This window comes from Dendrobates tinctorius, unplaced genomic scaffold, assembly GCF_039654945.1.
Source record: "Dendrobates tinctorius isolate UK_male_01 unplaced genomic scaffold, ASM3965494v1 ptg000038l, whole genome shotgun sequence".
Taxonomy (NCBI): domain Eukaryota; kingdom Metazoa; phylum Chordata; class Amphibia; order Anura; family Dendrobatidae; genus Dendrobates; species Dendrobates tinctorius.
Genome location: NW_027361706.1, coordinates 991670 through 1135848, shown reverse-complemented (window position 1 = coordinate 1135848; position 144179 = coordinate 991670). Strand labels below are relative to the sequence as shown.

Genomic DNA, 144179 nt, shown 5'->3' with positions numbered 1-144179 from the left:
TGATGAAGCTGTGCGTTATGATGAGTCATTGGGCTGATCATTAGCATAAAGACAGAATCTAAAATTTATCCACAACAAGACCATTAATATGAGGCATACAGGTAGGACTAGCTTAACATTTCTATTACCTGTATGCCAATATTAATAGGCCATATACGTCTCGCGGGGGGGGTGACAGATTCTATTTAAAGCATAAACAGACATATATAAATTCTTATCTATCTAATTGGATGACGACAGCTGTCCAGACCTGCATCCCACCACAACAACCGCTCAGGAGTAATCCCTGGCGAATGCTATCCTCCTCAGTGAGACAGTAAATGGCTACGCGCCCCCTTCTGCGTTGAGGGTATGTACTCACCTAAGAGTGATGCTCAAACTGTTGGGGTGCAGCTGTGGGACCCTATTTTCAGAGATGATGTCCTCCACCCAAGTCTCAAAAGCTGAAAGGGTCTTCAGGAGAGGTGGGTAGTCGAGCTAGGCTATCAGACGGTCACTTCTGTAGCTGTAGTGTCATCCTTCCTATGGTTCCATTCAGGAGTGGACAGGGGTGGACATGTTGTTTTTACAACTTGTGCAACTGCACACGGGCGATGAGGTACATATATTAATTCTTATCTATCTATCTAATAGGATGACGACAGCTGTCCAGCCCTGCATCCCACCACAACCACCACTCCGGAGTAATCCCTGGCGAATGCTATGCTCCTCAATGACACAGTGAGGGACTACGCGCCCCCTTCTGCTCTGAGCGTATGTACTCATCTAAAAGTGATGGTCAAACTGTTGGGGTGCAGCTGTGGGACCCTATTTTCAGAGATGATGTCCTCCACCCAAGTCTCAAAAGTTGAAAGGGTCTTCAGGAGAGGTGTGTAGTCGAGCTAGGCTATCAGACGGTCACCTCTGTAGCTGTAGTGTCATCCTTCCTATGGTTCCATTCAGGGGTGGACAGGGGTGGACATGTTGTTTTTACAACTTGTGCAACTGCACACGGGCGATGAGGTACATATATTAATCCTTATCTATCTATCTATCTAATAGGATGACGACAGCTGTCCAGACCTGCATCCCACCACAACAACCACTCCGGAGTAATCCCTGGCGAATGCTATCCTCCTCAGTAACACAGTGACTGGCTACGCGCCCCCTTCTGCTCTGAGGGTATGTACTCTTCTAAGGGTGATGCTCAAACTGTTGAGGTGCAGCTGTGGGACCCTATTTTCAGAGATGATGTCCTCCACCCAAGCCTCAAAAGCTGAAAGGGTCTTCAGGAGAGGTGGGTAGTCGAGCTAGGCTATCAGACGGTCACCTCTGTAGCTGTAGTGTCATCCTTCCTATGGTTCCATTCAGGGGTGGAGAGGGGTGGACATGTTGTTGATGCAACTGCACACGGGACAAGAGGTAAGAGGACCAATTTCCACCTCCAAAGCAGATGATACTGTGCGTTATGATGAGTCATTGGGGTGATCATTAGCATAAAGACAGAATATAAAATGTATCCACAACAAGACCATTAATATGAGGTATACAGGTCGGACTAGCTTAACATTTCTATTACCTGTATGCCCATATTAATAAGTCACATACGTCTCGGGTGGGGAGAGAAAGATTCAGTTTAAAGCATAAAACATACATATATAAATTCTTATCTATCTAATAGGATAACAACAGCTGTCCAGACCTGCATCCCACCACAACCACCACTCCGGAGTAATCCCTGGCGAATGCTATCCTCCTCAGTGACACAGTGAGAGGCTACGTGCCCCCTTCTGCTCTGAGGGTATGTACTCATCTAAGAGTGATGCTCAAACTGTTGGGGTGCAGCTGTGGGACCCTATTTTCAGAGATGATATCCTCCACCCAAGTCTCAAAAGCTGAAAGGGTCTTCAGGAGAGGTGGGTAGTCGAGCTAGGCTATCAGACGGTCACCTCTGTAGCTGTAGTGTCATCCTTCCTATGATTCCATTCAGGGGTGAACAAGGGCAGACATGTTGTTGGTACAACTTGTGCAACTGCACACGGGCGAAGAGGTACATATATTAATCCTTATCTATCTAATAGGATGACGACAGCTGTCCAGACCTGCATCCCTCCACAACAACCACTCCGGAGTAATCCCTGGCGAATGCTATCCTCCTCAGTGAGACAGTAAATGGCTACGCGCCCCCTTCTCCTCTGAGGGTATGTACTCATCTAAGAGTGATGCTCAAACTGTTGGGGTGCAGCTGTGGGACCCTATTTTCAGAGATGATGTCCTCCACCCAAGTCTCAAAAGCTGAAAGGGTCTTCAGGAGAGGTGGGTAGTCGAGCTAGGCTATCAGACGGTCACCTCTGTAGCTGTAGTGTCATCCTTCCTATGGTTCCATTCAGGGGTGGACAGGGGTGGACATGTTGTTTTTACAACTTGTGCAACTGCACACGGGCGATGAGGTACATATATTAATCCTTATCTATCTATCTAATAGGATGACGACAGCTGTCCAGACCTGCATCCCACCACAACAACCACTCCGGAGTAATCCCTGGCGAATGCTATCCTCCTCAGTAACACAGTGACTGGCTACGCGCCCCCTTCTGCTCTGAGGGTATGTACTCATCTAAGAGTGATGCTAATACTGTTGGGGTGCAGCTGTGGGACCCTATTTTCAGAGGTGATGTCCTCCACCCAAGTCTCAAAAGCTGAAAGGGTCTTCAGGAGAGGTGAGTAGCAGGAGGATCAGGAGGCAGTCAGCACCCATACTGCTCAGGAACCAGTACCAGGCTCTCACGCAGGAAAATGATGATGAAATACATCAGGATAAGACTTTGCCAACACACAGCAACCTTGTACGCCTTCAGAGTCCTCCTGGATGGAGAAAGAAAAATGTTGTGAAGAAGAAACGGAGAGTGGTGGTCATGGGGGATTCCCTGTTGAGAGGAACAGAGGCCGCTATCTGCAGACCGGATATAACTTCAAGAGAAATGTGCTGTCTTCCAGGTGCAAAAATTAAAGATGTGTCTGACAGGATATCAGGACTCTTCAGACCTACAGATGACTACCCATTCCTGCTACTACATGTGGGGACAAATGACACCGCAAGAAACGACCTGGAAACCATCTGCAGAGACTTTGAAGACTTAGGCAAGAAAGTGAAAGAACTGGGAGCGCAGGTGGTCTTCTCTTCCATCCTCCCAGTGGATGGCCATGGAACAAGGAGGTGGAATAAGATTCTGCAGGTGAACAACTGGCTACGTCGATGGTGCCGTCAGCAACGATTTGGATTTCTGGATCACGGAGTGAACTACTTATACGATGGACTACTTGCTAGAGATGGGGTGCACCTTACGAAGACTGGAAAGCATGTATTTGGAAGTCGCCTTGCTACACTTGTAAGGAGAGCTTTAAACTAGAACAACATGGGAAGGGAAGCAAAAGACCAGAAAAAGCCATACACCTGACAAATGCTATTGAGAACTCTGCTAATAGAAGTGGAAAGGAAGAACAAAGACGAAAGAATCTAATTAATAAAAATATTGGAGAAAGAGAAACCAATCACAAACTAAAATGTTTCTATACTAATGCACAAAGCATGGGCAACAAACAAGGAGAATTGGAACTACTAACACAGGAAAAGAAATATGATGTCATTGGAATCACTGAAACTTGGTGGGACAATACACATGATTGGAATACAAGACTAGAAGGATACAACTTATTTGCAAGAAACAGACTTGATAAACGAGGAGGGGGTGTTGCATTGTATGTTAGAAACGCATATATCTGCACAGAGATTGAAGCTTCAGAGACTGGGAGTTCTGTGGAAACTGTTTGGGTAAGAATACAAGGACAGAACAATGGAAAGGACACCATTGTAGGCATTTACTACAGGCCGCCTGTGCAAGCTGAAGATATGGATGAACTCTTTATGCATCAAATGGCCAAGTTCTCCAAAAAATATGACATAGTTGTCATGGGAGATTTCAACTATCCAGACATTTGTTGGGAATCTCTCTCAGGCAAAACTAACAGGTCAAGGAAATTCTTATCCTCTCTTGCTGACAACTTTATCTTCCAAAAGGTAGGGGAGAAAACAAGGGGAACTGCTACCTTGGATCTAATCCTTATAAACAGGGAGGAAATGGTTGAGGAGGTAAAAGTGGCTGGAACCCTAGGAGGTAGCGACCATGCTATTTTAGAATTTTGGATAACTAGAGGCGGAAGACCTGTGAAGACTCAGACGTCAAGGTTAGATTTCAGAAAGGCAGATTTTAAGGGATTCAGAAAGATAATTGGAGGAATCCAATGGCTGGATATCCTTAAAGACAAAAATGTCCAGGAAGGATGGGAAATCTTGAAAAATGAAATTCTCAAAGCACAGTTGTTAACAATTCCGAAAAGAGGGAAGAATAGGAAGCATTTAAGGAAACCAGGATGGGTGAACACAGAACTTAAGCACATGCTAAAAAGGAAGAAAAAAATGTTTATAAAATGGAAAGAGGGAGGCATATCTAAAGAAGAATATAATGCTGTCTGCAGAATCTGCAGGGCACAAATCAGATTAGCTAAAGCTGAAAATGAATTGAGGCTTGCAAGAGATGTCAAAAGCAATAATAAAGGATTTTGGGGATATGTCAAAAGTAAAAGAAAAGTCAAAGATGCTATAGGATTTTTACAGGATGAAAATGATGAAATGGTAAGACAGGATGTTGAGAAGGCTGAACTTTTAAATTCCTATTTTGCATCTGTTTTCTCTCAGAAAGGAAATGTAACACCAACTATTATTCACTGTCCTATTAAGGGAATAGAAGAATCCAGGATATCTATAAACAGAAAGATAGTGAGGAAACACTTAGCTAACCTAAATGAATTCAAGTCTCCAGGTCCAGATGAATTACACCCCAGAGTACTGAAGGAGATAGCAGAAGAAATTTCTGAACCACTCTCCATAATCTTTGAAAATTCTTGGAGAACAGGAGAAGTGCCAGAAGACTGGAGAAGAGCAAATGTTGTTCCTATCTTCAAAAAGGGGAAGAAGGTGGACCCAGGCAACTATAGGCCGGTGAGTCTGACTTCTATACCAGGAAAGATCTTTGAACAAATTATTAAACAACATGTAAGTCAATACCTGGATAAGAATGAAGTGATCAAACAGAGTCAGCATGGGTTTGTAACTAATAAGTCATGTCAGACTAACTTAATTTCCTTCTATGACGGTATCACTGATTGGGTGGATCAAGGAAATGCTGTAGATATAGTATATCTTGACTTCAGCAAAGCATTTGACAAAGTCTCTCATACAATCCTTATTGAAAAAATGACTAAGTATGGAATGGACAAGGCAACTGTTAGGTGGATTCATAACTGGCTTAGTGATCGGACCCAAAGAGTGGTCGTAAATGGCTGCACATCCAGTTGGAAGAATGTCTCAAGTGGGGTACCACAGGGCTCTGTCCTGGGCCCTGTATTGTTCAACATCTTTATCAACGATTTAGATGAAGGAATTGAGGGTAAACTGATTAAATTTGCTGATGACACAAAGCTAGGAGGGATAGCTAATACTAGAGAAGAGAGAGAGAGGATTCAAAAAGATTTAAATAAACTGGAGAAGTGGGCAGTAACTAACAGAATGGTTTTTAACAGGGAGAAATGCAAAGTACTACATCTGGGCAATAAAAATGAAAAAAGCATATATAGAATGGGAGGAATAGGGCTAAGTGACAGCACATGTGAAAAAGACTTGGGTATACTAATAGATCACAGACTGAATATGAGTCAACAGTGTGATGCAGCAGCAAAAAAGGCAAATGCAGTTCTAGGATGTATTAACAGAAGCATACAGTCTAGATCACGTGAAGTCATTATTTCCCTCTACTCCTCTTTGGTCAGACCTCATCTGGAATATTGTGTCCAGTTTTGGGCACCACATTTTAAAAAAGACATCAACAAACTGGAGCAAGTTCAGAAAAGAGCGACCAGAATGGTGACCGGTCTGCAAACCCTGTCTTATGAGGAAAGGTTGCAGGATTTGGGAATGTTTAGTTTGCAAAAGAGAAGACTGAGAGGAGACTTAATTGCTGTCTACAAATATCTAAAGGGCTGTCACATTGTAGAAGGCTCAACTTTATTCTCATTTGCACAAGGAAAGACTAGAAGCAATGGGATGAAACTGAATGGGAGGAGACACAGATTAGATATTAGAAAAAACTTTTTGACAGTTAGAGTGATCAATGAGTGGAACAGGCTGCCACGAGAAGTGGTGAGTTCTCCTTCAATGGAAGTCTTCAAACAGAGGCTGGACAGACATCTGACTGGGATGATTTAGCGAATCCTGCTTTGAGCAGGGGGTTGGACCAGATGGCCCAGGAGGTCCCTTCCAACTCTACGATTCTATTCTATTCTATTCTATTCTATTCTAAGAGTAGTCGAGCTAGGCTATCAGACGGTCACCTCTGTAGCTGTAGTGTCATCCTTCCTATGGTTCCATTCAGGGTTGGACAGGGGCGGACATGTTGTTGGTACAACTTGTGCAACTGCACACGGGCGATGAGGTACATATATTAATTCTTATCTATCTATCTAATAGGATGACGACAGCTGTCCAGACCTGCATCCCACCACAACCACCACTCCGGAGTAATCCCTGGCGAATGCTATCCTCCTCAGTGACACAGTGAGGGGCTACGCGCCCCCTTCTGCTCTGAGGGTATGTACTCATCTAAGAGTGATGCTCAAACTGTTGGGGTGCAGCTGTGGGACCCTATTTTCAGAGATGATGTCCTCCACCCAAGTCTCAAAAGCTGAAAGGGTCTTCAGGAGAGGTGGGTAGTCGAGCTAGGCTATCAGACGGTCACCTCTGTAGCTGTAGTGTCATCCTTCCTATGGTTCCATTCAGGGGTGGACAGGGGTGGACATGTTGTTTTTACAACTTGTGCAACTGCACACGGGCGATGAGGTACATATATTAATCCTTATCTATCTATCTAATAGGATGACGTCAGCTGTCCAAACCTGCATCCCACCACAACAACCACTCCGGAGTAATCCCTGGCGAATGCTATCCTCCTCAGTGACACAGTGAGGGGCTACGCGCCCCCTTCTGCTCTGAAGGTATGTACTCATCTAAGAGTGATGCTCAAACTGTTGCGGTGCAGCTGTGGGACCCTATTTTCAGAGATGATGTCCTCCACCCAAGTCTCAAAAGCTGAAAGGGTCTTCAGGAGAGGTGGGTAGTCGAGCTAGGCTATCAGACGGTCACCTCTGTAGCTGTAGTGTCATCCTTCCTATGGTTCCATTCAGGGGTGGACAGGGGTGGACATGTTGTTTTTACAACTTGTGCAACTGCACATGGGCGATGAGGTACATATATTAATCCTTATCTATCTATCTAATAGGATGACGACAGCTGTCCAAACCTGCATCCCACCACAACCACCACTCCGGAGTAATCCCTGGCGAATGCTATCCTCCTCAGTGACACAGTGAGGGGCTACGCGCCCCCTTCTGCTCTGAGGGTATGTACTCATCTAAGAGTGATGCTCAAACTGTTGGGGTGCAGCTGTGGGACCCTATTTTCAGAGATGATGTCCTCCACCCAAGTCTCAAAAGCTGAAAGGGTCTTCAGGAGAGGTGGGTAGTCAAGCTAGGCTATCAGACGGTCACCTCTGTAGCTGTAGTGTCATCCTTCCTATGGTTCCATTCAGGGTTGGACAGGGGTGGACATGTTGTTGGTACAACTTGTGCAACTACACACGGGCCAAGAGTTAAGGGTACCAATTTCCACTTCCAAAGCTGATGAAGCTGTGCGTTATGATGATTCATTGGGCTGATCATTAGCATAAAGACGGAATCTAAAATTTATCCACAACAAGACCATTAATATGAGGAATACAGGTAGGAGTAGCTTAACATTTCTATTACCTGTATGCTCATATTAATAGGCCATATACGTCTCTCGGGGGGGGTGACAGATTCTATTTAAAGCATAAACAGACATATATAAATTCTTATCCATCTAATTGGATGATGACAGCTGTCCAGACCTGCATCCCACCACAACAACCACTCCGGAGTAATCCCTGGTGAATGCTATCCTCCTCAGTTACCCAGTGACTGGCTACGCGCCCCCTTCTGCTCTGAGGGTATGTACTCATCTAAGAGTGATGCTAAAACTGTTGGGGTGCAGCTGTGGGACCCTATTTTCAGAGATGATGTCCTCCACCCAAGTCAAAAAACTGAAAAGGTCTTCAGGAGAGGTGGGTAGTCGAGCTAGGCTATCAGACGGTCACCTCTGTAGCTGTAGTGTCATCCTTCCTATGGTTCCATTCAGGGGTGGACAGGGGCGGACATGTTGTTGGTACAACTTGTGCAACTGCACACGGGCGATGAGGTACATATATTAATCCTTATCTATCTATCTAATAGAATGACGACAGCTGTCCAGACCTGCATCCCACCACAACAACCACTCCGGAGTAATCCCTGGCGAATGCTATCCTCCTCAGTGAGACAGTAAATGGCTACGCGCCCCCTTCTGCTCTGAGGGTATGTACTCATCTAAGATTGATGCTCAAGCTGTTGGGATGCAGCTGTGGGACCCTATTTTCAGAGATGATGTCCTCCACCCAAGTCTCAAAAGCTGAAAGGGTCTTCAGGAGAGGTGGGTAGTCGAGCTAGGCTATCAGACGGTCACCTCTGTAGCTGTAGTGTCATCCTTCCAATGGTTCCATTCAGGGGTGGACAGGGGTGGACATGTTGTTTTTACAACTTGTGCAACTGCACACGGGCGATGAGGTACATATATTAATCCTTATCTATCTATCTAATAGGATGACGACAGCTGTCCAGACCTGCATCCCACCACAACAATCACTCCGGAGTACTCCCTGGCGAATGCTATCCTCCTCAGTAACACAGTGACTGGCTACGCGCCCCCTTCTGCTCTGAGGGTATGTACTCTTCTAAGAGTGATGCTCAAACTGTTGGGGTGCAGCTGTGGGACCCTATTTTCAGAGATGATGTCCTCCACCCAAGTCTCAAAAGCTGAAAGGGTCTTCAGGAGAGGTGGGTAGTCGAGCTAGGCTATCAGACGGTCACCTCTGTAGCTGTAGTGTCATCCTTCCTATGGTTCCATTCAGGGGTGGACAGGGGCGGACATGTTGTTGGTACAACTTGTGCAACTACACACGGGCCAAGAGTTAAGGGTACCAATTTCCCCTTCCAAAGCTGATGAAGCTGTGCGTTATGATGAGTCATTGGGCTGATCATTAGCATAAAGACAGAATCTAAAATTTATCCACAACAAGACCATTAATATGAGGCATACAGGTAGGACTAGCTTAACATTTCTATTACCTGTATGCTCATATTAATAGGCCATATACGTCTCGCGGGGGGGGTGACAGATTCTATTTAAAGCATAAACAGACATATATAAATTCCTATCTATCTAATTGGATGACGACAGCTGTCCAGACCTGCATCCCACCACAACAACCACTCCGGAGTAATCCCTGGCGAATGCTATCCTCCTTAGTAACACAGTGACTGGCTACGTGCCCCCTTCTGCTCTGAGGGTATGTACTCATCTAAGAGTGATGCTAAAACTGTTGGGGTGCAGCTGTGGGACCCTATTTTCAGAAATGATGTCCTCCACCCAAGTCTCAAAAGCTGAAAGGGTCTTCAGGAGAGGTGGGTAGTCGAGCTAGGCTATCAGACGGTCACCTCTGTAGCTGTAGTGTCATACTTCCTATGGTTCCATTCAGGGGTGGACAGGGGCGGACATGTTGTTTTTACAACATGTACAACTGCACACGGGCGATGAGGTACATATATTAATCCTTATCTATCTATCTAATAGGATGATGACAGCTGTCCAGACCTGCATCCCACCACAAAAACCTCTCCGGAGTAATCCCTGGCGAATTCTATCCTCCTCAGTAACACAGTGACTGGCTACGCGCCCCCTTCTGCTCTGACTGTATGTACTCTTCTAAGGGTGATGGTCAAACTGTTGGGGTGCAGCTGTGGGACCCTATTTTCAGAGATGTTGTCCTCCACCCAAGTCTCAAAAGCTGAAAGGGTCTTCAGGAGAGGTGGGTAGTCGAGCTAGGCTATCAGACGGTCACCTCTGTAGCTGTAGTGTCATCCTTCCTATGGTTCCATTCAGGGGTGGACAGGGGCGGACATGTTGTTGGTACAACTTGTGCAACTTCACACGGGCGATGAGGTACATATATTAATTCTTATCTATCTATCTAATAGGATGACGGCAGCTGTCCAGACCTGCATCCCACCACAAAAACCACTCCGGAGTAATCCCTGGCGAATGCTATCCTCCTCAGTGAGACAGTAAATGGCTACGCGCCCCCTTCTGCTCTGAGGGTATGTACTCATCTAGAAGTGACGCTCAAACTGTTGGGGTGCAGCTGTGGGACCCTATTTTCAGAGATGATGTCCTCCACCCAAGTCTCAAAAGCTGAAAGGGTCTTCAGGAGAGGTGAGTAGTCGAGCTAGGCTATCAGACGGTCACCTCTGTAGCTGTAGTGTCATCCTTCCTATGGTTCCATTCAGGGGTGGACAGGGGCGGACATGTTGTTGGTACAACTTGTGCAACTGCACACGGGCGATGAGGTACATATATTAATTCTTATCTATCTATCTAATAGGATGACGACAGCTGTCCAGACCTGCATCCCACCACAAAAACCACTCCGGAGTAATCCCTGGCGAATGCTATCCTCCTCAGTGAGACAGTAAATGGCTACGCGCCCCCTTCTGCTCTGAGGGTATGTACTCATCTAGAAGTGATGCTCAAACTGTTGGGGTGCAGCTGTGGGACCCTATTTTCAGAGATGATGTCCTCCACCCAAGTCTCAAAAGCTGAAAGGGTCTTCAGGAGAGGTGGGTAGTCGAGCTAGGCTATCAGACGGTCACCTCTGTAGCTGTAGTGTCATCCTTCCTATGGTTCCATTCAGGGGTGAACAGGGGCGGACATGTTGTTGGTACAACTTGTGCAATTACATACGGGCCAAGAGTTAAGGGTACCAATTTCCACTTCCAAAGCTGATGAAGCTGTGCGTTATGATGAGTCATTGGGCTGATCATTAGCATAAAGACAGAATCTAAAATTTATCCACAACAAGACCATTAATATGAGGCATACAGGTAGGAATAGCTTAACATTTCTATTACCTGTATGCTCATATTAATAGGCCATATACGTCTCGCGGGGGGTGTGACAGATTCTATTTAAAGCATAAACAGACATATATAAATTCTTATCTATCTAATTGGATGACGACAGCTGTCCAGACCTGCATCCCACCACAACCACCACTCCGGAGTAATTCCTGGCGAATGCTATCCTCCTCAGTGACACAGTGAGGGGCTACGCTCCCCCTTCTGCTCTGAGGGTATGTACTCATCTAAGAGTGATGCTAAAACTGTTGGGGTGCAGCTGTGGGACTCTATTTTCAGAGATGATGTCCTCCACCCAAGTCTCAAAAGCTGAAAGGGTCTTCAGGATAGGTGGGTAGTCGAGCTAGGCTATCAGACGGTCACCTCTGTAGCTGTAGTGTCATCCTTCCTATGGTTCCATTCAGGGGTGGACAGGGGCGGACATGTTGTTGGTACAACTTGTGCAACTGCACACGGGCGATGAGGTACATATATTAATTCTTATCTATCTATCTAATAGGATGACGACAGCTGTCCAGACCTGCATCCCACCACAACCACCACTCCGGAGTAATCCCTGGCGAATGCTATCCTCCTCAGTGACACAGTGAGGGGCTACGCGCCCCCTTCTGCTCTGAAGGTATGTACTCATTTAAGAGTGATGCTCAAACTGTTGGGGTGCAGCTGTGGGACCCTATTTTCAGAGATGATGTCCTCCACCCAAGTCTCAAAAGCTGAAAGGGTCTTCAGGAGAGGTGGGTAGTCGAGCTAGGCTATCAGACGGTCACCTCTATAGCTGTAGTGTCATCCTTCCTATGGTTCCATTCAGGGGTGGACAGGGGCGGACATGTTGTTGGTACAACTCGTGCAACTGCACACGGGCCAAGAGTTAAGGGTACCAATTTCCACTTCCAAAGCTGATGAAGCTGTGCGTTATGATGAGTCATTGGGCTGATCATTAGCATAAAGACAGAATCTAAAATTTATCCACAACAAGACCATTAATATGAGGCATACAGGTAGGACTAACTTAACATTTCTATTACCTGTATGCTCATATTAATAGGCCATATACGTCTCGCGGGGGGGTGACAGATTCTATTTAAAGCATAAACAGACATATATAAATTGTTATCTATCTAATTGGATGACGACAGCTGTCCAGACCTGCATCCCACCACAACAACCACTCCGGAGTAATCCCTGGCGAATGCTATCCTCCTCAGAGAGACAGTAAATGGCTACGCGCCCCCTTCTGCTCTGAGGGTATGTACTCATCTAAGAGTGATGCTCAAACTGTTGGGGTGCAGCTGTGGGACCCTATTTTCAGAGATGATGTCCTCCACCCAAGTCTCAAAAGTTGAAAGGGTCTTCAGGAGAGGTGGGTAGTCGAGCTAGGCTATCAGACGGTCACCTCTGTAGCTGTAGTGTCATCCTTCCTATGGTTCCATTCAGGGGTGGACAGGGGTGGACATGTTGTTTTTACAACTTGTGCAACTGCACACGGGCAATGAGGTACATATATTAATCCTTATCTATCTATCTAATAGGATGACGACAGCTGTCCAAACCTGCATCCCACCACAACAACCACTCCGGAGTAATCCCTGGCGAATGCTATCCTCCTCAGTAACACATTGACTGGCTACGCACCCCCTTCTGCTCTGAGGGTATGTACTCAACTAAGAGTATTGCTAAAACTGTTGGGGTGCAGCTGTGGGACCCTATTTTCAGAGGTGATGTCCTCCACCCAAGTCTCAAAAGCTGAAAGGGTCTTCAGGAGAGGTGGGTAGTCGAGCTAGGCTATCAGACGGTCACCTCTGTAGCTGTAGTGTCATCCTTCCTATGGTTCCATTCAGGGGTGGACAGGGGTGGACATGTTGTTGGTACAACTTGTGCAACTGCACACGGGCCAAGAGTTAAGGGTACCAATTTCCACTTCCAAAGCTGATGAAGCTGTGCGTTATGATGAATCATTGGGCTGATCATTAGCATAAAGACAGAGTCTAAAATTTATCCACAACAAGACCATTAATATGAGGCATACAGGTAGGACTAGCTTAACATTTCTATTACCTGTATGCTTATATTAATAGGCCATATACGTCTCGCGGGGGGGTGACAGATTCTATTTAAAGCATAAACAGACATATATAAATTGTTATCTATCTAATTGGATGATGACAGCTGTCCAGACCTGCATCCCACCACAACAACCACTCCGGAGTAATCCTTGGCGAATGCTATCCTCCTCAGTAACACAGTGACTGGCTACGCGCCCCCTTCTGCTCTGAGGGTATGTACTCATCTAAGAGTGATGCTAAAACTGTTGGGGTGCAGCTGTGGGACCCTATTTTCAGAGATGATGTCCTCCACCCATGTCTCAAAAGCTGAAAGGGTCTTCAGGAGAGGTGGGTAGTCGAGTTAGGCTATCAGACGGTCACCTCTGTAGCTGTAGTGTCATCCTTCCTATGGTTCCATTCAGGGGTGGACAGGGGCGGACATGTTGTTGGTACAACTTGTGCAACTGCACACGGGCGATGAGGTACATATATTAATCCTTATCTATCTATCTAGTAGGATGACGACAGCTGTCCAGACCTGCATCCCACCACAAAAACCACTCCGGAGTAATCCCTGGCGAATGCTATCCTCCTCAGTGAGACAGTAAATGGCTACGCGCCCCCTTCTGCTCTGAGGGTATGTACTCATCTAAGAGTGATGCTCAAACTGTTGGGGTGCAGCTGTGGGACCCTATTTTCAGAGGTGATGTCCTCCACCCAAGTCTCAAAAGCTGAAAGGGTCTTCAGGAGAGGTGGGTAGTCGAGCTAGGCTATCAGACGGTCACCTCTGTAGCTGTAGTGTCATCCTTCCTATGGTTCCATTCAGGGGTGGATGGGGCGGACATGTTGTTGGTACAACTTGTGCAACTGCACACGGGCGATGAGGTACATATATTAATTCTTATCTATCTATCTAATAGGATGACGACAGCTGTCCAGACCTGCATCCCACCACAACCACCACTCTGGAGTAATCCCTGGCGAATGCTATCCTCCTCAATGACACAGTGAGGGGCTACGCGCCCCCTTCTGCTCTGAAGGTATGTACTCATCTAAGAGTGATGCTCAAACTGTTGGGGTGCAGCTGTGGGACCCTATTTTCAGAGATGATGTCCTCCACCCAAGTCTCAAAAGCTGAAAGGGTCTTCAGGAGAGGTGGGTAGTTGAGCTAGGCTATCAGATGGTCACCTCTGTAGCTGTAGTGTCATCCTTCCTATGGTTCCATTCAGGGGTGGACAGGGGTGGACATGTTGTTGGTACAACTTGTGCAACTGCACACGGGCCAAGAGTTAAGGGTACCAATTTCCACTTACAAAGCTGATGAAGCTGTGCGTTATGATGAGTCATTGGGCTGATCATTAGCATAAAGACAGAATCTAAAATTTATCCACAACAAGACCATTAATATGAGGCATACAGGTAGGACTAGCTTAACATTTCTATTACCTGTATGCTCATATTAATAGGCCATATACGTCTCGCGGGGGGGGTGACAGATTCTATTTAAAGCATAAACAGACATATATAAATTCTTATCTATCTAATTGGATGATGACAGCTGTCCAGACCTGCATCCCACCACAACAACCACTTTGGAGTAATCCCTGGCGATTGCTATCCTCCTCAGTAACACAGTGACTGGCTACGCGCCCCCTTCTGCTCTGAAGGTATGTTCTCATCTAAAAGTGATGCTCAAACTGTTGGGGTGCAGCTGTGGGACCCTATTTTCAGAGATGATGTCCTCCACCCAAGTCTCAAAAGCTGAAAGGGTCTTCAGGAGAGGTGGGTAGTCGAGCTAGGCTATCAGACTGTAGCTGTAGTGTCATCCTTCCTATGGTTCCATTCAGGGGCGGACATGTTGTTGGTACAACTTGTCACACGGGCACAACCACCACTCCGGATTAATCCCTAGCGAATGCTATCCTCCTCAGTGACACATTGAGGGGCGATTCACCGCCTTCTGCTCTGAGGGTATGTACTCTTCTAAGAGTGATGCTCAAACTGTTGGGGTGCAGCTGTGGGACCCTATTTTCAGAGATCATGTGCTCCACCCATGTCTGAAAAGCTGAAAGGGTCTTTGTGAGAAATGGATTGTCAAGCTAGGCTATCATACGGTCACCTCTGTAGCTGTAGTGTCATCCTTCCTATCTCTCCATTCAGGGGTGGACAGGGGCGGACATGTTGGTGCAACTTGTACAACTGCAGACAGGACAAGAGGTAAGGGGACCAATTTCCACCTAAAAAGCAGATGAAATTGTGCGTTATTATAAGTCTTTGGGGTGATCATTAGTATAAAGACAGAATGTAAAATTTATCCACAACAAGACCATTAATTTGAGGCATACAGGTAGGACTAGCTTAACATTTCTATTACTTTTATTCATTCAGTGACATCACTAGTAGAAGGTAATGGGGGTGAAACCAACAACCAAAACATTTAGTGACATCACAAGTAGTGTCTTATGGGGGCAAAGCTAACAACCAAAACATTCCGTGAAATGAAAAATAAGAGCTAATGTGAATGAAGCCAACAACCATAATCTTCCGTGACATCATATGACGCAGCTATTTGGGGTGGATCAACTATCCCATCACTCTAAGACAGTGTTCCCCAACTCCAGTCCTCAAGAGCCACCAACGGTTCATGTTTTCAGGATTTCATTCGTATTGCCCAGGTGATGGAATTTTTGCCTGTGCAGGTACTGCAATTATCACGTAGGCCATACTAAGGAAAGCCTGAAAACATGAATCCTTGGTGGCTCTTGAGGACTGGAGCTGGGGAACGCTGCTCTAAGACATAACAAGGAACAGCTAATGTGGGCAGAGCCAACAATTACCACATTCCGTAACATCGCAAGTAGCAGCTAGTGGGTGCGGATCCAACAACCTCACTTCCACTGAAGTGCATTGTCCAATATATTAGAGATCAAACTATATGAATCCTACCAATGTGGGGGAATATTTGAATAGTTTTACTACATATGGAGCTAATATGTATATACATCGGTGTTGTACCAGGATTTCCCAATATTGGTTGGATTTATATTTTTGACCTGGACTGTATTTTACTATGTGTCTCTATAACATCCGACAATTACATAATTATCTTCATGTTACATGTGTTCCCTTTACAGGATGTAACTTTAATTTCCCAGATTTGGATGATTCTATACATGGCCTAAAAATCAAGAAGTCGTCATGTTCCAGTTATGGCTGAGGGGATTCTCTTAATTAACTAATTAACTAATCTATGGACCTGATGAGCAAGAAAGTCAGAAACCAGTAAAATGTGATGGATAATCGGTAAATCATTGTCATTTCTGTACTTGAAGATAAATCCCGTCACATCCTATGTATCTCTTTACTGTTGGAAGAAAGGCCGTAAAATTTGGACATCTCCTAATATGAGGGGTTCACTATTTATTTTGGACCTGCTTGTATTATAGAGAATAAAGACTCCTTAATGAATAAAAAATAAATGAGAAATAGATGATAGAAGAAAATGAAGGACACAACAAGAGATGACATAGCGCCGACTTATCTCTCTCCACCGTCTGCAACTGTCAGATGGAATGTTGGCTCTGCAGCTCTTTACACAATGTTTGTGTGTGATGTCATAATGCAAGGGGGCAGAGCCAGAAACCTCAACATTCTGTGACATCATCAGCAGGAGCAGCAGCTGTTTAAAGAGACCAGAGCAGGCCATACAACCAATTCATTACCATATACATGAAATGGACTCTAATTATCCACCTTGGCTTCTTAAAACTTTTATAAAATGCCACAATGTTACCATACACTGTAATTCCGGAGTAGTTCCTACTGATTTGAACAGTGATAAATCAATAATAATAACTCATATATCCCAGTATTATAGAAGATTAGATTATATGGATGGTTGGATGGGGAGGTGGACATGCTACTGTAGGATAATGTTACTATATACCAGGGTTGGGCTATTACTTATCCCAAGGGGCTACATGATAGACAGTAACATATTAATTACAATTATTATTTTATAGTAATAATAACTTTATAACTTAATATTGAGCAGAATTAAATATGCTGACACCCCATACATACCATATGAGCCCATATACAGCTCTCCTCTATACCTCTTTATACTGTAAGAGCTCACACTTAGCTTCCTACATACAGTATGATTCCTCACATAGCCCCTCTATATACGTTGTCAGAACCCACATAGCCTCTCTATACATAGTATGAGCCCCCACATAGCCTCTATATATAGTATGAGCCTCCACATAGCCACTCTGTATATAGTATGTGCCCCCAAATAGCCTCTCTATATTCAATATGAGCCCTCACATAGCCTCTCTATATTCAATATGAGCCCTCACATAGCCTCTCTATATATAGTATGAGCCCTCACATAGCCCTTTGTATATAGTATGAGACCACACATAGCCACTCTATATATAGTATGAGCCCCCACATAGCCTCTATATATAGTATGAGCCCCCACATAGCCACTCTCTATATAGTATGAGCCCCCACATAGCCTCTATATATAGTATGATCCCCCACATAGCCACTCTATATATAGTATGAGCCCCCACATAGCCTCTATATATAGTATTAGCCCCACATAGCCTCTACATATAGTATGAGCCACCACATAGCCACTCTATATATAGTATGAGCCCCCACATAGCCTCTATATATAGTATGAGTCCCCACATAGCCACTCTTTATATAGTATGAGCCCCCACATAGCCTCTATATATAGTATGAGCCCCCACATAGCCTCTACATATAGTATGAGCCACCACATAGCCTCTCTATATTCAATATGAGCCCTCACATAGCCTCTCTATATTCAATATGAGCCCTCACTAGCCTCTCTATATATAGTATGAGCCCTCACATAGCCCTTTGTATATAGTATGAGACCACACATAGCCACTCTATATATAGTATGAGCCACCACATAGCCTCTCTATATTCAATATGAGCCCTCACATAGCCTCTTTATATATAGTATGAGCCACCACATAGCCACTCTATATATAGTATGAGCCCCCACATAGCCTCTATATAGTATGAGCCCCCACATAGCCACTCTATATATAGTATGAGCCCCCACATAGCCTCTATATATAGTATGAGCCACCACATAGCCTCTCTATATTCAATATGAGCCCTCACATAGCACTTTGTATATAGTATGAGACCACACATAGCCACTCTATATATAGTATGAGCCCCCACATAGCCTCTATATAGTATGATCCCTCACATAGCCTCTCTATATTCAATATGAGCCCTCACATAGCACTTTGTATATAGTATGAGACCACACATAGCCCCCTATATACAGTATGAGCCAGAGGTGTATCTAGAAGTGATGAGCAAGCCTGCTTGCCACTGCTCAATACTTGATCAAGCATCGCGGTCAGTGGCGTAGCGTGGGGGGGGCAGGGGGGTGGTCCGCCCCAGGCGGCACGTGTGTGAGGGCGGCGCGGTAGCAGCCGCAGCAATTCCTCTCCTCTGTGGGAGAACTCATTTCCGCCCAGTCTCCCTGGCTGTGGATGGTGCAGCAGTGCTGGAGGTCTCCTCCTTCCTCCAGTTATGGGGGTGGCTGGGATTGCTGTAGGCCAGCCCAGTCTGATGTGTATACACTGGATCCAGGGCAGGGTTTGCTCCATGCTCTCACTCATGCTGAATGTGCCCGGGACAGGAGCTGTACAGCCTGGGAACCAAGTCCTCTGCCAGGCTGATGCCCACTCCTGCCCTGCAGGTAAGCTGCCCCCCTGCTGTGCTGGGGGCACTGTGTGGGTGAGGGGCTATAGAGTGCCAGGAAGCTCTGCTGCAGGGATCTGTGCCCCAGGCATGGGGAGAGAGCAGGGCAGCCCTGCTAATCCTATTAATATGTGCAACTAGTAGAAAACTCATGAAGTTTTTTTTTTTCTTTTTTTATTATTAATGGAAAAAACTGCTTCACCAGGCTGCATGCCCTCTGTATGTGTGATCCCTGCCAAGAGGTTCTGCAGCAGCAGCTCAGAGCTGATAATAGTGATGTGGTTATGCACAGATATAGCAGAGTTGGGTGTGTCATATAACTGCATGCTGTACAAGCAGTGAAGCAATTGCATTGTAAGCACTTTCCCATTCCACATCTTGTAGCCCAGTTTAGGAGCCTGAATTTTACGTACCCTTACGACTTGACTTTTTTACACCCCTTGTGCATGTCGTACAGCAGGCGGTTGACACAACTGATGAGAACTGAGGGGAAAAAAAGAAAGATTGCCAGGGAATTGCTCACAATGCAATTGCTTGATATATAGTAGGACCCAATGCAAAAACAATTGCCTTATTATGTGACAACTAGCTGGAGAGCTCGGCGCTGCCCGGGCATAGTTACTAACTGTGGTTAGTTATAACAAATTATAATTATCCGCCATCCCATAGTCCCGTGCCCATATACCCATCACACATCCTCCATCCCATAGTTCCGTGCCCATATACCTGTCATACATATTCTCCATCCCATAGTCCCGTGCCCATATACCCATCACACATCCTCCATCCCATAGTCCCGTGCCCATATACCCGTCATACATATCCCCCATCCCATAGTCCAGTGCCCATATACCCATCACACATCCTCCATCCCATAGTTCCGTGCCCATATACTCGTCATACATATCCTCCATCCCATAGTCCAGTGCCCATATACACATCACACATCCTCCATCCCATAGTTCCGTGCCCATATACTCGTCATACATATCCTCCATCCCATAGTCCAGTGCCCATATACCCATCACACATCCTCCATCCCATAGTCCCGTGCCCATATACCCGTCATACATATCCTCCATCCCATAGTCCCGTGCCCATATACCCATCACACATCCTCCAACCCATAGTCCCGTGCCCATATACCCATCACACATCCTCCATCTCATAGTCCCGTGCCCATATACCCGTCATACATATCCTCCATCCCATAGTCCCGTGCCCATATACCCATCACACATCCTCCATCCCATAGTCCCGTGCCCCTATACCCATCACACATCCTCCATCCCATAGTCCCGTGCCCATTTACCCATCACACATCCTCCATCTCATAGTCCCGTGCCCATATACCCGTCATACATATCCTCCATCCCATAGTCCCGTGCCCATATACCCATTACACATCCTCCAACCCATAGTCCCGTGCCCATATACCCATCACACATCCTCCATCCCATAGTCCCGTGCCCATATACCCGTCATACATATCCTCCATCCCATAGTCCCGTGCCCCTATACCCATCACACATCCTCCATCCCATAGTCCCGTGCCCATTTACCCATCACACATCCTCCATCTCATAGTCCCGTGCCCATATACCCGTCATACATATCCTCCATCCCATAGTCCCGTGCCCATTTACCCATCATACATATTCGCCATTTCATAGTCGAGTGCCCATATACCCGTCATACATATCCACCATCCCATAGTCCAGTGCCCATATACCCATCACACATCCTCCATCCCATAGTTCCGTGCCCATATACTCGTCATACATATCCTCCATCCCATAGTCCAGTGCCCATATACCCATCACTCATCCTCCATCCCATAGTCCCGTGCTCATATACCCGTCATACATATCCTCCATCCCATAGTCCCGTGCCCATATACCCGTCATACATATCCACCATACCATAGTCCAGTGCCCATATACCCATCACACATCCTCCATCCCATAGTCCCGTGCCCATATATCCATCATACATATCCACCATCCCATAGTCCAGTGCCCATATACCCATCACACATCCTCCATCCCATAGTCAACCATTATGACATCATAATGAGCGGAGGCAGGGCTTGCAACCTATGATGACATCAGCGTCGCCATGGCAACCATTGTGACATCATAATGAGGGGCGGGGCTTGATACGCACACACTGCTTCCCCAGGATGCAAATAGGGGCATTATGACATCATAATGAGGGGCGGGGCTTGACGCGCACACAATTTTTCCCCAGTATGTAGGCAGGGGCAAAATTGTTTGGTGAATTGGAACGCACAGGGTTAAAATTTCGCCTCACAACATAGCTTAAGACGCTCTCGGGGTCCAGACGTGTGACAGTGCCAAATTTTGTGGCTGTAGCTGCGACGGTGCGGATGCCAATCCCGGACATACACACATACATACATACACACATACATACATACATACATACAGTTGTGGCCAAAAGTATTGACACCCCTGCAATTCTGTCAGATAATACTCAGTTTCTTCCTGAAAATCTTTGCAAACACAAATTCTTTGGTATTATTATCTTCGTTTAATTTATCTTAAATGAAAAAACACAAAAAGAATTGTCCTAAAGCCAAATTGGATATAATTCCACACCAAACATAAAAAAGAGGGTGGACAAAAGTATTGGCACTGTTCGAAAAATCATGTGATGCTTCTCTAATTTGTGTAATTAACAGCACCTGTAACTTACCTGTGGCACCTAACAGGTGTTGGCAATAACTAAATCACACCTGCAGCCAGTTGACTTGGATTAAAGTTGACTCAACCTCTGTCCTGTGTCCTTGTGTGTACCACATTGAGCATAGAGAAAAGAAAGAAGACCAAAGAACTGTCTGAGGACTTGAGAAACCAAATTGTGAGGAAGCATGAGCAATCTCAAGGCTACAAGTCCATCTCCAAAGACCTGACTGTTCCTGTGTCTACCGTGCGCAGTGTCATCAAGAAGTTTAAAGCCCATGGCACTGTGGCTAATCTCCCTAGATGTGGACGGAAAAGAAAAATTGACAAGAGATTTCAACGCAAGATTGTGCGGATGTTGGATAAAGAACCTCGACTAACATCCAAACAAGTTCAAGCTGCCCTGCAGTCCGAGGGTACAACAGTGTCAACCCGTACTATCCGTCGGCGTCTGAATGAAAAGGGATCGTATGGTAGGAGACCCAGGAAGACCCCACTTCTTACCTCGAGACTAAAAGCCAGGCTGGAGTTTGCCAAAACTTACCTGAAAAAGCCTAAAACGTTTTGGAAGAATGTTCTCTGGTCAGATGAGACAAAAGTAGAGCTTTTTGGGCAAAGGCATAAACATAGAGTTTACAGGAGAAAAAGAGAGGCATTCAAAGAAAAGAACACGGTCCCTACAGTCAAGCATGGCGGAGGTTCCCTGATATTTTGGGGTTGCTTTGCTGCCTCTGGCACTGGACTGCTTGACCGTGTGCATGGCTTTATGAAGTCTGAAGACTACCAACAAATTTTGCAGCATAATGTAGAGCCCAGTGTGAGAAAGCTGGGTCTCCCTCAGAGGTCATGGGTCTTCCAGCAGGACAATGACCCAAAACACACACTTCAAAAAGCACTAGAAAATGGTTTGAGAGAAAGCACTGGAGACTTCTAAGATGGCCAGCAATGAGTCCAGACCTGAATCCCATAGAACACCTGTGGAGAGATCTAAAAATGGCAGTTTGGAGAAGGCACCCTTCTAATATCAGGGACCTGGAGCAGTTTGCCAAAGAAGAATGGTCTAAAATTCCAGCAGAGCATTGTAAGAAACTTATTGATGGTTACCGGAAGCGGTTGGTCGCAGTTATTTTGGCTAAAGGTTGTGCAACCAAGTATTAGGCTGAGGGTGCCAATACTTTTGTCTGGCCCATTTTTGGAGTTTTGTGTGAAATGATCAATGTTTTGCTTTTTGCTTCATTCTCTTTCGTGTTTTTTAATTTAAGACAAATTAAATGAAGATAATAATACCAAAGAATTTGTGTTTGCAATCATTTTCAGGAAGAAACTGAGTATTACCTGACAGAATTGCAGGGGTGTCAATACTTTTGGCCACAACTGTACATATATACATACATACATACACACTTTGAGCTTTATATATTAGATGAGGGAGTTATGCCAAATGACAAACATGGCTCTGCTACATCTGTAAGTAAGCTGAATTTAAGCAAAAGCATTATAAATGCAGAATGGTCAAATTGCTGGATGAGCTTTCTGGATGCCCTGGTGCCGGTGTTTGCGCTGTCACGCTACTGCACACCAGGACGTACAGCAACGCGACCAACAGGTTTTGGATTTATTATTTTCTTCTGTGATATTTTATTGGATTGTTTCATTGCAGACAGGGTTTCGCTGTTAATCCACCTTTACTGGGGACGGCCAGATATTTGTGGTATTAATACACAAACATCTTTAGTCCACACAGCTCTTGCTAATACATGGGGGTCCTGGGCAGGTGACCACCTCGCAATGACGGGTATACAGGGTTTATCTTCGTGAGACATTTATTTTGGTTTCCTTTCTTTGGTAGCATCATTGTTGGCACTTGCTATGTGGTGGGGGCCCTCTGTGTGGCGCTGTAGGTGGGGGCCCTCTGTGTGACTGTGTTTGGTGGGGGTCCTCTGTGTGGCGCTGTTTGGTGGGGGCCCTCTGTGTGACGCTGTTTGGTGGGGGCCCTCTGTGTGGCGCTGTTTGGTGGGGGCCCTCTGTGTGGCGCTGTTTGGTGGGGGTCCTCTGTGTGGCGCTGTTTGGTGGGGGCCCTCTGTGTGGCGCTGTTTGGTGGGGGCCCTCTGTGTGACGCTGTTTGGTGGGGGCCCTCTGTGTGGAGCTGTTTGGTGGGGGTCCTCTGTGTGGCGCTGTTTGGTGGGGAGCCTCTGTGTGGCGCTGTTTGGTGGGGGCCCTCTGTCTGACGCTATAGGTGGGGCCCCCAGCCCCTTATGTATTATCAACGACCAAAGGGGCGGCAAATTTTTCGACCGCCCCGGGCGCCACAAACAGTTGCTACGCCACTGATCGTGGTGCTTGGTTACACTCGTTACTCGATTGAGTATCGCGGGTGCTCAAGTGCCATTCTCAAGTAGTTTTGGATTAGAGGCATACAGGCAGGATTTATTGCCTTACAGGCCTTCCATAGGTATACTGCTGCTGTAAGCTAAAAACAAAAGTCCTTTTCAAGGCAACATATTTTCTTTTACCTATTAATACCAGAAAATTTGCATGCATAAATTATATACGTAATTTAAAAAAGCACAAGGCGTGGGGTAAGGGACAGAGAAGTTTACGTGCTGCTGATGGTGCACGCAGAGGCCAAAGCCGTTGGCCAAGTGAAACTATGCATGCTTTGGGAACACAACAAACACGATCATCCATGAGACGTAGGTTCCTGTCCCATTTTGCAGAGGGTTGCAGGACACCACTCTTAAAGCCAGATCAGTGCAAACAGGTGGTTGGTTAAATGGCAGATAATGCTTCCAGTATTTCCCAGCACTACCTGTCTTCCACACGGTCCAGTCTCACTAGCCAGGAGTCTGGACCACAGAATCCTCACCCTGATCCTCTTTCCTCCCACCATGGCGAGTCCCAGGAGCAGTAACGGCGTTAGGGGCAGGCAGACCAGGCAGCTGCCTAGGTTCCCCGCTAACCCAGGGGCCCCCGGGTAGCGGCACATTACACATCCGCTATGGGGCCCGTGAGGCGGGGGGGCTTACCTGCCGCTAGTGGCGACTCCCCCCACCGCCGCCACATTGAACTATACCGGTGTCTGCATTAGTATAGAAGTTGAACCAAAGCAAATGCCGAAATTCTTAAGTGGATTCTATCACTGTGAACAAAAAAATCATACACCAATCAGATAGGAGAATGTATGCATATAAGATATGATTAATCAGAAGCTGTAAAGTGCATTTCTACAAGGACAGCTCCATGGTCTACTTCCATATTTTCACTTGCAGTATGATTAGAATATCACAATACTCCGAGCTCCTGCTCCACTGCTAAGCAGTTCAAATGCTTGATTTTTCATTGATTGAATCATTTGATTTTTTCCAGGGCTAGCTTCTTGCTTACTAAATGTTCCAGATTGTTCCTTTCGTTCATATAATCTGTAACCAGTTTTGGGATATCAGAACCCTTGTAGCCTCCAAATATAGATCCTTTCAAGGTACGCCCTGTGACAAGCAAACCTGGATGCAAACAAAGTGTGTCCTTGGGAGATGCCACACCCAACACAACAGCAACACCATTTCCACAGTAAGTACACTGGAGAGCAGTCAGCATGGTTTCAGTGCGTCCTGCACATTCAATGGCAAAATCCACTCCTCCGTTAGTTAGCTCCGTAATGACCTCATGGATGGGTTTATCATAATCCTTTGGGTTTAGGCACTCAGTGGCTCCCAGTTGTAGGGCTTTTGGATACTTATCCTTATGTGAACCTACGCCAATGATTCGTGTAGCGCTTGCATCCTTGCATCCTACAATTGCTGAACAACCAACTCCTCCCAAGCCAAAAACAGCACAACTAGAGCGCTTGGTCACCTTAGCAGTGTTGACAGCTGCACCATATCCAGTAGCAAATCCACAGCCTATAAGACAAACTTCAACAAGGGCACGGGCATCTGGGTCGCCCTCCAAGGGCTGTGGGGTACTCGGTACCGGGCCAGTGTAAGTGGGATAAGTCACAGCAGCTGTGACCCGGTCCGTGGCCCTGGGCGCCCAAATCAATGGTGGTTTGTAATATAGTTTATGTGATAGTTTGTGACGCCACCTGTGGTGTTTGGCAAGCAAGATGGTAAGCCAACGCTGCGTGCAGATCCTCTGGGGCTGATGGTGTGTTGCAGCATAGATGGTGTAGCTCCCCGCAGGTGAAGCTGTAACCCCAGGACAGTGTATAGGCGTAGGCGGTGTGAGGAATGTTGGTAGCCAGATGTAGCGGTGCTGACGGTGTTGGCGCACAAATGAATGGAAGACACCAGGGCTTGCAGTTCCAAAGCTTTACTCACAGTTCATGGTACACACTGGTGCCTGACTCCGGGGTAGAGACTCAATCAACCTCCCGGGCTAGTCAGGATTATCCTCTCCAACACTCCGCCAACATGTACCTTTCCTGAACGACTCCTCTATTGCGCCTTTTAGTGTGAAGAGCTCGAGCACCGTGGTACTCTGAAGTTCCTCCTGTCAGATGTTCCTAACAACTCTACTCGTATGGCAGACAGCTGTAGCCTCTCTTGGGGACTCCCTTCTCCGGAGTCCTGGCTCTCTATTCAGTTGCTGTTGTGCCCCAAGTCTTAGATGGGAGTAGTGCATTTACAGCCAACTACTCCACCGGTGTCTGCTGCAGAACCATAAGTGTCCATACAACCTCGGGGACCGGTCCCTGGCCTTGCGCTGAGAACCTATAGGCAGGGTTCCTCTTCCAACCCACAACTCCTCTCTGTTCTCCTACTCCTTCGTTCCGCACTGTTTCTTCTCTCTCTTATGGAAGCTTAGGTTGCAGTTCTACGTCTTTCTCCTTCTGTTCCTTTTCCGTGCCAGATGGCTCAGGTCACTGAGGCAGCTGCAGCACTCCTTCCTCCATCCCTTCTTCCAGGGATCCCCACTCCTCCCGAGTGGCTCCTTTCCTTCCTTTCTGACCCTCTGTCAGACTGAACCTCCAGACTGATCTGTAATTCTAAACCTTCCCAACCTTTTATATATCTCAACTCCACCCACCTCCCAGCACATCTCGTGTTACGAAGCAAGGACCCACGAAAGGTGCGCTGCTACCCTCTAAGCATGGAGCCGCAATGTGGTCCTGCTGAACTATCCTGTGTGTGGGGTGCAGGTGTTGGAGTGTGGAAAGGAGTTCCCTACTTACCTAGGTGGTGGGGCACTACACCTTAGGAGAAGGTGCAGTACCTCTGTGGCGACTGAGCCTCAGGGGCGCCACACATCCACTTTGGCAGCGCAAATGTCAGACACCACTGTGTATTCAGTAAATGTACTTGTGCATGCGTAATGATTAGTGTTGAGCTATACCACCCGATACTGAAAAATATCGTATCGGAATGGATCGGCCGATCTAAAAAAAAGTATCGGGTATCGCAGATTCCGATCCCGAAGTCCCATTCAAGTCAATGGAACAGAAATATCGGAATTAAAAAAAACCCTTTCTTTCCCTGTAGGTTAATTCTACATGAAGAAAAACAACTAATAATAATGTAGAATGTATTGTGGGAGGTGTAGGAGACATTAAAGCCATAGAGGTTTAGCCCAATCAAATGGAATAGCAGGATTTTTTTTTTTTTTAAAGACGTTCGTAGTTACAAAGATATTGACTATGTTAAAGTCTTTAATTTTTTGTCAGATATGTATGTTTCACTACTTCCATGCTCTTTACCTTCTTTTTTACTTCTCCCACACTTTCTCCTTCATGATCCTCAGCAGCAGCATCTTTTTCATCAACTTCTTCTTCTTTTTCTTCTTTTTTTTCTTCTTTTTCTTTTTTTTTTTTACATTCTTCATATTCTTCTTATTCAACTATTACTCTTCTTCATATTCTACTTCTTCATCTTCTTCCTATTCTTCTTCATCATATTCTTATTTGTGTCAGGCATTCCTGTAGTTGTTATCTATAAAAGTTTGAAGATTACACCTTCCGTTCAGCCTGTCACAAAAGATTTACAACAGGATTTGTCCACGTTCAGTTTGTCCTGCAGCAGCAGGCCTTTTCCAGGGGCACCACGAGGAGGAACGGACACACCCCTGTTGTGAGTTCATTTTCCCCTTCACCGTCGCTGTCTGATGAACTCCCTCTTCTGGTGAAGGAAGGTAGTGAGGCTGATTACCAAACACCTGATCTGGTAGATGATGACTGGGTAACAGGAAATTCTGACTGGATATAAGGCAGCCGACGCCCTTCTGAGTCGTTGGTGATTTCTCTGCTGGATTCTTGGAGACCAGTCTGATTCCTGCTTCCCAAAGATAAATTTTTGCTCTGCTATTGAACTTATTAGTTTTGTTTTGTTTACCTTGTTTTTTGGAGTTCAGCCATCCCTGGTCGGGGGTGTGCTGAGTTCCATTTTTGTCTCTTGGCTCTGTCTTCAGAATTTACCTGAGTGCTGATATAGCGACTTCAGGGCCTGTTTTTCCTATCAGACGGTTGGGACATTTTTTGGTAGGGTTTTTTACGGATTGCAGACAGCAGCTTTTCTATCCTGTCCTTTTTAGTTAGCTTGGGCCCCATCGTTTGCTCAACCTATCTTTCTATCTGTGTTAGTGTTTTCATCTTGCTTCACCGTCATTATTTGTTGGGGCTGCCTATTGCTTTGGGGTCTGCTCTGGGGCAGTTTAGATTTCCCCTTTCTTTCTTTAGGCCTATTTAGTTCTCTGGCTGTGATCGAGGGGTCTAGGGCATCGTAGGAACCCCCCACGGCTACTGTTAGTTGTTGTGGATAGGATCAGGGGTCTGCAATCTGATAGCTACCAACCTCTCCGGTTTTTCTGGACTTAGCTTGTATTTTTGTTTTTTCCTCCTTCGGTGACTCATTCATAACAGAATTACCAGCCATACCGCAGATCCTAGGGTACTCAATAGCAGGAAAGAATTGTAAAAAAAAAAAGAGAGTTTGTCAGAATGTTTTTTTGTTTTTTTTGTGTATATTTCTTCCTCTATGTCTCTGAGGCCGTAGGGGGAATTTTTTTTTTTCTTTCTCAATGGAGATGAAGCAATTGTCTGATCGTGTGGAGCAGCTCACTGCTGAAGTGCGGGGAATTTCCGCCTATCTTGCTCATTCTCATGCTGCTGAACCAAAGAACCCTACTCCTGATGTGTTTTTGGGGATCGGTCTAAATTTTTGAATTTTAAGAATAATTGTAAATTATTTTTTGCCTTGAAGCCTAACTCGTCGGGGAGCTCCACGCAGCAGGTTAAAATTGTCATCTCTTTGCTGCGCGGCGATCCCCAGGATTTCTTTGAAACCTGATGATCCTATTCTTACTAATGTGGACGCATTTTTTCAAGCCTTGGGGTTGTTGTATGATGAACCTAATGCTATTGATCAGGCTGAAAAGGCCCTGTTGGCATTGAGCCAGGGTCGGGATTCTGCAGAGTTGTACTGTCAAAAATTCCAAAAGTGGGCGGTCCTTACTACCTGGAATGATGGTGCCTTGGCAGCTCTCTTTCGTAAGCGTTTGTCAGAAACCGTAAAAGATACTATGGTGGTCTCTTGGCTCTGTCTTCAGAATTTACCTGAGTGCTGATATAGCGACTTTAGGGCCTGTTTTTCCTATCAGACGGTTGGGACATTTTTTGGTAGGGTTTTTGGTAGGGTTTTTTACGGATTGCAGACAGCAGCTTTTCTATCCTGTCCTTTTTAGTTAGCTTAGGCCCCATCGTTTGCTCAACCTATCTTTCTATCTGTGTTAGTGTTTTCATCTTGCTTCACCGTCATTATTTGTTGGGGGCTGCCTATTGCTTTGGGGTCTGCTCTGGGGCAGTTTAGATTTCACCTTTCTTTCTTTAGGCCTATTTTGTACTCCGGCTGTGATCGAGGGGTCTAGGGCATCGTAGGAACCCCCCACGGCTACTGTTAGTTGTTGTGGATAGGATCAGGGGTCTGCAATCCGATAGCTACCAACCTCTCCAGTTTTTCTGGACTTAGCTTGTATTTTTGTTTTTTCCTCCTTCGGTGACTCTTTCATAACACACCCCCATACACTGCTTAGTCTTCTTCTGCTAATAAATTTGATAATATCCTTTGCTCAGATTTTTAGTCTTATGCTTAATGTTCTTCTGCTTTTGTTTTTTATGCTTCTTGGTCTTCTGTCTCTTGTTGTTCTGCATCTTGGTGGTTGTCTTCCTGTTCTTTGTCCTCTTGGTCATCTTATTCAGGGTCATCTTTTAGGTATTCTTCTGTGTGGTCTTCAGGGTATTTGTCTTCAGGGTCATTTTCATGGAGATCCAGAGTGAGAATCAAAAACCATTTCCACAAGCTTGAACTTGGAAAAGTAGCAGAAGTTACAAGAAGGCTGAGGAACTGTCGAGAACCAGCTGACGGTACTGGAACCCGGAGTGGCAGCAGAATGAACAAGAACCAATGGCGCAACCATAGACCAGCTGACTGTGCCTGAACACAGTTACTAAGCAGGAGGTACCTGTGCTCCAAAGCACTACCAAGGACCAGCAGACGTTGCTGGAACTCGGATACCAAGAAGGAGGCACCTAGGCCAAAGGCACTGCCGAAAACCAGCTGACGGTGCTGGAACCCGGATGGGTAGCAGAAGGAACAAGAGCCAATGGGACAACCGTGGAACAGCTGACGGTGCTGGAACACCGTTACTAAGCAGGAGGTACCTGTGCTCCAAAGCACTACCAAGGACCAGCAGACGTTGCTGGAACTCGGATACCGACAAGGAGGCACCTAGGCCAAAGGCTCTGCCGGGAACCAGCTGACGTTGCTGGAACCCGGATGGGTAGCAGAAGGTACCCATGATTAACAAAGTTTTGCATCCGCGAGCAGGCCGCAGTTACCGAAACCCACAGTCCTACAGGGGGTGCTTGTCCTATTGGCACTATGGAACCAGCCTTTTTTACCAGAACCCGCAGCCCAAATAGGAAGCACCGAAACTGCAGGCACCATAGACTCGGCTAACCCTACCGCAACACGACAGGACAACGTATCGGTGGCAAAGTGACGTTGACACTACCCGGAAACAGCAGGCGTGCTGTAACAAGGCTGGGCAGGAGGGAGTACCCGTGCCAAAGACAATGCCGAGAACCAGCTGACGGTGCTGGAACCCGGATGGGTAGCAGAAGCTACAATACTCAATGGAACTACCGAGAACCAGCTGACGGTGCTGGAACCAGGAGGGGCAGCAGAAGGAACAAGAGCCAATGGCCCAACCGTGGACGAGCTGACGGTGCTGGAACACGGTTTCTAAGCAGGAGTTACATGTGCTAAAAAGCACTACCAAGATCCAGCAGACATTGCTGGAACTCGGATACCGACAAGGAGGCAACAAAGCCAAAGGCTCTGCCGGGAACCAGCAGACAGTGCTATAACCCGGATTGGTAGCAGAAGGTACCCATGATCAACAAAGTTGCAAGGCCGCGAGCAGGACGCAGTTTCCGAAACCCACAGTCCAACAGGGGGTGCTTGTCCTATTGGCACTACAGAACCAGCCTTTATTACCAGAACCCGCAGCCCACATAGAAAGCACCAAAACTGCAGGCACCATAGACTTGACAAACCCGACCGCAACACGACAGGACAACGTATCGGTGGCAAAGCTACGTTGACACTACCCGGAAACAGCAGGCATGCTGGAACCAGGCTGGGCAGGAGGGAGTACCCGTGCCAAAGACACTGCCGAGAACCAGCTGACGGTGCTGGAACCCGGATGGGTAGCAGAAGCTACAAGAGTCAATGGAACTACCGAGAACCAGCTGACGGTGCTGGAACCCAGAGGGGCAGCAGAAGGAACAAGAGCCAATGGCACAACCGTGGACCAACTGACGGTGCTGGGACACGGTTTCTAAGCAGGAGTTACCTTTGCTGAAAAGCACTACCAAGAACCAGCAGACATTGCTGGAACTCGGATACCGACAAGGAGGCAACAATGCCAAAGACTCTGCCGGGAACCAGCAGACGGTGCTGGAACCCGGATGGGTAGCAGAAGGTACCCATGATCAACAAAGTTGCAAGGCCGCGAGCAGGACGCAGTTTCCGAAACCCACAGTCCAACAGGGGGTGCTTGTCCTATTGGCACTACAGAACCAGCCTTTATTACCAGAACCCGCAGCCCACATAGAAAGCACCAAAACTGCAGGCACCATAGACTCGGCAAACCCGACCGTAACACGACAGGACAACGTATCGGTGGCAAAGTTACGTTGACACTACCCGGAAACAGGCGTGCTGGAACCAGGCTGGGCAGGAGGGAGTACCCGTGCCAAAGACACTGCCGAGAACCAGCTGACGGTGCTGGAACCCGGATGGGTAGCAGAAGCTACAAGAGTCAATGGAACTACCGAGAACCAGCTGACGGTGCTGGAACCCAGAGGGGCAGCAGAAGGAACAAGAGCCAATGGCACAACCGTGTACCAGCTGACAGTGCTGGAACACGGTTTCTAAGCTGGAGTTACCTGTGCTGAAAAGCAATACCAAGAACCAGCAGACGTTGCTGGAACTCGGATACCGACAAGGAGGCAACAATGCCAAAGGCTCTGCCGGGAACCAGCAGACGGTGCTGGAACCCGGATGGGTAGCAGAAGGTACCCATGATCAACAAAGTTGCAAGGCCGCGAGCAGGACGCAGTTTCCGAAACCCACAGTCCAACAGGGGGTGCTTGTCCTATTGGCACTACAGAACCAGCCTTTATTACCAGAACCCGCAGCCCACATAGAAAGCACCAAAACTGCAGGCACCATAGACTCGGCAAACCCGACCGCAACACGACAGGACAACGTATCGGTGGCAAAGTTACATTGACACTACCCAGGAACAGGCGTGCTGGAACCAGGCTGGGCAGGAGGGAGTACCCGTGCCAAAGACTCTGCCGAGAACCAGCTGACGGTGCTGGAACCCGGATGAGTAGCAGAAGCTACAAGAGTCAATGGAACTACCGAGAACCAGCTGACGGTGCTGGAACTCAGAGGGGCAGCAGAAGGAACAAGAGCCAATGGCACAACCGTGGACCAGCTGACGGTGCTGGAACACGGTTTCTAAGCAGGAGGTACCTGTGCTAAAAAGCACTACCAAGGACCAGCAGACGTTGCTGGAACTCGGATACCAAGAAGGAGGCACCTAGGCCAAAGGCTCTGCCGGGAACCAGCTGACGGTGCTGGAACCAGGCTGAGCAGGAGGGAGTACCCGTGCCAAAGACACTTCTGAGCTGCAACTGGCGATGTTGGAGCCATGGGGTCAATCATGCAGCAGGCTGAGGCCTACTTCGAGCTAGTTTTATATTGGTTGTACACAACTACTGATTTTAACCGGGCTCTACTTGGGCCTCTGGTTCTACTGTCTCTAGTATTTCCCCTGGCCTACAACCCCGCCAGTCGCCGCTCTGAAGTGGCGTGTGCACAATCCACACTTGTTCCTGTGTGACTGGGGCTCAGTCACGTCAGTTGATCCACTGATGTGTGTCCGGCAAGGTCTCCTGCTCTGTCCACATTCCGACTACTAGTAATGGGAATGGGGACAGAGCGGCAGACATTGCCGGACACACATCAGTGAATCAACTGACGTGCCTGAGCCACAGTAACACAGGAACAAGTGTGGATTGTGCACACGCCACTTCAGAGCAGCGACTGGCGGGGTTGGAGGCCAGGGGAAATACTAGAGACAGTAGAGCCAGAGGCCTAAGTGGAGCACGGTGGAAAATCAGTAGTAGTGTGATTTTGGAGGCAGCAGGAGACTTTGCCATCCACATAGCAGGGGAACAGCAGGCGTTACTGAACCCCACAGACACAGGAGCGAGTGTTTGAATCTGTGCGGACAGCACTTCCAAGCTACAACTGGCTGTGTTGTAGCCCAGGATCAATGCTCCGAGCAGGCTGAGGCCTACTTGGAGCGAGGAGAAAATGCGTTGCAGTGTGAGTTTGGAGGCAGCAGGAGACATTGCCATTCACACAGCAGGGGAACAGCTGGCATTACTGAACCCCACTAACACAGGAGCTAGTGTGTTTTGCTCTGTGAAGACGGCACTTCTGAACACCAACTGGCGTTGTAGGAGCACAGGATGAGGCATGGAGCAGGCTGAGGTCTGATGTTGTTGGCATGTGGATGGAGCAGGAGACTTTGCCGTCTACACAGCAGGGGAACAGCTGGCATTACTGAACCCCACTAACACAGGAGCTAGTGTGTTTTGCTCTGTGAAGACGGCACTTCTGAACACCAACTGGCGTTGTTGGAGCACAGGATGAGGCATGGAGCAGGCTGAGGTCTGATGTTGTTGGCATGTGGATGGAGCAGGAGACTTTGCCGTCTACACAGCAGGGGAACAGCTGGCATTACTGAACCCCACTAACACAGGAGCTAGTGTGTTTTGCTCTGTGAAAACGGCACTTCTGAACACCAACTGGCGTTGTTGGAGCACAGGATGAGGCATGGAGCAGGCTGAGGTCTGATGTTGTTGGCATGTGGATGGAGCAGGAGACTTTGCCGTCTACACAGCAGGGTAACAGCTGGCATTACTGAATCCCACTAACACAGGAGCTAGTGTGTTTTGTTCTGTGAAGACGGCACTTCTGAACACCAACTGGCGTTGTTGGAGCCCAGGATGAAGCATGGAGCAGGCTGAGGCCAACTTGCAGCACGTTTTATAGAGGTTGTAGACTACTACTGATTGTAACCGTGCTCCACTTAGGTCTCAGGCTCCACTGTCTCTAGTATTTCCCCTGGCCTCCAACCCCACCAGTGACAGCTCTGAAGTGGCGTCTGCACAATCCACACTTGTTCCTGTGTTACTTGGGCTCAGTCCTGTCAGTTGATCCCCTGATGTGTGTCCGGCAAGGTCTCCTGCTCTGTCCTCATTCATACTACTAGTAATGGGAATGTGGACAGACCAGGAGACCTTGCCGGACACACATCAGGGGATCAACTGACGTGACTGAGCCCCAGTAACTCAGGAAGAAGTGTGGATTGTGCAGACGCCACTTCAGAGCAGCAACTGGCGGGGTTGGAGGCCAGGGGAAATACTAGAGACAGTGGAGCCAGAGGCCTAAGTGAAGCACGGTTAAAAATCAGTAGTAGTTTGAATGTGGATGGAGCAGGAGACTTTGCAGTCCACACAGCAGGGGAGCAGCTGGCATTACTGAACCCCAATAACACAGGAGCTAGTGTTTTTCTCTGTGCAGACGACACATCTGAGCGACAACTGGCTGTGTTGAAGCCCAGGGATTATAGTTCAGGTGGTAGAAACATGAACACAACAGGAGACCTGGATACAGTTGCCAACCAATTATTTAGTCGGGAAGAGGACTGGCAAATTCTGGGGAGATCCAGGCCTTGTTCATTTTCAGAAAAGTAAGCCGGTCAACGTTATCGGAAGAAAGTCGCGTGCGACGGTCTGTTAGTACACCACCTGCGGCACTAAAGACGCGTTCCGATAATACACTGGCAGCAGGGCAAGCCAGCACCTCCAATGCATACTGGCTAAGCTCTGGCCATGTATCCAGCTTAGAGACCCAAAACTTGAAGGGGGAAGAGCCATCTGGGAGTACACTCACAGGGCAAGACATGTAGTCTGTCACCATCTGATGGAAACGTTGCCTCCTGCTGACTGGAGCCGTCAGTGATGGTGTAGACAATTGTGGCGGACACACAAAACTTTGCCACATTTGGGCCATAGTGGTCTTGCCTTGTGCTGAGGCGCTGCCTCTGCTCCCTCTTTGTGCCGAGTTTCCTCCACTGGCTCGACGCACAGAGGTGCTTTGTAAAGCACTAGCACCACTGCTGTCGGGTGGAATGGAAAACATGATGGACTGCACCAGTGTGTCTTGGTACTCCCGCAGTTTACACTCCCGGTTCAACGTTGGTGTGAGGGTTTGCAAGTTGTCCCGGTAGCGAGGATCTAGGAGGGTGTACACCCAATAATCAGCCGTATAGAGAATGTGGGCGATGCGACGGTCGCTTCTCAGGCACTGCAGCATGAAGTCAACCATGTGCTGAAGACTCCCAACTGCCAAAGAACCGCTGTCCCCTGCTTGAGGCGTGATCTCTGCCTGCTCTGCATCACCCCACCCTCGCTGTACATACTGACTAGAGCTTTGTGTACCTCCCTCCTCTGGAGAGATGTCTTCCTCCTCCATCGACTCCTCCTCATCCGCCTCACAAAGTGTCCCCTGCCTAGGCCTTTGTGAGGAAGCACGTAGCGCAGACTGTCCAGTAGCAGATGGCATTTGGGACTCCTCATCCTCCACCTCTTCCAAAACCTCATCCCTTAGTGCTTGCAGTGTTTTTTGAAGCAGACAGATAAGGGGGACAGTCATGCTGACTAGTGCATCATCTGCACTCGCCATCCGCGTGGAATCATCGAAGGCACGCAAAACGAGGCAGATGTCCTTCATAGAGGCCCAGTCAGTGGTGCTGAAGTGTGACCGGCGCACAGTGCGACTTGTTTGCGCCTGATGCAGCTGGTACTCTATGACTGCTGCCTGCTGCTCACACAACCGCTCCAACATATGTAACGTAGAATTCCACCTGGTGGGTAAGTCACATATGATGCGATGTTCCGGAAGGCGTAATCGGCGCTGCAGAGCAGCAAGGCGCGACCTTGCCGTGCTGGAACGCTGCAAGTGAGCGCACTCTATGCGGACCTTGTGCAGCAGTGCATCAAGATCCGGATAGTCGCTCAGAAAGCTCTGCACGACCAAGTTGAGCACATGTGCCAGACATGGGATGTGAGTGAGGTTGCAAAGGCCAAGAGCTGCCACCAGATTTCGGCCATTGTCACACACTACCAAGCCCGGCTGGAGATTCGCTGGCAGAAACCACACGTCGCTCTCCTGCTTGATGGCATTCCAGAGCTCCTGCGCTGTGTGGCTTCGATTCCCCAAAGAAATTAATTTCAGTACGGCCTGTTGACGTTTGGCGACGGCTGTGGTCATATCAGTCATAACAGGCTCCTGCTGCGCTGTTTCAGAGGAACTTGAGTAGGAGGAGGAGTCAATGTGTACAGACTGGATTCCTGCAATCCATGGAGTTGGCAGAACACGTACAGCGCCACTCTCCAGATCTGTACCCGGCTCAGCAACATTGACCCAATGGGCAGTGAGGGAAAGGTATCGTGTCCCTGTCCATGGTTACTGGTCCACGCATCGGTGGTCAGGTGGACCTTGCTACTGACGGCGTTTAGTAGCGCATATTTTATGTTTGCCTCCACATGTTTCTGCAGGGCAGGGACGGCTCGCCTGCTGAAATAAAAGCGGCTGGGCACGGTGTATTGTGGGACCGCCAATGCCATGAAGTCCCGGAAGGTGTCAGTCTCCACCAGCCTGAATGACAGCATTTCAAGTGCCAGTAGTTTGGCAATGCCAGCATTCATAGCCTGTGCTCGGGGATGGTTTGCCGAGTATGGTCACCTTTCTCCCATGCCTGTGCTACCGATGGCTGTCGAGTGGCCTGGGAGTGTGAGGATGACTTGGAATGTGGTGCTGTGGGTGGAATGTCACAGGGTCTCCGGACAACAGTGCCAGAGGTTCTTCCTTGGCGATCCTGTGAGGAAGCCGAACCAGCTGTGTGTGAGCTGGAGGAAGAGGCCCCAACACGAGCTGAAGAGGTGGTAGGTGGTGCTGTACGTTGGCCTACGTCTTCAGTGTGTCTGTGTAACTCCACCTCGTGCTTGGTCCGCACATGTTTCCACATATTAGTGGTATTGAGGTTGCTGACATTTTTCCCTCTTTTGACTCTCTGATGACACAGCTTGCATTTGACAAAGCAAATGTCATCTGCAACTGTGTCAAAAAAGGACCACGCACTGCAAGTCTTGGGAGCGCCCGTTTTGCCTTTTGAAAGTGGAATGCTCCTAACGTGTGCCGAAGTGGAGGCTACAGGCAACCAAGTCTGCCCCTCTCCCTCTCCCTCCGGTTTTGGCCGTTCGGGGAATCTCTTCCTCAGAGTTGCTCCCACCACCTTCCTGTTCCTCACGCCATGATGGGTCAAGGACCTCATCATCTACACTCCCCTCTTCAAACACCTGCTTCTCCTGGGTTGTCTCGCCAGCACCGTACGCAACAGAAAGTGGCAACTGTGTCTCGTCATCATCTGATGCGTACTGAGGTGTGCTGACCATAGGCACTGACCCACCCGCCTCTTCAGATTCAGAGGGACAAAGAAGTTGCGCATCACTGCATACTCCCTCTTCTTCACAATCTGGAATGCTGCTTGGCTGGCCCCCTCTTTCCAAACCAACAGATTCCAAGAACAGAAGTAGAGACTGTGATGGCTCCTGTCCAGTGCTCTCTGACTGCCTGGGCACTTTGGCAGGTGGTGAAGAGACAGATGGTTGCTCTTCGGTGCTCTGGCCCTGAGAGGATGTGGAAGTAATTGAAGTCGATGCGTTAGCTGGCATCCATCCCACAACGGCTTCAATTTGTTCCTCCCGCAGCAGTGGGGTACGTTGAGGTCCTACAAAGCTGCGCATAAAAGACTGTTGCCTGCTAAAACTGGGGGATGCTGACTCACTGGTGCCAACAGCAGGCACAGACTCTCCACGTCCTCTCCCTGCAGAATCCCCACGTCCTCTCCCTGCAGAATCCCCACGTCCTCTCCCTGCTGAAACTCCACGCCCACGTGCCTTACTCCCTGCCTTCTTCATCTTGCTAGACTGAGAAAGATAGGCAGAAAAGTACAAAGGGGGGCCTTAGTGTGCTTATTCCTGAACAGCTGGTTACAGGTATAAGAAACACTAATTTTATGAAGTGTGTGTATCGACTACACTTTAATGGGAGCTAATGTGGCCTACACAACTTTCAACTGTAGTGTTTGGTGAACTTTGCTGTTTTTTTGGGGGGGAAAAAAAACTAAAATGATGTGATCAAAGATTTGAAAGTGAGAGTATCACCAACTTTCTGGAGCTATTACAATGCAGGCAGGTAACCTACAATGCAAAAGATGAGGCTCCAAAAAATTTGGGTAATACTAATCTGGCTGCAGCTGAAGGGCACAAGCCAGAAAAAAGGCTTCTCTACTCCTATATAGTGTTTGCAACCAACCAATGTAGATGGATATGGATGGATGCACACTAATAGGAGAAGAAAAAATGAGCTGCAATTAAAGAAAAATATGTGCGAGGCAGTGACGCACGCTGAGCAGCCTACAACCAGACGTAGCTGCCGGACACACTACTCAGCGTGAGCTGCACTCACACACAGTCAGAGACCTCTCAGACAGCCGTGAACAGTGCAGCTAAGTGGGCACTAGCACTGACAGGCTGCAGAAAGGCTCCGCTGTGTACTCCTAGAGTGTTTGCAACCACCATATATGGATACGGATGGATGCACACTAATAGGAGAAAAAATGAGCTGCAATAAAAGAAAAATGTGTGAGGCAGTGACACGCTGAGCAGCCTACAACCAGACGTAGCTGCAGGACACACTACTCTGCGTGAGCTGCACTCACACACAGTCAGAGACCTCTCAGACAGCCGTGAATAGTGCAGCTAAGTGGGCACTAGCACTGAAAGGCTGCAGAAAGGCTCCGCTGTCTACTACTAGTGTTTGCAACCAACGTATATTGATACGGATGGAAGCACACTAGATAGAATTTTTTAAAAATAAGCAGCTCAAAAAGAAAAATATGTATGAGGCAGCAGTGAGGCACGCTGGGCGGCCTACAACCAGACGTGGCTGCAGGACCCACTCCACAGCGTGAGCTGCACTCACACAGCCCTTGCAGACAGCTGTGAACACTGCTGCTAGGGAAAAGAAAGCTACAGTGGTGGTTTATGTAGCCTGGGTAAAGCACAATATTGTTTTGAGAATCGCTATTTCTAACTGTCCCTCACAGTCTTCAACAGCAGCCTGTCCCTAACTGAATTCACAGCCGAGTGACCAGAAATGGCGGCGGCTTTTATAGTGCATCATGACATCATTTTAGCAGCCAATCACAGCCATGCCAATAGTTTACATGCCTAACAGGATGTGCCCACACTTCTGAGGATTCCCATTGGCTGAATCAAAGCGAGCGGGCTGATAGCATTATGGGAACTTCCCATTCCGTTATCCGATACGAAAAAAGTATCGGAAGTCAGTATCGGAATTCCGATACAGCTAATATCGGCTGATACCCGATACTTGCGGTATCGGAAAGCTCAACACTAGTAATGATAAATCGCTTTCCCTTTACAGGTAAATCTGCTTGCACCATCATCCATCAGTCCTGATTGAGCTCCAAATGCAAACTCTAATTTTTTGCAGATGTTACTGTGTGGGCCATCGCAAGCTCTGCACGATTTCTTTTGACTTCATGAGCAAACAAGCAACACCATTTCCACAGTAAGTACACTGGAGAGCAGTCAGCATGGTTTCAGTGCGTCCTGCACATTCAACGGCAAAATCCACTCCTCCATTAGTTAGCTCAGTAATGACCTCATGAATGGGTTTATCGTAAACCTTTGGGTTTAGGCACTCAGTGGCTCCCAGTTGTAAGGCTTTTGGATACTTATCCTTATGTGAACCTACTCCAATGATTCGTGTAGCGCTTGCATCCTTGCATCCTACAATTGCTGAAAAACCAACTCCTCCCAAGCCAAAAACAGCACAACTAGAGCGCTTGGTCACCTTAGCAGTGTTGACAGCTGCACCATATCCAGTAGAAAATCCACAGCCTATAAGACAAACTTCAACAAGGGCACGGGCATCCACTTTGGCAACGTAAATGTCAGACACCACAGTGTATTCAGTGAATGTACTTGTGCATGCGTAATGATAAATCGCTTTGCCTTTACAGGTAAATCTGCTTGTACCATCATCCATCAGTCCTGATTGAGCTCCAAATGCAAACTCTAATTTTTTGCAGATGTTACTGTGTTGGCCATCGCAAGCTCTGCACGATTTATTCTGACTTCATGAGCCTTTGGAGGAGCTACTTCAATATCTTCAATGCTGAGGGGCTTGCATGGTTCCCAGGCAATAGCGGCCTTGCATTTAATAGCCTTTCCTGCGGTGCTCATGGTGGTTCCGGTTCAAAGCAATGATGGAGGAGAGAGCGTCAGCTGATGCCTCCTCTCCCATCATTCCCCTCTGCCTCTGACACTGCGGGTGTGTGATGACGTCATCGCGCACTCACTGTGTGCCAGGCAGTGCAGCCGTTGAGACAGGAGCCCCCTGAGGAAGCGACGAAATATCAAGCGAAACGTGCGTTGGGGAACGTGGTCACAGCACGGGCAGTCATTATGGGTAATTAACCTCTTCACTCTTTACTTAGTCATGTAGCGGTCTTTGCATACGTAATGTATACATAAATATATTTATTGTTGATACTGTGGTAATTGCAGGTACGCAGGATGCAGTGACGAGTCGCGAGACAATTTGGTGCTTTCTATAATAACTTTTATAAGACTAGAGGGAACTTTCCTCAGTCACGGCTTGATCACCAAAAGCGGTAATGGAGCGCCGACACCAGGGCCTAGCGGGGTACTCGGTATCGGGCCCGTTGATCTCAATGGGAGTGTCACGGAAGCTGTGACGCGGTCCATGGCCCTGGGGCTCCATGGCAAAAAAGGGGGTGAATGAACAATGAAATAAAGTTTATGAATAGTTTGTGACGCCACCTGTGGTGTTCGGCAAGTTAGGTGTTAGACCGACGCTGCATGCAGATCCTCTGGGACTGGTGGTGGGTTGCAGCCAAGATGGTGAAGCTCCCCACAGGTGGAGCCGTAGTCCCAGGGCAGTGTAGATGTAGCAATGGAGGAGAGGCACAGGCGGTGTAGAGGCCGTTGCCCAGATGTAGCTTTGCAGGGTGTAGTGATGCGGGAATAAGTGGAGGACACCAGGGCATGTAGTTCCAAAGCTTTACTCACAGTCTGCAGTTCACACAGATGCCTGCCTCCGTGCTGTGTCCTCCGGGTCCTGGGCTCAGTCAACCTCCAGGCAAGATAGGATGCTCCCTTCGAACACTCCGCCAACATGTACCTTTCTGAATGTCTCCTCTATAGCGCCTTTTACTGAAGTACTCCTAGTACTGAGTTACACTGGAGTGCCTCCTGACAGATGTTCCCAAGAACTCTACTTGTACAGCAGACAGCTGTAGCCTGCTTCGGGGACGCCTTACTCCTGAGTCCCAGCTCACTATCCAAGTTGCTGTTGTGCCCCCAAGTCTTAGATGGGAGTAGCTCACTACTCCACCGGTGTCTGCTGCAGAGCCTTCAGTATCCATACAACCTCGGGGACCGGGCCCCGGCCTTGCGTTTAGAACTTCTAGGCAGGGTTCTTCTCTAACCAACGTCCTCTCTGTTCCATTTTTCTCCTTCATTCTGTACTAATCCCTCTCTCTCATAGAAGGTCAGGTTTCAGTCCAATGTCTTTCTCCTTCTTTCCTTTCCTGTGCCAGCTGGCTCAGATCACTGAGGCAGCTGCAGCACTCCTTCCTCCATCCCTCTTCCAGGAATCCTCACTCCTCTCCGAGTGACTCTCTCTCTCACTGACTGACTGACTAACTAACTCTTCCTGCTCTTTATGTAGTCTAAACTCCACCCGCCTCCCAGCACGTTTCGTGTTCCAAGCAGGGAACCACCAAAGGTGCTCTGCTACCCTCTAAGCAAGGAGCCGCAATGTGGCTTTGCTGAACTACCATGTTGTGTGGGATGCGAGTGTTGCAGCGTGGTCAGGAGTTCTCACCTTACCTGGATGGTGGGGCACCACACCTCAGGAGGAGGTGCAGTACCTCTGTGGCGACTGAAGCCTCCGGGGTGCCACAGTAACACGGGTTGCCCTCGCAGGGGCTCTAAAACAAGCAAACACAAACGGGTAGAACACGACTACTTCCGGCAATAGCCGGTCACTATAGGGCCGCGGTATGGCTGACTACGGGTCCGTAAATATATAGTCAACTTAGCCGTCCAGGCGTCCCTCGCCATTCGGGATGGTGGTCTTTCGGCGTAGTAGTCGCTGGGCCCAGTTGCTGAGGCGTTGGCGTAGTCTTCGCACGCTCCAGCGCTCTGATGACACTGGAGCCCCACAGGCCCCGGCTGAGTCCTTGGACTGATGGGCCGCAGTTCCCAGACTGGGGCAAGTGGCAGCGATGTAGGGTGGCGAATCACAGACCACCCACGCAGCTAACAGCTGCGACGGGGAGTCCACGGCCAGCAGAGGCTCGGCCCCTGCTGCGAACCGCTGCGGGACAGTGGTGGCCGGCGGCGGCACTGTACTTGCCGCGAACACTGGTGAGAGCAGGGCGACTGCGGGTGGCGGGTAACAGGTCGCTGCCGCGGGGTGGAGCGAGATGGCAGCGGCCGCGGGCGACCGCGGGTAGGCTGCATCCGCGGGCTGGAGCGGGGCAGCAAATCTCGGATGATCGCCCTGCCACCGTCCCTCTGGAGTCCTCAGTCGGCATCTTCCCTGGCACTGGTAGGTCGCTCTATCTTGCAGTCGCTCCCACAGTCTCCTGCTGCCTCTGTCACAGTCTGCTCACTCATCGTCCCGGGGATTCCCCGCCTCCTTTATATTGTTCCCTCCTCCAGCCCATCTGTCTGTCACAACAGCTTGTCCTCGAACTCTGTGCCCCGGGGACAGTTTCCCCCGGAACCCAGATGACGGCTCCCTTGGTTCCGGTCCGGACACTCGACGGGGGCCATTCCTCCCACACTACCATGGTGATGTTTATGATTTAGGGGCACTTGTTCAGCATACCATTGCACTGCATGGTTGGCTATATGAGCCTCCTGATACTGAGTGAATCAGCTGCCTGATGTTTACATTAACTCTTTCTATTACTATTGGTTTGACATAGGTTATTTTTTGCTCTGTCCTGCTATCATGTTCTGCTCATAGTCTGTGGCCATCAGTCTTGTGAATCATGTGTATTCATACATACTAATTGACATATGATATATTTTATTGTACATTTTACTATTTATGTAATTGATGAACTTCTGTATTAATAAATACTTATTTTTCGTTGTATATGATAAACTCATTTTTTTCTCTGTATTTTCTGATATGTATCTGAGTTTATATACATGAAATTTTCTTGACTTTGTGCTGGTACTTTTTATGTTTATGTAGGAGCCAGACGGAAGCAGCGCATGGCACGAGGAGAGGTGAAAATTGTGGAGTTTTTTAATATATCAGTGAGTTCTGGACTGTGGGGCCATTCTCGGGGGGGGGGGGGATGTGGACTGTGTTATATATTATGTGGGCTGTGTTATATTCTATGTGGGCTGTGTTATATACTATGTGGACTGTGTTATATACTATGTGGCTGTATTATATACTATGTGGGCTGTGTTATATATTATGTGGGCTGTGTTATATTCTATGTGGCTGTGTTATATACTATGTGGCCTGTGTTATATTCTATGTGGGCTGTGTTATATACTATGTGGACTGTGTTATTTACTATGTGGGCTGTGTTATTTACTATGTGGGCTGTGTTATATACTATGTGGACTGTGTTATTTACTATGTGGGCTGTGTTATATATTATGTGGCCTGTGTTATATACTATGTGGCTGTGTTATATTCTATGTGGCTGTGTTATATACTATGTGGGCTGTGTTATATATTATGTGGCCTGTGTTATATATTATGTGGCTGTGTTATATACTATGTGGCTGTGTTATATACTATGTGGCTGTGTTATATACTATGTGGGCTGTGTTATATACTATGTGGCCTGTGTTATATACTATGTGGCCTGTGTTATTTATTATGTGGCCTGTGTTATATACTATGTGGCTGTGTTATATACTATGTGGCTGTGTTATATACCATGTGGTTGTGTTATATTCTATGTGGGCTGTGTTATATTCTATGTGGCTGTGTTATATACTATGTGGCTGTGTTATATACTATTTGGCTGTGTTATATACTATGTGGACTGTGTTATTTACTATGTGGACTGTGTTATATATTATGTGGCCTGTGTTATATACTATGTGGCTGTGTTATATACCATGTGGCTGTGTTATATTCTATGTGGCTGTGTTATATACTATGTGGACTGTGTTATTTACTATGTGGGCTGTGTTATTTACTATGTGGGCTGTGTTATTTACTATGTGGGCTGTGTTATATACTATATGGCTGTGTTATATACTATGTGGACTGTGTTATTTACTATGTGGGCTGTGTTATTTACTATGTGGGCTGTGTTATATACTATGTGGACTGTGTTATTTACTATGTGGGCTGTGTTATATATTATGTGGCCTGTGTTATATACTATGTGGCTGTGTTATATTCTATGTGGCTGTGTTATATACTATGTGGGCTGTGTTATATATTATGTGGCCTGTGTTATATATTATGTGGCTGTGTTATATACTATGTGGCTGTGTTATATACTATGTGGCTGTGTTATATACTATGTGGGCTGTGTTATATACTATGTGGCCTGTGTTATATACTATGTGGCCTGTGTTATTTATTATGTGGCCTGTGCTATATACTATGTGGCTGTGTTATATACTATGTGGCTGTGTTATATACCATGTGGTTGTGTTATATTCTATGTGGGCTGTGTTATATTCTATGTGGCTGTGTTATATACTATGTGGCTGTGTTATATACTATTTGGCTGTGTTATATACTATGTGGACTGTGTTATTTACTATGTGGACTGTGTTATATATTATGTGGCCTGTGTTATATACTATGTGGCTGTGTTATATACCATGTGGCTGTGTTATATTCTATGTGGCTGTGTTATATACTTTGTGGCTGTGTTATATACTATGTGGGCTGTGTTATATACTATGTGGGCTGTGTTATATACTATGTGGCTGTGTTATATACTATGTGGCTATGTTATATACTATGTGGCTGTGTTATATACTATGTGGCTGTGTTATATACTATGTGGCTGTGTTATATACTATGTGGGAAGTGTTACATATTATGTGGACTGTGTTATATACTATGTGGACTGTGTTATATACTATGTCGGCTGTGTTACATACTATGTGGACTGTGTTATATACTATGTGGACTGTGTTATATACTATGTGGGCTGTGTTATATACTATGTGGCCTGTGTTATATACTATGTGGGCTGTGTTATATACTATGTGGACTGTGTTATATACTATGTTGGCTGTGTTATATACTATGTGGCCTGTGTTATATACTATGTGGCCTGTGTTATATACTATGTGGCTGTGTTATACACTATACTATGTGGCTGTGTTATATACTATGTGGGCTGTGTTTTATACTATGTGGCTGTGTTGTATACTATGTGGGCTGTGTTATATACTATGTGGACTGTGTTATATACTATGTTGGCTGTGTTATATACTATGTGGCCTGTGTTATATACTATGTGGCCTGTGTTATATACTATGTGGGGCTGTGTTATACACTATACTATGTGGCTGTGTTATATACTATGTGGGCTGTGTTTTATACTATGTGGCTGTGTTGTATACTATGTGGGCTGTGTTATATACCAGGGTTTCCCAACTCCAGTCCTCAAGGCACACCAATAGATCATGTTTTCAGGATTTCCTTAGTATTGCTCAGGTGATAATTGCTTCACCTGTGCAATACAAAGGAAATCCTGAAAACATGATCTGTTGGTGTGCCTTGAGGACTGGAGTTGGTAAACCCTGTTATATACTATGTGGCCTGTGTTATATACTATGTGGCTGTGTTATATACTATGTGGCTGTATTATATACTATGTGGCTGTGTTATATACTATGTGGCTGTGTTCATATACTATGTGGGCTGTATTATATTCTATGTAGGCTGTATTATATTCTATTTGGGCTGTGTTATATACTATGTGGCTGTGTTATATACTATGTGGATTGTGCTATATACTATGTGGCTGTGTTATATACTATGTGGCCTGTGTTATATACTATGTGGCTGTGTTATATACTATGTGGGCTGTGTTATATATTATGTGGGCTGTATTATATTCTATGTGGGCTGAGTTATATTCTATGTGGCTGTGTTATATACTAAGTGGGCTGTGTTATATACTATGTGGACTGTGTTATATACTATGTGGACTGTGTTATATACTATGTGGTTGTGTTACATACTTTATAGGCTATGTTATATGTTATGTGGCCTGTGTTATATACTATGTGACTGTGTTATAAAGTATACTATGTTGCTGGGTTATATACTATGTGGCTGTGTTATATACTATGTGGACTGTGTTATATACTATGTGGGCTGTGTTATATACTATGTGGTTGTGTTACATACTTTATAGGCTATGTTATATGTTATGTGGCCTGTGTTATATACTATGTGACTGTGTTATAAAGTATACTATGTTGCTGGGTTATATACTATGTGGCTGTGTTATATACTATGTGGACTGTGTTATATACTATGTGGCTGTGTTAAATACTATGTGGGCTGTGTTATATACTATGTGGGCTGTGTTATATACTATGTGGACTGTGTTATATACTATTTGGCTGTGTTATATACTATGTGGACTGTGTTATATGGGATTTGGATGTTTCGCCCCCCGCAGTTCGCCCCCAGCAGTTCGCCCCCGCACATTTCGCCCCCAGCATTTTGCCCCCAGGGTGTTTCGACCCCGCACATTTCACCCCCGCACATATCGCCCCATACCCAAGGAGCTGCAGCTCTGACAGGTAAGTATGTCAGTTTTTTTGTGTTCTAGGGTGATAATACTCCTTTAAGGCCAGCCAGATGAGACACTGGGTGAGCTGCTGAAAAGGCAGCCACAGGAATCCCCAGCAATTGGGGTCCTGTATATTTTACCCTCAGGTATGTTCAGCCCTAGATGTTTTGTTCCCTGCATGTTGACCCCAAAAGCTGAGGGTGAAACATCAGGGGTCAACATGCTAGGGGCGAAACATCAGATGGCGACCCATCCAGGGACAAAATGCTGTAGGTGAAACATCCGGGGGCGAAACATCCAGGGGCGAAACGCTGGGGGTGAAATGTGCGGTGGCGAAACATCCTGGGGGCCAAATGCTGGGGGCAAAATGTACCTGGGGCGAACTGCTGGAGGCAAATTGCTGGGGGCGAAGCTTCCTATAACCGCTCTTAATAGGGTGCATTTCCTGGAGTTGGACAATGCATTATTCTGCACATTGCTTCCTTCTAGAATTCCTGCCCATGATAAGGAGATTAAAGATTTTCTCTATTTCCTATTTTCAGTAACAAAACAAAGGTTCAGGAAGAAGATGAGCTGATAGAAATAATAAGTGATGACCCAGGTAAGTACAATAATGTGGGTCTGTAAAAAATAAAGCAAATGAACTGCATATTTTTTTTTGCTGCTTAAAGGGTAGGAGAACTTATTTTTTGGATAGAGGAAAAAACGATTGTACCGTGATGGAAAAAGCGGACACATTGACCAAAAATGGATGAAAATTTTCTCTTTGCATGCAAAAACAACCCCAAAACATCTGAATGAGGCCTAAAGGTACTGCCACACTTAGCGATGTACCAGCGATCCCGACCAGCGATATGACACGGTCAGGATCGCTGGTGCATCGCTAAGTGGTCGCTAGTGAGCTGCCACACTGGCAGATCTCACCAGCGACATCGCTGGGGACGGGCGTCGCTACTTACCTGTCACACCAGGCGATCCTGCATCCTCCCGCCCGGCTCCACGCGTCGCTCGTCATCACAACAGGAAGCTGACGACGAGAAGCGGTCCTGAACGTTCTCGCGCGATCAGCGATAACCAGGGGGGGAGCGGGTTGTAGGTAAGTATCACACACAGCGATATCGCTAGCAATATCGCTATAACGTCACAAGTTATAGCGATATTGCTAGCGATATCGCTTAGTGTGACAGTACCTTTACTAATTTTGAGTTGGCCTCCTCCATTACACCCAAAGAAATAATTACATTATCTTCTCCTGTTTTTCACAAACAGAGCGTCCCTTCAATATCAGAAAAGAGGAAATAGTGGACTGGGTAAGGTCAGTGGAAGGCTGAAAGAGACGAAGAAAGAATACAATCAAGATTTATAGACAACATTATTATTATTATTATTATTATTATTATTATACAATTTATAGAGCCATTTATCCATGGCGCTTTACATGTGAAAAGGGGCAAATATAGACAAGTACAATAAACATGAGCAGTACAAGACACACATAAGTACAAAAGGAGAGAGGACCCTGCCCGCAAGGGCTCACAATCTACAGGGTTGGGTGAGGATACACTAGGAGAGGGTAGAGCTGGTTGTGCGGCGGATCAGTAGACTGTGGGTCACTGCAGGTTATAGGTTTGTCGGAAGAGCTGGGTCTTCAGGTTCTTTTTGAAGGTTTCCATGGTAGGCGAGAGTCTGATGTGTAGGGGGAGGGAATTCCAGAGAATCGGGGAAGCACAGGAGAAGTCTTGTATGCGGTTGTGGGAAGAAGAGATAAGAGGAGAGTAGAGAAGGAGATCTTGAGAGGATCGAAGGTTGCATGCTGGTAGGTACCGGGAGACCATGTCACAGATGTAAGGAGGAGACAGGCTGTAGGTGGCTTTGTATATCATAGGGTTTTGAACTGGAGCCTCTGCACAATAGGAAGCCAATGAAGGGCTTGGCATAGGGGAGAGGCTGGGGAATAACGGGGAGACAGGTGGATTAGTCGTGCAGCAGAATGTAGGATGGATTGGAGTGGTGCCAGAGTGCTAGAGGGGAGGCCAGAGAGTAGGAGGTTGCAGTAGTCAAGGCCGGAGATGATAAGGGCATGCACTAGTGTTTTTGCGGTGTCATGGTCAAGGAATGCACGGATCCGGGAAATATTTTTGAGATTGCGACAGCAGGAGGTTAGGGTTTGGATAAGTGGCTTGAAAGCGAGGGCAGAGTCGAGGATCACCCCGAGGCACCGAGCATGCGGGACTGGGGAAAGTGAGCAACCATTGACATTGATGGATAAGTCTGGTGGAGGGGTAGAGTGAGATGGGGGAAAGATTATGAATTCTGTTTTGTCCATGTGTAGGGAAGGTGACCTGACGGACGGACGGACTAGTCAGAGTGAAGAAAGAAAGGTTTGCACAGTGTAGGTAGGAGACAGTGATTACAGTGGGGAAACAACTAGAAAAGTGTAGTGGACGTGCAGTACCTTGGGATGACCATTAGATGGCAGGGTGGAGTGTGAGCAAAGGACTTTACAGCAGCTTAGGGCTTTAGAAACCGTTGGTCATGGGGGGCGTGGTGACAGTTAGTGACAGTTTCAAGGAACCGGGGAAGTTATAAATACTGAGGGAGGGTTCCAGAAGGTTCCAGTCCCCAGGGGGAGCTCAAGTGACAGGAGGACTACGACAGTCTGTGCACTCTGAGGAGAATCCAGACCAGGGGGACTGAGGAGAGAGGACGTCAGGGGGGTGGTCCTGACAGGAAAGGACCGCAGTTGAGACGAGGTACTGGGTGTAAGACACCGTATGTGACACGACGACTGAGCAGTAGAAGCGCTGTTGGTTAATGGGCCTAAGGCGGCCACAGTGACGGAACTGTCAGGAGCGTCGACAGTAAAGGAGGGGACGGTGTGTGCAGACACGTCTCCAGTGTACGGTGTGAGAAGCGGCTCTGGAAACGGAGGGCCGCGAGGTGTGCCGTCAGTCGGACGGCAAGTGAAGAAATAAACTTGGACCTGTTGCACCCAGAATCTGCCTCCATCGTGTCTCTGTTGTCATCTCTGCGTGGTATAAAAGTAGGACCACCCCCCCCAGCTCGGCACCCCACCACCGACACTACATTTGGCGTAGTCGGCAGGATCGCCGCCGCTAATACGCTATCTTCTGCGGCAGGCCTGCAACTGAAGGACTGAGGAAAACTTAGACTGCTCTATTTCGGATTATAAACACCTGTGGACTAAAAATTACTGACCTGTGGATTACAAATTGGGACGCTGTGTCGGATCTGTGTTGCTTGCAGAGGATCCAAGGCAGTAGCTGATTCTGCCCAAGATGGCGGTATTACTTCAGCGCAGAGGAGAGGTCCGGGTGTTTGCAGTTGTTCAGAATGGACTGGGACCCCCTCCAACGTACCCCAAAAGGAAGCAGTATATGCCCGGAGACCGACGTTTCCATATATTGGACCCTGGCAGATGGATGGAAAGGTCTGCCAACGCCCCACCCAGCAGGAGGAGTGGCACAGAAGAAAAACTTGGCTGCGGCTGTCTGACGCCATTCGAGTGCTGCCCAACGGACGGTATGAGATGCTGCGGGTGTCGGGGCATCGGCCGCCTAGAGTGGCAATGGCGGCGAGAGATGGAGCTGCACCAGAAGTCATCTTCAGATTTACGGGCAGGCAGCGGGATGCTGAGCCGGGGAGCGGAGCCTGAGGGGAGTCAGCGAGAACGGCTGCCACCAATACCAGCAGAGGACTTCTCAGCGGAGCCCCCGAGTCCGGAGGGAAGGCCCGCAGGACAGTGGAGCAAGGAACGGAGGCTGCGGGGGAAACTGCGTGATGATGGAACGGAGGCCGCAGCGCCAGGGAAGGTGAGAGTACCCCCGGCCCTACCAGTGCCTCCGCAAGCGGCCCCCACCATTCTGCTGCAGCACGCGGCCCCCTGCGCACCGGAAGGCCTAGTTACCACGGGCCCCGTGGTGTATGTAGAGCTGAGCGAGGTCCCCGCTCATGTCCCCGAACTACCCCGCCCGGAGTCACCAGTGCAGAGCTCACCCAAAGAAGATGCTGCTGCGCTTTCCCTGCTAATAGCAGCTGCATTGTTGAAATCGGCCGTTACTCCGACTCCGTTGGAAGTAGTGGATGCGGCCTGTCCGGAGGCCGCGGTTATGCCGCTGCTGGAGTCGGCTGCGACCGATTTAGCGGGCCCTGTGATTCCAGCCCCCGAGGACCCGGTTCTCCCCATTTGCCACCTGACCCCAGCGGCTGCTGGGCCGCAGAAATCTTCGGCCGTTTCTGTCTTGCGGTCTTTTTCAGCGGAGTCCCGCCCACCGGACTCCAGGGCCCGTGCTGTTCCCTCCGTGTGGGAAGCGGAGGTGATCAGGAAGAAAAAGGCCCGGGAGCAGGAAGTGTGGAACCTGCTCCACACTCAAGGAGAGGCCGTCATAGAAAAGAAGAGGACTTGAATGGACACCCTCAGTATCCCCGTGGAGCCCTCACCTCTGTCCATTGAGAGTGGTATAGACTGTCAGGAGTTCGATGCACCGTTGTGCAGATTATAAGGACAGTTGCATTTAGAAAAAAGTTTTGTTGTTGTTTAACTGATGCAACTATTTTCTCTCTCTCTTTCTTTCTTCTTTCTATGTTCTTTATATACGAAAATATGTTTACCTGACAGAACGGGGATACGGAAAAGTGGAGGAGTGTCCAGGTCCAAGGAAGGGGGGGAGGAAGAAAGAGGAAATGCAATGTTATGTTATATTTTGGTTTTAAAAGCAAGAGAAAATGAAAAAAAAAAAATTATAAAAAAATGGGGTACTTGTGCTATTATAAAGTTGTATGATGTATAATATGCAAAGTAAAATGCAACAGGTCCGGGTTAAGGGAAGGTCTGCGGGACCAAAGGAAAGTGTGAGATCCGGTAGGGATCTAAGAGTTGAGGTCTGGGAGACCGGGACGCCGACCATGACATGTAATTGAAAGAAGGAAAATGAATGGGAAGATGTGAGAAAGACAGCCGTCCTAGGTCAGGTCCCCCGACACCACGGACACCCCTGAAGAAGGAAAGGCGGGCGCCGGCAATGATCTGGTAGGTGAGTGGCCTCGATCATGGCGTACCGGATAGTGAAAGGTAACAGTAGGGGAGAGTAGGGGAAAGATACACGCCGTAGAGAGAATACGGGTGTACCTTGCCCAATTTGAAAGACGTTGTCATGTGGCGTGCGCGCTGGTGAGTAGCAGTAGGCTGCTCAGAGCATAGTGCTCCCAGTGTGGTTCGGCCCCCGCAGATAGTGGGTTTGGCTCAACTTCTGGTCCGACAACAGAATGTAGGTGTAGATTCAGAACGACGAAGGCAGGGATGACGATTGTCGAGGACGACAATGGACAAAGGAAGGGAGAGTGTAGGGAAGGTGACCTGACGGACGGACGGACTAGTCAGAGTGAAGAAAGAAAGGTTTGCACAGTGTAGGTAGGAGACAGTGATTACAGTGGGGAAACAACTAGAAAAGTGTAGTGGACGTGCAGTACCTTGGGATGACCATTAGATGGCAGGGTGGAGTGTGAGCAAAGGACTTTACAGCAGCTTAGGGCTTTAGAAACCGTTGGTCATGGGGGGCGTGGTGACAGTTAGTGACAGTTTCAAGGAACCGGGGAAGTTATAAATACTGAGGGAGGGTTCCAGAAGGTTCCAGTCCCCAGGGGGAGCTCAAGTGACAGGAGGACTACGACAGTCTGTGCACTCTGAGGAGAATCCAGACCAGGGGGACTGAGGAGAGAGGACGTCAGGGGGGTGGTCCTGACAGGAAAGGACCGCAGTTGAGACGAGGTACTGGGTGTAAGACACCGTATGTGACACGACGACTGAGCAGTAGAAGCGCTGTTGGTTAATGGGCCTAAGGCGGCCACAGTGACGGAACTGTCAGGAGCGTCGACAGTAAAGGAGGGGACGGTGTGTGCAGACACGTCTCCAGTGTACGGTGTGAGAAGCGGCTCTGGAAACGGAGGGCCGCGAGGTGTGCCGTCAGTCGGACGGCAAGTGAAGAAATAAACTTGGACCTGTTGCACCCAGAATCTGCCTCCATCGTGTCTCTGTTGTCATCTCTGCGTGGTATAAAAGTAGGACCACCCCCCCAGCTCGGCACCCCACCACCGACACTACACATGTTCAGTTTTAGAAAGCGAGCAGAGAAGAAAGCTGAAATAGCGGACAGACATTGTGGGATTTTGGTCAGTAAGGAGGTGAGGTCAGGTCCAGATAGGTAGATCTGCGTGTCATCGGCATAGAGATGATACTGCAAGCTGTGGAATTCTATGAGCTGTCCCAGGCCAAAGTTGTAGATGGAGAAGAGTAGGGGTCCTAGAACTGAGCCTTGAGGAACACTGACAGAGAATGGGAAAGGTGAGGAGGTGGTGTGGGAGAGGGAGACACAGAATGATCAGTCTGGTAGATATGATGAGATCCAGGATAGGGCCAAGCCTGTGATACCCAGAGATGAGAGAATCTGGAGCAGGAGGGAATGGTCCACAGTGTCGAAGGCAGAAGACAGGTCCAGGAGAAGAAGGACTGAGTATTGTCGCTTGCTCTTGGCGGTTAGTAGGTCGTTGGTGACTTTAGTTATGGCAGTTTCAGTTGAGTGGTGCAGTCGGAAGCCTGATTGTAAGCGGTCAAAGAGGGAGCAGGAGGAGAGGTGGGAGGACAGTTCAAGATGGACAACATCAACAATATCATCATTACCACCAGTGAGATCATCACTACCATCATCATCATTACCACCAGTGAGCTCATCACTACCATCATCATCATTACCACCAGTGAGATCATCACTACCATCATCATCAATACCACCAGTGAACGGTTTTGTCAGCAGATCGTCAGTATTCTCACAAATAAATCTAAAGAGAATAGAACATCAGAAAGTTTCCTGAATGCAAAAAACTTTCTTAAAAATAAAAGCAGAAAGTGTGATAGTTTCACATTTATACCTGTACTTACTGTGACAAATATTGTCTGTGTAATCATATTATAATATTTATTGCCCCCAATTTTTTTTAACTCTCAACTTTTTTTTTTATTTCAGTCTTTGACATATACCCTTCACTTTTCTACTGTTGGGATATGGGTATTTTTTCCTTAAAATTCATGTATTTGGGGCTAAAAATCATTTTTTCAACTAGGTTTTATTAATGAACTTTACACCAAATGAGATGTCCCTTTTCAGAGATTCCTTGACGAGGTGGGTTGGGTTGATCTTTGAGGGATGCGTCCGCCATGCAGGGTCGGTTTTAGACAAAGTGGGGCCCTTGGCGAAAGCTTAAAGTGGGTCTGCAAATGCTCACATATCGCTCCATCACTCAGAAACATTTCTGTTGTATTTACTTGCGCTGAGTTCAGGCCGCTAAACGAGCCCGATCGACAATATTGAAGTCATTCAACGCTTGTTTCCTGGAATTTTTAGGGTATCTGCACACGTTCAGTAATTGGCAGCGATTTGTATGCAGCGCATGTCCGCTACGTCCATAGTGTTGCCAGCTATTGAATGCAGGTGATTCTGAATGTGTCCATTGAACTGTGCGGAATTAAACCTTCAAATACATTGTACGGGTGAGATTTATCTTACGGAGGCTTGTGTCTCTGCAAGATAAATAGACATGCTGCGAACTGGAGAGACACGCCACATGTCCATCTCTGGGTGATCCGCGGGCATCGGTGCACGCACAGTAGGCATGGGATTTCTTGAAATCCCATCCGCTATGCTGTAACATCTGGATGCTGCACAGGTACGCAGCATCCAACCCACATCATTTACTGACCGTATGCACCTACCCTTACTCTGGCTGAGGGAGAATGATTGGTGCAGATAGTCCTTGATACTGTATAATGCAGGTCCCATATAGTACATATAGTAAAATGCGCTCCCATGGTCCTTGATAGAGTATACTGCAACCCCCCTCAGAGTATAAAGCAGCCCCTCAGAGTATAATGCGGCCCCCCACAAACACACACACACACATAGTGCAGCCCTCACACACAGTATAATGCAGAACCCACACCCACAGTATTATGCAGCCCCTTCAGAGAATAATGCAGCTCCCTCAGAGTATAATGCAGCCCTTTCAGATTATAATACAGCCCCCCCACACACACAGTATAATGTAGACCCCCAGAGTATAAAGCAGCCCCCTCAGAGTATAATGCAGCCCCACACACACAGTATAATTCATCCCCCCACAAACACACACAAAGTATAGTGCAGCCCCCACACACAGTATAATGCAGCCCCCCACACAGTATAATGCAGCCCCCACACACAGTTTACTCACTAGAGGACGGAGATGTGTGAGAACCAATCTCTCTAGTACCTTCATCAGGTGTGATGTCAATGCTAGAGGTCTATAGTCATTAAGGTCTTTCGGATAAGGTTTCTTCGGAACTGGTACCACACACGATAATTTCCACAATTGTGGTACTATACCTATTCTCAGGCTCATATTGAACAGATATGTAATGATCTCACTCAGCTGGTGCCCGCAGGTTTTGATTAGCCTTGCACTGATGCCGTTGTGAAGTACAGTATTCAGATGTACAGGACATCTTGTTCTCCGGGATCCATTTTTGTGCTTGCAACTCCAATTTGCTGTTTACGAGTTAAATTTTGTAACTTAACTAGATGAAAGTTCACGGCTGTTATGAAACCAGACTGTTCCAGCTTGTACAAGATATAAGATATGAGATGAGACCCTAAAAGAATGTGCTATTGTTCTATATTCTACGTCACGCAGCTAGGGACATATTCGGATTCTCTTACAATACTATTGGCTTACATGTATTACGATTCTATTGGTAGCTGTATACTTTGCATAATTAAGCAGAATGCTATGTAATGTGAGATTCAGTAAAGGGGCTCAGTGATCTGCCTCGATCCTCCCGTACAGAGACCCCCGTCTCCGTGTGGTCATTCCCAGTTGCTAGCAACGCCCTGTGAATTAATTTGGAAATCACTGGCTAAACCGTGAAGGGTTAATTTAGCCCTACCTCAACACCGTCAGGACCTGCAGCCTTCAAAACTTTGATCTTATCCAGTTCTTTTGCAACCTGGGTACTTGTGAAGAACAGACCCTGGCTCAGTTGACAAGTTGCAGCAGGGGGTGAGGTTATTGTAGCAGAGAGGTGTGAATGATATGCAGGGGCAGGAGCAGCCAGTGTGTGATTAAATCTGTTAAAGAATAGATTAAGTTCATTAAGCCCCTCTTTATCTACAACCATCCTGGTGACAGTCTGTCTATGCCCAGACATAGGCTTTAGACCCTCCCAGACTTCATGAATCCTTTTCTGTGACAATTTCAGTTCAATCTTTGCCTTATAATTAGCCTTTCCCTGCCTGATTAGATTCTTCAGATCTTTCTGCACCTCTCTCAGCCTGCCCTTGTCACCTGATCTGAAGGCCAACTTCTCTTTGAAAAGAGCCTTTATTCCGGGGCTGATCCCTGGTTTATTGTTAGAGAAGCACCTCACTACTTTTGTGGGTACCATGTTGTCTACACAGAAATTAATGTAGTCCGTTATACAGTGTGTGAGACCATCCATGTCATCACCATATGAATCTTGCAGCACTTCCCAAGTGGTTGTTTCAAAGCAGTCTCTCAGAGCATCATCACTCTCCTCAGTCCATATCCTCACTGTGCAAGTGACAGCAGGTTCTCTGTACAAGTGGCTTGTACACGGGTTGTAGGTGCTCAAGGTTGTGATCCGATCTTCCAAGGGGCGGTAGGGCTGACGAGGCATATGCCCCTCTCACATTGGCAAAGAACAAGTCCATTGTTTTGTTGTCTCTAGTGAGGCAGGTAACATACTGTGTGCAACTGGGTAGTATGGATGCTGGAGACTAGGAGACAAGATGACTAGTGTCATCTTGTGGATTGATATGAGCCACAAAGTCCTTCAAAATGAAACTGTTCTGGATGTAATGATGCTTGCATTAAAGAACTGATTGGCCAGATATGTACGGGGTCAGGATGACCGGGCTGCGGGTACATGTGCTGCATCGGGTCCGGAATTGTCAAGGCTGCGTCCCCTATTTCCCAGGGGAAGGAATAGGGGAACGGACAGACCCCATTACCCAGGAAGAGGGGGCATGTTTAGACAGGGAACCTGTCCGGAAGCTGAGGAAAAAAATGCAAAGTAGGAGTGAGTCCCCAGCTGTGAGCGTGTGAGCAGGAAGGGGGGCAGTGCACTACGCACCCAAAGTGCCAACGCCGCGTCAATCTGTAGCAGACGTACAGACCCAGTGACCTAGAGGCAGGGGGCCAGCTTAAGAGAAAGCGGGCATGACAGCAGAGATTTTTGGCGTGGACAAGCAGCGCATAGAAGGCTGAGCAGTGTGCTCCATCCTTAGAGCACTGGCGCTGCAAAGGGCTGTTCCCGTTGGCTCCCGCCACTAAAAGTGATACTGCCAGAGAGCGAGGCGCTGTGTGCCCACTGACCACCAGAGAGCGAGGCGCTGTGCGTTCCTTGACCATGAGTACCACGCACGTGCGCAGTAGAGAGAGCAAGTTCATGCCACGTGTTCAGCGTGGATAACCAATAATTATAAGGCACAGAGGAATGACAGAGGACGTTGGTGCGGTCAGCAAGGTACTTCCACAGCATTTTCCCAAACTTTGCACTCTTTGTGAGAGTCCCCCGTGCCTCGGGGTCAGGGCGATGGGATGGTCTGAGAAAACTCTCCCCGAACTTTGCCAGTGTACCACTGCGTCTGCTGGATTGGAGTTGTGTCTCTCTCACCTGTACTCCTTGCTTCGCCAATGAACTGAGACCTCTGCTGTCAGCGTTTTCATATGGGAATTTTTTTAATAATTCCGCAAGAAGGGCCCTCTGGTCCTCCAACATTTTAGTACACCTGTCTGCCTCTGGAATAAGATATATAAAGTTCTCCTTGTAGCGTGGGTCTATAAGTGTCACCAATCAGTATTGCCCATCAAGCAAAATTTTGAAAATGCAAGGGTGACGGGAAAAGCAGCGTAACATAAACTCAGCCATGCGTGTAAGACTGCTAACAGTCAATACTTCCGTGTCCTTACCAAGAGTATGACTGACCATGATCTCTTCCTCCTTGTCCTCAGGCCTCCACGACTTTCGACTAACCTCAGTAATATCATTGTAAAAACATCATCTTATATATAAAGCTCAAAGTGTGTATGTATGTATGTGTGTGTGTGTGTATGTCCGGGATAGGCATCCGCACCATCGCAGCTACAGCCACAAAATTTGGCACAGTCACATGTCTGGACCCCGAGAGCGTCCTAAGCTATGTTGTGAGGTGAAATTTTAACCCTGCGCATTCCAATTTACCAAATAATTGTGCCCCTATCTACATAATGTGGAAAAAGAGTGTGCGTGTCAAGCCTCGCCCCTCATTATGATGTCATAATGCCCCTATCTACATAATGTGGAAAGAGTGTGTGCGTGTCAAGCCACGCCCCTCATTATGATGTCATAATGGTTGCCATGGCGACGCTGATGTCATCATAGGTTGCAAGCCCTGCCGCTCATTATGATGTCATAATGGTTGACTATCGGATGGAGGATGTGTGATGGGTATATGGGCACTGGACTATGGGATGCAGGATATGTATGACGGGTATATGGGCACGGGACTATGGGATGGAGGATGTGTGATGCGTATATGGGCACGGGACTATGGGATGGAGGATAATTATAATTTGCTATAACTAACCACAGTTAGTAACTATGCCCAGGCAGCGCCGGGCTCTTCAGCTAGTTGTAAATACATTCTTGTAAATATACCCCTGTAGTTTTTATCTCCCCCACCTCATTGTAAATTGTAAGTTGTCACGAGCAGGATTGCATTTTTGGGGGTTAATTATTGATATCGTTGTTACTTAGTGTAGAATGCAAGCTGTCACGAGCAGAGTCATTTTATTTTGGTTTAATTATTGTAATATTGTTGTCGTTATTACTTAGGACTGTTGTGCTTGAAACTGTTAAACTGCAAATATGTTTGCTCTATATAAATAACCACCAACTTGGTGGATTCCTCAAAGTTTTGGAGGATGGCACATATGTCTGAAATCCATGTCCACTCCTGAGATCTTATGTGTGAAGTCAGAACTGATTACCGACAACCTTGTTGATGCTGGTAGATTAGTCACCAAATGCCCTCTTCTGCTCACAAATCCTTTCCAACATCTGCAGTGTAGAGTTCCATCCCCTGAGGACATCACACACCAGTCAGTGAGCCAGAAGCTGCAAGCGCCGCTGAGGCACAGCAAGGGCGGATGAAGATGGAGATGACTTTCAAAATGGGTACGCAGAGAGTTGTACTTTTCTAGCAGATCTGTCAGCTCTGTGTCGCTTTTCAGAAAACATTGACTAATGAGATTAAGCGCATGAGCCAGCCATGGCACATGTGTGAGCTCGCATCGCCACAGACCAGCCACCAGGTTCCAGCCATTGTCACACACAACCATGCCTGGCTGTGGGTTCAGCGGTGTCAGCCACAGATCTATTTCAATGTGAAGCGAAAAAAGGAGAAATATGCAGCACTCACCGATATAGCTGAAAAACTGTGCGTCTTTATTTCACATAAATTCCATCAATAGTTAAGTGGACATGCAGGATGTTAGAGGAATGCTAGGGGAGGGAGGTGCCGGACAACGGCCATTTCGCGATTACTCGCTTCTACTGGTCCAAGACTGGAGTGCTGCATATTTCTCTTTTTTTTGCTTCACATTGAAATATTCATATTTTCCATTTCGTCCCTCTGGACAACACCATGGAGGAAGTCCTCCCTTGACCTATAGCGGGACAGGATCACAGAGAGGTTAAAAGGTCCCTCCAGCCTCCAGTGTTTTTCCTGTCCCAAAGGGGACGGTCGTAGGAGAGGTTGCTCCAGGAGGAGTGAAGATAGAAGGTGAACGTTTGACGGGGCCCAGGGGGATCGGGCGGCTGGGCCAAACCTTCCCCCTGTCAAGCAGCCCGGGGCTGAAACCATCCTAGGGGGGTCCCTCAGCCACAGAGACCAGGGTGCGGACGAGGCTCCTGGGTAGAGCCGCTTCCTCCCACAGTCGAGGCTCTCGGCTCTGACGCCGGCCTGCAAGCCACTGCTACTTACGGAAATCGGGGGAGAAGAAGGCGTCGCTCCTCCGGTAATGCCAGAGCAGGTCGGCGTGCGTTCCGCTGTAGAACGTGGTTGTGCAGAACGAGACAGGCAACGGGCGAGTTTCCTGGATCTCGTGGGGCACAGGAGAAGAAATCATTGGCAGTAATGCAGCATGCCTGACGGGACGCCGCTTCCCTCCATGGTGGGCACTCGGCATTACCAGCTCCCCCTGTTTTCTAGCAGGTATGGAGCCAGCACAGGTAAGTGCACAGTGGAATGCTGTTGATGGCCTAGGCCTCTGGACGGATGCTAGTCTCATGCCTTTGTGCTGAAAGCTGCTCAGGTGATGAGGTATTTGTTCACATATATGCAGCTAAGCCTTACACCTCTAGGCTATAATAAGGCCATATGTCCAGGTTACATCTCATGGTTCGACTTAACTACTCTATCCATAGGAGGACACAGGGGGTTAATGCAGCACAGTGTCCATGAAGGCCCTCCAGCTGCAGCTCAGTAATTAGCTCCTTCGGGTGGGGTCAGGCTGACAAATGAGATGTTCCGTTCAGAGTGGCAGCTCATGGCCCTAGCCGTAGAGACACAGAGGGAAAGGAAAAGAAAGAAAATCACACCACTCAACAGGATTGAGAGCAACGGTTGGGTCTACGGATTATATTGAGCATCTATGCTTTAGATTGCATTATAGCGTTTCCATGCTTTATATTGTGGGCCTCTGTACATCATATTGCATCAGACTGCCTCTATGCATTACATTGAGTGTTTCTCTGCACCATATGGCTTCTATGCAATATATTGGGTGCCTCTATGCTTCATATCGCATTAGAGTGCTTTTATGTTTTATATTGAGGGCCTCTGTCCATCATATTGCATAGTGCCTCTATGCATGGCACTGAGTATCTCTATGCATCATGTTGCTTCTTTGCATTGAGTGCCTCTATGCTTCATATTGCATTATAGTGCTTTTATACTTTATATGGAGTGCCTCTGGACATCATATTGCATCATACTGCCTCTACGCATTACATTGAGTATCTCTATGCATCAGGTTGCTTCTATGCATTGAGTGCCTCTATGCTTCATATCGCATTATAGTGCTTTTATGCTTTATATGGACGTGTCTCTGTGCATATCATTTCAACATAGCATCACATTGAGTATCTCTATGCATCATATTGCCTCTATGCGCTATATTGAGTGCCTCTATGCTTCATATTGCATTATAATGCTTCAATGCTTTATATTGAGTGCCTCTATGGATCATATTGCTTCAGGATGCCTCTGCATCATATTACATCATAGTGCATCATATTGCATCCATAGTGCCCGGGGCATCAGATGGCATCATAATGCCTCTGTACATAATTACATCATAGTGCCTCTATGCATTATATGGAGTGCATCACGTTGCACCAGATTGCATCATAGTACCTCTGTCATACTGCCTCTAGGCATTATATTGAGTACATCAGGTTGCACCATATGGCATAGTGCTTCATAGTGCCTCTGCATATTGAACCATAGTACTTCTCAGTAATTCGACATCATATTGCATCAGAGTGTTTCACAGCAACGCTGCATCATATCGCATTATAGTGCATCATATTGCCTTTAGGCATCATAGTGCTTCATAGGCCTCTGTGTATTTTGCAGCATAATGTTTCACAGTGCCCCTCATCATATTACTTCATATTGCTTCATATTGCATCATAGTGCTTCAAAGGCCTCATGCCCCTCATCATATTACTTCATATTGCAACATAGTACCTTTTTGCATCATATTGCATCAGTGTTTCAGGGTGCCTTTGTGCATCATATTGCATCATAGCGCTTCATAAGTGCCTTTTTTCATATGGCATCATAGTGCTTCATAGCGTCTCTATACATCATATTGCGTCATAATGCTTTGGTGCATCATATGGCATCATAGTGCTTTGGTGGCCCTGTGCCTCAGGGTGTATCACTAGTGTTTCATAGTGCTTCATGGTACATCATGGTGCCTCATAGTACTTCGGGTGTTGTGGCTTTGTGCCGCTGGCTGTGGGCCTCTGGCTTAGACCATCTGACTTGGGCCTTGTTGTGTGGCCGCACCCTGTTTTGTTGGCCTACCACTTCACGTTTTATCTCAGGCCCAGAGTCCTTCAGTTTGGACCCAGATCCAACTTTTCTTGCTTCATTCTTGGCATCCGAGCTTAGCCAAAAAAAAAAAAACCACCTATGCTTGAATTGGCCTAGTAAAGTAGCATTTCTTCCGTCTGGAACAGAACTCTCAAGGAGCTACTGCCTTGAGTGCTAAGGGCAAGTCTCTTGCATAATTAGCTTTAAAGGGAGATATACATCTTTGGGTTCATCCTACAAAGGACATACTACGGTCCTGGGAGCAGTAAATCCCATGAGGTGGAAGGAGAGAATCTTTCCCAGCTCCACATACGGCAATCAGACTAGTTGCCTTGATCAACATCCAGTAGACAGATTTTTGTCACATAAGTCTGTTGTATTATGTTTACCAGGAACTGCATCATTGCCTTTGTAAAAACAAAAGAGAACATTCAGCTCACCCCCGAGATATAATTCCAAGCACAAGAAGGAGCACGGCTTCCTCACTGCTGCACAGCCTCCAAGGCAATAGGGAAAATAGAAGTGGATCCAGCTCACTCACAAGGCTTATTTAAAAATGTAAAAAAAAAAAAAATTTTATTGGATGATCCTTAAAAAATTCAAAATGACAAAACAGACATCTCAGATGGCACAGCAATGACAAAGGGTGGTGTGTAATGAGACCATATGCGTTTCGAGCAACACGGCTCTTAAACATTGTTTTTTTCATTACCTTGTGGCGAAACAGCAGCACTGCGTCAGGTGGCAGAGGATACCACACACACTGTCCTTACAGCAGTCAGGGCTCCTGAGATAAAGAATCTGTAACCTGGACGCTTAGAGTTGAGAACTCATAGTCCCATTGCCTCACAGTAGGTAATCCCCCTCTGTGATGGGGAGAAAACTACTCTCTCTAGCTATAGGGTATGGTTACTCCCACCATGGCAGTCTGGGTGTATAAATATCACTGAGAAAATTGCCTTTTAGGCTACGCGTGTATATATGTGTGTATATATAGATAGATAGATAAGTTGACTTATATATAATGTCCGGACTAATGACTCGTATAGAGGCAGTTCGAAATAATCTCTCGTATTACAGGTTTTTTACCAACAACCCCCCCACCAACACCACTTTCATCGATTCCAGAGTCCAGACTCCCTGTATCTAACATACTGTAGGTAAAACAGGCGTGATCCCCGTTTCCCTTTCAGTGCTTCTAATAAGAAGCCCTATGTGGGTAATGGCAGGAGATATTACCTGGCAGATAGCATATTTCCTTAGCTTCAATAATAATCAACCCTTAGGCCGGGGTCACACTGGCGAGGAATACGGCCGAGTGAGAGGCGCTAAAAGCACGCATTAGACACGGACCAATGATTCTCTATGGGGTCCCTCGCACCAGGCGTATATTACTCATCCGTATTCTAGGCTCCGTGCCAATCGCAGCATGCTGAGATTGTCAGCGTACTACGGCCGTAGTACGCCAATGCAAGTCTATGGGTGCGCAAAAAATACGGATTACGCACGGACCACACATGTGACTTGCGAGAAATACACACCCGGTGTCTTTTAGCAAAGCCGACAATTCAGTGCGCTTTACAGTAAACTCACACTGACATTTTTAATAAAGAAACGAATGAATAGATATATACACATAGAATACATATATATATATATAATAATAATGATAATAATCTTTATTTATATAGCACCAACATATTCCGCAGCGCTTTACAGCTTAACAGTTTCAAAACACAAGTCATAAGTAACAACGCTAACAATACAATAATTAAAGCAAAATAAGACGAAATAAGACGACCCTGCTCGTGAGAGCGTACAATCTACAATGAGGTGAGGGAGATACAGAGTACAGGTGTGTATTTACAATGGTGTATTTACAATGAAGGTCCAGCCATCTTGCAGGAGTGAAGGATGAATGGAGATAGCGAATGGGCTACGCACGCACACTTACACAGAGAATGACTTTGATTAGTGAATGTGATAGGCCGCTCTGAACAGGTGTGTTTTGAGGGAGCGCCTAAAACTATGCAAATTGTGGATAGTCCTGATTTCTTGGGGTAGAGCATTCCAGAGGATAGGAGCAGCACGGGAGAAGTCTTGGAGTCGGGAGTGGGAGGTACGGATTAGTGCAGAGGTTAGTCGAAAGTCGTTTGCAGAGCGCAGCGATCGGCTAGGCCGATAGACAGAAATGAGAGAAGAGATGTAAGGGGGTGCCGCACTGTGGAGAGCTTTGTGGGTGAGAACAAGTACTTTGAATTGGATCCTATAATGAATGGGCAGCCAATGTAAGGACTGGCGAAGAGCGGAAGCGTCCGAGTACCGATTACCCAGATGGACGATCCTGGCTGCTGCATTGAGTATGGACTGGAGAGGGGATAGTCGAGTGACGGGGAGGCCAATTAATAGAGCGTTGCAGTAATCCAGGCGAGAGTGGATCAATGCAACAGTGAGGGTTTTTGTTGTTTCCATAGTGAGAAAAGGGCGGATTCTAGAGATGTTCTTTAGGTGTAAGCGGCAAGAGCGGGCAAGGGATTGTATATGGGATGTAAAGGAGAGATTGGTGTCAAACATAACACCCAGACAGCGCACCTGCTGCCGGGGTGTTATTGTGGTACCACCCACGGAGAAGGAAATGTCAGATTTAGGGAGGTTAGTAGACGGCGGGAGCAGAAGAAGTTTAGTTTTGGAGAGGTTGAGTTTCAGATAGAGAGCGGACATGATATTGGAGACTGCGGACAGACAGTCACTGGCGTTCTGTAGTACAGCGGGGGTAAGGTCGGGGGAAGACGTGTATAGTTGTGTGTCATCAGCATAAAGATGGTACTGAAAGCCAAATCTGCTGATGGTCTGTCCAATTGGGGCCGTGTAGAGAGAGAAAAGAAGGGGGCCAAGGACTGAGCCCTGAGGTACCCCGACAGCAAGAGGAAGAGGAGATGACGTGGAGCCAGAGAACAAAACACTGAAGGAGCGGTCAGAGAGATAGGAAGAGAACCAGGAGAGTGCAGTGTCCTTAATGCCTAGTGACTGGAGCCTAGAGAGTAGGAGATGGTGGTCAACAGTATCGAAAGCTGCAGATAGGTCAAGAAGAATGAGCAGAGAGTGGTCACTGTTACGTTTTGCTGTCAGAAGGTCATTGGTCACTTTGATGAGTGCAGTTTCAGTCGAATGTAGGGGGCGGAAGCCGGACTGTGAAGGGTCTAGAAGGGAGTGAATGGAGAGGTAACGGGTAAGGCGGGAGTAAACTAGGCGTTCCAAAAGTTTAGAGATGAAGGGGAGATTGGAGACTGGTCTGTAGTTGTTTGTGCAGGATGGGTCGAGAGCAGGTTTCTTTAGTAGTGGAGTAACGATGGCGTGTTTGAAGGAGGATGGGAAAATGCCCGAGGAGAGGGAGAGATTAAAGATTGTAGTTAGGTGGGTTGTGACGACTGGAGAGAGAGACTGGAGGAGATGTGAGGGAATGGGGTCGGTAGTGCATGTAGGCGGACGAGAAGAAGAGAGGAGTCTGGAGACTTCTTCTTCTGTTATGGGATCAAATGTGGAGAGTGAGCCAGGGGAGATGTAGGAAGGGATGGGAGTCACAGCACTTGGTGGTTGGGAGCAGATTTCTTGACGGATATTATCTATTTTTTCTGTAAAGTGGGAGGCCAGGTCATCAGCACAAATGTCTGTGATAGGGGCTTGTGCTTTTGGCCTGAGGAGGGAGTGAAAAGTGTCAAAAAGTTTCTTGGGGTTGTTGGCTAGTGAGGAGATCAGGGTGGTGAAGTAGGTCTGTTTGGCAAGGTGAAGGGCAGCGTTATAGGTTCTTAACATAAATTTGAAGTGGATGAAGTCTTCTGGTGTGCGGGTTTTTCTCCATAGGCGTTCAGCACTCCTGGAGCATCGCTGGAGAAGTTGAGTTTGCGATGTGAGCCAGGGCTCTTTTACTCTGTGTTTGGAGGTTCTGAGGGTGAGGGGAGCTACTTGGTCAAGGGTGCTTCTAAGAGTGTCATTGTAGTGATGAACAGCCAGATTAGGACAGGAAAGAGAGGAGATTGGGGACAGAGATGAGTGTAGGGAATCTGAAAGTGTCTGAGGGTTAATAGCTTGTAGATTTCTGACTGTGTGGTAGGTAGGAATGAGCTGGGGTGGGCGAGGATTTGTGAGCGTGAAGGAGAGAATGTTGTGGTCAGAGAGTGGAAGCGGTGAGTTGTTTAGGTGGGAGATTGAACAGAGCCGGCAGAAGACCAGATCAAGGGTGTTACCGTCCTTATGTGTCTCAGAGGTTGAAAGCTGTGAGAGGCCTAGAGAGGTGGTTAGTGATAGAAGCTGGGATGCAGATGTGGAATTAGGGCTGTTAATGGGGATGTTGAAGTCTCCCAGGATGAGGGTTGGTAGTTCTGAGGACATGAAGTGTGGCAGCCAGGCTGAAAAGTGGTCAAGGAAGAGGGTGGGTGAGCCTGGGGGCCGGTATATGACCGCTACCCTGAGGGAGAGGGGACGGAAGAGCCTGATGGTGTGGACCTCAAAAGAAGGGAATAAGAGTGATGGGACTGGGGGGATGACCTGGAAAGTGCATTGTGGGGACAGGAGTATGCCAACTCCACCACCAGGTCTGTTTGTGGGTCTCGGGGAGTGAGAGAATTGTAAGCCACCGTAGGAAATGGCAGCAGGAGAGACAGTGTCAGAATCCTGAATCCAGGTTTCAGTGAGGGCCAACAGATTAAGAGAGTTGTTCAGAAAGTAGTTGTGTAGGAAAGGAAGCTTGTTACAAGCAGACCGTGGATTCCAGAGGGCACAATTAAAAGATTGAGATGAGGGAGTGCAAGTAATGTTAGTCAGATTATTGTGGTTTCGATATGAGGTAGGGTAGGGGTCGAGGTTGGGGGATGGTGGACCAGGGTTGGGGGAGATGTCCCCTGAAATCAGTAGGAGAAGGAAGATAAAGAGCCAATAGTTGTTGGAATTGTAAGTAGTTTTTTTCTGCGATGTGTTTGGGCAAGATGGGCTGAGGTTTCTCAGGAAGGTGAGGAGTGTGTGGGAGCTGTACATGGGAGAGGGAAGTATAGAGGGGCTGATGTGTATGAGTCGTGATGGAGGGGGGATAGGGTGATGAATGTGGATGGCAAGGGAACACAGGAGGATAAAAATAAAGCACATGGTTAAAGGGGAAGGCAAGGTGTGGGTTACCTGACTCCTGCCCTGACTAACTGCCATGTATAACTGCCGTTTTGCTGGATGCTTATCTTCTGTGATGCTTTGCTTATGGGATGCTTGCGTGCTGTACCCCACACTGCGTGCTTCCCCTTAGCAACTACTACATATATAGGCCACACTACAGGGTCAGGAGAGAGGGATTGTGGGAGATGGTTGGGTATAATTTGGCAGCTGGGGCCAGCACACCAGGGGATGGTTTGATGATCAAAGGCACTAGACCAAGATGTGGCAAAATGCTATAGCACCTTCCACCTGATAAGATCTAGAAAGGCCCCAGTCACAGATCTAAAGCAGTAAGTATTACATACAGTGCAACAAATGAATTATACCAAAGCTTTAGCAAGCACATTTAAATATGCAGCAAAATGGTCAAGCAGCAGAAGTATGGAGTTGTACCATTTGGATATATTACAGCAGAGAAATAGAGGCAGCAGAGGTGGGAAGTTGTATCATTCAGGCTGCTTGCTGGCAGTGAATGGAGTAAATACATGCAGGGTGGCTCAGTTGATTACCATTTGGATATATTACAGCAGAGAAATAGAGGCAGCAGAGGTGGGAAGTTGTATCATTCAGGCTGCTTGCTGGCAGTGAATGGAGTAAATACATGCAGGGTGGCTCAGTTGATTACCATTTGGATATATTACAGCAGAGAAATAGAGGCAGCAGAGGTGGGAAGTTGTATCATTCAGGCTGCTTGCTGGCAGTGAATGGAGTAAATACATGCAGGGTGGCTCAGTTGATTACCATTTGGATATATTACAGCAGAGAAATAGAGGCAGCAGAGGTGGGAAGTTGTATCATTCAGGCTGCTTGCTGGCAGTGAATGGAGTAAATACATGCAGGGTGGCTCAGTTGATTACCTGTGTGAAGAGAGAAGATGAATGTTAATTCCATGCCATGTATAACTGCCGTTTTGCTGGATGCTTATCTTCTGTGATGCTTTGCTTATGGGATGCTTGCGTGCTGTACCCCACACTGCGTATATATATATATATATATATATATATATATATAATATATATGCATTATATGTGTCTATATCTATTCTTTGGTTTCTGTTATAAACCCTGTCATAGGGCTTCATTATATGTCCATTTTGCAAGCCGGCGAGAAAATCTCAGCATACGGATGCCATACGGATTACATACGGATGCTGACATGCGCAAAATACGCGACGACATCTTGCTTACGGATGACATACGGAGCACTCTTTAGGGGTAATTCATCCGTATTACACATGTAAAATACGGACTGTGTTTTGCGTCGGTTAGTGTGACCCCGGCCTTACTTGGGGGTTTAGACATCAAAGGGTTCGGAATAGATGTGATCTCCTGGATGAGTAGTGTATGTGCATCCCAATGCTCTGCCCATTATCCATGAACTAACTTATTGGTTTGATCTTCCCGCAGTCCAGGGTCTCTGTCTTGCAGATTTCCTTGTACTATGGTAAGCTGATCTCTAACCAGGGTTTAACCTTAGCCCAGGAGGACCAACGAAGGAACAACCTTTTGTCGTTAACCACATGCAGCGGATTACTGGTCTGTACAGTCCTCATTGTGTTGTGGCTGCGGCTATCACCATACTTTGCTGGGCAATAAGGTTTTTAAACCTATTCTGTGGCTGCGGTGTTTTTTAAGTATCTATCACAACAACTATAATTCACGGCTGTTCGTTATTGGTATTGGGGGTACGGCGGGTGTGTTTCACTCTGTTTCTGCTGCATACCTTGTTTACCACATTCATACTGAAATTGGAGATTATAGACATAGATCAGACACTCACTACGGTGTTTATCTTTGCGCTTTTCTTTAGACATCTACTGTATATTTCTTTGATCTTGCAGATCATATCTATATCTGGCCTGGTTCTTGCCTGGGACTTTGGTCCTTGGGTTTCTGTACCCACCCTGGGATCTTTCCTTTGGTATTCTCCATGGTGCTGTCCAGAGGGACGAAATGGAAAAAGGGAATTAGACCTACCGGTAATTCTGTTTCCAGTAATCCCTTAGGACAGCACCCTTAATTCCCTCCCTTATGTTTGTCTTTAGGCTTGCACGGAATCAATCTTCCGGCAGATCGTTCGTCCGTCAGGTCGCCATGGCTCCAGACTAAGATGAAGTTATTAAATGGTCTCTTATAGTTGCGTTTGTAAGGGCGCGTTTGGACCATTTCCATCCATCCTCGGTGGTACTTTGAAAAAACACTGGAGGGTGGAGGGACCTTTTAACCTCTCTGTGATCCTGTCCCGCTATAGGTCAAGGGAGGACTTCCTCCATGGTGCTGTCCTGAGGGACTACTGGAAACAGAATTAACGGTAGGTCTAATTCCCTTTTTTTCATGCAAGCACCTCCGTTTTTTGACTGAAATATATACCGTAATACTTCAGATAAATAGCTCTGTCTGTTAATGTGGTGATTTGTGTGCTCTAGTATGCCTTTCATATGTTTGCTCTTTGCTGGGATCAGCCACAGATCTGCCTGCTCTTTTACAGCTGTCCACAACTCTTCATCATTTTGCGGTTTGTCACCTAAGCATATTAGCTTCAGCACAGCCTGTTGCCGCTTGGATGAGGCAGTGCCTCAGTATTTCCAGCTTGTGACTGATGTGCTACTTTTGGAGATGGAAGCTGAAGAGGTGGTGAAGGAGGAGGAGGTGCAGGAGCTGTAGACTGTGTGGGCAACCCAGATTGATGTAGGATCCGCAATACTCGGGGTTGGGAGGATGTGCACGATACCAAAGTCGGAGTGGGTCCCGGCTTCCACTATGTTAATCCAGTGTGCCTCAGTGAGATGTACCGTCCCTGACCACAAGCACTTGTCCACGTGTTTGTGGTTAGGTGGACTTTCCCAGTAACAGCATTATGGAGAGCACGGGTAATGTTATGGGACACGTACCTGTGTAATGCCGGGAAGGCACACCGGGACAAATAGTCCCACATGTTCGTGGGCTCGGTTTGATCCTCGACTCTGCCCTCTTTTTCAAGCTACAAATCCAAGCCCTTGCCTCCTCCTGTCCACTACAACTCAAAAACATTTCCTGGATCTGTACATTCCAAGAAACTTCAGAATGTTTGTGCACGCCCTCATGATCTCCCGACTCAACTATTGCAACCTTCTACTCGCTGGCCTCCCCTCTAGCACTCTTGAACCACTCATATCTATCCTATCTGCTGCCAAAGTAATCCAACTGTCCCTCTGTTATTCCCCAGCCTCTCCTCTGCCGGGCCCTTCACTGCCTTCCTATTGCCCATAGGCTACAGTTCAAAATCTTAACTATGACATACAAACCCTTCCACAACCTGTCTCCTCCATACATCTGTGACATGGTCTCCCAATGTCCATCTGGGTCATGACTTCTTCTACGGTAACCCAGTGTGCCATCAGCGAGATGTACTGTCACTGCCGAAAAGCACTTGTCCAGGTGTCTGTGGTTAGGTGCACTTTCCTTGTAACAGCATTGTTGAGGGCCCGGGTAGTGTTGTGGGACACGTGCTTGCTTGTGTAATGTCATGACGGCAGACCGGGAGAAATTGTGGTGGGTGGGGACCAAGTACCTTGTGACGGTCACCACCATCAGGTTGCGGAAAGCTTCCGTCTCCCATGAGCCTAAAATGCAACATTTCAAGTGCAAGCAGATGAGAAATGTGTGAATTAAGTTCTGTGGAGTTGGCTGCGTAATTACGCTTGCATTCCAAGGACTGGGGTATGGAAGACTGAATGCTGCGTTGGGACAAGGACGTGGACGTGCTTGTTAATGGTGCTAGTTGAGTTTGTGTGCAACTACAGATGCAGGGCAGGAGGCATCTTTGCATGCACCATGGGCAGGGGATTGGCTTGCACGCACAACAGTGGAAGAAGCAGTGGTATCACCCGTAGACACTGTTCATGGAGGCTGATGTTCAACCAACAGTCGGGTGCTTTGCTGCCATGTGCCTGATCATGCTGGTGGTAAGGCTGGTAGTTTTGCTACCCTTGCTGATGCGGCATGGCCGGTGGTGAAAATGGCCTTTTAGGGGTTATCGGCAGAGTCTTTAAAAAACAACAAGACTGTTAGGGGGACATTCATTTTCTCCCTCTCCCACACCACCTCCTCACCTCGACACCTGTCTTTCGGTGTTCCCCAAGGCTCATTTCTAGGATCCCTACTCTTCTCTATCTAAACCTTTGGCCTGGGACAGCTGATGTAATGTCACGGTTTGCAATATCATCACTACGCCGATGACACACACATCTACCTATCTGTACCTGACATCACCTTCTTGCTGACCAAAATCACATGTCTCCAGGCTGTATCATCCTTCTTTTCTGCTCGCTTTAAAAAGTGGACATGGACAAATCAGAACACATCATCTTTCAAGCATCTCACGCTGAGTAGACATGAGAGCTTTGTATGCATCATTCAGTACCACTTTAGTAAGAGGGAAACTTTGCCCAAGAGAAAATGATTTTCCAAACATTCACGGACTTTTTTGCACATTTTTTTGCAGCTGTGATCTTCATCTTCTTGGTGTGGATATGGTAAATTTCAAAGTTGTCATCAATACCATCATCTTCCATAATTTGTAAAGAGGAAATCTGGTGTTACCAAGGGTCGTGGTTATGTACGTTTAGTGGCATTCCTTAGTGTTCGTTACACTAGGACAAATTATTTTCGACTGGTACATTTGGATATTATTGGTAATATGTATGGGTGAAGATAAAGAAGCTTATGCCACGGGTATGTTTATACACCGTGTGCAGAATTATTAGGCAAGTTGTATTTGAGAGGATTCTTTTTATTATTGAATAACAACTATGTTCTCAATCAACCCAAAAGACTCATAAATATCAAAGCTTAATATTTTTGGAATTTGGAGTGGTTTTTTTTTAGATTTGGCTATCTTAGGAGGATATCTGTTTGTGCAGGTAACTATTACAGTGCAGAATTATTAGGCAACTTAATAAAAACCAAATATATACCCATCTCATGTGTTTATTTTCACCAGGTAAACCAACAGAGCAACACAAAATTTAGAAATAAACATTTCTGACATTCAAAAACAAAACAAAAAAATTAATGACCAATATAGCCACCTATCTTTACGATGACACTCAAAAGCCTTCCATCCATAGATTCTGTCAGTTGCTTGATCTGTTTACGATCAACATTGCGTGCCGCAGCCACCACAGCCTCCCAGACACTGTTCGGAGAGGTGTAATGCTTTCACTCCCTGTAGATCTCGCATTTTATGAGGGACCACAGGTTGTGTATGGGGTTCAGATCAGGTGAACAAGGGGGCCATGTCATTATTTTTCCTTCTTTTAGACCTTTACTGGCCAGCCACGCTGTGGAGTATTTGGATGCATGTGATGGAGCATTGTCCTGCATGAAAATCATGTTTTTCTTGAACGATACAGACTTCTTCCTGTACCACTGCTTGAAGAAGGTGTCTTCCAGAAACTGCCAGTAGGTCTGGGGGTTGAGCTTCACTCCATCCTCAACCCGAAAAGGTCCCACAAGTTCATCTTTGATGATACCAGCCCATACCAGTACCCCACCTCCACCTTGCTGGCGTCTGAGTCGGAGTGGAGCTCTCTGCCCTTTACTGATCCAACCTCGGGCCCATCCATCTGGCCAATCAAGAGTTGCTCTCATTTCATCAACTCATAAAACCTTAGAAAAATCAGTCTTAAGACATTTCTTGGCCCAGTCTTTACGTTTTATCTTTTTTGTTGAAAGGTGGTGGTTTTTCAGCCTTCCTTAGCTTGGTCATGTCCGTGAGTATGGCACACCTTGAGCTTTTTGATACTCCAGTAACGTTGCAGCTCTGAAATATGGCAAAACTGGTGGCAAATGGCATCTTGGCAGCTTGACGCTTGATTTTCCTCAATTCATGGGCAGTTATTTTGCGCCTTTTTTATCAACACGCTTCTTGGGACCCTGCTGAATATTTGCCATGAAACGTTTGATTGTTCGGTGATCACGCTTCAAAAGTTTGGCAATTTCAAGACTGCTGCATCCCTCTACAAGACATCTCACAATTTTTGACTTTTCAAAGTCCGTCAAATCTTTCTATGGACCAATTTTGCCAAAGGAAAGGAAGTTGCCTAATAATTAAGCACACCTTATATAGGGTGTTGATGTCATTAGACCACACCCCTCATCATTACAGAGATGCAAATCAACTGATTTACATAATTGGCAGTTGGCATTCAAGCCTATACAGCTTGGAGTAGGACAACATGTATAATAAGGATGATGTGATCAAAATACTGATTTGCTTAATAATTCTGCACCCAGTGTAGTCACGGACGGTTCACTCCTCTTTAAACTTAGTTTTCCACGAGCATCAGTTTGTTTGGTTTTCCTCCAACACTAACCTGCTTTCTCTAATTTAGCATCTCACGAACATGTTGCACTTTGCCCTTTATACAGACACGTGCATCTTTGGCAACATATTTTGGACGGGCAATTTTTAGGCCGAGTCTCACACGTGCATCTGTTTCACCGATCTTCTGACGGGCATGAAAACCATTCTGGTAATTAATGGTGGCTAAACGACGAATCATTGTAGGCTGTATCCTAGATCTCATACCTCCCATAGCCACTACTGTTATTAATCATGTATGTTCCCATTCCTGTCATCACCATGCCCTTTTTCCTGATCACTTCATCCAGTGATTCGTCTGCCATATTTTTACTGAAAACCTGCACCTTCCCAGCAGCAACTGTGTAGTAAACCACATTACAGTTTTGCAAGGTGTTTATGATGCCCCTAAAAAAAAAATTACATGCTATGTTGATATGTACCCCCAGGGGGAAATGTTTGTGTATGGGCATTCCAAGTATAGATGAAATGCTCCTTTGTAATGTGAATTTTTTATGAAAGCCTCCCCCATGTTTCTTACAAGGGGGATTGTGGTGAGTGCAAATTAGGGCCAGGTCTTGCATTCACTTTAGGGACAAACTTTATGGTAATAAAAACTAAAATAATAATGGAAACTTTTGTTTCATGTGACTATCCAGTACGTGGTTTCAGTTTCTTATTGGGGTGCATATGACTTGGCAGCGGGCCAGGCCTTGCAGTCAATGCATAAGAAAAGAATATGGGAGTACAAAATGAATAATGTGAAGTGGATTTTCCTGTGCCCATCCAGTACCTGGGTTCAAAGGCTTATTGAGGTGCATATGACTTGGCAGCAAAGCGCTCTGCCCATTCATGTGCAGCAAGACATTTCTTAAGTGCTGTTCCAGCTATGGCCATTAGATGTCATAGTTGCCCTTCTTTTTCCTATTCTTGGAGTTAGGGGCTCCTTCCCCTTAATTGTTATTCTGTTCAGAACCGCCCCTTCATCTTCCAGTGCTGAAGGATGTAGCCATTTTCCCTCAGATCCCAGAGCTGCTCACACGTGTCCAGCTCCCTGCAAAATCACTGCTTATATCAAGCGGATTCCGGTGAGGGTTTAATGCAGCTATGTGATATGTGTTGTGTATCTGTGTTGGCTGGCCATGATGCAGCCCCATGATGTTGCAATGTATTTTCAGTTCCTTGTAAAGCTTTTACACTGCATGTTAGACAGATGCCCCATTATTCAGTTAGCACAATGCTTGAAGCCTAAGTTGTTTATATATCTCTTTTCTCTTTTCACTGCATTGTGTATTGTATTGTTCAGCCTCTGTGGTGATGCCTACTGATGTAACAGCAATTTGTAATAATGCCTGCTGTGTATCATTGCTTTACTGTTATGATAGCACCTTGTATTATTGCTGTGATGTTATCTGCCAGCACTGACATATTGCACTGTCTATTTATTTATAGTTTTTACCCAAAATCATCCACTTCTATATCTCCGATATCATCCACTTCTATATCTCCGATCTCATCCATATTGTGTTCACCAATCTCCTCCAATATATCATCTTTTATCATTTACCATTGTTGTTCACATCATCCTAATAAATATGGACTTAAGCAACCAATACAGTCTTGTTACTGGGAGTGGATGAAGGGTTTAGCCGTATGCTGGAATCCACACAGCGTCATACATGGAAGAAGGCAGAACAACAGGCTTTGCTGTCAATGTATAAAAAAACAGTATTGGAGTACGAAATGAATAATGTAAAGTGGATTTTCCTGTGCCCTTCCGGTACATGGCTTCAAAAGCTTATTGGGGTGCATGTAACTTTGGGGCAGGGCAGGCCTTGCATTAAATGCAACATTTTTTCAGGAAGCCCTCTTGTACCTCTCGTGAAAGGGGTATTGGGGTGTGTCGTAATTCTTGGCAGTCCATCCACTCACTGCATAGGCAATAACAACATAGGAGACCCACTGTTTAATAATATCCCTTTAAGAAGATTAATGCTGCCTGATGCCCCTGTAAAAATAGGCTCTTTCACTTTAAGAGTCCATCCTTCATAAATGAAACAAGATGTGTCTGCTTATGTGTCACAAACCACATGGCCAGCTAGGGTTGTGAAATGTTGCAATGACATTTCCTAGTGGGGAGACAGTGCTTTTCGTTCCTCCATAACAGAGCCAGAGTCATTGTCCACGGTCTATGACGCCGGCGGGAGATATTCCAGCCTTCCCCCAACAAAATCTTCAAGCGATAAGTTATCTCTTTTTCGATCACCCTTTTCAAAATATTGTGTTTTTTGTGGAAGTCCTGTTGTTGCGCTCAGAGTTTCTGCATTTTCCCACTGTTGATTTGATCTCCCTGCGCTGAGTATTCCTTGTACTTCCATAACCTGTTGTAGTAAATCTTGTTAACCCCTTCTCTGCCTCCGGCTCTTCACTGCATCCAACTATCCTCTTACAATATTACACAAGGGAAATCTGTTTACTGCAGGTGTGTAAGTGACCTTCTACAGGTGTCAGTAATAGAGGGGTCCTGTTTTGGATAGTAAGCCAACATGATCACAGAAGTTCCAAGTTAAAAAAAAAAAATAGTTTATTACAATAAGAGTTTGTTCACATAACCATATAATATGGCCTAGAACTATCTGATGTTTTATCAGATAGCACAAGACCCAATGTTATACCCCTGGGCAGAGCAGATCTGCTATTTTTTTCTCATACTAATTTGGCATGAGAAAAAAAATCGCAGCAATGCCACCTGGCCACGTCCTGATGGGCACCATCAAGAATGTTCATGAAGTGACCAGACAAAGTCCATTATCATCCTTCTCCGTGGTTCAGCTGGACGTGGCTCTTCTTTAGCACATGAGGTTCACGAAGGAGTCACAAAAGCATTTTTTTACTAAGCAGATATTCCATTTGTTGCTCAAACTGTTTTTATTGAAAATGTTCTAATTATTATATAAAATGGAGTTAAACAACATGAAGTAAGAGAAAAGGAAAAATATGGCGAAACAAGGGAAAATAAAGGAAAATGGGAGAAGGAACTATCACAAAGCAATAACAGTTATTGTGTCTCTGATACATGTACCAAGAGATATTAAGATCAAGGGTAAAACAATGGAATTATCATTTCTTTGAGAGTATCTCACCAGTTTGATAGTTTCATTATCACATATTATGAAAGCTAGCTATGTTCCTGATCAGGGCTACCAAAAGGAATTTCAGGGCCCCATAATGGCAAAATTTTCGGGCTCCCTTGAGACTCCACCCAGGCTCCACCCCAGTTCTGCCTCTACCCCCAAGCCCCGCCTACACCCTTCGAACTTTGCACAGTCCCATCGCCCACTCTTGGAAAAACTCTTCTGCCCCGTCGTCACCAATCACACATTAATAGTTCCCATGTAACGATACCACAAACGTAACCATCAGCTTTTGTTTTGACCAACAGGTTTTTTAAGCCTGCCACCACGACAAGGTAGACTCTTTTGGCAGGGCCCTACTCTACTCTAACGTATTAAACATTTCTTAAAATATCCAATAATCTTTTTAGGTATATTTTTTACTTATTTTTCTTTAAGGGAATGTGTCACATACATTTATAAAATTTTTAAACTAATTGAAATCAGATTGTTATAATCTTTTGTATAATCTGTATTTCTGATTGCAGATCATTGTATTCTGTTTCCTGTACATTTATGGAAGCTGCTCTCTTGCCTGTTTGAAGATATGGACATTGGACATATACATGTACAGTATATATATCATAAGACATTATAAGGGACTCTATTTCCTTGGCAGAGTTTTCTATTCATGTTCTCATGTTTAGTGACATGCAGATGTCATTGTGCAGGAAGGGGGAAGAGGTGAGCTGTGACACTACCTACTGTGAATGGTGAATTCTATTAACTCTCATTGTAATCCTGCCTATTATGATAATGAGGTGACTGCTAATAAGGGATCTCTTCTGGACATGCCAGTCTATTAGAAAAGTCGTTTCTTTTGATTTATTATTTTATGATATAAGGGGTGACAAAATTTAAAGTAAATTCTTGCAAAACTTTAAACTATGATTAAAAGGATTGGACATTTTCTGGTTATTGTTGACGAATGTTTTTGAGATGATAAGGCTGACGTTTTTAATGATACCACTTTTGCGGAGATATTTTCTTTTGATCGACCGTTATTGCATTTTAATGCAATGTCACAGCGACCAAAAAAAAGTAATTCTGTTTTTTTTATTTTTTTCCCGCTACACCGTTTAGCGATCAGGTTAATCCTTTTTTTTATTGATAGATCGGGCGATTCTTAATGTGGCGATATCAAATATGTGTATGTTTAATTTTATTTTTATTGTTTAATTTTGAATGGGGCATGATTTAAACTTTTATATTTTTCTATTTTTTTTCATCTTTTTAAATACATTTTTTTTTTACTTTTAGCATGCTTCAATAGCCTCCATTGGAGGCTAGAAGCTGCCAAAGCTTGATCGCCACTGCTACATCTAGGCGATGAGCAGATCGCCTATATGTAGAAGAAATACAGCATTGCTATGAGCGCTGTCCACATTGTGGCGCTCATAGCAATCCGGCATCAACAACCATAGAGGTGTCCAGGAGACCTCTGATTGTTGTTCCAACGCATTTGTGACCCCCTTATCACGTGACGGAGGACAGCGGTGCGCGTATTTCTGACCACGCGGCCAGAGTGCTTGTTAAATACCGCTGTCAGTGTTTGACAGCAGCATTTAACTAGTTAATAGGCGAAGGTGGATCGCGATTCCACTTGCGTCTATTGCAGGCACATGTCAGCTGTTCACCGCCGGAGCCCTCATCAAAGCGGGGGAGATGTTAAGATTGTTGTACTTGTGTTTATTATGGACACCCCTTTTCACATGTAAAGCACCATGGCACGATGGAAAAAATGGAGCTATAATAATAAATAATGGCAATAATATACACATTGGTTAATAATAACCAGATAGTGGTCAATGTCCAAAACCTAAAAGCTTAATAACACATTCCGACTAAACATTTTGCTAATTAAATCTATTTTCTTTAGAGTCATTTAGTTTAACCCTTTGGTCAAATACATAAAGTGCAAAATTACAGTACCAATAACAGAAAAGAAAACAAACAAATAAAGAAAACAGACAAAACAAAGACAACACTTATAACCAATCAGAACAATGAAAATAAGGTCATTTTGTGGGATCAGAGAAACAACAAAGCATTATCATAAAGACAGAATATAAAACTTATCCACAACAAGACCATTAATATGAGGCATACAGGTAGGACTAGCTTACCATTTCTATTACCTGTATGCCCATATTAATAGGTCCTATATGTCTCGCGGGGGGGGGGTGACAGATTCCATTTAAAGCATAAACAGACATATATTAATTCTTATCTATTTAATAGGATGACGACAGCTGTCCAGACCTGCATCCCACCACAACCACCAATCCGGAGTAATCCCTGGCGAATGCTATCCTCCTCAGTGACACAGTGACTGGCTACGTGCCCCCTTCTGCTCTGAGGGTATGTACTCATCTAAGAGTGATGCTCAAACTGTTAGGGTGCAGCTGTGGGACCCTATTTTCAGAGATGATGTCCTCCACCCAAGTCTCAAAAGCTGAAAGGGTCTTCAGGAGAGGTGGGTAGTCGAGCTAGGCTATCAGACGGTCACCTCTGTAGCTGTAGTGTCATCCTTCCTATGGTTCCATTCAGGGGTGGACAGGGGCGGACATGTTGTTGGTACAACTTGTGCAACTGCACATGGGCGATGAGGTACATATATTAATTCTTATCTATCTATCTAATTGGATGACGACAGCTGTCCAGACCTGCATCCCACCACAACAACCACTCCGGAGTAATCCCTGGCGAATGCTATCCTCCTCAGTGACACAGTGACTGGCTACGCGCCCCCTTCTGCTCTGAGGGTATGTACTCATCTAAGAGTGATGCTAAAACTGTTGGGGTGCAGCTGTGGGACCCTATTTTCAGAGATGATGTCCTCCACCCAAGTCTCAAAAGCTGAAAGGGTCGTCAGGAGAGGTGGGTAGTCGAGCTAGGCTATCAGACGGTCACCTCTGTAGCTGTAGTGTCATCCTTCCTATGGTTCCATTCAGGGGTGGACAGGGGCGGACCTGTTGTTGGTACAACTTGTGCAACTGCACACGGGCCAAGAGTTAAGGGTACCAATTTCCACTTCCAAAGCTGATGAAGCTGTGCGTTATGATGAGTCATTTTGCTGATCATTAGCATAAAGACAGAATCTAAAATTTATCCACAACAAGACCATTAATATGAGGCATACAGGTAGGACTAGCTTAACATTTCTATTACCTGTATGCTCATATTAATAGGCTATATACGTCTCGCGGGGGGGGTGACAGATTCTATTTAAAGCATAAACAGACATATATAAATTCTTATCTATCTAATTGGATGACGACAGCTGTCCAGACCTGCATCCCACCACAACAACCACTCCGGAGTAATCCCTGGCGAATACTATCCTCCTCAGTGACACAGTGAGAGGCTACGCGCCCCCTTCTGCTCTGAGGGTATGTACTCATCTAAGAGTGATGCTCAAACTGTTGGGGTGCAGCTGTGGGACCCTATTTTCAGAGATGATGTCCTCCACCCAAGTCTCAAAAGTTGAAAGGGTCTTCAGGAGAGGTGGGTAGTCGAGCTAGGCTATCAGACGGTCACCTCTGTAGCTGTAGTGTCATCCTTCCTATGGTTCCATTCAGGGGTGGACAGGGGTGGACATGTTGTTTTTACAACTTGTGCAACTGCACACGGGCGATGAGGTACATATATTAATCCTTATCTATCTATCTATCTATCTATCTAATAGGATGACGACAGCTGTCCAGACCTGCATCCCACCACAACAACCACTCCGGAGTAATCCCTGGCGAATGCTATCCTCCTCAGTAACACAGTGACTGGCTACGCATCCCCTTCTGCTCTGAGGGTATGTACTCTTCTAAGAGTGATGCTCAAACTGTTGGGGTGCAGCTGTGGGACCCTATTTTCAGAGATGATGTCCTCCACCCAAGTCTCAAAAGCTGAAAGGGTCTTCAGGAGAGGTGGGTAGTCGAGCTAGGCTATCAGACGGTCACCTCTGTAGCTGTAGTGTCATCCTTCCTATGGTTCCATTCAGGGGTGAACAAGGGCAGACATGTTGTTGATGCAACTGCACACGGGCCAAGAGGTAAGAGGACCAATTTCCACCTCCAAAGCAGATGATACTGTGCGTTATGATGAGTCATTGGGGTGATCATTAGCATAAAGACAGAATATAAAATTTATCCACAACAAGACCATTAATATGAGGTATACAGGTAGGACTAGCTTAACATTTCTATTACCTGTATGCCCATATTAATAAGTCACATACGTCTCGGGTGGGGGGAGAAAGATTCAGTTTAAAGCATAAAACATACATATATAAATTCTTATCTATCTAATAGGATGACAACAGCTGTCCAGACCTGCATCCCACCACAACCACCACTCTGGAGTAATCCCTGGCGAATGCTATCCTCCTCAGTGACACAGTGAGAGGCTACGCGCCCCCTTCTGCTCTGAGGGTATGTACTCATCTAAGAGTGATGCTCAAACTGTTGGGGTGCAGCTGTGGGACCCTATTTTCAGAGATGATGTCCTCCACCCAAGTCTCAAAAGCTGAAAGGGTCTTCAGGAGAGGTGGGTAGTCGAGCTAGGCTATCAGACGGTCACCTCTGTAGCTGTAGTGTCATCCTTCCTATGGTTCCATTCAGGGGTGGACAGGGGCGGACATGTTGTTGGTACAACTTGTGCAACTGCACACGGGCCAAGAGTTAAGGGTACCAATTTCCACTTCCAAAGCTGATGAAGCTGTGCGTTATGATGAGTCATTGGGCTGATCATTAGCATAAAGACAGAATCTAAAATTTATCCACAACAAGACCATTAATATGAGGCATACAGGTAGGACTAGCTTAACATTTCTATTACCTGTATGCTCATATTAATAGGCCAAATACGTCTCGCGGGGGGGTGACAGATTCTATTTAAAGCATAAACAGACATGTATAAATTGTTATCTATCTAATTGGATGACGACAGCTGTCCAGACCTGCATCCCACCACAACAACCACTCCGGAGTAATCCCTGGCGAATGCTATCCTCCTCAGTGACACAGTGACTGGCTACGCGCCCCCTTCTGCTCTGAGGGTATGTACTCATCTAAGAGTGATGCTAAAACTGTTGGGGTGCAGCTGTGGGACCCTATTTTCAGAGGTGATGTCCTCCACCCAAGTCTCAAAAGCTGAAAGGGTCTTCAGGAGAGGTGGGTAGTCGAGCTAGGCTATCAGACGGTCACCTCTGTAGCTGTAGTGTCATCCTTCCTATGGTTCCATTCAGGGGTGGATAGGGGCGGACATGTTGTTGGTACAACTTGTGCAACTGCACACGGGCGATGAGGTACATATATTAATCCTTATCTATCTATCTAATAGGATGACGACAGCTGTCCAGACCTGCATCCCACCACAACAACCACTCCGGAGTAATCCCTGGCGAATGCTATCCTCCTCAGTGAGACAGTAAATGGCTACGCACCCCCTTCTGCTCTGAGGGTATGTACTCATCTAAGAGTGATGCTCAAACTGTTGGGGTGCAGCTGTGGGACCCTATTTTCAGAGATGATGTCCTCCAACCAAGTCTCAAAAGCTGAAAGGGTCTTCAGGAGAGGTGGGTAGTCGAGCTAGGCTATCAGACGGTCACCTCTGTAGCTGTAGTGTCATCCTTCCTATGGTTCCATTCAGGGGTGGACAGGGGCGGACATGTGGTTGGTACAACTTGTGCAACTGCACACGGGCGATGAGGTACATATATTAATTCTTATCTATCTATCTAATAGGATGACGACAGCTGTCCAGACCTGCATCCCACCACAACCACCACTCCGGAGTAATCCCTGGCGAATGCTATCCTCCTCAGTGACACAGTGAGAGGCTACGCGCCCCCTTCTGCTCTGAGGGTATGTACTCATCTAAGAGTGATGCTCAAACTGTTGGGGTGCAGCTGTGGGACCCTATTTTCAGAGATGATGTCCTCCACCCAAGTCTCAAAAGCTGAAAGGGTCTTCAGGAGAGGTGGGTAGTCGACCTAGGCTATCAGACGGTCACCTCTGTAGCTGTACTGTCATCCTTCCTATTGTTCCATTCAGGGGTGGACAGGGGCGGACATGTTGTTGGTACAACTTGTGCAACTGCACACGGGCGATGAGGTACATATATTAATTCTTATCTATCTAATAGGATGACGACAGCTGTCCAGACCTGCATCCCACCACAACCACCACTCAGGAGTAATCCCTGGCGAATGCTAGCCTCCTCAGTAACACAGTGACTGGCTACGCGCCCCCTTCTGCTCTGAAGGTATGTACTCATCTAAGAGTGATGCTCAAACTGTTGGGGTGCAGCTGTGGGACCCTATTTTCAGAGATGATGTCCTCCACCCAAGTCTCAAAAGCTGAAAGGGTCTTCAGGAGAGGTGGGTAGTCGAGCTAGGCTATCAGACGGTCACCTCTGTAGCTGTAGTGTCATCCTTCCTATGGTTCCATTCAGGGGTGGACAGGGGCGGACATGTTATTGGTACAACTTGTGCAACTACACTCGGGCCAAGAGTTAAGGGTACCAATTTCCACTTCCAAAGCTGATGAAGCTGTGCGTTATGATGAGTCATTGGGCTGATCATTAGCATAAAGACAGAATCTAAAATTTATCCACAACAAGACCATTAATATGAGGCATACAGGTAGGACTATCTTAACATTTCTATTACCTGTATGCTCATATTAATAGGCCATATACGTCTCGCGGGGGGGGTGACAGATTCTATTTAAAGCATAAACAGACATATATAAATTCTTATCTATCTAATTGGATGATGACAGCTGTCCAGACCTGCATCCCACCACAACAACCACTCCGTAGTAATCCCTGGCGAATGCTATCCTCCTCAGTGAGACAGTAAATGGCTACGCGCCCCCTTCTGCTCTGAGGGTATGTACTCATCTAAGAGTGATGCTCAAACTGTTGGGGTGCAGCTGTGGGACCCTATTTTCAGAGATGATGTCCTCCACCCAAGTCTCAAAAGCTGAAAGGGTCTTCAGGAGAGGTGGGTAGTCGAGCTAGGCTATCAGACGGTCACCTCTGTAGCTGTAGTGTCATCCTTCCTATGGTTCCATTCAGGGGTGGACAGGGGCGGACATGTTGTTGGTACAACTTGTGCAACTGCACACGGGCGATGAGGTACATATATTAATCCTTATCTATCTATCTAATAGGATGATGACAGCTGTCCAGACCTGCATCCCACCACAACCACCACTCCGGAGTAATCCCTGGCGAATGCTATCCTCCTCAGTAACACAGTGACTGGCTACGCTCCCCCTTCTGCTCTGAGGGTATGTACTCTTCTAAGAGTGATGCTCAAACTGTTGGGGTGCAGCTGTGGGACCCTATTTTCAGAGATGATGTCCTCCACCCAAGTCTCAAAAGCTGAAAGGGTCTTCAGGAGAGGTGAGTAGTCGAGCTAGGCTATCAGACGGTCACCTCTGTAGCTGTAGTGTCATCCTTCCTATGGTTCCATACAGGGGTGGACAGGGGCGGACATGTTGTTGGTACAACTTGTGCAACTGCACACGGGCGATGAGGTACATATATTAATTCTTATCTATCTATCTAATAGGATGACGACAGCTGTCCAGACCTGCATCCCACCACAACCACCACTCCGGAGTAATCCCTGGCGAATGCTATGCTCCTCAGTGACACAGTGAGGGGCTACGCGCCCCCTTCTGCTCTGAGGGTATGTACTCATCTAAGAGTGATGCTCAAACTGTTGGGGTGCAGCTGTGGGACCCTATTTTCAGAGATGATGTCCTCCACCCAAGTCTCAAAAGCTGAAAGGGTTTTCAGGAGAGGTGGGTAGTCGAGCTAGGCTATCAGACGGTCACCTCTGTAGCTGTAGTGTCATCCTTCCTATGGTTCCATTCAGGGGTGGACAGGGGTGGACATGTTGTTTTTACAACTTGTGCAACTGCACACGGGCGATGAGGTACATATATTAATCCTTATCTATCTATCTAATAGGATGACGACAGCTGTCCAGACCTGCATCCCACCACAACAACCACTCCGGAGTAATCCCTGGCGAATGCTATCCTCCTCAGTAACACAGTGACTGGCTACGCACCCCCTTCTGCTCTGAGGGTATGTACTCTTCTAAGAGTGATGCTCAAACTGTTGGGGTGAAGCTGTGGGACCCTATTTTCAGAGATGATGTCCTCCACCCAAGTCTCAAAAGCTGAAAGGGTCTTCAGGAGAGGTGAGTAGTCGAGCTAGGCTATCAGACGGTCACCTCTGTAGCTGTAGTGTCATCCTTCCTATGGTTCCATTCAGGGGTGGACAGGGGCGGACATGTTGTTGGTACAACTTGTGCAACTGCACACGGGCGATGAGGTACATATATTAATTCTTATCTATCTATCTAATAGGATGACGACAGTTGTCCAGACCTGCATCCCACCACAACCACCACTCCGGAGTAATCCCTGGCGAATGCTATCCTCCTCAGTGACACAGTGAGGGGCTACGCGCCCCCTTCTGCTCTGAGGGTATGTACTCATCTAAGAGTGATGCTCAAACTGTTGGGGTGCAGCTGTGGGACCCTATTTTCAGAGATGATGTCCTCCACCCAAGTCTCAAAAGCTGAAAGGGTCTTCAGGAGAGGTGGGTAGTCGAGCTAGGCTATCAGACGGTCACCTCTGTAGCTGTAGTGTCATCCTTCCTATGGTTCCATTCAGGGGTGGACAGGGGTGGACATGTTGTTTTTACGACTTGTGCAACTGCACACGGGCGATGAGGTACATATATTAATCCTTATCTATCTATCTAATAGGATGACGACAGCTGTCCAGACCTGCATCCCACCACAACCACCACTCCGGAGTAATCCCTGGCGAATGCTATCCTCCTCAGTAACACAGTGACTGGCTACGCACCCCCTTCTGCTCTGAGGGTATGTACTCTTCTAAGAGTGATGCTCAAACTGTTGGGGTGCAGCTGTGGGACCCTATTTTCAGAGATGATGTCCTCCACCCAAGTCTCAAAAGCTGAAAGGGTCTTCAGGAGAGGTGGGTAGTCGAGCTAGGCTATCAGACGGTCACCTCTGTAGCTGTAGTGTCATCCTTCCTATGGTTCCATTCAGGGGTGGACAGGGGTGGACATGTTGTTTTTACAACTTGTGCAACTGCACACGGGCGATGAGGTACATATATTAATCCTTATCTATCTATCTAATAGGATGACGACAGCTGTCCAGACCTGCATCCCACCACAACAACCACTCCGGAGTAATCCCTGGCGAATGCTATCCTCCTCAGTAACACAGTGACTGGCTACGCACCCCCTTCTGCTCTGAGGGTATGTACTCTTCTAAGAGTGATGCTCAAACTGTTGGGGTGCAGCTGTGGGACCCTATTTTCAGAGATGATGTCCTCCACCCAAGTCTCAAAAGCTGAAAGGGTCTTCAGGAGAGGTGGGTAGTCGAGCAAGGCTATCAGACGGTCACCTCTGTAGCTGTAGTGTCATCCTTCCTATGGTTCCATTCAGGGGTGGACAGGGGTGGACATGTTGTTTTTACAACTTGTGCAACTGCACATGGGCGATGAGGTACATATATTAATCCTTATCTATCTATCTAATAGGATGACGACAGCTGTCCAAACCTGCATCCCACCACAACAACCACTCCGGAGTAATCCCTGGCGAATGCTATCCTCCTCAGTGACACAGTGAGGGGCTACGCGCCCCCTTCTGCTCTGAGGGTATGTACTCATCTAAGAGTGATGCTCAAACTGTTGGGGTGCAGCTGTGGTGCCCTATTTTCAGAGATGATGTCCTCCACCCAAGTCTCAAAAGCTGAAAGGGTCTTCAGGAGAGGTGGGTAGTCGAGCTAGGCTATCAGACGGTCACCTCTGTAGCTGTAGTGTCATCCTTCCTATGGTTCCATTCAGGGGTGGACAGGGGCGGACATGTTGTTGGTACAACTTGTGCAACTACACACGGGCCAAGAGTTAAGGGTACCAATTTCCACTTCCAAAGCTGATGAAGCTGTGCGTTATGATGAGTCATTGGGCTGATCATTAGCATAAAGACAGAATCTAAAATTTATCCACAACAAGACCATTAATATGAGGCATAAAGGTAGGACTAGCTTAACATTTCTATTACCTGTATGCTCATATTAATAGGCCATATACGTCTCGCGGGGGGGGTGACAGATTCTATTTAAAGCATAAACAGACATATATAAATTCTTATCTATCTAATTGGATGATGACAGCTGTCCAGACCTGCATCCCACCACAACAACCACTCCGGAGTAATCCCTGGCGAATGCTATCCTCCTCAGTGAGACAGTAAATGGCTACGCGCCCCCTTCTGCTCTGAGGGTATGTACTCATCTAAGAGTGATGCTCAAACTGTTGGGATGCAGCTGTGGGACCCTATTTTCAGAGATGATGTCCTCCACCCAAGTCTCAAAAGCTGAAAGGGTCTTCAGGAGAGGTGGGTAGTCGAGCTAGGCTATCAGACGGTCACCTCTGTAGCTGTAGTGTCATCCTTCCTATGGTTCCATTCAGGGGTGGACAGGGGTGGACATGTTGTTTTTACGACTTGTGCAACTGCACACGGGCGATGAGGTACATATATTAATCCTTATCTATCTATCTAATAGGATGACGACAGCTGTCCAGACCTGCATCCCTCCACAACCACCACTCCGGAGTAATCCCTGGCGAATGCTATCCTCCTCAGTGACACAGTGAGGGGCTACGCGCCCCCTTCTGCTCTGAGGGTATGTACTCATCTAAGAGTGATGCTCAAACTGTTGGGGTGCAGCTGTGGGACCCTATTTTCAGAGATGATGTCCTCCACCCAAGTCTCAAAAGCTGAAAGGGTCTTCAGGAGAGGTGGGTAGTCGAGCTAGGCTATCAGACGGTCACCTCTGTAGCTGTAGTGTCATCCTTCCTATGGTTCCATTCAGGGGTGGAGAGGGGCGGACATGTTGTTGGTACAACTTGTGCAACTACACACGGGCCAAGAGTTAAGGGTACCAATTTCCACTTCCAAAGCTGATGAAGCTGTGCGTTATGATGAGTCATTGGGCTGATCATTAGCATAAAGACAGAATCTAAAATTTATCCACAACAAGACCATTAATATGAGGCATACAGGTAGGACTAGCTTAACATTTCTATTACCTGTATGCTCATATTAATAGGCCATATACGTCTCGCGGGGGGGGTGACAGATTCTATTTAAAGCATAAACAGACATATATAAATTCTTATCTATCAATTGGATGTCGACAGCTGTCCAGACCTGCATCCCACCACAACAACCACTCCGGAGTAATCCCTGGCGAATGCTATCCTCCTCAGTAACACAGTGACTGGCTACGCGCCCCCTTCTGCTCTGAGGGTATGTACTCATCTAAGAGTGATGCTAAAACTGTTGGGGTGCAGCTGTGGGACCCTATTTTCAGAGATGATGTCCTCCACCCAAGTCTCAAAAGCTGAAAGGGTCTTCAGGAGAGGTGGGTAGTCGAGGTAGGCTATCAGATGGTCACCTCTGTAGCTGTAGTGTCATCCTTCGTATGGTTCCATTCAGGGATGGACAGAGGCGGACATGTTGTTGGTACAACTTGTGCAACTGCACACGGGCGATGAGGTACATATATTAATCCTTATCTATCTATCTAATAGGATGACGACAGCTGTCCAGACCTGCATCCCACCACAACCACCACTCCGGAGTTATCCCTGGCGAATGCTATCCTCCTCAGTAACACAGTGACTGGCTACGCGCCCCCTTCTGCTCTGAGGGTATGTACTTATCTAAGAGTGATGCTCGAACTGTTGGGTTGCAGCTGTGGGACCCTATTTTCAGAGATGATGTCCTCCACCCAAGTCTCAAAAGCTGAAAGGGTCTTCAGGAGAGGTGGGTAGTCGAGCTAGGCTATCAGACGGTCACCTCTGTAGCTGTAGTGTCATCCTTCCTATGGTTCCATTCAGGGGTGGACAGGGGCGGACATGTTGTTGGTACAACTTGTGCAACTGCACACGGGCGATGCGGTACATATATTAATCCTTATCTATCTATCTAATAGGATGACGACAGCTGTCCAGACCTGCATCCCACCACAACAACCACTCTGGAGTAATCCCTGGCGAATGCTATCCTCCTCAGTGAGACAGTAAATGGCTACGCACCCCCTTCTGCTCTGAAGGTATGTACTCATCTAAGAGTGATGCTCAAACTGTTGGGGTGCAGCTGTGGGACCCTATTTTCAGAGATGATGTCCTCCACCCAAGTCTCAAAAGCTGAAAGGGTCTTCAGGAGAGGTGGGTAGTCGAGCTAGGCTATCAGACGGTCACCTCTGTAGCTATAGTGTCATCCTTCCTTTGGTTCCATTCAGGGGTGGGCAGGGGTGAACATGTTGTTTTTACAACTTGTGCAACTGCACACGGGCGATGAGGTACATATATTAATTCTTATCTATCTATCTAATAGGATGACGACAGCTGTCCAGACCTGCATCCCACCACAACAACCACTCCAGAGTAATCCCTGGCGAATGCTATCCTCCTCAGTAACACAGTGACTGGCTATGCGCCCCCTTCTGCTCTGAGGGTATGTACTCTTCTAAGAGTGATGCTCAAACTGTTGGGGTGCAGCTGTGGGACCCTATTTTCAGAGATGATGTCCTCCACCCAAGTCTCAAAAGCTGAAAGGGTCTTCAGGAGAGGTGGGTAGTCGAGCTTGGCTATCAGACGGTCACCTCTGTAGCTGTAGTGTCATCCTTCCTATGGTTCCATTCAGGGGCGGACAGGGGAGGACATGTTGCTGGTACAACTTGTGCAACTGCACACGGGCGATGAGGTACATATATTAATTCTTATCTATCTATCTAATAGGATGACGACAGCTGTCCAGACCTGCATCCCACCACAACAATCACTCCGGAGTAATCCCTGGCGAATGCTATCCTCCTCAGTGACACAGTGAATGGCTACGCGCCTCCTTCTGCTCTGAGGGTATGTACTCTTCTAAGAGTGATGCTCAAACTGTTGGGGTGCAGCTGTGGGACCCTATTTTCAGAGATGATGTCCTCCACCCAAGTCTCAAAAGCTGAAAGGGTCTTCAGGAGAGGTGGGTAGTCGAGCTAGGCTATCAGACGGTCACCTCTGTAGCTGTAGTGTCATCCTTCCTATGGTTCCATTCAGGGGTGAACAAGGGCAGACATGTTGTTGATGCAACTGCACACGGGCCAAGAGGTAAGAGGACCAATTTCCACCTCCAAAGCAGATGAAGCTGTGCGTTATGATGAGTTATAGGGGTGATCATTAGCATAAAGACAGAATATAAAATTTATACACAACAAGACCATTCATATGAGGTATGCAGGTAGGACTAGCTTAACATTTCTAGTACCTGTATGCCCATATTAATAAGTCATATACGTCTCGGGTGGGGAGGGAAAGATTCAGTTTAAAGCATAAAACATACATATATAAATTCTTATTTATCTAATAGGATGACAACAGCTGTCCAGACCTGCATCCCACCACAACCACCACTCCGGAGTAATCCCTGGCGAATGCTATCCTCCTCAGTGACAAAGTGAATGGCTACGCGCCCCCTTCTGCTCTGAGGGTATGTACTCTTCTAAGAGTAATGCTCAAACTGTTGGGGTGCAGCTATGGGACCCTATTTTCAGAGATGATGTCCTCCACCCAAGTCTCAAAAGCTGAAAGGGTCTTCAGGAGAGGTGGGTAGTCGAGCTAGGATATCAGACGGTCACCTCTGTAGCTGTAGTGTCATCCTTCCTATGGTTCCATTCAGGGGTGGACAGGGGTGGACATGTTGTTGGTACAACTTGTGCAACTGCACACGGGCCAAGTGGTAAGGGTACCAATTTCCACTTCCAAAGCTGATGAAGCTGTGCGTTATGATGAGTCATTGGGCTGATCATTAGCATAAAGACAGAATCTAAAATGTATCCTCAACAAGACCATTAATATGAGGCATACAGGTAGGAGTATCTTAACATTTATATTACCTGTATGCCCATATTAATAGGCCATAGACGTCTCATGGGGGGATGACAGATTCTATTTAAAGCATAAACAGACATATATAAATTTTTATCTATCTACTAGGATGACGACAGCTGTCCAGACCTGCATCCCACCACAACCACCACTCCGGAGTAATCCCTAGCGAATGCTATCCTCCTCAGTGACACAGTGAGGGGCGATTCGCCGCCTTCTGCTCTGAGGGTATGTACTCTTCTAAGAGTGATGCTCAAACTGTTGGGGTGCAGCTGTGGGACCCTATTTTCAGAGATCATGTGCTCCACCCATGTCTGAAAAGCTGAAAGGGTCTTCGTGAGAAATGGATTGTCAAGCTAGGCTATCATACGGTCACCTCTGTAGCTGTAGTGTCATCCTTCCTATCTCTCCATTTAGGGGTGGACAGGGGCGGACATGTTGGTGCAACTTGTACAACTGCAGACAGGACAAGAGGTAAGGGGACCAATTTCCACCTAAAAAGCAGATGAAATTGTGCGTTATTATAAGTCTTTGGGGTGATCATTAGTATAAAGACAGAATGTAAAATTTATCCACAACAAGACCATTAATTTGAGGCATACAGGTAGGACTAGCTTAACATTTCTATTACTTTTATTCATTCAGTGACATCACTAGTAGAAGGTAATGGGGGTGAAACCAACAACCAAAACATTTAGTGACATCACAAGTAGTGTCTTATGGGGGCAAAGCTAACAACCAAAACATTCCGTGAAATGAAAAATAAGAGCTAATGTGAATGAAGCCAACAACCATAATCTTCCGTGACATCATATGACACAGCTATTTGGGGTGGATCAACTATCCCATCACTCTAAGACAGTGTTCCCCAACTCCAGTCCTCAAGAGCCACCAACGGTTCATGTTTTCAGGATTTCATTCGTATTGCCCAGGTGATGGAATTTTTGCCTGTGCAGGTACTGCAATTATCACGTAGGCCATACTAAGGAAAGCCTGAAAACATGAATCCTTGGTGGCTCTTGAGGACTGGAGCTGGGGAACGCTGCTCTAAGACATAACAAGGAACAGCTAATGTGGGCAGAGCCAACAGTTACCACATTCCGTGACATCGCAAGTAGCAGCTAGTGGGTGCGGATCCAACAACCTCACTTCCACTGAAGTGCATTGTCCAATATATTAGAGATCAAACTATATGAATCCTAGCAATGTGGGGGAATATTTGAATAGTTTTACTACATATGGAGCTAATATGTATATACATCGGTGTTGTACAAGGATTTCCCAATATTGGTTGGATTTATATTTTTGACCTGGACTGTATTTTACTATGTGTCTCTATAACATCCGACAATTACATAATTATCTTCATGTTACATGTGTTCCCTTTACAGGATGTAACTTTAATCTCCCAGATTTGGATGATTCTATAACAATACATGGCCTAAAAATCAAGAAGTCGTCATGTTCCAGTTATGGCTGAGGGGATTCTCTTAATTATAACTAATCTATGGACCTGATGAGCAAGAAAGTCAGAAACCAGTAAAATGTGATGGATAATCGGTAAATCATTGTCATTTCTGTACTTGAAGATAAATCCCGTCACATCCTATGTATCTCTTTACTGTTGGAAGAAAGGCTGTCAAATTTGGACATCTCCTAATATGAGGGGTTCACTATTTATTTTGGACCTGCTTGTATTATAGAGAATAAAGACTCCTTAGTGAATAAAAAATAAATGAGAAATAGATGATAGAAGAAAATGAAGGACACAACAAGAGATGACATAGCGCCGACTTATCTCTCTCCACCGTCTGCAACTGTCTGATGGAATGTTGGCTCTGCAGCTCTTTACACAATGTTTGTGTGTGATGTCATAATGCAAGGGGGCAGAGCCAGAAACCTCAACATTCTGTGACATCATCAGCAGGAGCAGCAGCTGTTTAAACAGACCAGAGCAGGCCATACAACCAATTCATTACCATATACATGAAATGGACTCTAATTATCCACCTTGGCTTCTTAAAACTTTTATAAAATGCCACAATGTTACCATACACTGTAATTCCGGAGTAGTTCCTACTGATTTGAACAGTGATAAATCAATAATAATAACTCATATATCCCAGTATTATAGAAGATTAGATTATATGGATGGTTGGATGGGGAGGTGGACATGCTACTGTAGGATAATGTTACTATATACCAGGGTTGGGCTTTTACTTATCCCAAGGGGCTACATGATAGACTGTAACATATTAATTACAATTATTATTTTATAGTAATAATAACTTTATAACTTAATATTGAGCAGAATTAAATATGCTGACACCCCATACATACCATATGAGCCCATATACTAATAATATCACTGATTGGGTGGATCAAGGAAATGCTGTAGATATAGTATATCTTGACTTCAGCAAAGCATTTGACAAAGTCTCTCATACAATCCTTATTGAAAAAATGACTAAGTATGGAATGGACAAGGCAACTGTTAGGTAGATTCATAGCTGGCTTAGTGATCGGACCCAAAGAGTGGTCGTAAATGGCTGCACATCCAGTTGGAAGAGTGTCTCAAGTGGGGTACCACAGGGCTCTGTCCTGGGCCCTGTATTGTTCAACATCTTTATCAACGATTTAGATGAAGGAATTGAGGGTAAACTGATTAAATTTGCTGATGACACAAAGCTAGGAGGGATAGCTAATACTAGAGAAGAGAGAGAGAGGATTCAAAAAGATTTAAATAAACTGGAGAAGTGGGCAGTAACTAACAGAATGGTTTTTAACAGGGAGAAATGCAAAGTACTACATCTGGGCAATAAAAATGAAAAAAGCATATATAGAATGGGAGAAATAGGGCTAAGTGACAGCACATGTGAAAAAGACTTGGGTATACTAATAGATCACAGACTGAATATGAGTCAACAGTGTGATGCAGCAGCAAAAAAGGCAAATGCAGTTCTAGGATGTATTAACAGAAGCATACAGTCTAGATCACGTGAAGTCATTATTTCCCTCTACTCCTCTTTGGTCAGACCTCATCTGGAATATTGTGTCCAGTTTTGGGCACCACATTTTAAAAAAGACATCAACAAACTGGAGCAAGTTCAGAAAAGAGCGACCAGAATGGTGACCGGTCTGCAAACCCTGTCTTATGAGGAAAGGTTGCAGGATTTGGGAATGTTTAGTTTGCAAAAGAGAAGACTGAGAGGAGACTTAATTGCTGTCTACAAATATCTAAAGGGCTGTCACATTGTAGAAGGCTCAACTTTATTCTCATTTGCACAAGGAAAGACTAGAAGCAATGGGATGAAACTGAATGGGAGGAGACACAGATTAGATATTAGAAAAAACTTTTTGACAGTTAGAGTGATCAATGAGTGGAACAGGCTGCCACGAGAAGTGGTGAGTTCTCCTTCAATGGAAGTCTTCAAACAGACGCTGGACAGACATCTGACTGGGATGATTTAGCGAATCCTGCTTTGAGCAGGGGGTTGGACCAGATGGCCCAGGAGGTCCCTTCCAACTCTACGATTCTATGATTCTATGATATACAGCTCTCCTCTATACCTCTTTATACTGTAAGAGCTCACACTTAGCTTCCTACATACAGTATGATTCCTCACATAGCCCCTCTATATACGTTGTCAGAACCCACGTAGCCTCTCTATATATAGTATGAGCCCCCACATAGCCTCTATATATAGTATGAGCCTCCACATAGCCACTCTGTATATAGTATGAGCCCCCAAATAGCCTCTCTACATTCAATATGAGCCCTCACATAGCCTCTCTATATTCAATATGAGCCCTCACATAGCCTCTCTATATATAGTATGAGCCCTCACATAGCCCTTTGTATATAGTATGAGACCACACATAGCCTCTATATATAGTATGTGCCCCCACATAGCCACTCTATATATAGTATGAGCCCCCACATAGCCTCTATATATAGTATGAGCCCCCACATAGCCACTCTATATATAGTATGAGCCCCCACATAGCCTCTATATATAGTATTAGCCCCACATAGCCTCTACATATAGTATAAGCCACCACATAGCCACTCTAAATATAGTATGAGCCCCCACATAGCCTCTATATATAGTATGAGCCCCCACATAGCCACTCTTTATATAGTATGAGCCCCCACATAGCCTCTATATATAGTATGAGCCCCCACATAGCCTCTACATATAGTATGAGCCACCACATAGCCTCTCTATATTCAATATGAGCCCTCACATAGCCTCTTTATATTCAATATGAGCCCTCACATAGCCTCTCTATATATAGTATGAGCCCTCACATAGCCCTTTGTATATAGTATGAGACCACACATAGCCACTCTATATATAGTATGAGCCACCACATAGCCTCTCTATATTCAATATGAGCCCTCACATAGCCTCTCTATATATAGTATGAGCCACCACATAGCCACTCTATATATAGTATGAGCCCCCACATAGCCTCTATATAGTATGAGCCCCCACATAGCCACTCTATATATAGTATGAGCCACCACATAGCCTCTATATATAATATGAGCCACCACATAGCCTCTCTATATTCAATATGAGCCCTCACATAGCACTTTGTATATAGTATGAGACCACACATAGCCACTCAATATATAGTATGAGCCCCCACATAGCCTCTATATATAGTATGATCCCCCACATAGCCTCTCTATATTCAATATGAGCCCTCACATAGCACTTTGTATATAGTATGAGACCACACATAGCCCCCTATATACAGTATGAGCCAGAGGTGTATCTAGAAGTGATGAGCAAGCCTGCTTGCCACTGCTCAATACTTGATCAAGCATCGCGGTCAGTGGCGTAGCGTGGTGGGGGCAGGGGGGGTGGTCCGCCCCAGGCGGCACGTGTGTGGGGGCGGCGCGGTAGCAGCCGCAGCAATTCCTCTCCTCTGTGGGAGAACTCATTTCCGCCCAGTCTCCCTGGCTGTGGATGGTGCAGCAGTGCTGGAGGTCTCCTCCTTCCTCCAGTTATGGGGGTGGCTGGGATTGCTGTTGGCCAGCCCAGTCTGATGTGTATACACTGGATCCAGGGCAGGGTTTGCTCCATGCTCTCACTCATGCTGAATGTGCCCGGGACAGGAGCTGTACAGCCTGGGAACCAAGTCCTCTGCCAGGCTGATGCCCACTCCTGCCCTGCAGGTAAGCTGCCCCCCTGCTGTGCTGGGGGCACTGTGTGGGTGAGGGGCTATAGAGTGCCAGGAAGCTCTGCTGCAGGGATCTGTGCCCCAGGCATGGGGGGAGCAGGGCAGCCCTGCTAATCCTATTAGTATGTGCAACTAGTAGAAAACTCATGAAGTTTTTTTTTTTTCTTTTTTTATTATTAATGGAAAAAACTGCTTCACCAGGCTGCATGCCCTCTGTATGTGTGATCCCTGCCAAGAGGTTCTGCAGCAGCAGCTCAGAGCTGATAATAGTGATGTGGTTATGCACAGATATAGCAGAGTTGGGTGTGTCATATAACTGCATGCTGTACAAGCAGTGAAGCAATTGCATTGTAAGCACTTTCCCATTCCACATCTTGTAGCCCAGTTTAGGAGCCTGAATTTTACGTACCCTTACGACTTGACTTTTTTACACCCCTTGTGCATGTCGTACAGCAGGCGGTTGACACAACTGATGAGAACTGAGGGGAAAAAAAGAAAGATTGCCAGGGAATTGCTCACAATGCAATTGCTTGATATATAGTAGGACCCAATGCAAAAACAATTGCCTTATTATGTGACAACTAGCTGGATAGCTCGGCGCTGCCCGGGAATAGTTACTAACTGTGGTTAGTTATAACAAATTATAATTATCCGCCATCCCATAGTCCCGTGCCCATATACCCATCACACATCCTCCATCCCATAGTTCCGTGCCCATATACCTGTCATACATATTCTCCATCCCATAGTCCAGTGCTCATATACCCATCACACATCCTTCATCTCATAGTCCCGTGCCCATATACCCGTCATACATATCCTCCATCCCATAGTCCAGTGCCCATATACCCATCACACATCCTCCATCCCATAGTTCCGTGCCCATATACTCGTCATACATATCCTCCATCCCATAGTCCAGTGCCCATATACACATCACACATCCTCCATCCCATAGTTCCGTGCCCATATACTCGTCATACATATCCTCCATCCCATAGTCCAGTGCCCATATACCCATCACACATCCTCCATCCCATAGTCCCGTGCCCATATACCCGTCATACATATCCTCCATCCCATAGTCCCGTGCCCATATACCCATCACACATCCTCCAACCCATAGTCCCGTGCCCATATACCCATCACACATCCTCCATCTCATAGTCCCGTGCCCATATACCCGTCATACATATCCTCCATCCCATAGTCCCGTGCCCCTATACCCATCACACATCCTCCATCCCATAGTCCCGTGCCCATTTACCCATCACACATCCTCCATCTCATAGTCCCGTGCCCATATACCCGTCATACATATCCTCCATCCCATAGTCCCGTGCCTGTATACCCATTACACATCCTCCAACCCATAGTCCCGTGCCCATATACCCATCACACATCCTCCATCCCATAGTCCCGTGCCCATATACCCGTCATACATATCCTCCATCCCATAGTCCCGTGCCCCTATACCCATCACACATCCTCCATCCCATAGTCCCGTGCCCATTTACCCATCACACATCCTCCATCTCATAGTCCCGTGCCCATATACCCGTCATACATATCCTCCATCCCATATTCCCGTGCCCATTTACCCATCATACATATTCGCCATTTCATAGTCGAGTGCCCATATACCCGTCATACATATCCACCATCCCATAGTCCAGTGCCCATATACCCATCACACATCCTCCATCCCATAGTTCCGTGCCCATATACTCGTCATACATATCCTCCATCCCATAGTCCAGTGCCCATATACCCATCACTCATCCTCCATCCCATAGTCCCGTGCTCATATACCCGTCATACATATCCTCCATCCCATAGTCCCGTGCCCATATACCCGTCATACATATCCACCATCCCATAGTCCAGTGCCCATATACCCGTCATACATCCTCCATCCCATAGTCCAGTGCCCATATACCCATCACACATCCTCCATCCCATAGTTCCGTGCCCATATACTCGTCATACATATCCTCCATCCCATAGTCCAGTGCCCATATACACATCACACATCCTCCATCCCATAGTTCCGTGCCCATATACTCGTCATACATATCCTCCATCCCATAGTCCAGTGCCCATATACCCATCACACATCCTCCATCCCATAGTCCCGTGCCCATATACCCGTCATACATATCCTCCATCCCATAGTCCCGTGCCCATATACCCATCACACATCCTCCAACCCATAGTTCCATGCCCATATACCCATCACACATCCTCCATCTCGTAGTCCCGTGCCCATATACCCGTCATACATATCCTCCATCCCATAGTCCCGTGCCCATATACCCATCACACATCCTCCATCCCATAGTCCCGTGCCCCTATACCCATCACACATCCTCCATCCCATAGTCCCGTGCCCATTTACCCATCACACATCCTCCATCTCATAGTCCCGTGCCCATATACCCGTCATACATATCCTCCATCCCATATTCCCGTGCCCATTTACCCATCATACATATTCGCCATTTCATAGTCGAGTGCCCATATACCCGTCATACATATCCACCATCCCATAGTCCAGTGCCCATATACCCATCACACATCCTCCATCCCATAGTTCCGTGCCCATATACTCGTCATACATATCCTCCATCCCATAGTCCAGTGCCCATATACCCATCACTCATCCTCCATCCCATAGTCCCGTGCTCATATACCCGTCATACATATCCTCCATCCCATAGTCCCGTGCCCATATACCCGTCATACATATCCACCATCCCATAGTCCAGTGCCCATATACCCATCACACATCCTCCATCCCATAGTCCCGTGCCCATATATCCATCATACATATCCACCATCCCATAGTCCCGTGCCCATATACCCATCACACATCCTCCATCCCATAGTCAACCATTATGACATCATAATGAGCGGAGGCAGGGCTTGCAACCTATGATGACATCAGCGTCGCCATGGCAACCATTGTGACATCATAATGAGGGGCGGGGCTTGATACGCACACACTGCTTCCCCAGGATGCAAATAGGGGCATTATGACATCATAATGAGGGGCGGGGCTTGACGCGCACACACTTTTTCCCCAGTATGTAGGCAGGGGCAAAATTGTTTGGTGAATTGGAACGCACAGGGTTAAAATTTCACCGCACAACATAGCTTAAGACGCTCTCGGGGTCCAGACGTGTGACAGTGCCAAATTTTGTGGCTGTAGCTGCGACGGTGCGGATGCCAATCCCAGACATACACACATACATACATACACACATACATACATACATACAGTTGTGGCCAAAAGTATTGACACCCCTGCAATTCTGTCAGATAATACTCAGTTTCTTCCTGAAAATCTTTGCAAACACAAATTCTTTGGTATTATTATCTTCGTTTAATTTATCTTAAATGAAAAAACACAAAAAGAATTGTCCTAAAGCCAAATTGGATATAATTCCACACCAAACATAAAAAAGAGGGTGGACAAAAGTATTGGCACTGTTCGAAAAATCATGTGATGCTTCTCTAATTTGTGTAATTAACAGCACCTGTAACTTACCTGTGGCACCTAACAGGTGTTGGCAATAACTAAATCACACTTGCAGCCAGTTGACATGGATTAAAGTTGACTCAACCTCTGTCCTGTGCCCTTGTGTGTACCACATTGAGCATAGAGAAAAGAAAGAAGACCAAAGAACGGTCTGAGGACTTGAGAAACCAAATTGTGAGGAAGCATGAGCAATCTCAAGGTTACAAGTCCATCTCCAAAGACCTGAATGTTCCTGTGTCTACCGTGCGCAGTGTCATCAAGAAGTTTAAAGCCCATGGCACTGTGGCTAATCTCCCTAGATGTGGACGGAAAAGAAAAATTGACAAGAGATTTCAACGCAAGATTGTGCGGATGTTGGATAAAGAACCTCGACTAACATCCAAACAAGTTCAAGCTGCCCTGCAGTCCGAGGGTACAACAGTGTCAACCCGTACTATCCGTCGGCGTCTGAATGAAAAGGGACCGTATGGTAGGAGACCCAGGAAGACCCCACTTCTTACCTCGAGACATTAAAAAAGCCAGGCTGGAGTTTGCCAAAACTTACCTGAAAAAGCCTAAAACGTTTTGGAAGAATGTTCTCTGGTCAGATGAGACAAAAGTAGAGCTTTTTGGGCAAAGGCATAAACATAGAGTTTACAGGAGAAAAAGAGAGGCATTCAAAGAAAAGAACACGGTCCCTACAGTCAAGCATGGCGGAGGTTCCCTGATATTTTGGGGTTGCTTTGCTGCCTCTGGCACTGGACTGCTTGACCGTGTGCATGGCATTATGAAGTCTGAAGACTACCAACAAATTTTGCAGCATAATGTAGGGCCCAGTGTGAGAAAGCTGGGTCTCCCTCAGAGGTCATGGGTCTTCCAGCAGGACAATGACCCAAAACACACACTTCAAAAAGCACTAGAAAATGGTTTGAGAGAAAGCACTGGAGACTTCTAAGATGGCCAGCAATGAGTCCAGACCTGAATCCCATAGAACACCTGTGGAGAGATCTAAAAATGGCAGTTTGGAGAAGGCACCCTCCAAATATCAGGGACCTGGAGCAGTTTGCCAAAGAAGAATGGTCTAAAATTCCAGCAGAGCATTGTAAGAAACTTATTGATGGTTACCGGAAGCGGTTGGTCGCAGTTATTTTGGCTAAAGGTTGTGCAACCAAGTATTAGGCTGAGGGTGCCAATACTTTTGTCTGGCCCATTTTTGGAGTTTTGTGTGAAATGATCAATGTTTTGCTTTTTGCTTCATTCTCTTTCGTGTTTTTTAATTTAAGACAAATTAAATGAAGATAATAATACCAAAGAATTTGTGTTTGCAATCATTTTCAGGAAGAAACTGAGTATTACCTGACAGAATTGCAGGGGTGTCAATACTTTTGGCCACAACTGTACATATATACATACATACATACATACACACTTTGAGCTTTATATATTAGATGAGTGAGTTATGCCAAATGACAAACATGGCTCTGCTACATCTGTAAGTAAGCTGAATTTAAGCAAAAGCATTATAAATGCAGAATGGTCAAATTGCTGGATGAGCTTTCTGGATGCCCTGGTGCCGGTGTTTGCGCTGTCACGCTACTGCACACCAGGACGTACAGCAACGCGACCAACAGGTTTTGGATTTATTATTTTCTTCTGTGATATTTTATTGGATTGTTTCATTGCAGACAGGGTTTCGCTATTAATCCACCTTTACTGGGGACGGCAGATATTTGTGGTATTAATACACAAACATCTTTAATCCACACAGCTCTTGCTAATACATGGGGGTCCTGGGCAGGTGACCACCTCGCAATGACGGGTATACAGGGTTTATCTTCGTGAGACATTTATTTTGGTTTCCTTTCTTTGGTAGCATCATGGTTGGCACTTGCTATGTGGTGGGGGCCCTCTGTGTGGTGCTGTAGGTGGGGGCCCTCTGTGTGACTGTGTTTGGTGGGGTCCTCTGTGTGGCGCTGTTTGGTGGGGGCCCTCTGTGTGACGCTGTTTGGTGGGGGCCCTCTGTGTGGCGCTGTTTGGTGGGGGCCCTCTGTGTGGCGCTGTTTGGTGGGGGTCCTCTGTGTGACGCTGTTTGGTGGGGGCCCTCTGTGTGGCGCTGTTTGGTGGGGGCCCTCTGTGTGGCGCTGTTTGGTGGGGGTCCTCTGTGTGACGCTGTTTGGTGGGGGTCCTCTGTGTGGCGCTGTTTGGTGGGGGCCCTCTGTGTGGCGCTGTTTGGTGGGGGCCCTCTGTGTGACGCTGTTTGGTGGGGGCCCTCTGTGTGGCGCTGTTTGGTGGGGGTCCTCTGTGGCGCTGTTTGGTGGGGACCCTCTGTGTGGCGCTGTTTGGTGGGGGCCCTCTGTCTGACGCTATAGGTGGGGCCCCCATCCCCTTATGTATTATCAACGACCAAAGGGGCGGCAAATTTTTCGACCGCCCCGGGCGCCACAAACAGTTGCTACGCCACTGATCGTGGTGCTTGGTTACACTCGTTACTCGATTGAGTATCGCGGGTGCTCAAGTGCCATTCTCAAGTAGTTTTGGATTAGAGGCATACAGGCAGGATTTATTGCCTTACAGGCCTTCCATAGGTATACTGCTGCTGTAAGCTAAAAACAAAAGTCCTTTTCAAGGCAACATATTTTCTTTTACCTATTAATACCAGAAAATTTGCATGCATAAATTATATACGTAATTTAAAAAAGCACAAGGCGTGGGGTAAGGGACAGAGAAGTTTACGTGCTGCTGATGGTGCACGCAGAGGCCAAAGCCGTTGGCCAAGTGAAACTATGCATACTTTGGGAACACAACAAACATGATCATCCATGAGACGTAGGTTCCTGTCCCATTTTGCAGAGGGTTGCAGGACACCACTCTTAAAGCCAGATCAGTGGGTGGTTGGTTAAATGGCAGATAATGCTTCCAGTATTTCCCAGCACTACCTGTCTTCCACACGGTCCAGTCTCACTAGCCAGGAGTCTGGACCACAGAATCCTCACCCTGATCCTCTTTCCTCCCACCATGGCGAGTCCCAGGAGCAGTAACGGCGTTAGGGGCAGGCAGACCAGGCAGCTGCCTAGGTTCCCCGCTAACCCAGGGGCCCCCGGGTAGCGGCACATCACACATCCGCTATGGGGCCCGTGAGGCGGGGGGGCCCACCTGCCGCTAGTGGCGACTCCCCCCACCGCCGCCACATTGAACTATACCGGTGTCTGCATTAGTATAGAAGTTGAACCAAAGCAAATGCCGAAATTCTTAAGTGGATTCTATCACTGTGAACAAAAAAATCATACACCAATCAGATAGGAGAATGTATGCATATAAGATATGATTAATCAGAAGCTGTAAAGTGCATTTCTACAAGGACAGCTCCATGGTCTACTTCCATATTTTCACTTGCAGTAAGATTAGAATATCACAATACTCCGAGCTCCTGCCCCACTGCTAAGCAGTTCAAATGCTTCATTGATTTTTTCCAGGGCTAGCTTCTTGCTTACTAAATGTTCCAGATTGTTCCTTTTGTTCATATAATTTGTAACCAGTTTTGGGATATCAGAACCCTTGTAGCCTCCAAATATAGATCCTTTCAAGGTACGCCCTGTGACAAGCAAACCTGGATGCAAACAAAGTGTGTCCTTGGGAGATGCCACACCCAACACAACAGCAACACCATTTCCACAGTAAGTACACTGGAGAGCAGTCAGCATGGATTCAGTGTGTCCTGCACATTCAATGGCAAAATCCACTCCTCCGTTAGTTAGCTCTGTAATGACCTCATGGATGGATTTATCATAATCCTTTGGGTTTAGGCACTCAGTGGCTCCCAGTTGTAGGGCTTTTGGATACTTATCCTTATGTGAACCTACGCCAATGATTCGTGTAGCGCTTGCATCCTTGCATCCTACAATTGCTGAACAACCAACTCCTCCCAAGCCAAAAACAGCACAACTAGAGCGCTTGGTCACCTTAGCAGTGTTGACAGCTGCACCATATCCAGTAGCAAATCCACAGCCTATAAGACAAACTTCAACAAGGGCACGGGCATCTGGGTCGCCCTCCAAGGGCTGTGGGGTACTCAGTACCGGGCCAGTGTAAGTGGGATAAGTCACAGCAGCTGTGACCCGGTCCGTGGCCCTGGGCGCCCAAATCAATGGTGGTTTGTAATATAGTTTATGTGATAGTTTGTGACGCCACCTGTGGTGTTTGGCAAGCAAGATGGTAAGCCAACGCTGCGTGCAGATCCTCTGGGGCTGATGGTGTGTTGCAGCATAGATGGTGTAGCTCCCCACAGGTGAAGCTGTAACCCCAGGACAGTGTATAGGCGTAGGCGGTGTGAGGAATGTTGGTAGCCAGATGTAGCGGTGCTGACGGTGTTGGCGCACAAATGAATGGAAGACACCAGGGCTTGCAGTTCCAAAGCTTTACTCACAGTTCATGGTACACACTGGTGCCTGACTCCGGGGTAGAGACTCAATCAACCTCCCAGGCTAGTCAGGATTATCCTCTCCAACACTCCGCCAACATGTACCTTTCCTGAACGACTCCTCTATTGCGCCTTTTAGTGTGAAGAGCTCGAGCACCGTGGTACTCTGAAGTTCCTCCTGTCAGATGTTCCTAACAACTCTACTCGTATGGCAGACAGCTGTAGCCTCTCTTGGGGACTCCCTTCTCCGGAGTCCTGGCTCTCTATTCAGTTGCTGTTGTGCCCCAAGTCTTAGATGGGAGTAGTGCATTTACAGCCAACTACTCCACCGGTGTCTGCTGCAGAACCATAAGTGTCCATACAACCTCGGGGACCGGTCCCTGGCCTTGCGCTGAGAACCTATAGGCAGGGTTCCTCTTCCAACCCACAACTCCTCTCTGTTCTCCTACTCCTTCGTTCCGCACTGTTTCTTCTCTCTCTTATGGAAGCTTAGGTTGCAGTTCTACATCTTTCTCCTTCTGTTCCTTTTCCGTGCCAGATGGCTCAGGTCACTGAGGCAGCTGCAGCACTCCTTCCTCCATCCCTTCTTCCAGGGATCCCCACTCCTCCCGAGTGGCTCCTTTCCTTCCTTTCTGACCCTCTGTGAGACTGAACCTCCAGACTGATCTGTAATTCTAAACCTTCCCAACCTTTTATATATCTCAACTCCACCCACCTCCCAGCACATCTCGTGTTACGAAGCAAGGACCCACGAAAGGTGCGCTGCTACCCTCTAAGCATTGAGCCGCAATGTGGTCCTGCTGAACTATCCTGTGTGTGGGGTGCAGGTGTTGGAGTGTGGAAAGGAGTTCCCTACTTACCTAGGTGGTGGGGCACTACACCTTAGGAGAAGGTGCAGTACCTCTGTGGCGACTGAGCCTCAGGGGCGCCACACATCCACTTTGGCAGCGCAAATGTCAGACACCACTGTGTATTCAGTAAATGTACTTGTGCATGCGTAATGATTAGTGTTGAGCTATACCACCCGATACTGAAAAATATCGTATCGGAATGGATCGGCCGATCTAAAAAAAAGTATCGGGTATCGCAGATTCCGATCCCGGAAGTCCCATTCAAGTCAATGGAACAGAAATATCGGAATTAAAAAAAACCCTTTCTTTCCTTGTAGGTTAATTCTACATGAAGAAAAACAACTAATAATAATGTAGAATGTATTGTGGGAGGTGTAGGAGACATTAAAGCCATAGAGGTTTAGCCCAATCAAATGGAATAGCAGGATTTTTTTTTTTTTTTAAAGACGTTCGTAGTTACAAAGATATTGACTATGTTAAAGTCTTTAATTTTTTGTCAGATATGTATGTTTCACTACTTCCATGCTCTTTACCTTCTTTTTTACTTCTCCCACACTTTCTCCTTCATGATCCTCAGCAGCAGCATCTTTTTCATCAACTTCTTCTTCTTTTTCTTCTTTTTTTTCTTCTTTTTCTTTTTTTACATTCTTCATATTCTTCTTATTCAACTATTACTCTTCTTCATATTCTACTTCTTCATCTTCTTCCTATTCTTCTTCATCATATTCTTATTTGTGTCAGGCATTCCTGTAGTTGTTATCTATAAAAGTTTGAAGATTACACCTTCCGTTCAGCCTGTCACAAAAGATTTACAACAGGATTTGTCCACGTTCAGTTTGTCCTGCAGCAGCAGGCCTTTTCCAGGGGCACCACGAGGAGGAACGGACACACCCCTGTTGTGAGTTCATTTTCCCCTTCACCGTCGCTGTCTGATGAACTCCCTCTTCTGGTGAAGGAAGATAGTGAGGCTGATTACCAAACACCTGATCTGGTAGATGATGACTGGGTAACAGGAAATTCTGACTGGATATAAGGCAGCCGACGCCCTTCTGAGTCGCTGGTGATTTCTCTGCTGGATTCTTGGAGACCAGTCTGATTCCTGCTTCCCAAAGATAAATTTTTGCTCTGCTATTGAACTTATTAGTTTTGTTTTGTTTACCTTGTTTTTTGGAGTTCAGCCATCCCCGGTCGGGGGTGTGCTGAGTTCCATTTTTGTCTCTTGGCTCTGTCTTCAGAATTTACCTGAGTGCTGATATAGCGACTTCAGGGCCTGTTTTTCCTATCAGACGGTTGGGACATTTTTTGGTAGGGTTTTTTACGGATTGCAGACAGCAGCTTTTCTATCCTGTCCTTTTTAGTTAGCTTGGGCCCCATCGTTTGCTCAACCTATCTTTCTATCTGTGTTAGTGTTTTCATCTTGCTTCACCGTCATTATTTGTTGGGGCTGCCTATTGCTTTGGGGTCTGCTCTGGGGCAGTTTAGATTTCCCCTTTCTTTCTTTAGGCCTATTTAGTTCTCTGGCTGTGATCGAGGGGTCTAGGGCATCGTAGGAACCCCCCACGGCTACTGTTAGTTGTTGTGGATAGGATCAGGGGTCTGCAATCTGATAGCTACCAACCTCTCCGGTTTTTCTGGACTTAGCTTGTATTTTTGTTTTTTCCTCCTTCGGTGACTCATTCATAACAGAATTACCAGCCATACCGCAGATCCTAGGGTACTCAATAGCAGGAAAGAATTGTAAAAAAAAAAAGAGAGTTTGTCAGAATGTTTTTTTTTTTTTTTTGTGTATATTTCTTCCTCTATGTCTCTGAGGCCGTAGGGGGAATTTTTTTTTTTCTTTCTCAATGGAGATGAAGCAATTGTCTGATCGTGTGGAGCAGCTCACTGCTGAAGTGCGGGGAATTTCCGCCTATCTTGCTCATTCTCATGCTGCTGAACCAAAGAACCCTACTCCTGATGTGTTTTTGGGGATCGGTCTAAATTTTTGAATTTTAAGAATAATTGTAAATTATTTTTTGCCTTGAAGCCTAACTCGTCGGGGAGCTCCGCGCAGCAGGTTAAAATTGTCATCTCTTTGCTGCGCGGCGATCCCCAGGATTTCTTTGAAACCTGATGATCCTATTCTTACTAATGTGGAAGCATTTTTTCAAGCCTTGGGGTTGTTGTATGATGAACCTAATGCTATTGATCAGGCTGAAAAGGCCCTGTTGGCATTGAGCCAGGGTCGGGATTCTGCAGAGTTGTACTGTCAAAAATTCCAAAAGTGGGCGGTCCTTACTACCTGGAATGATGGTGCCTTGGCAGCTCTCTTTCGGAAGCGTTTGTCAGAAACCGTAAAAGATACTATGGTGGTCTCTTGGCTCTGTCTTCAGAATTTACCTGAGTGCTGATATAGCGACTTCAGGGCCTGTTTTTCCTATCAGACGGTTGGGACATTTTTTGGTAGGGTTTTTGGTAGGGTTTTTTACGGATTGCAGACAGCAGCTTTTCTATCCTGTCCTTTTTAGTTAGCTTAGGCCCCATCGTTTGCTCAACCTATCTTTCTATCTGTGTTAGTGTTTTCATCTTGCTTCACCGTCATTATTTGTTGGGGGCTGCCTATTGCTTTGGGGTCTGCTCTGGGGCAGTTTAGATTTCACCTTTCTTTCTTTAGGCCTATTTTGTTCTCCGGCTGTGATCGAGGGGTCTAGGGCATCGTAGGAACCCCCCACGGCTACTGTTAGTTGTTGTGGATAGGATCAGGGGTTTGCAATCCGATAGCTACCAATCTCTCCAGTTTTTCTGGACTTAGCTTGTATTTTTGTTTTTTCCTCCTTCGGTGACTCTTTCATAACACACCCCCATACACTGCTTAGTCTTCTTCTGCTAATAAATTTGATAATATCCTTTGCTCAGATTTTTAGTCTTATGCTTAATGTTCTTCTGCTTTTGTTTTTTATGCTTCTTGGTCTTCTGTCTCTTGTTGTTCTGCATCTTGGTGGTTGTCTTCCTGTTCTTTGTCCTCTTGGTCATCTTATTCAGGGTCATCTTTTAGGTATTCTTCTGTGTGGTCTTCAGGGTATTTGTCTTCAGGGTCATTTTCATGGAGATCCAGAGTGAGAATCAAAAACCATTTCCACAAGCTTGAACTTGGAAAAGTAGCAGAAGTTACAAGAAGGCTGAGGAACTGTCGAGAACCAGCTGACGGTACTGGAACCCGGAGTGGCAGCAGAATGAACAAGAGCCAATGGCGCAACCGTGGACCAGCTGACTGTGCTGGAACACAGTTACTAAGCAGGAGGTACCTGTGCTCCAAAGCACTACCAAGGACCAGCAGACGTTGCTGGAACTCGGATACCAAGAAGGAGGCACCTAGGCCAAAGGCACTGCCGAAAACCAGCTGACGGTGCTGGAACCCGGATGGGTAGCAGAAGGAACAAGAGCCAATGGGACAACCGTGGAACAGCTGACGGTGCTGGAACACCGTTACTAAGCAGGAGGTACCTGTGCTCCAAAGCACTACCAAGGACCAGCAGACGTTGCTGGAACTCGGATACCGACAAGGAGGCACCTAGGCCAAAGGCTCTGCCGGGAACCAGCTGACGTTGCTGGAACCCGGATGGGTAGCAGAAGGTACCCATGATTAACAAAGTTTTGCATCCGCGAGCAGGCCGCAGTTACCGAAACCCACAGTCCTACAGGGGGTGCTTGTCCTATTGGCACTATGGAACCAGCCTTTTTTACCAGAACCCGCAGCCCAAATAGGAAGCACCGAAACTGCAGGCACCATAGACTCGGCTAACCCTACCGCAACACGACAGGACAACGTATCGGTGGCAAAGTGACGTTGACACTACCCGGAAACAGCAGGCGTGCTGTAACAAGGCTGGGCAGGAGGGAGTACCCGTGCCAAAGACACTGCCGAGAACCAGCTGACGGTACTGGAACCCGGATGGGTAGCAGAAGCTACAATACTCAATGGAACTACCGAGAACCAGCTGACGGTGCTGGAACCAGGAGGGGCAGCAGAAGGAACAAGAGCCAATGGCCCAACCGTGGACCAGCTGACGGTGCTGGAACACGGTTTCTAAGCAGGAGTTACATGTGCTAAAAAGCACTACCAAGATCCAGCAGACGTTGCTGGAACTCGGATACCGACAAGGAGGCAACAAAGCCAAAGGCTCTGCCGGGAACCAGCAGACAGTGCTGAAACCCGGATTGGTAGCAGAAGGTACCCATGATCAACAAAGTTGCAAGGCCGCGAGCAGGACGCAGTTTCCGAAACCCACAGTCCAACAGGGGGTGCTTGTCCTATTGGCACTACAGAACCAGCCTTTATTACCAGAACCCGCAGCCCACATAGAAAGCACCAAAACTGCAGGCACCATAGACTTGACAAACCCGACCGCAACACGACAGGACAACGTATCGGTGGCAAAGCTATGTTGACACTACCCGGAAACAGCAGGCATGCTGGAACCAGGCTGGGCAGGAGGGAGTACCCGTGCCAAAGACACTGCCGAGAACCAGCTGACGGTGCTGGAACCCGGATGGGTAGCAGAAGCTACAAGAGTCAATGGAACTACCGAGAACCAGCTGACGGTGCTGGAACCCAGAGGGGCAGCAGAAGGAAAAAAGAGCCAATGGCACAACCGTGGACCAACTGACGGTGCTGGGACATGGTTTCTAAGCAGGAGTTACCTGTGCTGAAAAGCACTACCAAGAACCAGCAGACATTGCTGGAACTCGGATACCGACAAGGAGGCAACAATGCCAAAGGCTCTGCCGGGAACCAGCAGACGGTGCTGGAACCCGGATGGGTAGCAGAAGGTACCCATGATCAACAAAGTTGCAAGGCCGCGAGCAGGACGCAGTTTCCGAAACCCACAGTCCAACAGGGGGTGCTTGTCCTATTGGCACTACAGAACCAGCCTTTATTACCAGAACCCGCAGCCCACATAGAAAGCACCAAAACTGCAGGCACCATAGACTCGGCAAACCCGACCGTAACACGACAGGACAACGTATCGGTGGCAAAGTTACGTTGACACTACCCGGAAACAGGCGTGCTGGAACCAGGCTGGGCAGGAGGGAGTACCCGTGCCAAAGACACTGCCGAGAACCAGCTGACGGTGCTGGAACCCGGATGGGTAGCAGAAGCTACAAGAGTCAATGGAACTACCGAGAACCAGCTGACGGTGCTGGAACCCAGAGGGGCAGCAGAAGGAACAAGAGCCAATGGCACAACCGTGTACCAGCTGACAGTGCTGGAACACCGTTTCTAAGCTGGAGTTACCTGTGCTGAAAAGCACTACCAAGAACCAGCAGACGTTGCTGGAACTCGGATACCGACAAGGAGGCAACAATGCCAAAGGCTCTGCCGGGAACCAGCAGACGGTGCTGGAACCCGGATGGGTAGCAGAAGGTACCCATGATCAACAAAGTTGCAAGGCCGCGAGCAGGACGCAGTTTCCGAAACCCACAGTCCAACAGGGGGTGCTTGTCCTATTGGCACTACAGAACCAGCCTTTATTACCAGAACCCGCAGCCAACATAGAAAGCACCAAAACTGCAGGCACCATAGACTCGGCAAACCCGACCGCAACACGACAGGACAACGTATCGGTGGCAAAGTTACATTGACACTACCCGGAAACAGGCGTGCTGGAACCATGCTGGGCAGGAGGGAGTACCCATGCCAAAGACTCTGCCGAGAACCAGCTGACGGTGCTGGAACCCGGATGGGTAGCAGAAGCTACAAGAGTCAATGGAACTACCGAGAACCAGCTGACGGTGCTGGAACTCAGAGGGGCAGCAGAAGGAACAAGAGCCAATGGCACAACCGTGGACCAGCTGACGGTGCTGGAACACGGTTTCTAAGCAGGAGGTACCTGTGCTAAAAAGCACTACCAAGGACCAGCAGACGTTGCTGGAACTCGGATACCAATAAGGAGGCACCTAGGCCAAAGGCTCTGCCGGGAACCAGCTGACGGTGCTGGAACCAGGCTGAGCAGGAGGGAGTACCCGTGCCAAAGACACTTCTGAGCTGCAACTGGCGATGTTGGAGCCCAGGGGTCAATCATGCAGCAGGCTGAGGCCTACTTCGAGCTAGTTTTATATTGGTTGTACACAACTACTGATTTTAACCGGGCTCTACTTGGGCCTCTGGTTCTACTGTCTCTAGTATTTCCCCTGGCCTACAACCCCGCCAGTCGCCGCTCTGAAGTGGCGTGTGCACAATCCACACTTGTTCCTGTGTGACTGGGGCTCAGTCACGTCAGTTGATCCACTGATGTGTGTCCGGCAAGGTCTCCTGCTCTGTCCACATTCCGACTACTAGTAATGGGAATGGGGACAGAGCGGCAGACATTGCCGGACACACATCAGTGAATCAACTGACGTGCCTGAGCCACAGTAACACAGGAACAAGTGTGGATTGTGCACACGCCACTTCAGAGCAGCGACTGGCGGGGTTGGAGGCCAGGGGAAATACTAGAGACAGTAGAGCCAGAGGCCTAAGTGGAGCACGGTGGAAAATCAGTAGTAGTGTGATTTTGGAGGCAGCAGGAGACTTTGCCATCCACATAGCAGGGGAACAGCAGGCGTTACTGAACACCACAGACACAGGAGCGAGTGTTTGAATCTGTGCGGACAGCACTTCCAAGCTACAACTGGCTGTGTTGTAGCCCAGGATCAATGCTCCGAGCAGGCTGAGGCCTACTTGGAGCAAGGAGAAAATGCGTTGCAGTGTGAGTTTGGAGGCAGCAGGAGACATTGCCATTCACACAGCAGGGGAACAGCTGGCATTACTGAACCCCACTAACACAGGAGCTAGTGTGTTTTGCTCTGTGAAGACGGCACTTCTGAACACCAACTGGCGTTGTAGGAGCACAGGATGAGGCATGGAGCAGGCTGAGGTCTGATGTTGTTGGCATGTGGATGGAGCAGGAGACTTTGCCGTCTACACAGCAGGGGAACAGCTGGCATTACTGAACCCCACTAACACAGGAGCTAGTGTGTTTTGCTCTGTGAAGACGGCACTTCTGAACACCAACTGGCGTTGTTGGAGCACAGGATGAGGCATGGAGCAGGCTGAGGTCTGATGTTGTTGGCATGTGGATGGAGCAGGAGACTTTGCCGTCTACACAGCAGGGGAACAGCTGGCATTACTGAACCCCACTAAGACAGGAGCTAGTGTGTTTTGCTCTGTGAAAACGGCACTTCTGAACACCAACTGGCGTTGTTGGAGCACAGGATGAGGCATGGAGCAGGCTGAGGTCTGATGTTGTTGGCATGTGGATGGAGCAGGAGACTTTGCCGTCTACACAGCAGGGGAACAGCTGGCATTACTGAATCCCACTAACACAGGAGCTAGTGTGTTTTGTTCTGTGAAGACGGCACTTCTGAACACCAACTGGCGTTGTTGGAGCCCAGGATGAAGCATGGAGCAGGCTGAGGCCAACTTGCAGCCTGTTTTATAGAGGTTGTAGACTACTACTGATTGTAACCGTGCTCCACTTAGGCCTCAGGCTCCACTGTCTCTAGTATTTCCCCTGGCCTCCAACCCCACCAGTGACAGCTCTGAAGTGGCGTCTGCACAATCCACACTTGTTCCTGTGTTACTTGGGCTCAGTCCTGTCAGTTGATCCCCTGATGTGTGTCCGGCAAGGTCTCCTGCTCTGTCCTCATTCATACTACTAGTAATGGGAATGTGGACAGACCAGGAGACCTTGCCGGACACACATCAGGGGATCAACTGACGTGACTGAGCCCCAGTAACTCAGGAAGAAGTGTGGATTGTGCAGACACCACTTCAGAGCAGCAACTGGCGGGGTTGGAGGCCAGGGGAAATACTAGAGACAGTGGAGCCAGAGGCCTAAGTGAAGCACGGTTAAAAATCAGTAGTAGTTTGAATGTGGATGGAGCAGGAGACTTTGCAGTCCACACAGCAGGGGAGCAGCTGGCATTACTGAACCCCAATAACACAGGAGCTAGTGTTTTTCTCTGTGCAGACGACACATCTGAGCGACAACTGGCTGTGTTGAAGCCCAGGGATTATAGTTCAGGTGGTAGAAACATGAACACAACAGGAGACCTGGATACAGTTGCCAACCAATTATTTAGTCGGGAAGAGGACTGGCAAATTCTGGGGAGATCCAGGCCTTGTTCATTTTCAGAAAAGTAAGCCGGTCAACGTTATCGGAAGAAAGTCGCGTGCGACGGTCTGTTAGTACACCACCTGCGGCACTAAAGACGCGTTCCGATAATACACTGGCAGCAGGGCAAGCCAGCACCTCCAATGCATACTGGCTAAGCTCTGGCCATGTATCCAGCTTAGAGACCCAAAACTTGAAGGGGGAAGAGCCATCTGGGAGTACACTCACAGGGCAAGACATGTAGTCTGTCACCATCTGATGGAAACGTTGCCTCCTGCTGACTGGAGCCGTCAGTGATGGTGTAGACAATTGTGGCGGACACACAAAACTTTGCCACATTTGGGCCATAGTGGTCTTGCCTTGTGCTGAGGCGCTGCCTCTGCTCCCTCTTTGTGCCGAGTTTCCTCCACTGGCTCGACGCACAGAGGTGCTTTGTAAAGCACTAGCACCACTGCTGTCGGGTGGAATGGAAAACATGATGGACTGCACCAGTGTGTCTTGGTACTCCCGCAGTTTACACTCCCGGTTCAACGTTGGTGTGAGGGTTTGCAAGTTGTCCCGGTAGCGAGGATCTAGGAGGGTGTACACCCAATAATCAGCCGTATAGAGAATGTGGGCGATGCGACGGTCGTTTCTCAGGCACTGCAGCATGAAGTCAACCATGTGCTGAAGACTCCCAACTGCCAAAGAACCGCTGTCCCCTGCTTGAGGCGTGATCTCTGCCTGCTCTGCATCACCCCACCCTCGCTGTACATACTGACTAGAGCTTTGTGTACCTCCCTCCTCTGGAGAGATGTCTTCCTCCTCCATCGAATCCTCCTCATCCGCCTCACAAAGTGTCCCCTGCCTAGGCCTTTGTGAGGAAGCACGTAGCGCAGACTGTCCAGTAGCAGATGGCATTTGGGACTCCTTATCCTCCACCTCTTCCAAAACCTCATCCCTTAGTGCTTGCAGTGTTTTTTGAAGTAGACAGATAAGGGGGACAGTCATGCTGACTAGTGCATCATCTGCACTCGCCATCCGCGTGGAATCATCGAAGGCACGCAAAACGAGGCAGATGTCCTTCATAGAGGCCCAGTCAGTGGTGCTGAAGTGTGACCGGCGCACAGTGCGACTTGTTTGCGCCTGATGCAGCTGGTACTCTATGACTGCTGCCTGCTGCTCACACAACCGCTCCAACATATGTAACGTAGAATTCCACCTGGTGGGTAAGTCACATATGATGCGATGTTCCGGAAGGCGTAATCGGCGCTGCAGAGCAGCAAGGCGCGACCTTGCCGTGCTGGAACGCTGCAAGTGAGCGCACTCTATGCGGACCTTGTGCAGCAGTGCATCAAGATCCGGATAGTCGCTCAGAAAGCTCTGCATGACCAAGTTGAGCACATGTGCCAGACATGGGATGTGAGTGAGGTTGCAAAGGCCAAGAGCTGCCACCAGATTTCGGCCATTGTCACACACTACCAAGCCCGGCTGGAGATTCGCTGGCAGAAACCACACGTCGCTCTCCTGCTTGATGGCATTCCAGAGCTCCTGCGCTGTGTGGCTTCGATTCCCCAAAGAAATTAATTTCAGTACGGCCTGTTGACGTTTGGCGACGGCTGTGGTCATATCAGTCATAACAGGCTCCTGCTGCGCTGTTTCAGAGGAACTTGAGTAGGAGGAGGAGTCAATGTGTACAGACTGGATTCCTGCAATCCATGGAGTTGGCAGAACACGTACAGCGCCACTCTCCAGATCTGTACCCGGCTCAGCAACATTGACCCAATGGGCAGTGAGGGAAAGGTATCGTGTCCCTGTCCATGGTTACTGGTCCACGCATCGGTGGTCAGGTGGACCTTGCTACTGACGGCGTTTAGTAGCGCATATTTTATGTTTGCCTCCACATGTTTCTGCAGGGCAGGGACAGCTCGCCTGCTGAAATAAAAGCGGCTGGGCACGGTGTATTGTGGGACCGCCAATGCCATGAAGTCCCGGAAGGTGTCAGTCTCCACCAGCCTGAATGACAGCATTTCAAGTGCCAGTAGTTTGGCAATGCCAGCATTCATAGCCTGTGCTCGGGGATGGTTTGCCGAGTATGGTCACCTTTCTCCCATGCCTGTGCTACCGATGGCTGTCGAGTGGCCTGGGAGTGTGAGGATGACTTGGAATGTGGTGCTGTGGGTGGAATGTCACAGGGTCTCCGGACAACAGTGCCAGAGGTTCTTCCTTGGCGATCCTGTGAGGAAGCCGAACCAGCTGTGTGTGAGCTGGAGGAAGAGGCCCCAACACGAGCTGAAGAGGTGGTAGGTGGTGCTGTACGTTGGCCTACGTCTTCAGTGTGTCTGTGTAACTCCACCTCGTGCTTGGTCCGCACATGTTTCCACATATTAGTGGTATTGAGGTTGCTGACATTTTTCCCTCTTTTGACTCTCTGATGACACAGCTTGCATTTGACAAAGCAAATGTCATCTGCAACTGTGTCAAAAAAGGACCACGCACTGCAAGTCTTGGGAGCGCCCGTTTTGCCTTTTGAAAGTGGAATGCTCCTAACGTGTGCCGAAGTGGAGGCTACAGGCAACCAAGTCTGCCCCTCTCCCTCTCCCTCCGGTTTTGGCCGTTCGGGGAATCTCTTCCTCAGAGTTGCTCCCACCACCTTCCTGTTCCTCACGCCATGATGGGTCAAGGACCTCATCATCTACACTCCCCTCTTCAAACACCTGCTTCTCCTGGGTTGTCTCGCCAGCACCGTACGCAACAGAAAGTGGCAACTGTGTCTCGTCATCATCTGATGCGTACTGAGGTGTGCTGACCATAGGCACTGGCCCACCCGCCTCTTCAGATTCAGAGGGACAAAGAAGTTGCGCATCACTGCATACTCCCTCTTCTTCACAATCTGGAATGCTGCTTGGCTGGTCCCCTCTTTCCAAACCAACAGATTCCAAGAACAGAAGTAGAGACTGTGATGGCTCCTGTCCAGTGCTCTCTGACTGCCTGGGCACTTTGGCAGGTGGTGAAGAGACAGATGGTTGCTCTTCGGTGCTCTGGCCCTGAGAGGATGTGGAAGTAATTGAAGTCGATGCGTTAGCTGGCATCCATCCCACAACGGCTTCAATTTGTTCCTCCCGCAGCAGTGGGGTACGGTGAGGTCCTACAAAGCTGCGCATAAAGGACTGTTGCCTGCTAAAACTGGGGGATGCTGACTCACTGGTGCCAACAGCAGGCACAGACTCCCCACGTCCTCTCCCTGCAGAATCCCCACGTCCTCTCCCTGCAGAATCCCCACGTCCTCTCCCTGCTGAAACTCCACGCCCACGTGCCTTACTCCCTGCCTTCTTCATCTTGCTAGACTGAGAAAGATAGGCAGAAAAGTACAAAGGGGGGACTTAGTGTGCTTATTCCTGAACAGCTGTTTACAGGTATAAGAAACACTAATTTTATGAAGTGTGTGTATCGACTACACTTTAATGGGAGCTAATGTGGCCTACACAACTTTCAACTGTAGTGTTTGGTGAACTTTGCTGTTTTTTTTGGGGGGAAAAAAAACTAAAATGATGTGATCAAAGATTTGAAAGTGAGAGTATCACCAACTTTCTGGAGCTATTACAATGCAGGCAGGTAACCTACAATGCAAAAGATGAGACTCCAAAAAATTTGGGTAATACTAATCTGGCTGCAGCTGAAGGGCACAAGCCAGAAAAAAGGCTCCTCTACTCCTATATAGTGTTTGCAACCAACCAATGTAGATGGATATGGATGGATGCACACTAATAGGAGAAGAAAAAATGAGCTGCAATTAAAGAAAAATATGTGCGAGGCAGTGACGCACGCTGAGCAGCCTACAACCAGACGTAGCTGCCGGACACACTACTCAGCGTGAGCTGCACTCACACACAGTCAGAGACCTCTCAGACAGCCGTGAACAGTGCAGCTAAGTGGGCACTAGCACTGACAGGCTGCAGAAAGGCTCCGCTGTGTACTCCTAGAGTGTTTGCAACCACCATATATGGATACGGATGGATGCACACTAATAGGAGAAAAAATGAGCTGCAATAAAAGAAAAATGTGTGAGGCAGTGACACGCTGAGCAGCCTACAACCAGACGTAGCTGCAGGACACACTACTCTGCGTGAGCTGCACTCACACACAGTCAGAGACCTCTCAGACAGCCGTGAATAGTGCAGCTAAGTGGGCACTAGCACTGAAAGGCTGCAGAAAGGCTCCGCTGTCTACTACTAGTGTTTGCAACCAACGTATATTGATACGGATGGAAGCACACTAGATAGAATTTTTTAAAAATAAGCAGCTCAAAAAGAAAAATATGTATGAGGCAGCAGTGAGGCACGCTGGGCGGCCTACAACCAGACGTGGCTGCAGGACCCACTCCACAGCGTGAGCTGCACTCACACAGCCCTTGCAGACAGCTGTGAACACTGCTGCTAGGGAAAAGAAAGCTACAGTGGTGGTTTATGTAGCCTGGGTAAAGCACAATATTGTTTTGAGAATCGCTATTTCTAACTGTCCCTCACAGTCTTCAACAGCAGCCTGTCCCTAACTGAATTCACAGCCGAGTGACCAGAAATGGCGGCGGCTTTTATAGTGCATCATGACATCATTTCAGCAGCCAATCACAGCCATGCCAATAGTTTACATGCCTAACAGGATGTGCCCACACTTCTGAGGATTCCCATTGGCTGAATCAAAGCGAGCGGGCTGATAGCATTATGGGAACTTCCCATTCCGTTATCCGATACGAAAAAAGTATCGGAAGTCAGTATCGGAATTCCGATACAGCTAATATCGGCCGATACCCAATACTTGCGGTATCGGAAAGCTCAACACTAGTAATGATAAATCGCTTTCCCTTTACAGGTAAATCTGCTTGTACCATCATCCATCAGTCCTGATTGAGCTCCAAATGCAAACTCTAATTTTTTGCAGATGTTACTGTGTGGGCCATCGCAAGCTCTGCACGATTTCTTTTGACTTCATGAGCAACACCATTTCCACAGTAAGTACACTGGAGAGCAGTCAGCATGGTTTCAGTGCGTCCTGCACATTCAACGGCAAAATCCACTCCTCCATTAGTTAGCTCAGTAATGACCTCATGAATGGGTTTATCGTAAACCTTTGGGTTTAGGCACTCAGTGGCTCCCAGTTGTAAGGCTTTTGGATACTTATCCTTATGTGAACCTACTCCAATGATTCGTGTAGCGCTTGCATCCTTGCATCCTACAATTGATGAAAAACCAACTCCTCCCAAGCCAAAAACAGCACAACTAGAGCGCTTGGTCCCCTTAGCAGTGTTGACAGCTGCACCATATCCAGTAGAAAATCCACAGCCTATAAGACAAACTTCAACAAGGGCACGGGCATCCACTTTGGCAACGTAAATGTCAGACACCACAGTGTATTCAGTGAATGTACTTGTGCATGCGTAATGATAAATCGCTTTGCCTTTACAGGTAAATCTGCTTGTACCATCATCCATCAGTTCTGATTGAGCTCCAAATGCAAACTCTAATTTTTTGCAGATGTTACTGTGTGGGCCATCGCAAGCTCTGCACGATTTATTCTGACTTCATGAGCCTTTGGAGGAGCTACTTCAATATCTTCAATGCTGAGGGGCTTGCATGGTTCCCAGGCAATAGCGGCCTTGCATTTAATAGCCTTTCCTGCGGTGCTCATGGTGGTTCCGGTTCAAAGCAATGATGGAGGAGAGAGCGTCAGCTGATGCCTCCTCTCCCATCATTCCCCTCTGCCTCTGACACTGCGGGTGTGTGATGACGTCATCGCGCACTCACTGTGTGCCAGGCAGTGCAGCCGTTGAGACAGGAGCCCCCTGAGGAAGCGACGAAATATCAAGCGAAACGTGCGTTGGGGAACGTGGTCACAGCACGGGCAGTCATTATGGGTAATTAACCTCTTCATTCTTTACTTAGTCATGTAGCGGTCTTTGCATACGTAATGTATACATAAATATATTTATTGTTGATACTGTGGTAATTGCAGGTACGCAGGATGCAGTGACGAGTCGCGAGACAATTTGGTGCTTTCTATAATAACTTTTATAAGACTAGAGGGAACTTTCCTCAGTCACGGCTTGATCACCAAAAGCGGTAATGGAGCGCCGACACCAGGGCCTAGCGGGGTACTCGGTATCGGGCCCGTTGATCTCAATGGGAGTGTCACGGAAGCTGTGACCCGGTCCGTGGCCCTGGGGCTCCATGGCAAAAAAGGGGGTGAATGAACAATGAAATAAAGTTTATGAATAGTTTGTGACGCCACCTGTGGTGTTCGGCAAGTGAGGTGTTAGACCGACGCTGCATGCAGATCCTCTGGGACTGGTGGTGGGTTGCAGCCAAGATGGTGAAGCTCCCCACAGGTGGAGCCGTAGTCCCAGGGCAGTGTAGATGTAGCAATGGAGGAGAGGCACAGGCGGTGTAGAGGCCGTTGCCCAGATGTAGCTTTGCAGGGTGTAGTGATGCGGGAATAAGTGGAGGACACCAGGGCATGTAGTTCCAAAGCTTTACTCACAGTCTGCAGTTCACACAGATGCCTGCCTCCGTGCTGTGTCCTCCGGGTCCTGGGCTCAGTCAACCTCCAGGCAAGATAGGATGCTCCCTTCGAACACTCCGCCAACATGTACCTTTCTGAATGTCTCCTCTATAGCGCCTTTTACTGAAGTACTCCTAGTACTGAGTTACACTGGAGTGCCTCCTGACAGATGTTCCCAAGAACTCTACTTGTACAGCAGACAGCTGTAGCCTGCTTCGGGGACGCCTTACTCCTGAGTCCCAGCTCACTATCCAAGTTGCTGTTGTGCCCCCAAGTCTTAGATGGGAGTAGCTCACTACTCCACCGGTGTCTGCTGCAGAGCCTTCAGTATCCATACAACCTCGGGGACCGGGCCCCGGCCTTGCGTTTAGAACTTCTAGGCAGGGTTCTTCTCTAACCAACGTCCTCTCTGTTCCATTTTTCTCCTTCATTCTGTACTAATCCCTCTCTCTCATAGAAGGTCAGGTTTCAGTCCAATGTCTTTCTCCTTCTTTCCTTTCCTGTGCCAGCTGGCTCAGATCACTGAGGCAGCTGCAGCACTCCTTCCTCCATCCCTCTTCCAGGAATCCTCACTCCTCTCCGAGTGACTCTCTCTCTCACTGACTGACTGACTAACTAACTCTTCCTGCTCTTTATGTAGTCTAAACTCCACCCGCCTCCCAGCACGTTTCGTGTTCCAAGCAGGGAACCACCAAAGGTGCTCTGCTACCCTCTAAGCAAGGAGCCGCAATGTGGCTTTGCTGAACTACCATGTTGTGTGGGATGCGAGTGTTGCAGCGTGGTCAGGAGTTCTCACCTTACCTGGATGGTGGGGCACCACACCTCAGGAGGAGGTGCAGTACCTCTGTGGCGACTGAAGCCTCCGGGGTGCCACAGTAACACGGGTTGCCCTCGCAGGGGCTCTAAAACAAGCAAACACAAACGGGTAGAACACGACTACTTCCGGCAATAGCCGGTCACTATAGGGCCGCGGTATGGCTGACTACGGGTCCGTAAATATATAGTCAACTTAGCCGTCCAGGCGTCCCTCGCCATTCGGGATGGTGGTCTTTCGGCGTAGTAGTCGCTGGGCCCAGTTGCTGAGGCGTTGGCGTAGTCTTCGCACGCTCCAGCGCTCTGATGACACTGGAGCCCCACAGGCCCCGGCTGAGTCCTTGGACGGATGGGCCGCAGTTCCCAGACTGGGGCAAGTGGCAGCGATGTAGGGTGGCGAATCACAGACCACCCACGCAGCTAACAGCTGCGACGGGGAGTCCACGGCCAGCAGAGGCTCGGCCCCTGCTGCGAACCGCTGCGGGACAGTGGTGGCCGGCGGCGGCACTGTACTTGCCGCGAACACTGGTGAGAGCAGGGCGACTGCGGGTGGCGGGTAACAGGTCGCTGCCGCGGGGTGGAGCGAGATGGCAGCGGCCGCGGGCGACCGCGGGTAGGCTGCATCCGCGGGCTGGAGCGGGGCAGCAAATCTCGGATGATCGCCCTGCCACCGTCCCTCTGGAGTCCTCAGTCGGCATCTTCCCTGGCACTGGTAGGTCGCTCTATCTTGCAGTCGCTCCCACAGTCTCCTGCTGCCTCTGTCACAGTCTGCTCACTCATCGTCCCGGGGATTCCCCGCCTCCTTTATATTGTTCCCTCCTCCAGCCCATCTGTCTGTCACAACAGCTTGTCCTCGAACTCTGTGCCCCGGGGACAGTTTCCCCCAGAACCCAGATGACGGCTCCCTTGGTTCCGGTCCGGACACTCGACGGGGGCCATTCCTCCCACACTACCATGGTGATGTTTATGATTTAGGGGCACTTGTTCAGCATACCATTGCACTGCATGGTTGGCTATATGAGCCTCCTGATACTGAGTGAATCAGCTGCCTGATGTTTACATTAACTCTTTCTATTACTATTGGTTTGACATAGGTTATTTTTTGCTCTGTCCTGCTATTATGTTCTGCTCATAGTCTGTGGCCATCAGTCTTGTGGATCATGTGTATTCATACATACTAATTGACATATGATATATTTTATTGTACATTTTACTATTTATGTAATTGATGAACTTCTGTATTAATAAATACTTATTTTTCGTTGTATATGGTAAACTCATTTTTTTCTCTGTATTTTCTGATATGTATCTGAGTTTATATACATGAAATTTTCTTGACTTTGTGCTGGTACTTTTTATGTTTATGTAGGAGCCAGACGGGAGCAGCGCATGGCACGAGGAGAGGTGAAAATTGTGGAGTTTTTTAATATATCAGTGAGTTCTGGACTGTGGGGCCATTCTCGGGGGGGGGGGGGGATGTGGACTGTGTTATATATTATGTGGGCTGTGTTATATACTATGTGGGCTGTGTTATATACTATGTGGGCTGTGTTATATACTATGTGGGCTGTGTTATATACTATGTGGGCTGTTATTTACTATGTGGGCTGTGTTATTTACTATGTGGGCTGTGTTATATACTATTTGGCTGTGTTATATACTATGTGGACTGTGTTATATACTATTTGGCTGTGTTATATACTATGTGGACTGTGTTATATGGGATTTGGATGTTTCGCCCCCCGCAGTTCGCCCCCAGCAGTTCGCCCCCGCACATTTCGCCCCCAGCATTTTGCCCCCAGGGTGTTTCGACCCCGCACATTTCACCCCCGCACATATCGCCCCATACCCAAGGAGCTGCAGCTGTGACAGGTAAGTATGTCAGTTTTTTTGTGTTCTAGGGTGATAATACTCCTTTAAGGCCAGCCAGATGAGACACTGGGTGAGCTGCTGAAAAGGCAGCCACAGGAATCCCCAGCAATTGGGGTCCTGTATATTTTACCCTCAGGTATGTTCAGCCCTAGATGTTTTGTTCCCTGCATGTTGACCCCAAAAGCTGAGGGTGAAACATCAGGGGTCAACATGCTAGGGGCGAAACATCAGATGGCGACCCATCCAGGGACAAAATGCTGTAGGTGAAACATCCGGGGGCGAAACATCCAGGGGCGAAACGCTGGGGGTGAAATGTGCGGTGGCGAAACATCCTGGGGGCCAAATGCTGGGGGCAAAATGTACCTGGGGCGAACTGCTGGAGGCAAATTGCTGGGGGCGAAGCTTCCTATAACCGCTCTTAATAGGGTGCATTTCCTGGAGTTGGACAATGCATTATTCTGCACATTGCTTCCTTCTAGAATTCCTGCGCATGATAAGGAGATTAAAGATTTTCTCTATTTCCTATTTTCAGTAACAAAACAAAGGTTCAGGAAGAAGATGAGCTGATAGAAATAATAAGTGATGACCCAGGTAAGTACAATAATGTGGGTCTATAAAAAAAAAAGCAAATGAACTGCATTTTTTTTTTTGCTGCTTAAAGGGTAGGAGAACTTATTTTTTGGATAGAGGAAAAAACGATTGTACCGTGATGGAAAAAGCGGACACATTGACCAAAAATGGATGAAAATTTTCTCTTTGCATGCAAAAACAACCCCAAAACATCTGAATGAGGCCTAAAGGTACTGTCACACTTAGGCCTGTTTCACACTTCCGTTTTTGTGTCCGCCAAACGGATCCGTTTCCGTTTTTTTGACGGAAACTGATGCAAACGGATCCGTTTTTTTGACGGATCCGCGGTAACCACTAATGGAAGTCTATGGGACAAAAAAACGGATCCTGCAAAAAAATGGCGGATCCGTTTTTTTACGGAAACCAACGGATTTTGACGGATTTGAAAAAACGGAAGTGTGAAACAGGCCTTAGCGATGTACCAGCGATCCCGACCAGCGATATGACGCGGTCAGGATCGCTGGTGCATCGCTAAGTGGTCGCTAGTGAGCTGCCACACTGGCAGATCTCACCAGCGACATCGCTGGGGACGGGGGTCGCTACTTACCTGTCACACCAGGCGATCCTGCATCCTCCCGCCCGGCTCCACGCGTCGCTCGTCATCACAACAGGAAGCTGACGACGAGAAGCGGTCCTGAACATTCTCGCGCGATCAGCGATAACCAGGGGGGGAGCGGGTTGTAGGTAAGTATCACACACAGCGATATCGCTAGCAATATCGCTATAACGTCACAAGTTATAACGATATTGCTAGCGATATCGCTTAGTGTGACAGTACCTTTACTAATTTTGAGTTGGCCTCCTCCATTACACCCAAAGAAATAATTACATTATCTTCTCCTGTTTTTCACAAACAGAGCGTCCCTTCAATATCAGAAAAGAGGAAATAGTGGACTGGGTAAGGTCAGTGGAAGGCTGAAAGAGACGAAGAAAGAATACAATCAAGATTTATAGACAACATTATTATTATTATTATTATTATTATACAATTTATAGCGCCATTTATCCATGGCGCTTTACATGTGAAAAGGGGCAAATATAGACAAGTACAATAAACATGAGCAGTACAAGACACACATAAGTACAAAAGGAGAGAGGACCCTGCCCGCAAGGGCTCACAATCTACAGGGTTGGGTGAGGATACACTAGGAGAGGGTAGAGCTGGTTGTGCGGCGGATCAGTAGACTGTGGGTCACTGCAGGTTATAGGTTTGTCGGAAGAGCTGGGTCTTCAGGTTCTTTTTGAAGGTTTCCATGGTAGGCGAGAGTCTGATGTGTAGGGGGAGGGAATTCCAGAGAATCGGGGAAGCACAGGAGAAGTCTTGTATGCGGTTGTGGGAAGAAGAGATAAGAGGAGAGTAGAGAAGGAGATCTTGAGAGGATCGAAGGTTGCATGCTGGTAGGTACCGGGAGACCATGTCACAGATGTAAGGAGGAGACAGGCTGTAGGTGGCTTTGTATATCATAGGGTTTTGAACTGGAGCCTCTGCACAATAGGAAGCCAATGAAGGGCTTGGCATAGGGGAGAGGCTGGGGAATAACGGGGAGACAGGTGGATTAGTCGTGCAGTAGAATGTAGGATGGATTGGAGTGGTGCCAGAGTGCTAGAGGGGAGGCCAGAGAGTAGGAGGTTGCAGTAGTCAAGGCCGGAGATGATAAGGGCATGCACTAGTGTTTTTGCGGTGTCATGGTCAAGGAATGCACGGATCCGGGAAATATTTTTGAGATTGCGACAGCAGGAGGTTAGGGTTTGGATAAGTGGCTTGAAAGCGAGGGCAGAGTCGAGGATCACCCCGAGGCACCGAGCATGCGGGACTGGGGAAAGTGAGCAACCATTGACATTGATGGATAAGTCTGGTGGAGGGGTAGAGTGAGATGGGGGAAAGATTATGAATTCTGTTTTGTCCATGTTCAGTTTTAGAAAGCGAGCAGAGAAGAAAGCTGAAATAGCGGACAGACATTGTGGGATTTTGGTCAGTAAGGAGGTGAGGTCAGGTCCAGATAGGTAGATCTGCGTGTCATCGGCATAGAGATGATACTGCAAGCTGTGGAATTCTATGAGCTGTCCCAGGCCAAAGTTGTAGATGGAGAAGAGTAGGGGTCCTAGAACTGAGCCTTGAGGAACACTGACAGAGAATGGGAAAGGTGAGGAGGTGGTGTGGGAGAGGGAGACACAGAATGATCAGTCTGTTAGATATGATGAGATCCAGGATAGGGCCAAGCCTGTGATACCCAGAGATGAGAGAATCTGGAGCAGGAGGGAATGGTCCACAGTGTCGAAGGCAGAAGACAGGTCCAGGAGAAGAAGGACTGAGTATTGTCGCTTGCTCTTGGCGGTTAGTAGGTCGTTGGTGACTTTAGTTATGGCAGTTTCAGTTGAGTGGTGCAGTCGGAAGCCTGATTGTAAGCGGTCAAAAAGGGAGCAGGAGGAGAGGTGGGAGGACAGTTCAAGATGGACAACATCAACAATATCATCATTACCACCAGTGAGATCATCACTACCATCATCATCATTACCACCAGTGAGCTCATCACTACCATCATCATCATCACCACCAGTGAGATCATCACTACCATCATCATCAATACCACCAGTGAACGGTTTTGTCAGCAGATCATCAGTATTCTCACAAATAAATCTAAAGAGAATAGAACATCAGAAAGTTTCCTGAATGCAAAAAACTTTCTTAAAAATAAAAGCAGAAAATGTGATAGTTTCACATTTATACCTGTACTTACTGTGACAAATATTGTCTGTGTAATCATATTATAATATTTATTGCCCCCAATTTTTTTTAACTCTCAACTTTTTTTTTTATTTCAGTCTTTGACATATACCCTTCACTTTTCTACTGTTGGGATATGGGTATTTTTTCCTTAAAATTCATGTATTTGGGGCTAAAAATCATTTTTTCAACTAGGTTTTATTAATGAACTTTACACCAAATGAGATGTCCCTTTTCAGAGATTCCTTGACGAGGTGGGTTGGGTTGATCTTTGAGGGATGCGTCCGCCATGCAGGGTCGGTTTTAGACAAAGTGGGGCCCTTGGCAAAAGCTTAAAGTGGGTCTGCAAATGCTCACATATCGCTCCATCACTCAGAAACATTTCTGTTGTATTTACTTGCGCTGAGTTCAGGCCGCTAAACGAGCCCGATCGACAATATTGAAGTCATTCAACGCTTGTTTCCTGGAATTTTTAGGGTATCTGCACACGTTCAGTAATTGGCAGCGATTTGTATGCAGCGCATGTCCGCTACGTCCATAGTGTTGCCAGCTATTGAATGCAGGTGATTCTGAATGTGTCCATTGAACTGTGCGGAATTAAACCATCAAATACATTGTACGGGTGAGATTTATCTTACGGAGGCTTGTGTCTCTGCAAGATAAATAGACATGCTGCGAACTGGAGAGACACGCCACATGTCCATCTCTGGGTGATCCGCGGGCATCGGTGCACGCACAGTAGGCATGGGATTTCTTGAAATCCCATCCGCTATGCTGTAACATCTGGATGCTGCACAGGTACGCAGCATCCAACCCACATCATTTACTGACCGTATGCACCTACCCTTACTCTGGCTGAGGGAGAATGATTGGTGCAGATAGTCCTTGATACTGTATAATGCAGGTCCCATATAGTACATATAGTAAAATGCGCTCCCATGGTCCTTGATAGAGTATACTGCAACCCCCCTCAGAGTATAAAGCAGCCCCTCAGAGTATAATGCGGCCCCCCACAAACACACACACACACATAGTGCAGCCCTCACACACAGTATAATGCAGAACCCACACCCACAGTATTATGCAGCCCCTTCAGAGAATAATGCAGCTCCCTCAGAGTATAATGCAGCCCTTTCAGATTATAATACAGCCCCCCCACACACACAGTATAATGTATACCCCCAGAGTATAAAGCAGCCCCCTCAGAGTATAATGCAGCCCCACACACACAGTATAATTCATCCCCCCACAAACACACACAAAGTATAGTGCAGCCCCCACACACAGTATAATGCAGCCCCCCACACAGTATAATGCAGCCCCCACACACAGTTTAATGCAGCCCCCACACATACAAAGTATAGTGCAGTCCCCCAAACACACAGTATAGTGCAGTCCCCCCACACACACAGAATAGTGCAGACACACAAAAAAACAGTATAGTGCATTCTCCCCACACACAGTATAATGCAGACAACACAGTATAGTGCAGTCCCCCACACACAGTATAGTACAGCAGACAAACACACACCAAAGTATAGTGCAGTCCCCCCATACACATTATAGTGCAGCAGACATACACAACACAGTATAGTGCAGCCCCCTACACACAGTATAGTGCAGACAACACAGTATAGTGCAGTCAACCCCACACACAGTATTGTACAGCAGATATACACACTCCAAAGTATAGTGCAGTCCCTCCATACACACTATAGTGCAGCAGACATACACAACACAGTATAGTGGAGGCCCCACCACACACAGTATAGTGCAGACAACACACTATAGTGCAGTCCCCCCACACACAGTATAGTACAGCAGACACACACACACACCAAAGTATAGTGCAGTCCCCCCATACACACTATAGTTCAGCAGACATACACAACACAGTATAGTGTAGTCCCCCCATACACACTATAGTTCAGCAGACATACACAACACAGTATAGTGCAGTCCCCCCATACACAGAATAGTACAGCAGACACACACACACAGTACTTACCTGCTGCTCTCGCTTCTGCATACTGCAGAGCTTCTCAGCTTCAAATCAGCTCCCCTGTTGGTACATGCTGAGTCAGAGGCGAGTGATGGGAGAGGGAGCATCACATGATGCTCTCTCCTTCATTACTGCTTTCAACTGTATCGGCATCTATAATTTGATATGATTATTAACAGGTTGGCTTAAGATTATTTCAAGGTTTTCTATGGGTCTGATCACTTTGATAATGGCTACAGTAACGAGGCGTACGGAGCGGAGTCGCATGTGTACGAGGTGTACGGAGCGGAGCCACGTATGTATGAGGTGGATGGAGCGGAGCCGTGTGTGTACGAGGTGTATTAAGTTTGAAAGGAATGGCGCCCGCCAGCTCAAATTTTTTTTATGTGCGGCACATTTACTCTGCCGAGTTTGAGACCTCTGCTGTAAAGTGTCAGATCACTGATCTGACACTTTGCAGTGCACTGTGTAAGATCAGCGATCTGACATGTACTGCAGGAGGCTTTCTCAACGCCTAATCTCAGCAGGTACTGAGAAATCCACCTCCCTGCAGGACCCCAAAGGCCCCCGCGGCCATCTTGGATCCGGGGGCCTGCACTGTTCCCTGCGTGATTCTTCCCTATGCCCATGTTTGATCGCAGTGTGCCAGGGGTTAATGTGCCGGGGGCAGTCCGTGACCGCCTCTGGCACATAGTGCCGGGTGTCAGCTGTGATAATCAGCTGAGACCCGGCCACTATCAGCTGCGCTCCCCCCGTGAGCGCTGCTGATCGCTATGACGTACTATCCCGTCCATGGGAATTAAATCCCAGGTCACATGGACGGAATAGTACATCATATGACAGAAAGGGGTTAATATGGAGCATCTTATAGGGCCACCATTAACCTTTGTGCAGCATTATATGGGGCATATATTAATATGGAGCATCTTATGGGGCCACCATTTTACTTTTATTAGTATCTATTTTTATTTTTGAAATTTACCAGTAGCTGCTGCATTTTCCACCCTCGGCTTATACTCAAGTCAATAAGTTTTCCTAGTTTTTTGTGACGAAATTAGGGGCCTCGGGTGATGCTCAGGTCGGCTTATACTCGAGTATATATGGTATGTCAAATTGGTAGCTAGACCCTAGTGGGTCTTGCACAGTGTCATTTTTACTACAGTCCACAAATGTAATTTAGATCCCTAATCTCACCTCTGCTTTACCAGCATGATGAATTAATAGGAAAAACACATGGTATTGATGGAGCTGTTGTTTTCCTGCCAAAGAAACTCAATAAGATCAATGAGGTGGTTAGCCGCACACGGAATGGAGAAATAGTAAAGATGACAATTAGTTTCACATTTGAGTTAAAACTCTCTTCACCAATTTGCTTTCACTTTTACAACATTATATTCCGAAGCCTTGAAGAAAAAGATGAATATATTGTGAAGCAATTAGGTGTGAATAATTATCACCCAATTGATGTTACATAAGTCAAATCAATCCTATAAAGAGAGCACGGCACTCAGGAATAGCTTGGTTGTTGGTGCTCAAGTCGGGTATCCAACCCATCAATCAAAAAATGACAAAAATCTTTGCAGTCAATATGTGAAATATTCAGACACTTTTATTTTGTGCATCCAGACAGAAAGGTTTAAACGTTTTCGGTCCAGCATAGGACCTTCATCAGAAAAATCTCGTTTACTGAAATAAATAAATCCTTGCAATGGTAGCCAAAAGAAGGACAAAGTATAGAGTCTGGATGGCCAGTGGAAATGTTAAATGGCTGGCGTCTGGAAAGCGTATGTGGACTGAGCCGTCCAAAGTCATAAGTCAAAACATACACAACCTAACAATGGGGAATTGATTTACCACCAAAATTTTGAAGTATGAGACTAAGATAAGATAAGATAATCCTTTAATCGTCCCACCAAGGGGAAATTCAGAGCATTACAGCAGCAAGGCAGGAACAAGTACAGATACAGATGCATAAAGGCATTACACTGACAGTAGGTAGGTACATATACGAAAAAAAAAAAAAAAAGATGTAACCGGACTATCACAACTTTGGATCTATCAGTTCACTGTTTGGGTCGTTCTCCATTTTGGACAGTGCTGGTTATACAGCCTAACTGCAGCAGGAAGGAAGGACTTTCGATAGTGCTCCCTCTCACATTTAGGATGAAGTAGCCGGTCACTGACAGTACTGCACATCTTTGTCACGGTCTCATGCATGGGATGGGAATCATTCTGCACCATGTAGCTCACCTTGGCCAGTATCCTCCTGTCGCCTACTTCCTGAACTGGATCAAGGGGGCATCCCAGGACAGAGCTGACCCTTCTAATCAGTTTGTCCAGCCTATTTCTGTCCCTGGTTGATATGCCACTACCCCAGCACGCCACACCAAAGAAGATGACTGATGCCACAACAGAGTTGGAGAAGGATGCAAGGAGTGCCCCTCTAACTCCGAAGGCCCTCAGCCTTCAGAGCAGATAAAGCCTACTTTGGCCCTTCCTGTACACTGCATCCAAGTGATGGGCCCAGTCAAGCTTATTATTGAGGATCACACCAAGGTACTTATAGGTGTCGACTATCTCAATGTCATTTCCCTGAATGTTCACCATTACTGGTGGATTTTTTCCCTTGCGAAAGTCCACCACCAATTCCTTGGTCTTCACGGAATTAATCCTAAGGTGGTTCCTCTCACACCACTCCACAAAAGCTTGGTTAGTATCTCTGTACTCTCTTTCATCTCCTCCTGAGATGAGGCCTACTATTGCAGAGTCATCAGAATACTTCTGCAAGTAGCAGCTAGATGAGTTGCACTTAAAATCCGCAGTGTACAGTGTGAAGAGAAAAGGGGCAAGAACTGTACCTTGAGGTGCCCCTGTATTGCAGATCACTGTGTCTGACACACTGTCCTGAACCTTTACAAACTGAGGTCAGTTCGTGAGGTAGTTAAGGATCCAGGTGGAGAGTTGGAGGTCCACGCCAACAAGGCCCAGTTTGTCTCTCAGTAGAGCTGGCTGTATGGTATTAAAAGCGCTAGAGAAATCGAAGAACATTCTCACAGTGTTCCCAGGTTTCTCCAGGTGAGAGAGAGTCCTATCTAGAAGGTGGATAATGGCATCATCCACACCAATGCCCGGCCTGTAGGCAAACTGGAGAGGGTCCATATCCGAGCTCACTAGAGGACGGAGACGTGTGAGAACCAATCTCTCTAGTACCTTCATCAGGTGTGATGTCAATGCTAGAGGTCTATAGTCATTAAGGTCTTTCGGATAAGGTTTCTTCGGAACTGGTACCACACACGATAATTTCCACAATTGTGGTACTATACCTATTCTCAGGCTCATATTGAACAGATATGTAATGATCTCACTCAGCTGGTGCCCGCAGGTTTTGATTAGCCTTGCACTGATGAGGTTGTGAAGTACAGTATTCAGATGTACAGGACATCTTGTTCTCCGGGATCCATTTTTGTGCTTGCGACGCCATTTTGCTGTTTACGAGTTAAATTTTGTAACTTAACTAGATGAAAGTTCACGGCTGTTATGAAACCAGACTGTTCCAGCTTGTACAAGATATAAGATATGAGATGAGACCCTAAAAGAATGTGCTATTGTTCTATATTCTACGTCACGCAGCTAGGGACATATTCTGATTCTCTTACAATACTATTGGCTTACATGTATTACGATTCTATTGGTAGCTGTATACTTTGCATAATTAAGCAGAATGCTATGTAATGTGAGATTCAGTAAAGGGGCTCAGTGATCTGCCTCGATCCTCCCGTACAGAGACCCCCGTCTCCGTGTGGTCATTCCCAGTTGCTAGCAACGCCCTGTGAATTAATTTGGAAATCACTGGCTCAACCGTGAAGGGTTAATTTAGCCCTACCTCAACACCGTCAGGACCTGCAGCCTTCAAAACTTTGATCTTATCCAGTTCTTTTGCAACCTGGGTACTTGTGAAGAACAGACCCTGGCTCAGTTGACAAGTTGCAGCAGGGGGTGAGGTTATTGTAGCAGAGAGGTGTGAATGATATGCAGGGGCAGGAGCAGCCAGTGTGTGATTAAATCTGTTAAAGAATAGATTAAGTTCATTAAGCCCCTCTTTATTTACAACCATCCTGGCAACAGTCTGTCTATGCCCAGATATAGACTTTAGACCCTCCCAGACTTCATGAATCCTTTTCTGTGACAATTTCAGTTCAATCTTTGTCTTATAATTAGCCTTTCCCTGCCTGATTAGATTCTTCAGATCTTTCTGCACTTCTCTCAGCCTGCCCTTGTCACCTGATCTGAAGGCCAACTTCTCTTTGAGAAGAGCCTTTATTCCGGGGCTGATCCCTGGTTTATTGTTAGAGAAGCACCTCACTACTTTTGTGGGTACCATGTTGTCTACACAGAAATTAATGTAGTCCGTTATACAGTGTGTGAGACCATCCATGTCATCACCATATGAATCTTGCAGCACTTCCCAAGTGGTTGTTTCAAAGCAGTCTCTCAGTGAGGCAGGTAACATACTGTGTGCAACTGGGTAGTATGGATGCTGGAGACTAGGAGACTAGGATGACTAGTGTCATCTTGTGGATTGATATGAGCCACAAAGTCCTTCAAAATGAAACTGTTCTGGATGTAATGATGCTTGCATTAAAGAACTGATTGGCCAGATATGTACGGGGTCAGGATGACCGGGCTGCGGGTACATGTGCTGCATCGGGTCCAGAATTGTCAAGGCTGCGTCTCCTATTTCCCAGGGGAAGGAATAGGGGAACGGACAGACCCCATTACCCAGGAAGAGGGGGCATGTTTAGACAGGGAACCTGTCCGGAAGATGAGGAAAAAATTGCAAAGTAGGAGTGAGTCCCCAGCTGTGAGCGTGTGAGCAGCAAGGGGGGCAGTGCACTACGCACCCAAAGCGCCGACGCCGCGACGAACTGTAGCAGACGTACAGACCCAGTGACCTAGAGGCAGGGGGCCAGCTTAAGAGAAAGCGGGCATGACAGCAGAGATTTTTGGCGTGGACAAGCAGCGCATAGGAGGCTGAGCAGTGTGCTCCATCCTTAGAGCACTGGCGCTGCAAAGGGCTGTTCCCGTTGGCTCCCGCCACTAAAAGTGATACTGCCAGAGAGCGAGGCGCTGTGTGCCCACTGACCACCAGAGAGCGAGGCGCTGTGCGTTCCTTGACCATGAGTACCACGCACATGCGCAGTAGAGAGAGCAAGTTCATGCCACGTGTTCAGCGTGGATAACCAATAATTATAAGGCACAGAGGAATGACAGAGGACGTTGGTGTGGTCAGCAAGGTACTCCCTCAGCATTTTCCCAAACTTTGCACTCTTTGTTGGAGTCCCCCGTGCCTCGGGGTCAGGGCGATGGGATGGTCTGAGAAAACTCTCCTCGAACTTTGCCAGTGTTCCACTGCGTCTGCTGGATTGGAGTTGTGTCTCTCTCACCTGTACTCCTTGCTTCGCCAATGAACTGAGACCTCTGCTGTCAGCGTTTTCATATGGGAATTTTTTTAATAATTCCGCAAGAAGGGCCCTCTGGTCCTCCAACATTTTAGTACACCTGTCTGCCTCTGGAATAAGAGATATAAAGTTCTCCTTGTAGCGTGGGTCTATAAGTGTCACCAATCAGTATGGGTAGGATACGTAACTCAGGTATATATAGATATATACATACTGTTGTGGCCAAAAGTATTGACACCCCTGCAATTCTGTCAGATAATACTCGGTTTCTTCCTGAAAATGATAGCAAACACAAATTCTTTGGTATTATTATCTTCATTTAATTTGTCTTAAATGAAAAAACACAAAAGAGAATTAAGCAAAAAGCAAAACATTGATCATTTCACACAAAACTCCCAAAATGGGCCAGACAAAAGTATTGGCACCCTCAGCCTAATACTTGGTTGCACAACCTTTAGCCAAAATAACTGCGACCAACCGCTTCCGGTAACCATCAATGAGTTTCTTAAAAATGCTCTGCTGGAATTTTAGACCATTTTTCTTTGGCAAACTGCTCCAGGTGTCTGATATTTGAAGGGTGCCTTCTCCAAACTGCCATTTTTAGATCTCTCCACAGGTGTTCTATGGGATTCAGGTCTGGACTCATTGCTGGCCACCTCAGAAGTCTCCAGTGCTTTCTCTCAAACCATTTTCTAGTGCTTTTTGAAGTGTGCTTTGGGTCATTGTCCTGTTGGAAGACCCATGACCTCTGAGGGAGACCCAGCTTTCTCACACTGGGCCCTACATTATGATGCAAAGTTTGTTGGTAGTATTCAGACTTCGTAATGCGATGCACACGGTCAAGCAGTCCAGTGCCAGAGGCAGCAAAGAATCCCCAAAATATAAAGGAACCTCCGCCATGTTTGACTGTAGGGACCGTGTTCTTTTCTTTGATTGCCTCTTTCTTTCTCCTGTAAACTCTATGTTGATGCCTTTGCCCAAAAAGCTCTACTTTTGTCTCATCTGACCAGAGAACATTCTTCCAAAACGTTTTAGGCTTTTTCAGGTAAGTTTTGGCAAAGTCCAGCCTGGCTTTTTTATGTCTCGGGGTAAGAAGTGGAGTCTTCCTGGGTCTCCTACCATACAGTCCCTTTTCATTCAGATGCCGACGGATAGTACGAGTTGACACTGTTGTACCCTCGGACTGCAGGGCAGCTTGAACTTGTTTGGATGTTAGTCGAGGTTCTTTATCCAACATCCGCACAATCTTGCGTTGAAATCTCTTGTCAATTTTTCTTTTCCGTCCACATCTAGGAAGGTTAGCCACAGTGCCATGGGCTTTAAACTTCTTAGTGACACTGCGCACGGTAGACACAGGAACATTCTGGTCTTTGGAAATGGACTTGTAGCCTTGAGATTGCTCATGCTTCCTCACAATTTGGTTTCTCAAGTCCTCAGACAGTTCTTTGGTCTTCTTTCTTTTCTCCATGCTCAATGTGGTACACACAAGGACACAAGACAGAGGTTGAGTCAACTTTAATCCATGTCAACTGACTGCAAGTGTGACTTAGTTATTGCCAACACCTGTTAGGTGCCACAGGTAAGTTACAGGTGCTGTTAATTACACAATTTAGAGAAGCATCACATGATTTTTCGAACAGTGCCAATACTTTTGTCCACCCTCTTTTTTATGTTTGGTTTGGAATTATATCCAATTTGGCTTTAGGACAATTCTTTTTGTGTTTTTTCATTTCAGACAAATTAAATGAAGATAATAATACCAAAGAATTTGTGTTTGCAATCATTTTCAGGAAGAAACTGAGTATTATCTGACAGAATTGCAGGGGTGTTAATACTTTTGGCCACAACTGTATATAACCAGAGGTGTCCGGAGGGATAGTCTGAGACGCCCTCCTCCTTTCACTGAGTACCGCGAATTTTGGGCTTCCCAGATGGGGTTGACCTGGTGGAACAAACTGAGACGGCCGCTCCAGTATTGTGCACAACTAAAGGATATTTAGCTCTAAATGAGAGAATCTGTGGAAGGAAAAGAAGAATTTTGTGGCTTGGCACATGAATTGTGTGACGAAGGTGTTAGGAAGAACAGAGGAAGTGAATTCTGATTGTTTCTGTTACTGCTATGTTGAAGAAGGAAAAATTGTCTATTATTATGGCAAGGACGGGATGTATTGTGATTCAAGCAAGTGTCTATGGTGTGAGGAAGTGATTAAAAGAAGGAACTGAGATTAATGATACTAATGTGTTAGGCAGACTAATAGTTAAATGTGATGATTTGAAAGAAGAGGTCTCCTTGCTAGATGAGAATTGTACAAGAAGACCGAGAGGCAGCCCCCACCTTTTCTTTGTTAAACGCTCACAGTATCTATTATCAGCCACCGCTGACAGCCTCAGTCCCCGCTAAGAAAAAAAAAAAGTTTTCAGAAGAATTTAACCCGTCTGTTCAGCGTACAGAGAAAAAAAAAGCAAGCTAGCAGCCAGCAGCTGCTCCAGCCCCCACCATTGTGCCCAGCGAGGCTGCGAGTTCACAGTCCCTTATCAGTATCAGTGTGCCCTTCAGCCCACACAGCAAACTCTGCCCCCCCCTACAGACTTCAGCTACTGGGAAACCTGCTCCTCAGCCCCTCCCTGCTAATGCTGGCACTGTGCCAGACTCGAACATTTTCAGAGATTGTCATTCCCCTGCTATTTTAATCGGAGTAGATGGTAGACCCAATTAATATACTTTTATAAACCCTATTTCTGTGGGACCTTTTCCCAAGGTTACTGTTCAGTTTGTAATCTCCCCCACACGTCCAGTAAATTTACTAGGGGCAGATTTATTATTACAGTTCCGCTCCGGAATATAATTCCAAGATGATGGTCAGATGGCTCTTACGTTATGAAGACAGTGAGGAAATCTGTATTTTGCATGCCCTTCCTACAGTTATGATGGCCCTGATAGGCCCAGATCCACCCCCAATATTGCCTGAGGATCAATGACGCACCCCATAGCTCTCAGAGATACTATCTAAACTCTGGTCAAAAGGGTCAAATGATATAGGGAGAATGCCTGTAGAACCAGTAAAAGTGTTTCTCAAACCTGGTGCCTAATCCTCATACTCTTTTGTCCCAAATACCCCAGGATGCTCACTGTATAATGAAGCCCATACATATCTTTTTGTGGCAGCTTTGATGTCCGGCCTCAGACCCGAATTGAAAGAGGCAATAATTTCAGTTAGACTTGACGTTGAGAATTCCACCCCGGCTGATGCATTGAAAGTAAAAAAAAGTTTTCAGACTTTAACCTGCTCTGTTCAGGAGAGAGAGAGAGAAAAAAAAAAGAGCAAACAGCAGCCTCTAGCCCCCACCGCAGCTGCGAGCACACAGTGTGCCCTTCAGCCCACACAGCAAACTCTCGCCCCCCTTCTTCAGACTTCAGCTAGTGGGAATCTTGCTCCTCGGCCCCTCCCTGCTAATTCTCGTTACTGCTCAGTTCGTGATCTCTCCCACATGTCCAGTAAATTTACTAGGGGTAGATTAATTATCACAGTTCCGCTCCGGAATACAATTCCAAGATGATGGTCAGATGTTTTTTTTGTTATATAATCCCTATGTAGATGAAGACAGTGAGGAAGTCTGTATTTTGCATGCCCTTCCTACTGTTATGATGGCCCTGATAGGCTCAGATCCACTCCCAATATTGCCTGAGGATCAACGACTCACCCCATACCTCTCAGAGATACTATCTAAACTCTGGTCAAAAGGGTCAATTGATATAGGGAAAATGCCTGTAGAACCAGTAAAAGTGTTTCTCAAACCTGGTGCCTAATCCTCGTACTCTTTTGTCCCAAATACCCCAGGATGCTGCTTGGTTTACAGTTATTGATCTTACCAATGCCTTCTTTAGCATTCCGTTACACCCAGACTGCCAGTTTCTATTTGCATTCACTTATCAGGGCCGACAGTTAATATGGACAGTTATGCCACAAGGGGCCTAAAACAATCCCAACCAGTTTGCAAAAAAAAAAAAAAAATATGAGCAGGTGTCTTTTGCCATTTCTGCCATTGCTAGCCTCCTTAAGCATCTGGAAGCACTGAACTGTCGAGTTTCGGCCTCGAGACTTCACTTCTGCCTTGGTCAAGTGATATTCTTGGGTCACTGTCTCCTTCAGGGTGCCAGACACCTCGCAGAAGAAAGAAAAATAGCTGTCAGCTCCCTTCCTATCCCAAAAGATGAAATTGAACTCCAGCGTTTTCTTGGACTATGTATTTATTTTTGTCAGTGGATACCGGATGCATCCCGCATAATGCAACCCCTTTACAACGCCTTGAAAGACGGTATAATGAACTATAAGGAAAGATGGCAGTGATGAGGATTACCTCCAACATGACTGTTCCCAACTTCTGACTGAAGAAACAGCTACTCCACCAAATGTCAGTGAGAATCCACTCCCAAATCCTGATCTGGTGTTATACACGGATGGTTCAAGATATGCTGACAAGTTTGGTAGATTCCACTCGGGATATGCTGTTACCACAGAGGACACTGTAGTGCACACAGCTGCGCTCCCGCCCTCACAGTCAGCACAAGAAGCAGAACTCCAGGCTCTGTCTACTGCATGTACTTTGGCCAAGAACAGACGGGCTAATATATACACGGATTCACGGTATGCATTTGGTATTGCTCACGATTTTGGGGCTCTATGGGCCAATCGAGGGTTTATTACTACTGCCGGAACCCCAGTGAAAAATGCTGAAGCTGTTAAAACCTTCATGGACTCGATCAAATTACCTACTCAGTTGGCCATTATCAAAGTTAAGGTGCACGGTCCTAGGACCAGACCACAGACTGTTGGCAACGCATTTGCGGATATGCAAGCAAAAGCCGTCGCTCTGTAACCCGTTGAACCAACCATACCAACTGTGGTGACCACACGCTCTTAGCGTAAACAGTTACAAGAAGCACTGACCCTACAAGAACCTGAGGATCTACAACAGACTGAAGTTTTCTGTCGAACCCCGTGAGACCGCTTAATGACGATGCAGAGAATGTCTCCAAAGGAAGGGGTGAAGCAATGGAAGACTGATGGGGCACGTATGGATAATGGTCTCTGGAAAAAGGACCAACTCGTGTGTCTCCCTAAGCGGATGTACCCTGCTATTGCCATATGGGCACATGGGCCTACACATCGAGGAAAGAATCAGGCCCTCGCACTGGTGCAAAAATTCTACTGGGCCCCGGTTCTCCAGTTGGCCGAAAGCATTCCCTGTTACCAACATGACTGCAAAGACCACAGCGAAGAAACTGGTGATGGAAGTTATATGCAGATATGGGGTTCCAGAAGTTGTTGAAAGTGACCAAGGTCCGGCCTTTTCTTCTCATGTGTACCAAGAAGTTTTGACAATGCTTGGATCCACTGTAGCCCTCCATACTCCGTACTACCCACAATCCAGTGGGAAAGTTGAGAGGTTGAATGGCACACTGAAGGGACAATTGACCAAAATGATGCAGGAGACTACGGCTCCATGGCCAGAGCTCCTACCCATTGTACTATACCATATTCGTACTACCCCTATTGTAAAATATGGCCTGTCCCCATATGAGATATTGTTTGGTGCTAGGCCCCCAGTTGCAAATTTCCAGCCTCAGCAGTTATCAGAAGAAACTGACCGTGCTGTTCAATATGTTATTCAGCTTAGCAAGATTTTTTACTAACACCCATGTCCCCATGTTCTAGTTTCCTCTTCTTTTCCAGATTCAGCAGAAACCGACACCTGCTATAACCTGAAGCCTGGTGATTTGGTAGTCGTGAAAAGGCATGTCAGGAAGCACGGACTAGAACCTTTGTATGACGGTCCCTATGAAGTCCTCCTCATCACCCAACAAGCCAATAGCAAATGAAGGGGCATAATGTTTTGGACTTTCGCATTTTCCATGTTATTATTGGTAACCGCATGGGACAGCCTAAATTCCCCAACGTCCTTGAATAATAAGTTTATACAACATCATGAAAAATTACTGAGAGATTTGTTGGACAATTCCCAGTCTCTGGCAGACTGTTGGATCTGCACGTATTCACCAGTGTCAGCCACAAGCATCCCCTTTTTGGCTATCCCTGTTCCACCCGAGGAGTTATTTGCTTGGACTGACTGTTCTGACACACTCGCTAATAGTGCCACAGATAATGCTAAATTATGGAATTTAACTGTTGGTATACCTATTGTGGGATGGGTGGGATACCCCTGGTGGCAAGGTAACCTTTCAGGAAGTAATACACAACTTCAATATTTGGCCTACAAAGGGGGGGCTTGGGTCCCTAAGAATAAGACTAGTCTAACCAATCTGGGGCAAGTTCCAACGTATGGTCTACAAGTCAGTTTCAATGTAACTTCACACTCTACTGATGCCTTCAAACCAATGTTGCTAGAAAGAAGGTTACATAACACGTCATGGGAATTTTCTAATTTGTTTCCCCAGGGTTCTAACGAAACCTGTGCCAGTATTTCTGGCAATATATCTTGTAATGAGTCCTCTGAATATGTGCCAGGAACCCCCACTTGTGGAAATCCCGATGTAGGTGATTGTAGTCCTTTAGGACAATCTCCAGCTTGGTGTATGCTTCAGAATGCATCTGCATTCATAGACTTAACTTATAGATTGGTACTGCAACATTCAGCCCTATGGGATTTACCTGATGACATGATCTGGGTATGTGGAGACAATGCTTATAAATGGTTGCCAGTAGGGGTAAGAGGTACTTGTTCTCTGGGTCGCTTGACCCCGGCCACCTTAGTTATTCCGAACAAACAGTTGGATACACAGGCTATACCCAAACATACATTATATCAGTGTTTTGTTCTCTGGCTCCACGTCATCTCCTCTTCCTCTTGCTGTCGGGGTACCTCAGGGCTCAGTCCTTGGCCCCCTTCTTTTCTCTCTCTACACGGCCCCAATTGGACAGACCATCAGCAGATTTGGCTTTCAGTACCATCTTTATGCTGATGACACACAACTATACACGTCTTCCCCCGACCTTACCCCCGCTGTACTACAGAACGCCAGTGACTGTCCGCAGTCTCCAATATCATGTCCGCTCTCTATCTGAAACTCAACCTCTCCAAAACTGAACTTCTTCTGCTCCCGCCGTCTACTAACCTCCTTAAATCTGACATTTCCTTCTCCGTGGGTGGTACCACAATAACACCCCGGCAGCAGGTGCGCTGTCTGGGTGTTATGTTTGACACCAATCTCTCCTTTACATCCCATATACAATCCCTTGCCCGCTCTTGCCGCTTACACCTAAAGAACATCTCTAGAATCCGCCCTTTTCTCACTATGGAAACAACAAAAACCCTCACTGTTGCATTGATCCACTCTTGCCTGGATTACTGCAACGCTCTATTAATTGGCCTCCCCGTCACTCGACTATCCCCTCTCCAGTCCATACTCAATGCAGCAGCCAGGATCGTCCATCTGGGTAATCGGTACTCAGACGCGTCCGCTCTTCGCCAGTCCTTACATTGGCTGCCCATTCATTATAGGATCCAATTCAAAGTACTTGTTCTCACCCACAAAGCTCTCCACAGTGCGGCACCCCCTTACATCTCTTCTCTCATTTCTGTCTATCGGTCTAGCCGATCGCTGCGCTCTGCAAACGACTTTCGACTAACCTCTGCACTAATCCGTACCTCCCAATCCCGACTCCAAGACTTCTCCCGTGCTGCTCCTATCCTCTGGAATGCTCTACCCCAAGAAATCAGGACTATCCACAATTTGCATAGTTTTAGGTGCTCCCTCAAAACACACCTGTTCAGAGCGGCCTATCACATTCACTAATCAAAGTCAATCTCTGTGTAAGTGTGCGTGCGTAGCCCATTCACTATCTCCATCCATCCTTCACTCCTGCAAGATGGCTGGACCTTCATTGTAAATACACCATTGTAAATACACACCTGTACTCTGTATCTCCCTCACCTCATTGTAGATTGTACGCTCTCACGAGCAGGGTCGTCTTATTTCGTCTTATTTTGCTTTAATTATTGCATTGTTAGCGTTGTTACTTATGACTTGTGTTTTGAAACTGTTAAATTGTAAAGCGCTGCGGAATATGTTGGCGCTATATAAATAAAGATTATTATTATTATTATTATTATTATTATACAAAAGAGCTGCGGACAATTCACCCCGCCCTTCAGGGAGACCACATATAGTACAGATGAGTGTGGCCAATAAAATTGTCAGTTCCATTTTCATTTACCCTATGATTACACAAATGTGGGATAAATTGGTTAGGGCCACAGATTATCTAGATGATCAAATTTGGGATATATTGGACATACTTAACACTACTGTTGCTGTCCAAAATCAACTTATTATAGTCACTAATCAACAAACTATAGTGCTGGACTACTTAACAGCAGCACAAGGTGGTATGTGTCAGGTCATTGGACCCGCTTGCTGTCATTATATAGATCCTAACAGTACTATGAAGTTAAAGTTAGAAGACATTCAAAGACTCAGAGATCAATACGATAAAGACAATGATCGTACTAAGGACAGTTGGTGGTCAGACACCTTCTCCTTTCTCAATCCAGCCAATTGGTTTAAGGGAATTGGGGGCTGGAGAGCTGGGATCTTACAGAGCTTGTTACACATTGCTGCCTGTATCCTTGTTGTATATGTGATACTAAAACTTGTTCTTTGGTGTATTTCTGTATGTATTAGGAAATTCTGCACTAAGCCAGATAATGATGATACCAAAGGTGTCGTTGCCCCTGCTCTTCTCTACACCGATCTTAAAAGGCTACTTGATGAAGATGTTGAAGCCAAGCGCATGGCTACCTACAAAAGATCTCCACCACCGGCATCAAAAATTGTTATTCGTGAACTGCAGTATACAGGGGGGGACGGGTGCGCCACGACAGCCATGACTGGTAACACGGCATCAGTCATGTGAAGACCAGTACCCCTCAAGCTGTTAGCTTGGGATAGCACCTCTGATGCTGCATATGTGTTATCAAAATTTATCTAGGGGGGAATTGTGAAGTACAGTATTCAGATGTACAGGACATCTTGTTCTCCGGGATCCATTTTTGTGCTTGCGACGCCATTTTGCTGTTTACGAGTTAAATTTTGTAACTTAACTAGATGAAAGTTCACGGCTGTTATGAAGCCAGACTGTTCCAGCTTGTACAAGATATGAGATATGAGATGAGACCCTAAAAGAATGTGCTATTGTTCTATATTCTACGTCACGCAGCTAGGGACATATTCTGATTCTCTTGCAATACTATTGGCTTACATGTATTACGATTCTATTGGTAGCGGTATACTTTGCATAATTAAGCAGAATGCTATGTAATGTGAGATTCAGTAAAGGGGCTCAGTGATCTGCCTCGATCCTCCCGTACAGAGACCCCCGTCTCCGTGTGGTCATTCCCAGTTGCTAGCAACGCCCTGTGAATTAATTTGGAAATCACTGGCTCAACCGTGAAGGGTTAATTTAGCCCTACCTCAACACCGTCAGGACCTGCAGCCTTCAAAACTTTGATCTTATCCAGTTCTTTTGCAACCTGGGTACTTGTGAAGAACAGACCCTGGCTCAGTTGACAAGTTGCAGCAGGGGGTGAGGTTATTGTAGCAGAGAGGTGTGAATGATATGCAGGGGCAGGAGCAGCCAGTGTGTGATTAAATCTGTTAAAGAATAGATTAACTTCATTAAGCCCCTCTTTATCTACAACCATCCTGGTGACAGTCTGTCTATGCCCAGACATAGGCTTTAGACCCTCCCAGACTTCATGAATCCTTTTCTGTGACAATTTCAGTTCAATCTTTGTCTTATAATTAGCCTTTCCCTGCCTGATTAGATTCCTCAGATCTTTCTGCACCTCTCTCAGCCTGCCCTTGTCACCTGATCTGAAGGCCAACTTCTCTTTGAAAAGAGCCTTTATTCCGGGGCTGATCCCTGGTTTATTGTTAGAGAAGCACCTCACTACTTTTGTGGGTACCATGTTGTCTACACAGAAATTAATGTAGTCTGTTATACAGTGTGTGAGACCATCCATGTCATCACCATATGAATCTTGCAGCACTTCCCAAGTGGTTGTTTCAAAGCAGTCTCTCAGAGCATCATCACTCTCCTCAGTCCATATCCTCACTGTGCGAGTGACAGCAGGTTCTCTGTACAAGTGGCTTGTACACGGGTTGGAGGTGCTCTAGGTTGTGATCCGATCTTCCAAGGTGTGGTAGGGCTGACGAGGCATATGCCCCTCTCACATTGGCAAAGAACAAGTCCATTGTTTTGTTGTCTCTAGTGAGGCAGATAACATACTGTGTGCAACTGGGTAGTATGGATGCTGGAGACTAGGAGACAAGATGACTAGTGTCATCTTGTGGATTGATATGAGCCACAAAGTCCTTCAAAATGAAACTGTTCTGGATGTAATGATGCTTGCATTAAAGAACTGATTGGCCAGATATGTACGGGGTCAGGATGACCGGGCTGCGGGTACATGTGCTGCATCGGGTCTGGAATTGTCAAGGCTGCGTCCCCTATTTCCCAGGGGAAGGAATAGGGGAACGGACAGACCCCATTACCCAGGAAGAGGGGGCATGTTTAGACAGGGAACCTGTCCGGAAGCTGAGGAAAAAAATGCAAAGTAGGAGTGAGTCCCCAGCTGTGAGCGTGTGAGCAGCAAGGGGGGCAGTGCACTACGCACCCAAAGTGCCAACGCCGCGTCAAACTGTAGCAGACGGACAGACCCAGTGACCTAGAGGCAGGGGGCCAGCTTAAGAGAAAGCGGGCATGACAGCAGAGATTTTTGGCGTGGACAAGCAGCGCATAGGAGGCTGAGCAGTGT

The 144179-nt window shown here is 47.0% G+C and overlaps 2 protein-coding genes across 2 annotated transcripts; both read right to left on the bottom strand.

Annotated features, from left to right (window-relative positions):
• Positions 1-25033: 25033 nt before the first annotated feature.
• LOC141088163 (NADP-dependent alcohol dehydrogenase-like) lies at positions 25034-102424 on the bottom strand. Its single transcript, XM_073574088.1, has 5 exons — positions 102393-102424; positions 39987-40528; positions 39816-39871; positions 26930-27004; positions 25034-25627 (listed from the first exon to the last, which is right to left on the bottom strand). Exons 1-5 carry the CDS (start codon positions 102422-102424, stop codon positions 25034-25036), a joined length of 1299 nt encoding a protein of 432 aa, XP_073430189.1.
• An 879-nt stretch (positions 102425-103303) lies between these two features.
• Positions 103304-118179, bottom strand: LOC141088335 (NADP-dependent alcohol dehydrogenase-like). Its single transcript, XM_073574379.1, has 3 exons — positions 118138-118179; positions 105260-105328; positions 103304-103951 (listed from the first exon to the last, which is right to left on the bottom strand). Exons 1-3 carry the CDS (start codon positions 118177-118179, stop codon positions 103304-103306), a joined length of 759 nt encoding a protein of 252 aa, XP_073430480.1.
• Positions 118180-144179: the final 26000 nt, after the last annotated feature.

Coding starts and splice junctions, on each gene's coding strand:
- LOC141088163 (XM_073574088.1), bottom strand. CDS start 102,424: ATGGCACTTGAGCACCCGCGATACTCAATCGA. Junction 39,872..39,986: donor CATGCTGACTGCTCTCCAGT/GTACTTACTGTG, acceptor TTGCATTTGGAG/CTCAATCAGGACTGATGGAT. Junction 25,628..26,929: donor TTTGCGCTGCCAAAGTGGAT/GTGTGGCGCCCC, acceptor CAGCCCTTGGAG/GGCGACCCAGATGCCCGTGC.
- LOC141088335 (XM_073574379.1), bottom strand. CDS start 118,179: ATGGATGATGGTACAAGCAGATTTACCTGTAAAGGGAAAGCG. Junction 105,329..118,137: donor TTACCTGTAAAGGGAAAGCG/ATTTATCATTAC, acceptor GTATAGCTCAAC/ACTAATCATTACGCATGCAC. Junction 103,952..105,259: donor CTGACATTTGCGCTGCCAAA/GTGGATGTGTGG, acceptor CAGCCCTTGGAG/GGCGACCCAGATGCCCGTGC.